At 43.6% G+C, this 144,179-nt stretch overlaps 1 protein-coding gene and 1 non-coding gene across 8 annotated transcripts; both read left to right on the forward strand.

Moving 5' to 3' along the window:
• The first annotated feature begins 10,921 nt into the window (after positions 1-10,921).
• PMEPA1 (prostate transmembrane protein, androgen induced 1) lies at positions 10,922-113,519 on the forward strand. 7 transcript variants are annotated; one of them, XM_061631178.1, is made up of 4 exons: positions 10,922-11,400; positions 91,672-91,826; positions 104,471-104,524; positions 104,618-113,519. In XM_061631178.1, the coding sequence occupies exons 1-4, from the start codon at positions 11,298-11,300 to the stop codon at positions 105,164-105,166; spliced, it is 861 nt and encodes a 286-aa protein (XP_061487162.1). In that variant the 5' UTR covers positions 10,922-11,297; the 3' UTR covers positions 105,167-113,519. The 7 variants fall into 7 exon arrangements, with proteins under 7 accessions (XP_061487162.1, XP_061487163.1, XP_061487165.1 ...); XM_061631179.1 differs by lacking the exon at positions 10,922-11,400 and adding an exon at positions 75,434-75,503; XM_061631181.1 differs by lacking the exon at positions 10,922-11,400 and adding an exon at positions 89,005-89,328.
• On the forward strand, positions 92,663-92,745 carry LOC133388197 (U4 spliceosomal RNA). Its single transcript, XR_009763680.1, has one exon. It is a non-coding gene; the product is annotated as a U4 spliceosomal RNA (small nuclear RNA).
• Positions 113,520-144,179: the final 30,660 nt, after the last annotated feature.

Raw genomic sequence — 144,179 nt, forward strand, 5'->3', positions numbered from 1 at the left:
TGGACCAATGGTTTAACTCTGTATAAGACAACTTCCTATGATTCAGTAGCAGACAGTTGAAACCTATCTGTAACGTGACCCAGAACTATGCCACTCATGTATGAATAGCAACAAGAGCCCACGCAGAAGACAGAGGCCTTCTCAATGGTTAATTGTAAGGTTAGTGTAAGTAGGTCACCATTTAATGATTTCCGATGAAACATGAGCAAATGTGTCTTCTTAACACAGTGACTTATTTATGACTCAGACCCATACTGTAAGTGTTAAACCATGTGCTAGTTGTATATGCATCAGTATGGTTTGGATTTAGCTCAAAACATGATTGCTCTCAGGTTCAGATCTCAGGCTCTCTGGAAACCAATTGCTTTGAATTATAAGCACAGACCAGAGGTGAGATGTTGTGTCAAAACCAAGGTGGAAAGGGCAGCAGGAAGATCCAAGATATGGAGGGGAGAATTTTGGGTACAACTGAGTGGCTTTGCAGGCAGAAGGTCACAGGTTCAGTCCCTGGCATCTTCCAACATGACTGGAAAGGACTCCTGTCTGAAACCATGCAGAGCCACCACCAGTGATTGTAGACCTCCTCCTCCTCCTCCTCCATACAATGATAATAAAAATGAGTTGAAACTATAAAATCAAAATTCAGTTAAAATGCCTGCTGGACAGAGAGGGGACCTGTCTAACCTCAACTTGAAGAGCCAGTCTGCATCTGTGTTGAAATTGCTTTTTAAGATGTTTTTAAAGATTTTTTTTAAAAGATGTTTTTAAAGATGTTTTGTTTTACTATATTTTAATGTCTGTTTTTTGTGATGTTTTATAGTGTTTTTAGTGTTTTTTGTTTGCCGCCCTGGGCTCCTACTGGGAGAAAGGGTGTGATATAAATTTAATAAATAATAATTTGTTGTTGTTATGTGCCTTCAAGTTGATTATGACTTATGGCGACCCTATGAATCGGCGACCTCCAATAGCATCTGTTATAAACCACCCTGTTCAGATCTTGTAAGTTCAGGTCTGTGGCTTCCTTTATAATAGTGCTGAAGTAAAAATCAGCAGCCAGTCCAGTTGGTTTTCGTACATCACATGGGGGGGGGGGAGAGAGGGGGCACCATCTTGTTCTTTACCTATATGTGTGTGAGAGTTTAAGATAATATAAGCCACCCTAAACATCTAGAGATGTGTGACATAAATAATCACGTACGTAAACATATTTTTTTATTTATAAATATATTGATATACCGCAATTTTGTTGACAACACGAAAGTGGTATACGTGTTAAAAGCAAAACAAACAACCATACAATAAAAACAAGGCCAACTGTTGCAAAAGGACATCTTAATTGCATACATAGGAGTTGTGTTCTTCCTTCCCCTTTATGTTGGGACTGTTGTTTTCCCACTAATTTGCCTACTTTGCTGCCATTTGTAAATTGGTTTTCTCTGGAAATATATACATATATAAACTATGTATTTAAATAAAAACCATATTAAATGCAAACATTTCCCATTTCATAATTTCAAACCTTGATTCAAAACTGATTCAGAATGGTCACATTTGCATTGATAGTTTTAATTTTACATCTCAGGTTCATTTCAGGTGTGTCCTGTTAACTCTCACTGCCTGGATGCTGGGAAGGAATAGTAAAGTGTTGGCAGAAGCAAATTCCGATCTTTTGCCTGAACAACAAACAATTGTTTTCTATTCTCTGTGCATTCACATATGCCAGAGAGGAAAGGTGGAGAAATACCACCTAAGAACCAGGTTAAGAGTGACCTAATAACTTCCCCTCTTCCATTTCCAGCCCTGTGATAATTCACAACCTTTCAGCTGCTTAACTTCCTAAATCACATTTGTTCTCTGTGATACAAGACTTTTCTCTGCATCCCCACTAGATTATCAAGTTTTGTTGAAGCTGGGCATAGACTGACAGGTGGCAAAAGTGTGAAGATTAAATAACCTTCCGGGAGTCTGTTTCTTTCTTTCTTTTTTTTTAAAGCTTTTTCATCAGTGAGAGCCAGTTTCCAAACAGACCCGGGAGACTGTAAAAACTTACTTAATACTATTTTTAAATTCCATTTTCCATGCAAGGCAATAAAAGTTCCCACTTAACATAAAGAAAGACCATGCCAAGTGCTTCATTACTTTCATAGGCTTGCAAGAAATTTTGGTTTTGCATGTTATTTCATTATGTGCCCCCCTTTTTTTTAAAGTCCCTTGTATTTGAACATTTGGCATTGTTCCTTCTCTAGGGAGAAATGGAGCGAGATAAAGGCCCTTTAACTATCTGCAAGGAGAAAATCATAGCTCACGAGAATTATGAAGCAACCATTCCTTTCCAAAGCTGTCTTTATCTCTGGGTAACAGGATTCGCCAAGTATTTTAGCAGCTTGCTCATACTGCTATGGTTAAGCTTGCATCAGCATTTTTATCATACATTCCTTTCTTCACACAGGTTTATTTCTCAGCTTAGGGTAGGCGGAAATAATTTTCGACTAACTCTTGGTGCAAAGCAAGGCACTGTTTCCAGAGTTATTTTGTCCTCCTGGCAGTTGTCTGCTAAGAGCAAACTTGTGCTGGCTGTTTTCAAAAAGTTACAAGAAGAGAATGGATCTACCTGCAGTCTTTCTACCTGCAGTCAGCTCCAGGATGGCATAGTAATCTGGGCCCCTCACTTGGCAATAGGCAAAGCATCAGAACCAGTGGATCCTTGGCCAACCCAGCTCTACCCCCATCCACCATAGGGCATTTCATTTCAGGGCCCTATGCTGTCTACTGCTGGAAGCAGCTTCCTGCCTACTTGGGCAGAGGTTGGGCTTCCACTGCAGCAGAGCCCCCAGCTTCAGTGACTGTCCTTTCTATCAGTGGAGGCTGCCAAATAGAGGCCTGCACTCATCCCCCAGCCGGTAGGATCACACCCTGAGTCTGTATCCAGCCCTCTTAAAAACATCAAAGCTATTCTATTAAATGTTTAAGTCAGGTATGGGGATCCTGTCACCCTCCAGATGTTGATATTCTCAAACTCCCATCAGCCCCTAGCGGCAGGGACAATGGGAGTTGGGGTCCAACAACATCTAGAGCAGTGGTTCTTAACCTTTTCCACTGCCAGCACCCCTTGGATTTCCAAAATATGCTCTCGCACCCCCTGAAAAAATGCCGTTCATTTTTTATTTTTATTTTATTTCAATGTGTGTTTTAGCCTAACTTAGCTAAGATAAATGACAGTTTTCCAAAATCTTTGGTTGGGCCTCGCACCCCTAGAAATAGTGTCTCGCACCCCCAGGGGTGCTTGCACCCCAGGTTAAGAACCACTGATCTAGAGGACCATCGTTTAAGCTATGAGAACCACAAAACCCCAGAGGTACTCAGAGATAAAAACAATTTTGGATTGCCCTCTAAAATAGGGATAGTTCCTCCATAATTCAAGATAGCTATGATTTTCTGCTTGCAGATAGTTAAAAGGTCTTTATCTTTCCCCTTCTCTCCCTAAAGAAGGAACAAAATATGGACGTTTTACAGATGTTGCTGTGAGTCTAAAAGACAATGACCCAAATCTATCCTATCCAGTGAGCTAGGATTTTTTTTTACCTTTCTCCCAGATCCAAACTGATCACTGTCCATTGTACCCAGAAATACGCTATGCATTTCCTCAAATGCTGCTGCATCAAAATAAGAAATCTTCTGGAACACCAATGTCTATGTCTCCATCAACACACTTTATGGAGAGACATACTAGTCTAAACATTCAACAAATCACAACATCTCAACACTCAACTAGAAACTGATTAAACTTGGACAGAAACACATACCAGCCTATAAAACACAACAAACTTAGTAGGTAAACTTAGACACACCCAACAGAAACCATACATTCATAACTCCGTCTCAATCTAAACTTTTTGCAAGGAACCATTCTGCATCCTCACCCTATCCCCCATACCCTAACATAGATCACAACAAATGTATAAAGAATAGGAAAATATGCATTGTACAAGAAGATACAAGAATGTAGCCATATGATTTATATCCCTATTTTGTACTGTAAAAAAATCCTCTTCAATAAAAACATTTTGGAGGGAAAATATGTTTGTGTCTGCAAAATTCTATTATTGTGGTCACTGAGTCATTTGCTTACTTATGGTAGTATTTGTAAATCTTGTTGGGATTTGATGGGCTGGGATAAAGTAAACCTTTAAAGTAAAGGATGTCCTTTTACCTAAGAGGCATGTACTATCGTGACTGTAACAATTATCTAGCTATTGCATTGTTTTCTTAGCCAAATCATTCTTTAAAAATCCCATGTCACCAGACCTCATTGATCCTCTCTTGGCTACCTATTGTCCTTTGACTATGAGCAGTACTGCATGTTTGCAGCAAACACTATTGCTTCAGTGTACACCATGTTTCCAAGTGCAATGTCATATCTCACGAACATGAAGCCAGACACTTCCCAGATATTTGCACATAGGTGAATAAAGTTGCACATACCCAAATGCATAACAACTACATTTGATTGTAGAAACTATGGCATACATCATCCTTATCCATGCAAATGCATCTAGAATAAATTCAACTGTTTCATGGATATATGTTAAAATATTCAGAATAGGACATCTCATTTGAAAAGCAGGTACTGATATTGCTGATTTGCCAAACAAGCCATAATGAGGATTTCTTACCACTGACCTAATTTTCAGAGGTTCCAAAATTAAACACCCGCTAGCCCTACAAACAAAATTGGAAACACTGAGATACTCATTACAACTGAAATCATGTAGGCTTAAAAGTATGCATCCAAAATCTAAACTTTTCCAAAACTCCTCAACAGCATACCTGACTAATACCTATGAATTAGTCTGAGCAATTATCTGAATTGCACCATTGAGTCCTTGGAGGACTCATGGATAGCTGATGAAGATTTTGACCCAGTGTGTGGCAGCTGTGAAAAAGGCAAACTCCATGCTAGAGATTATTAGGAAAGGAACTGAGAATAAGGGTGCTTCCATACTGCACGTTATTCCGTTTTTCTGACGATTTCTTACCTGGTAATTTGCACATTATATTTGAGCTTTCACACAACATACCGGGTAGCTCCGGAATTCTGGTGGAAAAAGTACTGTTCCTTATTGCAAGAGGTACTGCAGTGTGAAAGGGCTTTTAGAATTGGGACAGAAGCGCTAACCTTTTTAATCCGTTAATCTAGCACTATTAGCCCCAGGTGTGAAAGCAGCCTTTAACTGCCGATATGGTGCAACCACATTTGGAATACTGTGTACAGTTCTGGATACCTCAACTAAAAAAGGACATTATAGAGTTGGAAAAAGGTATGGAAAGGAGAAACCAGCAAGGGGGAAAGAGTGACTCACTATTAAGAAAGCTTGCAGCAGTTGGGACTTTTTAATTCAGAGGAAAGGCAAATAAGTAAGAGGCGACATGATAGAGGTGTCTAAAATTATGCAGGGCATGGAGAAAGCAGACACAAAAGTTTTGGGACAGACAAAAGAAAGTACTTCACACAGTGCATAGTTGAACTATGGAATTCACTCTCACAAGAGGCAGTGATGGCCATCAACTTGTACAGATTTAAAAGAGGATTAGACAAATGCATGGAGAATAATGGCTATACTCTTCCTCCGTGGTCTGAGGCAAAATGCTTCTGAATATGCTTCAGGAGCAGAGCATCTGCTTTGTATGCAAAAGATCCCAGGTTCAATCCCCGGCATCTCCAGGTAGAGCTGAGAGAGACTCCTGCCTGAAACCTTGGAGAGCTGCTGCCAGTCAGTGTAGACAGCACTGAGCTAGATGGACCAATGGTCCAACTTGGTACAAGGCAGCTCCTTATGTCCAAACTTGCAATCTTTCTGGGTAAGTTAGAGAACCCTCTGGGTATGCTAGAGAACTGGACAGAAGCAACCTGTTGATTCTTTCCCCAATACTCAGATCTATTTTTTCCTCCCCATCTCTCTGACACAGGGGTGGTGTCCCATTCACCTTTGAGGGCTGCATGTCAGAGGTGGTCAAAAATGGGTGTGGCCACCTCACACACTCTTGGGTGCACACACAGAGAGAGATCATCTGAGGAGTGTGTGTTATGTGTCAAAAATGGGTGTGGCCACCCCACACACTCTTACGTGCATGAATGCACATACACACACATGTGCGCGCACACACACACAGATCATCTGAGGAGTGTGCGTTATTGTCTCCTCTCCACTCATGAAATGAGCAATCTGATAAGCAAGGAGGAGGCAATTTGCATCTCCACCCCTGCACTGTATCGACTTTTAAAAACATTTATTTTTGCCACTGATGCCAAAATTGAGGGGGTCTTGGGGAGTGGGGTTCAGATCAGGCCCCTACACTGCGGGGCTGGTCACTGTAGAACAGGACAGCTGTGTTTCAGGAACAGGAAGCACTTGGCAGCTTTGTAGCAATGATCCAACGAGTTCCACAACTGTATCTAGTTTACAGAATGTACCGAATGGCATGAAACCATCAATTTCTCCTACTCATCACCATCACCTTCTGCACAGTACCAAGACAAGAACACATAAAGTATAGTTTTCAGTTAAAGCAGGGATAGCCAACGTGATGCCCTCCAGAGGTTGTTGGACTACAAATCCCATCACCCTGACCATTTGCCATGTTGACAGGGTCTGATGGGAGTTGTAGTCCAACAGCATCTAGAGGGCACTATGTTGGCTACCTCTGAATTAAAGCATCCATACAGTGATGGAGCCAGCCAGATGAGATGCCTAAGTGGAAGCAGTTCTTGGAAGACCCACTGAAAGGGTTTCCCAGTGTCCTTTGACATCTAATGCCAAGACCAGGGGATAACAAGAGAGGGATATCCGTCTTTGCTTAAGTTGCCAATTGAGTTTTTCTTTCTTCTAAAGGAGTTTTCCCTTATGTGAGAGGCAGAAGCATAGTTGCCCGGGGTCACAGGGGTCACAGTCCCATTAGTTTTTTGGGACTGCAGTCCCAGCTAGGTCCCTATGTATGAGCCAACCAGCATGAAAAGGAAGCATATTAGCCACTGAGAAGAGTCCTTGCCCTTTCGTGCTGATTGCAGCCAATCAAAATGAAAGGTGGTGAGTCAGCCACTGAGAAGACTCTTCTCAGTAGTTAACACACAGCCTCCCCTTTGGTGCTGATTGGCTCCTGTGGATGTCTGTTGTAGCAGAGTGTGGACTTGCGAGACAATAGGAGGAGTGAGGGAGATGAGGAAAAGTGGGGAAAGGGGCATGGCGGTTATGGGGCGTGGCATGATTATCATGAAGGTATCCTGCACTTCTGAATTTGCCACTACAGTGTTGGTCAGAGGACCTTAACAAGCAGATGTGGCTAGACTGTGACCTTCCAGTCGCTGTTGAACTCTAGTTCCCATCAGCCCCAGCCATGATGGCCAGTGGGCAGGGGTGATGGGGGTCCAACAACATCTGAGGGGACCACATGCTGCCCCCCTTATAAAGTTACATATGCTCCACCAACATCACAGTGGAAAGACTGTTGGGCCATTGCTGAGCCAGCTAAACGCTATTACTCCAATAAAAACAGGCCCTGTTAGTGGAAGGGATGAATCCCTGTTAACCAGTACAGAAACCTCTGATAGAAGTTCCTGGAAAATGGCAATCCTTCCCAGCCTTAAGACATGGGTGATGGCCCAGTTGCTTTCCAGACAAGCATGCTGTGCCCCTGCGTGGGGAAGATGCCGCGGTGTGGCAAGCTACCACATTGGCGGGCCTTCTCATTGATCGATCGATTGATTGATTGCATTTATATACCACCCCATAGCCGAAGCTCTCTGGGCAGTTTACAATTAAGAACATTAAAAACAAGTATACAAATTTGAAAAAACACATTTTTAAAAAGCAATTTAAAAACACATGCTAAAATGCCTGGGAGAAGAGGAAAGTCTTGACCTGGCGCCAAAAAGGTTGGAAAAGGTTCAGAAGAGGGCAACCAGAATGATCAAGGGGATGGAGCGACTCCCTTACGAGGAAAGGTTGCAGCATTTGGGGCTTTTTAGTTTAGAGAAAAGGCGGGTCAGAGGAGACATGATAGAAGTGTATAAAATTATGCATGGCATTGAGAAAGTGGATAGATAAAAGTTCTTCTCCCTCTCTCATAGTACTAGAACTCGTGGACATTCCAAGAAGCTGAATGTTGGAAGATTCAGGACAGACAAAAGGAAATACTTCTTTACTCAGCGCATAGTTAAACTATGGAATTTGCTCCCACAAGATGCAGTAATGGCCACCAGCTTGGATGGCTTTAAAAGAAGATTAGACAAATTCATGGAGGACGGGGCTATCAATGGCTACTAGCCGTGATGGCTGTGCTCTGCCACCCTAGTCAGAGGCAGCATGCTTCTGAAAACCAGTTGCCGGAAGGCTCAGGAGGGGAGAGTGTTCTTGCACTCGGGTCCTGCTTGCGGGCTTCCCCCAGGCATCTGGTTGGCCACTGTGAGAACAGGATGCTGGACTAGATGGGCCACTGGCCTGATCCAGCAGGCTCTTCTTATGTTCTTATGTTCTTAAAAAGATAACAGTGTTGGCACCAGGCACATCTCATCAGGGAGATCATTCCATAATTTGGGGACCATCACTGAAAAGGCCCCCCCTTGTTGCCAGACTCCAAGCTTCCCTCAGAGTAGGCACCTGGAGGAGGACCTTTGATGTTGAGCCTAGTGGATGGGTGGGTTCATGTCAGGAGAGGCGTTCCATCAGGTATTGTGGTCCCAAGCCGTGTAAGGCTTTATAGGTTAAAACCAGCACCTTGAATTGAGCTTGGAAACATACAGGCAGCCAATGCAAGCGGGCCAGAATTGGTTTTAGATGTTCAAACTGTCTGGTCCCTGTTTCCAATCTGGCCACTGCATTTTGCACAAGCTGCAGCTTCTGAACCGTCTTCAAAGGCAACCCCACATAGAGTGCATTGCAGTAATCTAACTTGGAAGTTACCAGGGCATGGACAAACTGAAGCCAGGTTATCCCTGTCCAGATAGGGGCGCAGCTGGGCCACCAACCAAAGTTGGTAGATGGCATTCCATGCCACCAAGACTACCTGCGCCTCAAGTGGCAGAGATGGTTCTAGGAGAACCCCCAAGCTACAAACCTGTTCCTTCAGTGGGAGTGCAACCCCATCCAGGACAGGTTCGACATCCACCATTCGGTCTCATGTGATTTCCCTGACCAATCTGCACATTACACAGAAAGGGCTGGTAAACAGCACAATGAAAATGTTGACCCAGTGTGTGGCAGCTGTGAAAAAGGCAAATTCCATGTAGGGATAATTAGGAAAGGTATTGAAAATAAAAGAGCTGATATAATGCCGTTGTATAAATCTATGGTGCGGCCGCATTTGGAATACTGTGTACAGTTCTGGTCACCTCATCTCAAAAAGGATATTATAGAGTTGGAAAAGGTTCAGAAGAGGGCAACCAGCATGATCAAGGGGACAGAGTGACTCCCCTATGAGGAAAGGTTGCAGCATTTGGGGCTTTCTAGTTTAGAGAAAAGGTGAGTCAGAGGCAACATGATAGAAGTGTATAAAATTATGCATGGCATTGAGAAAGTGGATAGAGAAAAGTTTTTCTCCCTCTCTCATAATACTAGAACTCGTGGACATTCAAAGAAGCTGAATGTTGGAAGATTCAGGACAGACAAAAGGAAGTACTTCTTTACTCAGCACATAGTTAAACTATGGAATTTGCAGCCACAAGATGCAGTAATGGCCACCAGCTTGGATGGCTTTAAAAGAAGATTAGACAAATTCATGGCGGACAGGGCTATCAATGGCTACTAGCCATGATGGCTGTGCTCTGCCACCCTAGTCAGAGGCAGCATGCTTCTGAAAACCAGTTGCCGGAAGCCTCAGGAGGGGAGAGTGTTCTTGCACTCGGGTCCTGCTTGCGGGCTTCCCCCAGGCACCTGGTTGGCCACTGTGAGAACAGGATGCTGGACTAGATGGGCCACTGGCCTGATCCAGCAGGCTCTTCTTATGTTCTTAAGTTGTCATGGTGGTATTTATTTAATGGGTTTGTATTCCACTTTTTAACGGAAGTCCTGAAAGCGGCTCACAGTTTTAATAAGATGCTGTGAATTCAGAAGTGCAGGGTGGGGTGGCACCCCCCCTTTCCCCCCCTTTTTTTTGCTTCTGGGTTGAGAATAAGATCCTTGTTCAGGCCTTCGTATAGGTATATATGTATATGTGCGTGTATGTACACGCACGCACACATCCCAGCCCCAGTCCCGCTGGAAAGCCCTTACATCACTCAGTAATATCTGTCAGCCTCCTTGACTATGGAGTAAACGCTTGCAGAACCGGGAGCGATTTAAGAAAGAAGTTGTTGTCGCTGCTTTGCATAGGATGATCGCGATGAGGAGGAGCCCCGTCTTGTCCGCTGTGCATATATAAAAGATCGGCCGGTGATTTACAGCTACGGAACCGAAGGCGAGCAAACCTCCCTCTGTTGGTTCCTCGGAGCCTCGCACAGTCACTCCCCCACCCGCGCCCCTATCTCTTTCCTTCCTTGCACGGCTGCAACAGAAACCCCCGGAGCCCCTTTGTCTTTAAGAGGCTGGGCTCGGCGCCGCGGAGGGAGGAGGGGCTAAAACGCTGGCGCGCCTGCGATTGGATATCCTGGCCAGTCATTCACTTCCCTCTCGTCGTCTTCGTCAGCGCCTCCCTCCCCCCTTTTCTCCCGTTGGAAAGCACCAGTCTAGCGCTGACGTCACCCCGTCTGTCTGCCTTAGCCTCCCTTTGCCATGTGAAAACTGAATCTCCTTGGACTTGAATGAGGAGCAAAGGACGGGGAGGGGGGCGGAGGAGGAGGAGAAGGAAGAAGAGAAGGGGGGAGGAGGAGGAGGAGGGAGGGAGTTACTAAGATCTTGCCTGGGCAGGCGAGAGAAAGAGGGAGGCACAGAGAAAGAGAGAGAGAGAGAAACAAAGTAGCAAGTCTCTTTTCACCCAGCTCTGTGCGCGAACTTCTAGGGCTGGAGGGGGGTATGGAGGGGAGGGGGGAAGCAGCTGCAGATCTTAGAGCTGAGATCTCCTCTCTCTAGTTTATTATTATTATTATTTGAATTCCCCCCTGTAAAATTTTGGAGGGTGGGTGTTGCACCCTCCCTTTTCCTTCCTTCCCTCTCCAAAGGTTGCTTTTTTTCTTTTAATCAATTATATTTTCCTTCACACACACACACCCGCCCATCCACCGCGTTGAAGGAAGATCCCGTCTTTATGGTGTGCTGCCCGGAGACCTCTGAGGTCTTCCGGTCCCTCGTTTCTTCATTTATTTTTAAATGTATAACTTGATGGGTCTCAACAGCACAACCGGAGCCACCCAGCCCAATGTCTCCTGTACATGCAACTGCAAGCGGTCTTTGTTTCAGAGCATGGAGATCAGTAAGTACTTCTTAATTCTATATTCTCTCTCTCTCTCTTTCTCTATATATATCATATATGCAAAACTCCTTATCTCGCTGCCCCCTTTTTTTGAGAGGGGAAGCGGGGTTCCATGCTCGATCGGCTTTCAGCGGCGCACTCCGTTCAGTTTCCAAATGCGTCGCCTTCCTTTGGCTTTCGGCGGTGATTTCACTTCGCGTTTAAAAAGTGGAGGATTGGGGGGTGCAAAATCATAAGCATTTGTTCCTGTTCTAATTTCTGCAAAACTTGCGGGTATGTTGTTTTCCCACTTGGTGTTGTGTGTGTGTGTTTGGGTGCCCCCAAGTTTTCTTCGTTTTTCTTTTTACTGTATTTTAAAAAGTAAAAACCCACCACACAATTTCGCAGCGCCCCCCCCCCCAATGCGATTTCACCAGTCTTGGAGACAATTGTCTCCAATATGGGAGTTTACGGTTTTTAATGTTTCTTTTCTTTTCTTTTTTGAAAAGGACCTGAACTTCAACTCGAAACCTTTTCGCAGATCGTCTTCATGTTGCCCTTCTCGTTTTGCCGGTGGCGGAGCGGGACGGTGTGGGGCTGGAGGGGAGGGGAACGCCGGGCTGAAGGGAGGGGGGGAGATTAAAAGAGTCGTTATACAGTATTGATCTGGGTGTTTTGTTTGCATTAAGTACATCTCAAAAGCGGCGGGGAGGGGAGGGGAGAGGGGGGACGAGCTGGAGAGAGAGAAGCCTCTTTTCCAGCTTTTGTTGCGGCGCGCCTGGGTCTCCCTCTCGGAAAGGAGCCGGGGAGGAGCGAGCGGGAGCGCGATCCTAGCCAGTTAGCTTGATCGCCCCTAGGAGCCTTTGTCTCTTTCCTAAGCCAGACGGTGAAACAGCCTGCTCAGGCTATTTAAAGCACATGCTCGATTGGAGAATCCAACAAGCAACCCCGGGAGCCCTTTCCTCCCAGAACAAGACACCGTCTCTCCTGTTTTGTTGCAGCCGCTGCTGCTGCTTGCGTTTATTGCCTTGCTGCAATTCGCTGTGCCGCCTTCAACCTTGCAAATCCGAACCCCTTCTCCTCCCCCTGGCCCCATTTCACCCACTGCTCCAAAACCCTTGTTTTTAACCCACTTTCTCCTCCAGCTCCAGGTTGTATTTGTGTCCACATCCACCTTTACAGCTATTTAACAGCTCCTTTCTGAAGACCCGGGTTCTTTTAAAAAGGAGAGGAGGGGGAGACAAATTAACGGAGAGTAGGTCTGTCAAGGCTATTAATGCTGAGAAGTAGTATACCTCAGAGCTGTAACGTTTTGTGTTCTGCTTGTGAGTTTACCAGAAGGAGCCGGCTGGGCACTGTTGGAAGCAAAATACTGGGGCTAGATGAGAGGGACCTTTGGTCTGCGCCAGCAGAACACTGATCTTTTGTACTTCAGGCTCCAAAATGTACAATCGGCTGCTACTGTGATGCCTGTTCAGCCTCAGCATAGAAAGGTGGTGAATTAGCAAAGTTAGTGGAACGGAAACCTATACAGCACACCCCACCATGAAATTAAAGGATAATAGTTTAGCTATTAAGTTGTCTCATCAACTGGTCTTGTGTATGTGTGTGTGTGTGGGGGGGTGAGAATGCAAATGTTATGTCCAGTGTGAACTAGAATTTGGGACTATAAATAGTAATCACTAAGTATGAGAAGTAGATTACAGCTCTGTCTAGCCTTTGGAAAGGCTAAGTCAGACAAAGTTGGCTCCCTCCCTCCCCGTGAGTGTCTGTGTCTGTAAAGTGTTGATAAAGCTGGCTAACTAAATGTATTGTCTAAGTCCAGCTAGTAACAGGAAGCGAAATAATGTAAATTCTGCCTCCTGCATATTAAGGAATGTATATTTTAAAGTATGTGTGTATATATCTCTGTGAGAGAATGATGGCAGCATCATTTAGAAATGGCCCGGGGTGCAATAAATGAATTAAACCATTAAGCAGGAAAATACGGTCTTGCACTGTTACTTCCTTACCACTCTGCGATGTTATGCTCAAGATTTGCCCCAGCCTAAACTCTCTAACACAGTAAGCATTGGGAGGCGCCCAGATCTGGAATATTTTTGCACTATAGTGATTATTACCCCAAGAAAAGGCTGTGTTTTTTTCCTTGGCAAGTGTCTGCTTTGTAAACATCAGAAAACTTGTACAACAGATTCAGTTAATACATGGTCATATCCTTGTTAATTCAGAATGTGCCAGTGCCCTTGATGGTAGCTGCTATAGGACTAGACTCCCAGACAGAGCAGGTCATTTTCCTAATAATTATTGTGGGAGGGGTCTTTCTCCTCTTCTTGGAGGGGTAGGCTCAAATGATATCTGCACATTTAAAAGATCAATGTCCATGGAGAATGTGATTATCACTCTTAATACTTCAGCCATTAAAATGGATCCCTGATCTTTAAACTGTTTTGGCTGTGTATTTCAAATATTTATCTGTTAGAGAAGCCTTGGCTAATAAAAATATGTATGGGACTTATGTCTACTGTGTAATGTGATGCCAAATATTTATGCCCCAGTCCCTCTATACATATTTTTTTCTTTTCAAATACAGCATGTTTATTTTCAGTCCCTTATTCTCTCAGCTAGTCAGCAATAATGATGTTTTGGCTGACATGGAGGCAGTCTTGTTAATTTAGTTGCCTGCTTTTCCAAATAGAGTTCGTATCTCACTTCTGATGAAGTGATACTCAAGGTAATTTGACCTACAAGGTCAGTGTTAGTACTAACTGCATTCAAAATATATAACAAATGCATTCTTTAGTTAGTTATGACCAGAGGCCAAAGCGAAATGGGGCAAGGAGTATTTATCAAACTTATTTTGCTATACAGTTTCTTTTTTAAAAAGTTGATGTAGGAATTAAGTCACCTGAACTGTCTCCTCGTTTTTGTTATTTGCTATTATTCCTTATTTAAATGTATGGCATGAAAGAAAACTTCTGTTTCAAGGAACTTGACCTTCTAGCTACATCTTCAGACTGTTTGGGAATCCAACTGGTCTAGTTTGATGGACTTTTTTTTTAAGGGGGCTAGAATCTGCTTTGATTTTAAACTATATCTACTCCTGTGGGAGCTATTGGCAAATCTAAGTGGGCCGCAATCTATATACATTGCATGCTTACTTAGGAGAAAGCCCTGTTGAAATCAGTTGGATCTACTTCCAAGAATCGTGCATCAATCTTAAAATGCCTTAAAGCATGTTAACAGTGGTCAGGTTATGGTACTGTATTCCTATCAAATTTCATTTTTTATACCAAAACATATGGTATGGAAGGCAATGGGACTACTACTTATTAATGCCTTTCGGTGTTACCTCTTCCTTCCCAGTAGCCGAATATACTATTTGAGAGTTTAGCTGATCAGGTTTGAGAATTGTTCAACTGTATATTCTGTTCAGTTGTCTGGATTTTGAAAATCCTTACTTGCTTCTCTGTACTTTGAACTCAGTTTTGACTTAAGCTTTTATCCCATATACAAATGGAAATATCTTCTAATATGAGTTCCAGGCAATATTAAGATGGATTTAAGATTACTATTAGTAAACCTAATCTTTCTTGATTTGAGCTGGCTCTTTACTGCAGATAATATGGGTGTTTTTTGTGACACTCTCTCATTAGGCACAGAAAATGAATGGCTACAGTGAGCTTCCAAAGCCATTTTCCCACCCCACATCTGAGAAAGTACAGCTTATTATTTTTTTATTCAATAGGCATTGGGAAAGTACAGAAATTGGTATAACCAAAAAGATGAAAAGCTGCTCTCAACCTTCTGTTGGAAGAGAAGACTTGTATGACACGCAGGAAAAGTTTCCTGTTGGGAACAATTTGTTCTCTTTGAAACAATTGCTTGTTACTTTGTAGATAGGGCTCAGTTTATACAAATTCTGAATATCCCTTTTGCTGTTTATAGAGGTGAATTTGCCTATGGGTAAAATGCTATGAACGATGGAGTCAGGAGGGGAAATGGAGATCTGTTAAGGAGTGTCAGTTTTGTATTAAGCACTTTGGAACAAGTCCCATGAAAATTCTGTAGGACTTTTTCAGAATAAACTTGGGTAGAAGTGGGCTACAGATTGGCTCATTTAGAATGCAATCCAATGTGTGTCTTACTCAGAAGTAAGCTTCATTGAGTTCAGTGGGAGTTATTCCCAGGAGCGTATGTACAAGTGCAACCTTCAAGAAGCTTGTTTCTAGTTTCACCATATGTGCTTGTTTCTAACATGGTACCCTGGCATCAAATCGTTGCTATGTATCATAACAAAATCCTACCTAAATCATTGGACATTGTTGGACCAAGCTCTTAAAAATGTTCAGCTCTTCTTGAACTAGTGTTTACTGTGACATGTCTCTTTATGGACTGAAATAACTACCCTCGTGGAGGATTTTGTAGCAGTTTTCTTCCACCTACTTGATGTTTAAATGTATGTACTCATCTGTATCCTTTCTGTTCCAGATTAATTAATCTAAAATATTCTTGCACCCAGTTTTCTTATCCCATCACGAAGAATTATTAAAAACCCTGTTCGACCCTTAAGCATGCATTAGAAAGAGTAGAGTGGTGAAAAGGCCACTTCATAACTACTCATGGTTCTGTATAAAGCTAAGAATCAACATGTGCTAAGGGGTAACTGAGCCACCTTGAATAATCCTGGGTATGAATAACCTTGATGGACCCAAAGAAGCAGCAAACACATTTTGGTCAAGGTGAGATAGTAATATTTAATTCTGGAAACTGATGGAAGATGCAATATACTTATGTTAATCCACACTTAGCATAACTTGAAGCTTTGGAGAGATCTCTGAGGCTATGAGTGCTAATTTGAAACAGAGGAGGCACTCGGGTTAGGCACTGCACTGTTGGATTAAGATTACAATGAGGTTGTTTTCTGCCAGCCTCTCTCATCCCACTACCATCCCCCTTCCCAGTTCAAAGTCTTGATTACTGTACAGACCAGCTAGTCCTCTGACCCACTGTAGCAACCATTCACTGTGACATTTTCTGAGGCAGCCAGACATCTCTGACGGGGTCCTAATCAGCCAGACAAAGTGAAATGAAGTCAAGGGAGATGTTGGCTGTATTTGTAAATAACAAATCATCTGGATCGGCAGAGTAAGGCTGCACCCTTAATCTACTGATTCCTATATAACAGTTAATTCTGCTCAATGGGTTTGTTTGCTCAGGGTTACAGAGGGGTGTGGTGTGTGTGTGTGTTGAAAGACAGTGTGTGAGTCTGTATGAATGTAAAAGGCAGAGCTGCAAATCCTTCATAATTTAGCCTTCCTGCATATTCCTATTCTACCTTGGTTTATCTGGATGGTATTGGACCTTTTTTTTTTTTTTAATTAAGATTTTTGGGTTCTGGTAACAGATGGTTCTGTCCATCTGGCTATCCCAATGAGATGTAGCCTGGAGATATCTGGGAGAATCTGGACGATTTGGATGACAGTAGGGGGTCATTCTGTACTCTTCATGAGGTGTTGCAGTGCTTGTAGGTGCTAATTCCAAAGAATTAATGGTACTGCTCATGGTGGGATGGCGAACCTGTGGCTCTGCAGATGCTGTTGGATTCCTAACTCCTAACAGCCGCTGCCAGCATGCCCAGTGGTCAGGGATGATGGGAGCCTTAGTCAAGCAAAATCTGATGGACCAGAGGTTCCACACGCCTGGTATAAAGAAACTAACTATATCCAGAACTATCATCTTCATTCATACGTCACACATTTCATTGTAGATGTTCTCCTTTAGCAATTTAAGAGTTGGGCCATATCTTAACTGATACATTGCTAGAAGCCTACAGCCAAATAATTGGATGCTTGGTTCAAATCAATATGTGAAATTCAGTTTAATTACTAGTCCACCCTTACCCCACACACACACGCCAGACTCACACTTGCACACCTCAATTTAGAGTTGCCAGGACACAACGTTGCAGTGATAGGAGAAGACCAACCTGCACAATTCTGTTGTCTAGATTTTCTCTAGCTGCTCTGTGTTCCCTTGTCTCTACCCCACAGTCCCCAGCCCTCCTTTGATTGCCTGTGTCCTTCATATCAGTAGTAGAGAGCTCCAATTCTATTTTCATCTTAGCCCCTCCTTTTTCACCTCCATGTTGCCACCACCCATTGCTTTCTCTGCTTTTTGCTTTTCTAAACATTATTTCCTTTCTCCCATTTCCTTAAGCTGCTCTGCCTCTGTTCCAGCCTTTTTCCATAGCATATGGGCCCGTCCTGATCTTAAGGGTTGTCACATTTCTTCAGAGCTCCTTTTCTGTCCCTTCTTCCTTGAGTTCCTTTTCTCCTCTCCTCTTTTCTGCAACCTTCCTTCTCCACCTACCCTCCCTTCAGCCTCCTTTCCTCTGACCTCTGTATCGCTTAGCTTCTCTGTATCCTGGGACCTCTTCCTGGTATTCAACCCATGAGGTCTTAATCTAAAACTGGCAATGTTCCCTTCGCTCACAGAAGCTGGAGTGCAACTGTTTCAGTTCCGTGAGCAACTGAATGTTTCATGCAGCTTCACTAGCTCAGCTAATCGGTGCTGGAGGCTTCACCGCCACAAGCACAATAGAATATAAATTGGTCCTCTTAATAAAGAAAGAAGAACATTGTCCCAATCAATGCCATCTTGTTTACCCTTCCAAAACCTTAGAAAGCCAATCATATATAATAGATCTTTCCAGACTCCAGCTACGTTCAAACATCCTGTATTCAGTGAATGAATGTGGTCCATCTGAATAGGAGTACTGTTAACGCAAGCTTGGTTTAATTAAACAAGAGTAGCCAGGGCTCAAACCTAACCTGTGATTTTAGTAATACATGAATGAGCCTTGGGCTTGTGCATTCTCCCCTACCCTCTTCTCCTGTGGTATGGCCATGTGAGGGAGATCAGAAGCATTTCCTTTCATTTTTAACTAACAGGAGTTTAGTGTTATGTCTGAGCCCAGACAAACTGTGGTTAGTCTTAACAATGGTTTACAAAGCCCCATCTGCATTATGCATTTACAGCAGTATCATACTACTTTAAACAGTCATGGCTTTCCCCCAAAGAATTCTGGGATCTGTAGTTTGTTAAGGGTGCTGAGAGTTGTTAGGAGACCCCCCTCCCCCCTCCCCAAGTTACAATTCCCAGAGTGGTTTATCAATCAGTCACTGAGAACTCTGAGAATTGTAGTTCTGTGAGGGGAGTGGGGGGGGGCTCTCCTAAGAACTCTCAGCACCTGTAACAAACTACAGTTCCCAGGATTCTTTCTAGGAACCCATCCTGTTTAAAGTGGTATGATACTGCTGTTAATGCATAATGTAGATGGGGCCCCAAACAGACAAATTTCAAATCATGGCTTATGAAGCTAGCTTGTTTCAATAAGCCAGGAATGGCTAATCTGTGACTCTCCAGAACTCATTGGACTACAACTCCCATAGTCCCTGACCACTGGTCTTGCCTGACCACAGTTTAGGCCACACCTGACTGCAGCAACAGACGTAATGTTAAACTGCAGCTAATTGAAAGTGGAAGTAAGAGCATCTGATCTCTGCCTCTGCAGACACACAGGTGGAGAGTGGAGGAGGGGGCGCAGCAGCCCTAAGTTTATTCAGTAATGTTAAACCATAGTTTAATATTATGTCCTAATGGGCCCAGTGACATTGCTGGGTTACTTGAACTGCTTTGGCATTTAGCGCTGTGTCCAAATGAGGCTATTGTATTTCAAAGCCAAGTCTTTCGGGTTCAAGGTCTTTTCTTAGCCCTGACTATATGCACAGAGCTATGCTTATATTACTCTACGTTGCTTATATTATCCTGAGATAACAGATCTGGAGCAGTTGCAAGCATTCGCATCAGCAGCTTTTCTGGAGCGAAATATTAATTTCTTCCTCGAGACCTCAAGCAGCATTTTTATACCTTTGTTCTCTCTGCCTTTTCAACTGCACTTGCTATTTTGATTAGCAGAAAGCATAAGAACATAAGAACATAAGAAGAGCCTGCTGGATCAGGCCAGTGGCCCATCTAGTCCAGCATCCTGTTCTCACAGTGGCCAACCAGGTGCCTGGGGGAAGCCCGCAAGCAGGACCCGAGTGCAAGAACAGTCTCCCCTCCTGAGGCTTCCGGCAACTGGTTTTCAGAAGCATGCTGCCTCTGACTAGGGTGGCAGAGCACAGCCATCATGGCTAGTAGCCATTGATAGCCCTGTCCTCCATGAATTTGTCTAATCTTCTTTTAAAGCCGTCCAAGCTGGTGGCCATTACTGCATCTTGTGGGAGCAAATTCCATAGTTTAACTATGCGCTGAGTAAAGAAGTACTTCCTTTTGTCTGCCCTGAATCTTCCAGCATTCAGCTTCTTTGAATGTCCACGAGTTCTAGTATTATGAGAGAGGGAGAAGAACTTTTCTCTATCCACTTTCTCAATGCCATGCATAATTTTATACACTTCTATCATGTCTCCTCTGACCCGCCTTTTCTCTAAACTAAAAAGCCCCAAATGCTGCAACCTTTCCTCGTAAGGGAGTCGCTCCATCCCCTTGATCATGCTGGTTGCCCTCTTCTGAACCTTTTCCAACTCTATAATATCCTTTTTGAGATGAGGCGACCAGAACTGTACACAGTATTCCAAATGCGGCTGCACCAGGAGTTAAGGGGTTATTAACCTGAGGGATCTGTAGGTTACTAGGCCCAGAGTGCTTTTTACAGAGCACTGCATGTTAAAAGTCCCCTTGACACATATGTGCCTAGCAGTATATCTTCAGTGGGTTCCTGGACATATATGTTGTATATATTGAAGAGGCTCTCGAATACATCTAGTTGTCAACAGTTCAGACTCAGCTGAAATCTGTGGGGATTTGCTGTAGACTGCTGTGGGGTCAAAACCAAATCCCATACCAGACATTCACAGCATGGAAGTGAAAGACAAGTCAATATTGCTGAAAACAGCTGTATCAAAGAACTGGATGTGTTCCAGGCTGTGCCACAAATTTACACATTCAAAATCCTTTTTACAGATCTTCAATGTGTAAGATGGGATTGATTTGTAGCAGACCGACAGTACAAGTTTCACTCTTCAATTTGTCCACTAACGTGTTTAAATCTTTCCAAATTTAAATCTTACTCCATGGGCTTGGATTAAGTCATTTCTGAAAATGAAACAGTGGGCTGAGGACACTGGGCTTAATTCAGGTGTGCTTTTTCTTAACACTGTATTTGTGGGATGGCTCAAAACAACAGAGGGTCAACACCAACAGCCGTTTATCCTGTGGAAAATTGCCCTGCTGCACATTTAGTTTGAATGGTGAGCTGGTAGTGCCCCACACGATGAAGAGAATGTTGCCATGCTCATCCCCTGCACAGACCAGAAGTTAGGATAAGGAGGGATGTGTCAAAATTCTCTTTGCTATAGTAGACATCTCATCCAACCAGCATTTCACATGGTTATGAGCGCAGCCTGGTAAACTATCAATTGTCAGTCAAATGGTAATCTATACTTCTTTTCCAAGTTGTGTGGTTGTTAGAGAGGGTTATTTCAAAAGAGTAATCCAACAGTGAAATAGTTTTCTTCTAGAATTCGCCACTGATTCAGATCTGGAAATGAAGCCTATTTAGCTCATCACAATGCATTGTTCCTAACACCTACAGCTTAGGAACCTATCACTACTCTTGGTTTGTGTGTTTTTCTGCGTTCATTGTTCTGCTCATTTCTTGTTCTTGTTGTGCTTTTTTGAATGACACACGTACTTCTGGTCTTCAGGTTGCAACTTAAGGCAGTATTCACCTAAAAAGTTGCGCTAGTGCAATTGGATTTTCCTCCTCCCTGTTGTGCACCCTATGCCCTCTGCAAATCTGCTCTGGAGGGTTGGGGGAAAACCCCAAACAGATTTGGGAGGTGTCTGGGGGGGAAAGAGAGGGGGAGACCGTTCTGTTGCACAAGGATAAATCCTTGCACTGATGTAACGATTGGCTTAACACTACATTAAATACAACCTTAGTCTTTCTTGGTATACATCTAGTATACCAAGACTAGTATTGCCTACTCTGGCTGGCAGCAGCTCTCCAGTTGCTGTTTTTCCTACTACCTGAACCTCTTATCTGGTCTCAGGATTGGCCTTAAAACCTCCCACGTGCCTTAAAACCTTCTGCGTGCCAAGCATGCACTTTACCATTGGCTAAGGTTCCTTCCCAGTTAGTGGCGGTTGGTGGCTCCACGTTAGTGGGGCAGTGGAATCTGCCTGAGGTTTTAGTCTCCACTTTCAAGGAGCTGTCCAAGATGCTGAACCGATGTTTCAACACCTTGGACAGTTCTTTGAAAGTTCAGACTAAAACCTGGAGTGGATCCCACTGTCCCACTGATATGGAGCCCACCAGCTGCCACTGTTCACATTCCAATAATCTTCTGAGTTCCTTCTGTTCTAATACCAAGCTGTCATTCAACGATTGTCCGGTCTTTTCCCTACACCAGGAGCACAAATCCCCTTTGGCTCACCAGGGTTGGAACTTAGGGCAGCTTCAGCCTATAGATAGAGTTTCCTGGCTAAAGCAGTTTTTTCTAATTACATGGCAAATAGGATCTCTTTCTGTGTTACTTAAAACATGCTCTTGGTACTGTCAGGGAATAGCATTGGTATTAACATCTCTAATCATTGGCATTATTATCTGTAGGGTTGATAGGTTCAGTCCTACAGGCAATTTAAAGATCATTGTTGGCTAACTCAGATCTCTGGGTTGGCATAAAAGGAAGTTTTGTTCCCTTGCACTATTGCTGACACATCTTGTGCTTTGTTCCTGTGGCTTGCTGCTGAAGGGCATGAGTTTGTACGTTACTGTTACTGATGTTAGATGCTATGGCACTCGCATGCATGCTTGTCTCTTGATGATTGCAATGGGAACATGTGTGAACATCTACCAAACATGAAACAAGGCAAACTGAGCACTCATACTCTTTGACATCACCTCGGGTCAAATACCTCTTCAACAGAGGCAGTTCACATAGTTAACTGGAACTCAAGCACTGAGTAATCAAATGGCATTAAGCGGTAAGCACTTATGTCAATCATGGTACAGTTAAGAGACCCCCTAAGCACATGCATGTGTGAATCACGGCTAAGGCTGCTGTGGTTGAAAGTGATTTTTGAAAGAAATGATGGCTCTTAGATCTTTAAGGATTAATACTTCAGTTTTATTCATGTGCGCTTCTCATGACACACTGCAATGTACAAATGTTAAGGTGTTAGTACTGTATGAGTGTGCCCATGGGTTTCCAGGATGTCTGACTGATAAAAAATGTAAATGTACTGCCTTCAAGTCGATTCTGACTTATGGCGACCCTATGAATAGGGTTTTCATGAGGCTGAGAGGCAGTGACTGGCCCAAGATCACCCAGTGCACTTCATGGCTGTGTGGGGATTCAAACCCTGGTCTCCCAAGTCGTAGTCCAACACCTTAACCACTACACCACACTGGCTCTCTGTCTGATTGATAAAGCATGGTAATGCAGGTTTTGTAAATATTCCCAGTCTGACCTTGAGGTTGATCCACCTAGTAAGCATTGTGATGTTTGCGTGAAAACTGTGTAGAACTTCAAATTGCTAGCCCTCTTCCAGCATGTTAATCCGCCAGGTGAGTAGCATTTGAGGGAGAGCTGGGATGAATGTATTAAGCTGTACTGCTCTGTTGCTGTCTCAGTCATCCTCCGTGAGCTAAACGTTGGATGTCTGAAGTGGAGAGCTTCCTGTATTCTTGAAGGCTCTTCACATGATTTAGAACTCTGGAAGATCAGGTTTCTAAATTGTGTAGGAGCCTTCATGTACATGGGGCTCCCTGCTTCAAGAGGCTTGCCCTGCAACTTGTGGAGGGCCTCAGCAACAGAAGGGAGCCAGAGCCTAGCACGATCATTCCCACGCTTGCCTATAGGACTTGTGTGGGGAATTGACACCTGCAGAGGGTTACTGCCTGTTAAACACCAATACCCTTATAAACCATTGAGTGTAACGGTTACATGGCATTATAATTACTTTCCTTGAAAAATGTTACTTGTTAGAATAAGCCTTCTGGGTTCAGATACCATTAAAAGTTTTAAAACTAGAATAGCAGTTTACAGGATCCGTTTCTTCCTTTAATCCCCCCCCCCAACACACACACACACACAGAAATTGCACTTATTTGTGAAATATTTATTAACAGCACAAGGGTGGAAATTTTAGAATCCTGTTTCGTGGGGTCATCTTAATATTTTGCATTGTGTGCCAGATTGCCTTGGGCCACATTGTGGGATTAGTTAACAAGGGTTTTCCTTTCCATGGAGAAAGAACCATTGACTATGTGTGTGCTTATATGAGTCCTGCATATACTGTTGTTTTAACGGGCTTGCAGAGCGTTCCTAACTATAGGAAGCCAACGCAACATAGGCTGGAAAAGTTGCCCCTATTCTAAACTCCATTCAGGAGCCTCTGGGAGAGGTTACCGCCGGCTGAGCTTGCAGATGAATGCGGGCCCAAGTTTGAGGATTGGGCCCTAGGTCACATGACTGAGCTGAACAGGGTTTGGAATAGGTGCAAATCTCCTTGACCTGTCCCTCCCCCACCACTTCCCTGGAATGCTTCTTTTTAGGGACCAATGCCAGCATATTATACTGGTTGAGCCCTGGGCCGGAGTATCTCTGATTCAGCTGGGGTGAGAGACTTACACCAGAGTACCCTGGCAGAGCCCTGGCTCAGCTGGGGAAGCCCAAGATCCCCAAATCCCCAGTGGATCTTGCATTATGCAGTTAGCTGCTTACAAGACCATAAGTTGCTCTTGCTTTCCACAGTGATCACAACAGCTGTTGGACAAGAGAAAACTGGCCCAGGATAAAGAGAATTCATAGGCATGCCATGGAGCAAAGGAGGAGTACACTCTGGAAATATTTCCAGAAAAACCACACCACCTTAACGTATATATTCTTTTTGTCATTGCACCCCTAGGCAGTCTTGGTGGGAATACTTACATGGCCAATATAAGAAGAGTGACGCATTCCCAGTATCACAGCTAACAGCATGTTGATGCTATCTTCTCAAGTCCACTTTACTGAAAGCTAGCTCTGTGTCACTTCATCTGTGATGGCCAATTCACACAGTTGTCCCTTCATGCTGTAGCCAGCAAGTGATGTATGAGCTGCAACATGAGCACTATCCTGGGGAAAGATACTTGGATCTCCCACAACAACAACAAATGGAGCATTTATTGCATGTCAAAAAGTCCCTGTTAAGTGGCCCTAAGATTTTGGCACAAGACCTGGTGTGAGGCTTCACATGTGGCTTGTATTTAGTATATGGGCAATCAGTTTCATGCTGAGCTCATAGCTACACTGACAACCTGACAATGTTCTAAAGAGTTCTGCTGGGTTAGACTAAAAGTCCATGTAGTCCAGCATCCTGCTTTCTACAGGGGACAACGAGGTGCTGCGGAATGCCCATTAGTAGGGCATGATTGCAATGCCCCTCTTCTCACTATTGCTCCCTGAGTGTGAAAGTTTTGTATAGCCATCATGGGTAACAGCCATTGATAGGTGCATCCTGCATTCATCTAATCCCTTTCTAGAGCCATCCAAGCAAGTAAACATCCAGGTAGATGACCATCCATGACATCTTGTGGCAATGAATTCTGTAGGTTAATGACACATCGCACACAAAAGTATTTTCTCTTGTTTGTCCTCAGTCTGCTACCAATCATCAATTTCACTGCATGGTCCTTATGTTGTAGTATTGTGAAAGAAAGAAAAAAAAACCCTATTTATCTGCTTTCTCTAGTCTACTCCATGCATCTCTTTATAAACCTGTGCCATGTCTCACTTGGTTGCCTTTCCCTCCTCACCAAATGTTTTGCTTTCTAAACCAAATGCTCAAAGTACTTTAGCCTTTCTTTGCATAAAGATGCTTCAGCCCCCTGATCATCTTGGTTGCCCTCTGCTGCATACTTTCCAGTTTTTTCAGATGGGGTGCCCAGAACAGTATGCTCTTGAATCACTTCAGCCTTCCAATTTGCAGGCTTGCTATGCTACCTCTTGCCTCAACATACAAATGATTTTTAGTAATAAATCTGCAGCTCATAAATCAACTTTGATTAGCGTTGTGCAAAGAGCATGAGTAATTTCTTTGTTCTTACCCTCCCCCTTTTATAAAACTTTGTGATTGCTGTCTGCAGAAGGCCAAAGGTATGGCTTTATGGAAAGCATGATTCATTTATTGGTTTGTCTGTCGACTAGTTATCTTTCAGTAATTCCAGAGAGCTGCTACTAGCCAAGAATGAATCATACATGGCTAAGTGCACTAACAAATGGGGTCATGCTCATCTGCAGAAACTTTTCAAATCTATTTATGGTGTCGGGGAAAGAGGTGGGTGTATGAATGATGATGGAATAGGTGCCAATTACCCTTGTGAATAAACCAGTTAGGTAATGCTAACCGTTATATAAAACTCTAATAACTATTCAATGCTATTGTATCCGCTTAATGTATCTTTCCTAAGTGTTTTGGGTTAATTCCCTTTGTTGGAAGACAGCTTCATTTCTAGCTTCATTATGCCCACAAGGACTCTACTGAGAATTTGCCTTTCTATTTCATATGAAAGCTTATGCTGCCTGTTGAAATTCCGTATTGGGTGTATAAAGATTTGAGAAATGTAATGCACAAGGTACAATATGTGTCCCTATTTTGAAAACTGAGGGGTGTCTGTCTAAGTTTTACTCAAGAGTAGACCCAATGAAATTTAATGGACCTAAATTAGTCATGTTCATTATGTTCAATTATGTCCTACTTTGAGGAGGACTAACGTTGGATACAACCCCAAGGACTGATTATGCAAAGCCCAGAAAGCACAACAAGCATTTACCCATTCTCTGCAGCCCGGCATTTTATTTAACGGGGCCATAATCAATATCCCACCCACCCGAAGTGTATAGCATTCACAGCCAGCATGACATGTACCATATACTAGTGGCATGTGAGTGCTGCATGATTTTAATGCCCTTTAAAGAAGATAATATGAGATTCTGCACAGGAAAGCACTTTTCATGCACCCTACATCTTTTATACATCAAAATATACATTGTTTGGAGTTGGAATTTGAATTTGGTTTCTCTCCAAATAATATGTATATTCTGACAAAAATATTCTGATAAAACTCAGAAGAAGACACCCATGTCTGTAAAATGTTACCAAGCTAAGCAAACACAAACATCGGTTTGTATTGTCATATGTGATTCTTCTTCCATGATGGTCTACAAGGCAAAATTTTTGTCTAGACACCATAATTACTTTCTTTTCCCTTTTGTTTTTCTCTTGCTTGCTGGCTAGCCAATATATCCTTGTAGATTGCACCTACCTCACAGGGCTGTTTTGAGAACAAAAGGGTGCCCATTGTCACTGTTGCTGTACAGTTGCCAGAAATACATAGTCCCTTTTCCAGACACTGTAAGCCCATGTTTAAAACTAGTTGTGGTTCCAGCTTGTGTAAACACTACTGACATTACTGGCCAGCTATTAATATCAACCAGGTAACAGCTCTGTTTTTTTAAATCTATAGGAACTTAGGAAGCTGTCTTGTAATGAGGCAGACCATTGGCCCAGCTGGCTCAATGTTGTCTATATTGGCTGGCAGCAGCACTCCAGGATTTCAGCCCTATCTATAGATGCTGGAGATTGAACCTGGGACCTTCTGCATACAAAGCAGATGGTCTACCACTGAGCTATGGCCCTTCCTCAAGATATATATTTTCTCACTGACTCTTACTGCAATGATCTGAGAAGGGACCATAGTTCAAGTGGTAGAGGACATGCTTTGTATGTAAAAGGTCCCAGGTTCAATACATAGAATGTCCAGGGTTTTTTTAAAGATGTGGTAGCAGGTAATGTAAAAGAGCTGAGGCACAGCAGAGACATGGATTGGGCCCATTGCTATTACGTGATGGCAGCAGGGTTGGCGTAAACATCCAATGTATTCTGTACCCACATATGAAGCACCCTGTTTCAGGGGGTTCTGCTAGCTACAGCCGGCACAGATGGTGGTTTTGCCCACTATTTGGGCAGATGCACTGGGATGCTTGTGACAATCCCACCTGTGGCTACCACCTTTCACTAGGCACCACCTCAGGACACCACCAGTCAGGATCGTCGTTTTTATTTTTTCTCACTCCGCTCTAGCACAGATCTCTCAAGACCCCACTGCTAGGCAGCACCACCAGCCACTCCCTGTAAACAATACTGCTAGAGACTTCGCCTTAGTCTCCCTATGCCTTGTTACTTTGTGTCTGGGTGCCTTTGCTGTCCACACCCCCCCTGTATCTTTGTCTATAAAGCATACAATCCTGGGTTGCTCTGGATACTTGACGATGTTACAATTTCTTCCTTCACTGCTGCCACCATTAGATACAGTTTCCCTTCAGCCTTGGTAATTACCCTGCCCTCCCTTCTGGTCTGTATATCCCCAGCCAAGGACCAGGCTTTTGATAAACCAATAAAAGTATTTATTTGATAACACTAGGAAATAACAAGATTACTTTAGGAATGTTCAATAAGCATATGGTTTCATATAGTGTCACTCTTACGTTTCCAGTTATATATATTCTGTCCAAATATCAGCCTAATAGAATCCAAACCTCCCTCAGAACTCTGTCCACTCAATCCCAACTACCTCCCACTTCAACTCCTTTCCAATCACTCTCCTCACAACTCCCCCACCAAACAGAACTCTGAACCAACTGTCATCCTCTCATTTATACCTTCAGCTACTCAAACACTCAGCCAATCATCATCCAACATTCTCCAGCATTCTAGCCCATGCACTCCCCACTCTTACTCAATTCACTTACCATATATCCCTATATAAACCCACACTTACCATATTTACAGTTTTTAACATATAAGGACATCACAATGCTCCTCACTGGCAGGACTTCCCAATGGCAGAGGCTGGTGGAGCTGGGTAGGGGACACCTCTGCCCTATCCAAATCTCCTCCAGCATGGTGGACCAGCAGTTTGGCTTGCTCATTTGGCCACTGTACCACACAGTAGACTTAGTTGCTCTTAGTTGGGAAATGCATTCAGTGCTGAAATAATCTGCATATTTTTCCTCTTTTTATGTAATTCTCTTTTAAATCCCCAACATCCAACATAGAAACTAACTAATCCTCTGAAGTCCTTGTGCCTCTTCCATTCCTCTCTGCACACTGCCACACCTGTTCCACATTCCATGCTCAGTTGAGGAGTCTAGATGCCTATGAACATCCACTAGCCCTTAGTCATGGGCCTTTGGGTTTTCTTCCAAACATTCCTTTCGTCTGTACTGACAAAGGCAAGGCCCCAAGCTGTGAGTTGCAGTAAATTAAATTGCAGCAAAGCCCTCAATGTAGTTGGTGATGATGGCTTCAGGGGAGACAGTTCTGCAACGGTTTTCCTCCCCACTCCAAATGAAATGAGGTCTTGGTTTAAAGGCCTTGCAGACTGAGGCTCCTGGAAGTCAGTGAAGTGAAACTTCACCCTTTTGTAATGCCTACCACTCCCTCCTTTGGTATCCTCAAAAGGTCTCGGTAAACATCCCCTCAGAAATCCACACTGCTTGGAGTAGACCCATTGAAACAAAGAACTTAACTTAATCATGGCTAACTTACGTCCACTGATTTCAATGGGTCAACTCTGAGAGTATCTCAGCTGGAGAAATAAATAAATAAATAAATAAATAAAGGCCTGGTTTTTGCTCTCCTGCCAGGGTGACAAACACAGTTTGAGTCCCACTGAGCATACAGAGTGAGTTATGCGCTTCTATGAATTGTCACCATTATCTGCCTTTACAAACAAAATGCTGGGTTTGCCACACAGTCATGTAGAAGAAGCTTACTCAGTTGGCTTGCATACTACTATCCTAAGGACTCTCTCATTCGCTTATCTCAAAATAAGTGTACTTTAGGGTGGGGGATCTTTTTTCAGCCTAAGGGCCGCATTCCCTTCTGGGCAGCCTTCCGCTTGGCAGTGATGAGCAGGGCCACAGGCAAAAGTGGGTAGAGCAACAAATGTAAACCTTGCCTTTGTGCAGTAGGCTAGTATCTTCACACTCACACGCCCATCTCTAGTCCCCATCCGGACAAGCAAAAGGCATTGTAAGAGTTCAGTTACATCTTCCAGCCCGGTAGGTTAGGCTGAGAGACAGGCCCAAGGTCACCCAGGGAGCTCCATGGCTGAGTCAGGGATTTGAATTCTAGTCTCCCCGCTCCTAGGCCAAAACCCAAAGCACTACACCACACTGGGTTGCTGAAGTGGGCAGAGCTGAGTTTTCCCCTCCTCCTCCCACATCTGCCACTGTGTGTGGAACGCGGCTGCTCCCACTTCCACTTTGTCCTAAAGTCCTAACTGCAGCCTGAAGTCCCTCACTGTAGGAAGGGCTCTCAAGGCAGCAGCTGAGATTTCTAGGTAGCCTCGAGGCTTGGCACCTCTCACTGAAGGCATGAAAAATGACAGTAGCGCAAGGAAGGGGAACCTCAGATCCAGGGCCTTCCAGGCCTCTTTGTGTGGCCCTCGGGACACTTATCTGGCCCAGACCACACACCCTCCCCAGTCACACCCCGGGACATAACCTTTACCAGCTCTGATTCACACACACATTCCTTGAATGTTTTTTGCCTGGCTTGAATGCGTCCTTGAACTCTGATAATGCCTCTTGTTTGCCTGGGTGGAGGATACAAAAAGGTGTATGAAAGTGTGTAGAAACTAACCTACTGTACAAAGCATGTGATCCCTGTAAGGTTGACCGGAAGGTAGTACAGCCCTCCGGCTGAAAACGGTTCCTTGCCCCTGTGGTAGAAAGACTAGAGCACACCAGCAAAGCAAACACAAACAGCTTTCCATTGCCTTTCATTGGCACGTGTAAGCAAATGCATCTTGGGCCCTTGCTAATGTGGAACACTTATGGTAGCAACCATCGTGACTAGCGAAAGCACACTCTTTTTCAATACTGTGAAGTTGTCCTGCTTGGCAGAGCACATGTGCTTTATTGTCAAAAGGCTTTTGAAGGAAGTGTGTGCGTGCCTGTAGGCAGGGTCAGAAAAGCGTGTGTGCTTTTTGACTACCCGTCTAGGAATTTTTACTGAAGTCTCCTGCCAAGTTTAACCTTGTACAAACAGGATTCTCATGTGGAGGCTTTAAAAAAAACCCGCAATAATTTTTCCCCTCCCTTTGTTCAATTCCACTGCCACCCCCCAGTCACTTCGGAGTGTAAAGAAAACCCTTTACTGAAAGGAACAAAAATTGGTTCTTTTGAATAAGGGAAATTGAGCAGGGCAGGCCTTCTCATAAGTCCTATTGATATCATGAGCATACCATAATCGTCCTCAAAACTTACTGTATCGTATACAAAGTAGCTTGGACAAGTTCTGAAATTTTTGAAGGTGAGGCCAGCAGCTGGTGTGCCTCCAAGACCCATGTGAGATCCAACAACAGAAGTGTTGTTTTGTATTCAAGAGGTTGGAGTGCTTCAGAAGATGTAAACCTTTCGCCCCCCTCCCTTTTCTTTCTGAATTGTGAAGGCTTGCTGTGCTTTCTTTGCCTCTCTTGAGATGGGGGGGGGCTGTGAGGCGTCCTTCCCTGGCTCTCCCTGTCAGGTTCCTACCTGCTCGTGGTTACTGCCTGTCTCTAGGTACCACCAGGGACTCCACCAGTCCGGACCGCTCTCTCTTATGATTTCTCTCCCCACTCTAGCACAGATCTCAACAGATCCCCCTGCTAGGCAACCACCAGTAATGTCCCAATACTAGTATTCCCAGAGACTCTGAATACTGGTATTGTTATTCTCTTCACCGCTGCCACCATTTGTTACAGTTCCCCTTCAGCCTTGGTCATTACCTTACCCTCCCTTCTGGTCTGTGAAACCCCAGCCAAGGATCAGGCCTTTGGTAAACCAAATTAAGTATTTATTACAGATAACAAAGCTAACAAGATTAACAAGATTTCTTCTTAAGGCACATAAGCATATGGTTTTACTCAATACTAATCCGAACTCCACCCCCCTCCTTCTTCACTCTCTCCTGGCAAACAACTCTCTCAAACCCCACCAAGCAATCCACTCTTTCTCTTCTCCCCCCCAGATTCCACAATTTACCACCTCACATTCACCCAGATTTACCTGTCATCCTTTCATTTATACTGTCAGCCATTTTAAACATTCAGCCAATCATCAAGCATTCTATTGCCCATTCACTCCCCCTCCTCTTCCACTACTTACCATGTATACTGTAAACAACCAGCACTTACCATATATACACTAATATATAGGAACATCACATTTCCCCCCCCTTAAACAACTGCAGAGTATTATTCCTGTTCCAGGATTTATACGTCGCGTTAACAAATAAAAGTCTCTATGGGGAAAATGTCTTTCTTTGTTCCTCTGTCTGGTCATGTCACTGCAGTTCCAGCCACTTGCCTGGAAAGTCCATCGGCCAGTACATTGTCCTTGCCTTTTATGAACTGGAAGTCCACTTGATAGTCCTGTAGGGCCCAGGACCACCTCTGCAGCATAGTGTTATGGTTTTTCATAGTCTGCAACCATAACAAGGCCCGATGATACGTAGTCACTGTGAATCTTCATCCCCACACGTATGGGCGCAACTTGTTCAGTCCCCACACGACCGCTAGGCACTCCTTCTGGACCGACGAATAGTTTTTCTCCCTCGGCGTCAGCTTGCAACTCAGGTACGCCACTGGATGTCTGGTGCCTTCTCTCTCCTGTAGCAAGACGACTCCCAGTGCGAGGTCCGACGCATCTGTAGCCACGATGAATGGTTTCTCATAGTCTGGTGCTATTAATATGGGTCCTTGACACAAGGCTTGCTTCAGTAGATCAAAAGCCTTCTGACATTCATCCGTCCATACCACACGCTCAGAACACTTCTTCTTTGTTAATTCATGCAAGGGGGTTGCTATTTCCCCAAAATTTCTCACAAACTTCCTATAAAATCCAGCCACACCCAGAAATGCCCTTACTTGTTTTTTGGTTAAGGGGATCGGCCACGCTTGTATTGCCTCCACCTTGCTCCATAAGGGGGTGATTTTCCCACTCCCCACCTTATGTCCTAAATAGATTACTTCCTTTAGTCCAAACTGGCATTTCTTAGCTTTTATTGTGAGGCCTGCTTTTCTTAAGGCCTCCAATACTGTTGTCAGGTGTTGGACATGCTCAGGCACCGACTTGCTAAAAATGGCCACATCATCGATATAGGCCACTGCAAAATCTGACATGCCTCGCAACACAGTATTGATTAGCCTCTGAAATGAACTTGGTGAGTTCCTTAGTACCATGGGTAAGGTCACAAACTCAGATAACCCATCTGGTGTACTGAAGGCAGTTTTGGCTCTGGATTGCTCGTCTAGTTCGATTTGCCAAAATCCTTTACAGAGATCTAGTGTAGAGATAATGGTTGCTGCCCCCAATAACTCTAACATAGCGTCTACCCTAGGCATAGGATACGCATCTGGGACAGTAATTTTATTGATTAGCCGATAATCAATGCAAAACCTTGTCGTTCCATCTTTTTTCGGAACCAGGACAATACTTGAGGCCCAGGGACTGATGGATTCCCTGATCACTCCTAATTCCAGCATCTCTTCCACCTCCTTTTTGATCTCATTCAAAACTTTCCCACTCACACGGTACGGAACAGATCTGATTGGGGCATGATCTCCAGTATCAATGGAATGTATAACTATACTGGTTCGGCCAGGTTTGTTGCTAAAGAGATTCCTATAGGTTTTCAAAACTCTCAGAATCTCTTCTTTTACTTCCTCCTTCACCTCCTCTGACCATTCCACTTGATCTACCCCTCCTTTGTCTTTGCTTTCCTGTACCAAATCTGGAAGTTCAGGCCCACTTCCCTCAGGGAATAAGGTAACTTGCAGCACCTTTGCATCCCTGGTATGGTAAGGCTTTAACATATTTACATGAACCACTTTGCTTTTGTTTAATTGGTCTGTGGTGATTACATACGTCACTGTGTCAAGCCTTTCTCTGATGGTATATGGTCCTTCCCAGTTAGCCTGTAATTTGTCATGTTTCCTGGGTATGAACGCCATAACCATATCTCCCACATCATACACACGTTCCCTGGCTGTTCTGTCATACCAGTAACTTTGCTTCTCCTGTGCATGACTCAAATTCTTTTTCACTACTTCCATCACTGATGTTAATTTATTGCGGAATTCCAATACAAAATCTACTACAGAAGTTTTGTACTCTCCCAGAGTTCCTTCCCATGAATTTTTTAGCAGTTCCAAAGGTCCCCTCACTTTTCTAGTAAACATTAGTTCAAAGGGTGAGAAGCCTGTTGACTCCTGAGGGACTTCTCTGTATGCAAATAAGAAGCATCCCAAACGTTCATCCCAGTCTTGTGGGTGATCTTGAACATAGCTTCTGATCATGCCCTTCAAAACTCCATTGAATCTCTGTTAGCCCATTAGTGGCGGGATGGTAAGTAGTGGTCTTTAGATGTTTTAGACCACAACATTTCCACATACATTGCATCACTTCTCCCATGAATACACTGCCTTGATCTGTCAGCACTTCATGAGGGAAACCCAGCCTCATAAAGATTTTTAATAAAGCCTCTGCCGCTACAGGGGCTTCTACGGATCTCAGTGCTTCTGCGTCTGGGTACCTGGTGGCAAAATCCACCACCACCACTAGATATTTCTTGCCATGCCTTGTGGGTTTGGAAAAAGGGCCCACCAAATCTATTCCCACTCTATAAAAGGGTTGTCCAATTATAGGAAGGGGCTTTAAGGGTGCCTTGGTCTTTACTCCACTCTTTCCCACCTTTTGGCATATTCCACAAGATAGACAATGTTGTTTTACATCCTTGGAGATGTTTGGCCAATAATAATGTGCAGCCAATCTCCTCTTGGTCTTTTTTATTCCCAGATGTCCTGCACATGGGACATCGTGGGCTACCTCTAGCAATCTGGTTCTGTATTTGCTAGGTACTATCAATTGCTTCACTGGTTCACATTCATCCTTTCTCTCAGCAGGCATCCACAGTCTATATAAAATCCCATTCTCACACACAACTTGATTCCTCAGTTTGTCAGTGAAAGGAATCTGTTGGGTCAGCGCTTGTTCCTTTATTTGCTTCAGACTTATATCTTTATGCAGCTCTTCCCTGAATTGATCTGCTTCTTCCCCAGAGACCACTTGATACAGTTTGTCTTCTTCAGCAGGCCTGCTAGTGGTTGCTATGGTGACCTGAGGCTGGTTAACAGATTCCACCCTGTTTGTTTCAGCCCCCCTTAATATGGCTTCTTTTTCTCTGCCAATTTGCTGTCTGGTCACTACATAGATCTTTCCTTGGGCGCCCATTACATCCCTTCCCAGTATTACTGGTTCTTGTTGTTGGGCATTAATGCCTACTTTATATCGGCCCTCTCGGCCTCTCCAAGTCATATCCACCAGGGCCACAGGCAGACTTTCTGGTTGACCCCCTCACTCCTTGGATAGTCACAGTTTCCTGAGGTAATATTACCTCAGATTTTATTAAATCCGGCCTCAGTAATGTCTGAGCGGCACCAGTATCAAGCAATGCCCAATAATTTGCCCCTTGTACACTCACTTCCTCTCTCAGACTTGAATCAAGGTCTGTTACTTCTGTCTAGTTTATCTGGCAAAACTGAACCTTTTTCGCTGCTTCTAAAGCCTTGGGCTCTGTTTTCACTGCCCTTGTCTGAGCAGGATTACTAATGGGGTTGGCAACCTCACATTGAAAACGTAGGTGCCCTGGTCTACCACATTTGTAGCATAATTTCTCCTCACTTTCAGGGTACACAGATCCACTCTGGGGTGTCCTGTGCCCTTCAGATTTTAATGGAGGACTCACTCGTTGTGGTACCACATCCCTTCTGCCAGCAATATATGGTCTGGGTTTAAACTCTCTTGATGTTTTCCCCACCCAGCCAGTTCTATTGGAGGCGAAGTGATCTGCCATCTCTGTGGCCTCCTGCACAGATGTAGGGGAACGGTCTTTGACCAGGAGCCTTATTTCTGGTGGTAACTGATGGTATAATTGATCCAGTATCATGAGGCTTTTCACCTCTTCCACTGACTGAGCTTTGGCACTACTCATCCACTTTCCAAATATATCCATCAACTTTGCTCCCAGTTCCACAAAAGACCTCCCTGTCTGTATCTGGCAGTTTCTGAAAAGCTTTCTAAAATAATCAGGCCCCAGTCTGAATCTTTTAAACACTGCTTCTTTGAATTCAGCATAGGTGACGCGCTTGTCTGACGGGAAATATTGGTATACCTCAGCCAATTCCCCTTTAATCAGGTTTGATAAATACTGCATGTATTTATCTTCAGGTAGCCCCCACAACTGAGCTGCTTTTTCAAAGGTGCTGAGGTAAATTTGAGGATCTTGACCAGGCTCATAGACAGCAAAGTCCTTTGGAGTAATTTTTATTTTTGCTTCATCTCTGTCTTTCCTTGTCTCCTCAGAGTGAAATTTCTCTCTATCAAATTTTAACTTTTCTACTTGTAATTCAGCATCCAATGCTCGTTGCTTCTCCCTCTCCTCAAACCCCAATCTCATTCTCTCAATTTCCAACTCCCTCTGTTTTTCCTTCTCTGCACCTTCCATCCTCAATCTCTCAGCTTCCAACTCCCGCTGTTTATCTTTTTCCTCAGCCTCCATCCTCAATCTCTCAGCTTCCAACTCTCTCTGCTTGTCTTTTTCCTCAGCCTCCATCCTCAATCTCTCAGCTTCCAACTCTCTCTGTTTTTCCTTCTCTGCACCTTCCATCCTCAACTTCTCTCTCAAGTACTCTATATAAGCGGGATTGCTTAAATATCCTTCTGGGATCTCTTCTCTGACAGGTTGTTTTTGCTGGGCAGTTGCAAATCCTATAAGTGCTACCCTCAATTCATCTACCCCTTTACCCTCATGAGGTAAATTGAATATTATGCACTTCTCCACCAGCTCCTCTCTTTTCATTTTTATGTATTCAGCCATGGTGTTTGAGTTCACTCACTCTTTGCCACACACTCTTTGCCAGTCACTCTCACAAGAAATCTTGTTTTGTTATTTCTGTTTGCCACACAACTATTAGGGATTGTCTAGTATTCGTATCTCACTGCTACAGCCAACACCTGTGACGTAGTCTCCTTTGTCACCACATGTCTTTGGGACTCTCTTTGGTTCGTATCTGGATTCTCTGTTGTTCGTATCCCACCGCTACTGACACCACATGTGAGGCGTCCTTCCCTGGCTCTCCGTGTCAGGTTCCTACCTGCTCGTGGTTACTGCCTGTCTCTAGGCACCACCAGGGACTCCACCAGTCCAGACCGCTCTCTCTTATGATTTCTCTCCCCGCTCTAGCACAGATCTCAACAGATCCCCCTGCTAGGCAACCACCAGTAACGTCCCAATACTAGTATTCCCAGAGACTCTGAATACTGGTATTGTTATTCTCTTCACCGCTGCCACCATTTGTTACAGTTCCCCTTCAGCCTTGGTCATTACCTTACCCTCCCTTCTGGTCTGTGAAACCCCAGCCAAGGATCAGGCCTTTGGTAAACCAAATTAAGTATTTATTACAGATAACAAAGCTAACAAGATTAACAAGATTTCTTCTTAAGGCACATAAGCATATGGTTTTACTCAATACTAATCCGAACTCCACCCCCCTCCTTCCGCACTCTCTCCTGGCAAACAACTCTCTCAAACCCCACCAAGCAATCCACTCTTTCTCTTCTCCCCCCCAGATTCCACAATTTACCACCTCACATTCACCCAGATCTACCTGTCATCCTTTCATTTATACTGTCAGCCATTTTAAACATTCAGCCAATCATCAAGCATTCTATTGCCCATTCACTCCCCCTCCTCTTTCACTACTTACCATGTATACTCTAAACAACCAGCACTTACCATATATACACTAATATATAGGAACATCACAGGGGCTTTCTCCAAGAATAAAAGCTTCCCCTTCCCACATTCCAAACTATCAAGTGACCCTTTTGATATGGTTTGAACGCCACACCTTTCAAAATGGATTTTGGTCTTGGGCTTAAATACTGGGGAAAACAAACACTCTGTTCCCCACAAAGCTGCCAATGGCTGTGGTTTTCGAGTGCAGCTGGAGACACTGAAGATAACCCTCCTCTCAGCCACTCTTAAACTTGTTCTACTGCTCACACATTTGCTTTAAAAAAACCAACTGGTCAACTTCCTCTGCACAATATTTATTTCTTCATTGTGGTTTCTCCAGCAAAATTGTAGCTAGCTAAGATGAGCTTTGCCAGAAATGAGATGTCAATAGCACACTGCAGATTTAAATCAGATAAGCAAACCAAATTTGCCAGAATGCATGCTGGTCAAAAGAAACAGAGCTCTTGGGGAGGTCTCCATTTCTCAGCAGGAAATGCTTTGGCAAAAAGCTGCATATATTTTCAGCTTCTGTGTAGGTCTTGTGTGATCTAAAAGACATGCTTTGCAAGAGGTTAACTACTCATTAAGATTACAACTGGCAAACTGAGTGGAACACCAAGCTGATCAACTGATTTGCCTTTAAAATTCTTAATAGTGCAATAGTTTATGTTTTTGCTTTTCATGTTATATGTAATTAGAAACATGATTTATACATATTAAAATGTGACCAGTTTTTTTTAAAAAAAAAAAACAATTACTTCGAACACATACTGAAAAATGAGGATGAAAACTCCAAATTAAGGGAAGAACGTCTAAATCAAGGATGTGGCCCTCCAGATGTTGCTGAACTACAACTCCCATCATCCCTGACCTTGGGCCATGCTGGCTGGGACTGATGCGAGCTGGTGTCCAACAACCTATGGAGAGCCAGAGGTTCACCATCCTTGGTCTAAATGATGGTTTCAGCAAGTTGTGAATGGACTTTGTTTCAGTACAATCTAGGCTCTTTTTTTTCTTCATTCTCACATTCTTTCTCCTGTTACGGCATAATGGTCCGCCTCTTTGGCCAAATCATATTTTCTTCACTTTTTTTTCCAAGTTGGGGCTGTTTCGTATTTTTTTTATGAATTTTAAAAAAATCAGTGCTGTTTTCTTTCTAAACTGAACAGAGGTGTTTAAAACACCTTTTGCATCTCTTATGCTGGGATTGGAGTTACTTTAAATGTAGGAAAGTGGAGAAACTGTTTGCAGATGCTGATGAACATATTTTGACCATTTTGTTGAGCATTTTGTTGCTCCAGTGGAATATCTTGTAAGGGTGGCCACACCTTTTTTCTTTCCCCTTTTTGGTTGTCTTTTTCCATAGAGATTCATCTGGAAAACATAAAAACCCAACCACTTTCTTTGGCTTTCTGTGGAGCTTTGCACGGTTTAGAAACTAACATACTTCTTCAGTGGCATAATGAAACACTTGCTGATCCATATTCCATGTATCACCATGGGAAAATACTCTGTATTGTATTAATACTGGAGGCCAGGTGAGGCCCCATCTGCACTGTACATTTAAACCAGAATCATGCCACTTTGAACAGTCATAGCTTCCCCCAAAGAATCCTGGGGATGTAGCTCTATGAGCGGAATGGGGATCTCCTAACAACTCTCAGCAGCCTTAACAGATTACAGTTCCCAGGATTCTTTGGGGAAAGCTGTGCTCTTTAAAGTGGTACAATACCCCTTTAAATGTGTAGTGCAGATGGGGCCTGAACCTCAGCCCACTCTCTTGACAACGCTTTAAACTGGGTTTCCTATTTGACATATGGCCAGTGGTTAGCTGAACTTAGAAGTGCAGCTTTATTATCCACCTGGAATACAGAAACATAGGAAGCTGCCTTATTCTGATTCAGACACTTAGTTTGTCTAGCTGAGTATTGTCTATCCTGACTGGCTACAGCTCTTCTGCGTTTCACAAAAGAGGTGCTCCCAGCTAGGGTTGCCAGGTTCAGGGCCTGAGACTGATCTTGTATCTTTAGGAGAAGAGAAAGTCAGCCAAGTGCAGATGTTCTTGCAACATTGTAATGGGAAAAACCACAAGGTGGAATTCTCCCATCCCCCTGCACAACTTTTAAAGATACAGAAGACCTCTTAGAGGCTGGGCTTGGCAACCAAGAGGTCTTCTGTATCTTTAAAAGTTGTGGAGGGGGGAGGGAGAATTCTACCTTGTGGTTTTTCCCATTACAGAGTTGCAAGAACACCTGCACTTGGCTGACCTTCTCTTCTCCTAAAGATACAGGATCAATCTCAGGCCATGGACCTGGCAACCCTACTCCCAGCCCTACCTGGAGATTGAATATGGAACCTTCTGCATCTAAAGGAGATGCTCTACCACCCACCAAGCTATGCCCCCTCCCCATGCCATGAAGCTCATTGGGCAGCCTTAAGCAAGTCAGTTTCTCTCAGCTTAACCTATGTTGCAGGGTTGTTCTGAGGAGAAGATGTTGCTCTGAGCTTCTTGAAGGAAGACCCAGATATTTTGGGTTGCATTTGTTTACTATAATACACATGCAGATAACTCAACCAAATGTCACTGCCAGTTTCATGGTTATACGAGAAAGCCGGTGGGTGCTACGGATATGAGTTTTTTGATGGTGGCCCCACATTTTTGAAAGTATCTCCTTCCCCAGGGAGGTACATATGGCCTCATCGGTATTGGTCTTTTCTCTTTTTTTAACTTTGAAAAAGTTGGATCATTTAACGTTTTCAGGAAAGCTTTCCTATCATTCTGGTCTTCCTTTGGGTAAGGGCTGTAGCTCAGTGGGTAGAATCCATGCTTTGCATGCAAGAGATCCCAGCTTCAACCCCTGATGACTCCAGGTAGGGCTGGGGAATTGCTGCCAGTGGACAGTACTGAGTTAGGTTTACCAATGATCTGAGAAGTATAAGGCAGCCTGCCATGTTCCTATGGTCCAGTTCAACAATAGAACCAATTACACAGAGGGGTAGTAGGCTGAAAATCCCTAATCAGAGGCAGGACAGTTATCTGCTGGGAGTGCTTTAGATTTGGATTTCTGGCAACGAGCAGGGGGTTGGACTAGTTGTCCTACAAGGACCTCTCCCTCTATAATTCTGTGATCTTTTTCACTGATAAAGTGCCCATTTCCAGGGAAATAAATTCAAGGAGTTGTAGCTGTAGTTCACCATTTTGTTAAAATTACAATGGTTGTGTGCCATTATAGCCTAAGTGCCCTTTGCATGAGTTCAGTTGCACATTGGATGACTCCTTTATGCAGCAGAAATAATGTGATTGAGAGGGCAAATTGAACACTGCTTATTAGAGGTAACAACAGTGGGGCAAGACCACCAAATGCTATAGCTGATGTCAAAAAATGTTTGTGAATGTGAAGCCAATGATGATAAGTCAAGCCTTGGAAATCTTAGGCTGCAACCTTTGGAAACAAGATCCATTGAGTTCAATGGGATCTACTTCTGATAAAACATGCACAAGATGATGTTACTCAAGCAGCCATTAACAGAACAGACTGTATGAATAGAACTAGAAATCAGTAGGTAATTGCATAATGATTCAAGGTTATACCTTCTGTGACTTTTGGAATATGAAGAAGGCCAACTGTGGATTAATTATCCCTGGTATATAATTCATTAGGAATGTGTGTCAGCTGTGAACACATGTATAAGAGTATGCCACTAGTTTTGCCCTGAATTTGGCATTCACATTAGTTGATTCACTGGTAAATACCAAATGTATTTGTTTAGAATGTCTTTGTTCCATTCCCAGCAGTTTGGTGCAATAGGTTTATTTTTTTATTATTTTATCTTCTTCCCTTCCTTTCTTCCATCATGGAACCCAAGATGGCATACATGTGGTTCTAAGGCAGTCCCCCATCGAAGCATTGACCAGATCCAGACTTCTTAGCTTCAGCAAAGTGATGGTTATTCAACCAATTATAATTATACTAGCCAGCCAATTCTTATACCATCCAGTCACCCTCTGTCCCTTTTCATCATTGTCTTTGCATCCCAGTTCTGGACTAATGGCATGTGACAACCAACCAGCTCTTGTGCAATTTTTGTATAAGTTGTCTCTTGTTCCAGACATCTTGCCAGAGCTTGGAAAAGTTACTTTTTTTGAACTACAACTCCCATCAGCCCAATCCAGTGGCCATGCTGGCTGGGGCTGATGGGAGTTGTAGTTCAAAAAAGTAACTTTTCCAAGCTCTGCATCTTGCAATGTGATTTGGTAAGGAAAGAGTTTTGGAGATGGCTGATTCATAGAATTGTAGAAGAGTAGAGTTGGAAGGGGCCTATAAGGCCAGCGAGTCCAATCTCCTGCTCAATGCAGGAATCCACATTAAAGCATACCTGACAGGTGCCTGTCCAGCTGCCTCTTGAATGCCTCCCTAGGTGAGAATTTTAATCCTAAATTTTTGGAATTAATCCTTTCCCCCAAACTTCATTTGCAAAAGCCACTCAACTACACTAGCAGGATCATATCTACTTGATAGTGAAATAACTACTGAAATAATAGGCCTTACTCTTAAGTAATCAGGTTCTGAATTAGGCTTGTCATGTTGTGAAAGAACTGTCATAAATTGTTTTGCAAATTACTTGCTGAAAGGCAAAATAAGTGTCCCATTCAAACACTGTTGGATCTTTTCCTTTTTCTGATGCCTCTCCTCCACAATCTACATAATATTTATTTATTTATTATTTTATTCCAGCCATTCTGTACCACTTAATTACATAAAAATTGCAGAAAGTATGCAGTGGATAAAAATTGCGATGAAATTGACTGTGCCCCACACATATGCACATCATTAATAAAATGAAAATTGTAGATGTAATTTGCTTGCCTTTCATTCTCCCTCTGCACCATACATTTAAAGCACCCTTATACCCATTTAAACCGACATGGCTTCCCGCAATGAATCCTGGGAACTGTAATTTGTTAAGGAAGCTGAGAGTTAGTAGACCCCTATTTCCCTCACAGAGCTACAATTCCCTCTTCTCAGGGAACTCTTGAGAATTTTAGCTCTGAATAAATGCAAAGATGTATCACTGAACAGTAAAGTCAGGACCATTCAGACCATGGTATTCCCAACCTCTGTGTATGGATGTGAAAGTTAGACAGTGAAATAAGCAGATAAGAGAAAAATCAGCTCCTTTGAAATGTGGTGTTGGAGGAGAGCTTTGTGCATACCATGGACTGAGAAAAAGACAAATAATTGGGTGTTAGAACAAACCAGAACTATCATTAGAAGTTAAAATGATGAAACTGAGGTTATCATACTTTGGACACATCATGAGAAGACATGATTCACTAGAAAAGACAATAATGCTGAGAAAAACAGAAGGGAGTAGAAAAAGAGGAAGGTCAAACAAGATATGGATTGATGATTCCATAAAGGAAGCCACAGACCTGAACTTACAAGATCTGAACAGGATGGTTCATGACAGATGCTGTTGGAGGTCACTGATTCATAGGGTCGCCATAAGTTGCAATCAACTTGAAGGCACATAATAACAACAAGGGGTCTTCTAACTATTGTCAGGACCATTGACAAACTACAGTCAGGAACCTAGGAAGCTGCCTTATACTGAGACAGACCATTGGTCCATCTAGCTGGCAGTGGCTCTCCAGGACTTTAGATGGGAGTCTCTCCCAGCCCTTCCTGGGGATGCTGAGGACTGAATTTGGGACCTTCTGCATGCAAGGCAGATTTTTTTTAATTGATAAACATATTTGTCTATCGCTATTTCATTTCAAAAAACATCAGAGCGGTTTACAACTATCAATTGCTTCTCATGAAACATCTCAAAGTGATTTTACGATACAATACAAATATATATATATAAAATCATTTCATATATAAAAACAAAACCATTTCATATATTAAAACAACTAAAAACAATTAGACATATTAAAACAGTTAAAACAATCACATAAATAATTTCAGATCCAGTACAGATACTGACTGTGACCCGCTAAAGCAAAATACATCCAGTCAGCCATGATTAGCAACCTACTGGGGGATTGCAGAAATGGGGAGGGGCTTGTTGAGCAGCTAGCAGATCACAAGTACATGATTGTCAGGTTGCAGGTCGTAATGCCAGTGCCTTGATATTTCACAGTATTACCTTGACAAACTGATTAATTTGCAGGCACTTTACCATTACAACACAATCACTGAAGATGCTGGGCCAGATGTTCTACCGCTGAGCTACGGCCCTTCCCCAAATTTTCCCAGGATGCTTTGGGGGAAGCCATGACTGTTTAAAGTGGTATAATACTGCTTTAAATATATAGTGTAGAAAGTTGGTGGCTCACATTGCAACTGAATATATATGGGTAGATTTTTTTTTTTGTTCTTGTTGCATTAGAAAGTTTAAACAAATTGGCTGTTTTCCCCTTTGATTAGGAGGTTACCAAGGGCAAGGGATGGTAATAAATTTGTTGCCATTGATCTAAATGGCATTTTTCACTTCTGTCGCCCCATTCATGATAAATGGTCCAAGGTCCTGCATTTAAATACAGATTTATCGGATGCACACAGGCTAGTCTTAACATGGTACCCCCTGGAAGTTCACATGCTTTCCTTTGTAAATCCTAGTAGATAGTGTTCTAATAGGTGCTATGCTAGTTTCACCTTATTTACAATCTGGCTCATAAGCGTTACTATAAACTAGTGTGATTTAACATTGGCGATTCATCTGAAATAAGACTCTACAGTTTTGGGGGATTGGGCTAGTAATTGACAGAAATACTGTGAGCCACTGTCATTTTAGAGAACAGCTTGTGTTTTTATATTTGGGGATTGTTTTCAACTAAGTCCTGTGCAGATAGATCCATTGAAATTCATGAACCTAAGTTAGCCATGTTTATTAACTTCAGTGGATATACTCTGAGTAGGGCTAACTTTGAATACCACCGTGAATGTCTAAGGCTTGCTTGTCTATTGGAGCGAACCCTTCTGATTAATTTTTTAAATTTAACCTTTATCTAAGTTTTATATTTATAAAATTTCTTACCCACCTTTCACAATAAGGTCCCAGGGCAGGTTACAGCAATGCAATCTAGGATTGTAAAAACCAATAAAAATAATTGCAATTACAAAACACATAAGACCATTCCAAATGGAACAGAACAGTATATATTCAGAAAAAGAAGTGAGCTCCACAAAACTAAATACTTTAACTATCAAAGGCTAGGGCAAGAAGGTGCACCTTTAGCATACCACCTTATTCCCGGAACTGTGGTTTGTTTTAACTGTTTTTAATACTGAATTTTAAACTGTTGTAACCCACCCTGGGACCTTCTGAAGAGTGGGTGATAAATTCCTATCTAAATAAAAATGTCAGCATCATGCTTCAGTTTACAGTGCCACAGACAGGTGATGCTGCAAACTGTAGCAGGAACACTTCCCTTCCACCTGCACGCCACTTGCACTGCCCACCTTGGCAAGCAAACAAGACAGCAGCAGCAGCCTGGCTTGGAAGGGGTGGCTGGCCAGGGGGGTGGCAGCGACATTTGTCCAGGGGAGGTGGCAGTGTGGGGCAGCAGCCTGAGCAGATGGGCAGGAGTCCGGTCTGTGTCTGTGCTGCGGTACTGTGCGGCAGCATCAGCGGCAGAAGAACAGGTGAAGCAGGTGGGTTGGCGAGGGGAATGGGGGTGCCTGAAGGGGTAGGAGTTAGTGAGGGGAGTGGGGTTGGTGAGGGGAGTGGGATTGGTGAGGGGAGGGATGGCAGGGGCTGGAGGTTGGTGGGGGCTGGCAAGTGGAGTGAGCAGGGGGGTAGGGAATGGCAAGCAGGGAGGCAGCCCCCCCCAGTAGTAGTAATAGTAGTAGTAGTAGTAAAAATAATAAGGTGAAAGCAAGAAGTGAGTCCCACGGTTTAGGGGCTGCCTTTTTAGTTTGCAAATCAATTTAGAATCCTCATCTAGAGGTTGCATCGTCCGGAAAGGAAAAAGGTGCAACCTCTTTTAGTTTGCATGTATCAGGAATGTCCAAATTGCTCTCTGCCTCTCTTCCCTGCAACTCCCAGTCCTTCCACCAGTGGGTTAGAAGTCTTTGGCGATGTCTCCTTGTATTACTCTGGGAGTGCCATCTGCCAGGTTCTTCAGCCTGCAGGTCTGAAAGCCCAGCCTGTCTGCTTGGAGGCCACAACAGGTGAGGTATGGTCAATGCAGGCTTATACTCATGTGAATGGTCACTTGAGGCTAATGGTGATATGGAAGCAGACTTAACCATCATCCCGGAAGAGTTCAGTGAAGCAGGGAGCTGGTCCTCTGAAGGTTGCCCCCAAACTCCCCTGGCCTTTGCTTCACCAGGCAAGCATTTGAGGGGCAAGGCTGAAATTTGATTGTGAAACATTAACTTGCAGTTAATCTCAGTGTCACCTGCTGGGACTTCTCAGGAGGAACTTGTTTGACAATTATCACTCTTCCTTAAATCCTAGGTCACTAAGATCACTATTGTGGGTGTTGTGAATTTAAGCTTGGAAATATCTGTCAAATAGTGAGAATTAATGATAAATTTCTGGGAGTTGGCAAACTTGAAAAATTGGTCTTTTTATCTCTCACTTAGCAGGCTGGTGCCCACTGGTCACTATAATTCACCTTTTGTGAGTTACAGGATCTTTACAGGGCTGCTAATTTGCTAGGCCGAATTTCTTATACAGGCCTGTAAATAGCCCCTTCCCTGGAGACAGTGTGTGAGACACTTTTTGTAAGCTAGAAGAGAGCTGGTTCTTCTGGTGTGCTACAAATGAGTTTAGATAGGTGCAGACAGAGAAAGCAAGAAATACTGTGGACTAGTAACATTTGTGCACTTATTTGCGAGGCAGTTAATTTTCACATGCAGATAACAATAGATAATAATTAATCACTGTATTTATAACTCAGTAGCTTGGAGTTCTGTCTACATTGGCTTCTGCTAAATAGAAAAGGGCTTGCCCTCTAATTCTTTTGAAGTTAGTTTTGTGACCTTTTATCTCAGCTAATTCCACTGATTGTCATGCATTCAGAAAACCATAGTACTCCCACAGGGAAGGAGGGTAGGGGGAATTAGAAAGCAAAAGTTTGTTGCAGAAATTGTACTGATAAGAGATATCAGGGCCTTGTAAAAGAATATAGAAGGTGATATACTGATAATATTTGCAGGCACATGCAGAAGCTTATGAGCACTTTTGATATATACAGCTCTGAATATTGCCAGAAGATGGAATTTCCAATTTTGGATTTTTATTTTCTTTACAAAATAATCATAAAAATAGGCAGTGACTGCTGAAAAAGATGCCAGTTGCCATGCACTGGGCATTTTATGCATGACTGTATTTGAAGTATTATTGAATGGTTTTGAGAGAGGCGAAAATTATTATTTGATAAGACGCTGTTCATTTAACCATACCCCGAAAAGAATAGCAAAGGTTAAGTTCCTTGCCTGTGTGGATGTACAACCTTTTCCTGGTATTAGCAAATTGGGTATCTCTCCCTTGTGTGCACATGCACACCCCCCCTTCCACGTCCAGAACAGGATGTCCTATAACATAAGAAGTATTTGGCAGCTGTGTTGTAAAAGAGTTGTTGCATGTGCTGCTGAGACAGAAATAATGGGCGTGCTGACAGACAAGCTTGTTTTGTGGTAGCTTTTCATTCGGATGACTTCAGGCACTGAATGTCTGGCCACACTTTCCCACCAGGTAAACTGGTTCTGCTAAGTATTTCAGGAGCTGCCAGGATCTAATTATGTTTCATATCTTACTGTAAAGAGCTACCAGAACGGGTTAAAATTTCCTTGTGTATGCTATTCACAGATTAGCCAGGCTGCTGCTTTCCAAGAAGACTGGTAGATGCTTGATATTTATCCTGGACAAGACGTACACTGAAGGCTTTACATGGAACATTTCAAGCGTTCAAAGCTCTCTCCTTTCCACTAGGCGTGTGTTGCCCCAATACTAGAACAACCTTTGCCGGCTTGGTGCCCTCTAGATGTTTTTGGCTACAGCTGCATGGCTGTGCTAGCAGGGTCTAATGGGAGTTCTAGTCTAAAACATCTGGAGGGCATTTAAAGTGTTTCTAGTGTTTTTGTTTGCCGCCCTGGGCTCCTACTGGGAGGAAGGGCAGGGTATAAATTTAATAAATAATAATAATGGTTTGTGAAGAACTGTGGAAGTTACACAACTCCATGCAGTGTGATCATCAATATTAGGTGCTAATAACACTGCAGTGGAAGGGGATGTGCAAAGAAATGTGAGATTCCAACGGGCAATTTACAATAAAAGTCTTAATATCCTCCTGAACCAAATTATTCTTGAGACTGTAGTCTAAATCTGGCCTTCCCTCCTCTTCCTTATTCTGTCAGGGTGCCCCCCACATTTTTTAAATTAAATGTAAGACAAAAAGGGGAGCAAGTGTGCATCATGGCAAAATAAGGAGAGACGTCTGAGGATTTTAAAAAAAACTGGTTTAAGGCAGCGCTCCCTGTATCAGATAGTTATTCTTGGAGCCTTTGTTGTCTGAGTCTTGTCTACAGCTACAGCCTGTGCCTGTACATTGCTAGAAGAAAAAAGGCACACTCTCAAACACAAAAGTGCTTTTTTTTATTCACAAGCTTTGTCAGTATTATTGCGAGGTTTCAGGCATCCTCCCATGAGAATATTCTGCACATTTCCAGAAGATAATAGCATACCCCTGCAGCATTATTGGGCATTTCTAGCTTTATTTCCTAGGAACAATGGAAAACTTACCGCCATTGCAGAGACTACAGTGGCTGTGAGGCAGTGGCAGGGCAGGCGACAGGGTCAGCATCAACGGGCACCTGTCTGAGGCCTAAATGTCCGTGCCTCTTCCAGTTTGCTGTTGTCCCTGTTCACCAGCCCTCTCCAAGGGTGGAAGCAGTGGGGTCCAGAGAGGTGGGGTAAGCAAGTGGATAGTGGTGACGGTGGAAGGAAGGGGGGTACACTAGGGCATTTTGCTCAAGGGCTTCCTAAAATCTGGAGCTGATGTACAGCAATTTCATTACAGTGACTGACCTCATCTTACGCTCTAGGAGCTATGGCTTTGAATCCTAACATTCTTCATGCCAGGAGATGGCAAAGGCCTGGACCTTACAGCAACATTTTTGGAGAAGACTCAGTGGAAGAGAACATGAGTTACATGCAGAAGGTCCCATGTTTAGTCTCTGGCACTTCCAGTTAAAGTATCTCTAACAGCAGCATAAGATCTCTGCTTGAGATCTTGGAGATCCCCTGTTAGTTAGTACTGAGCTAAATGGATCAGAGGTCTGCCTAGATGCAAGGCAACTTCATAATTCTGTATATCTTCACTTCATAATTATGTGTGTCTTCACTAAAACCGTGTGCTCTAGGCTGTACAAAGGGGGTATTGATAACACTCTCACTTACAAGGAGATGGAATAGTCTACCTGCATTTTTACAGGTGGATAGTGAATTTGCTCCAAAAAATCAGTATTATTAGGGATAGCCCTACTACCTTGGTACTTGTCCTCTAAATAGAATTCCTGCCCCTATTTAGTTGCCTCCCTTGCCTTTAAGAGAGATTTGGGGGGTACCTTGATAAAATGACGTAAGTGCACGTTGGTAATGAGATTTGCTGGACTCAAGCCCACTTCATCAGATGCAAGACTCTGTTGTTGTTTTACTAGAGTTGTTTTTTAGGGTACAGCTCCCTCACCCTGGTCTCATCAAGTTAAAGCTGCAGTCCTTAACAGGCAATAAGTCCCGCTGAGTTCACTAAGACTTTCTGTGGAGTAGTTATATATAGGATTGTGCTGTAAATCTCTGACCAGGAGGAGGAACAGCATAGCTAAACTGTGGGATTTGCCTCCCACAAGAAGCAGTGATGGCCACCAGCTTGGATGGCTTCAGTAGAGGGTAAGGCTATCAATGGCTCCTAGTCATAGTGGTTATGTTTTTTATTATTTATTTATTTAATTAATTTCTATACCGCCCCATAGCCAAAACTCTCTGTGCGGTTTACAACATAAAAATCAATGTACAATATATATAATATACAATTCATATTTGGTACAATTAAAAGGAAAAACAATACATCACATTTTAAGTAAACATAAGTAAACAATAAATCTCAACAATATACATAACATAATAACAGAATAAATAAAACAAACCAAACATAGCAATTATAAAAAATATCTACAACATACTCTCCTATGCCCCATTGTGCTTCTCCCCACCTAACCCCATCTTCCATAACCGATAGCACTACAAACATTTCTTCCATTGTCTTCTTTCTCCAAAACAACCCCAAGACGACACTAAGTGTGATGTTCCACCTCCACTTTCAGAGGCAGTGTGCCCTTGAGTGCCAGTTGCTGGGGATCACAAGTGGGGAGAGTGCTGTTGTGCTTAAGTCCTGCTTTCAGGCTTCCCATAAGCATCCGGTTGGCCATTTTGAGAGCAGAATGGGCCATTGGCCTGATCCAGTAGGCTCCTTTTATGTTCTTAAGAGCCATCTTATGTCAAGTGCACAAGTATGTTAATACACACACATGACCACCAAGGTACTATGTTGTGCACAACCTGCCATTTTTCTCACACTTCTCTCATATCCCCCCCCCAAAAATTTTTTTAACCAAACGTTCTCATTGCTTTTGAACCAGTGCTGGAGAAGCAACTGCAGAGTAAATGACGCAACACACAACAGGCAGAGTACAGCCTTCAGTGTAGTGTATTTGTTGGGAGAGGAGGGCCCTCAAGTAGTCTTCCTTACAATGCACTCCTAAGCATGTTTTTCTTGGAAGTAAATGCTGTTGAACTCAATGAGGCTCAGTCCCTAGTTGTTAGGGTTGCAGCCAGAGTGTGATACTACAGGTGTACAAAAGTGTCACAGGGCTCAGAGTGGAAAGGGAGAGTTTTCTTGTGCTCATTGTCTTGCTTACGGGCTTCCCTTAGGCATCTATATGGTTGGCCGCTGGGAGAACAGGATGCTGGCCCAGATGGGTCATTGGCCTGATCCAGCAGGGCTCTTCTTATCTTCTTACTGCTACGAGCACAACAACATTAGTGGCAGGGTCACCCAAAACCTGTGGTGGTATCAATGGATAATCCCAGAGTGGATCTCTTCTTAGGCTAAGAAACATATCTCATTCTCCAAAAGAGACAGGCAATACTTGTCCTTTTCTTCTCCTCATCTCTGGTGGCTATGGCGCATCATAGCAACGCTCTGGTTCAGACACTTACTGTCCAAGTATTCCCAATGAAGGAGCCCCATGGAGGAAGACAGTAACATCTGAGATAGCAGATCTCCACTTCCAGCTGCTGTTTCCTGATGATGGCTCTGCCTCAGCGTGACAGCTGAAAAATGCATCTCTGCACTAACACAAACTGCCACTGGAAAACAGCAGCTGTAACTAGGTTTACACTGGATCGTCAGAAATGACTTCCTCCATGAGGCTACATTCCTAAGAATGCTTGGGTTGCTCCATGTGATGGAAGAGGCAGCAGACATCTGACAGAGCCCACTGTCATGGGTCTGTCTTGACATTTTAATATTTGTTAAATTCTTCACCCTGGCCACTTTTATCTTCTTTATGGGAACCTGTTGGGTCTGAGGTGCAGCAAGTTCCTATGACCTCATCAGAGGTTTATGCAGAGGGATAACCTCTTGGTGGTAGAGTGCACAGATGGGCCCAGATTCAATCTCTGACATCCCCAAATACTACTACTATGACTACTACTACTAATAATAATCATCATAGTAGTAGTAGTAGCAGCAGTAATAATAGTAATATACTGGGGTAGATGGACGAATTGTCTCACCTGTATAATGCAGCTTTGTTTATAAAGTTGTACCCTACCTACTAGATGAGAGTTTGTGGTGTGGCACTCCTGGTCAGAGCAGGAGTGTTTGAGACACATGCACAAAACTCTGTGCCCTACACAGCCATAGTTTTTTTTGTAAGGACCAAAACTTTTAACTTTCATCAGATGTGTATTCTTGACAAAGCCAAGGCTCTGTCTCCTGCATGCAACTTCTAGTGTGTGTATCATCATCATCATCAGAATCTATTACCTGCCCGTCACCCAGAGGTCCCAAGGTGGGTTACAACAATTTTAAAACACATACTTAAAAACAGTTAAAAACAACCTAAACGTATACATCTGAGGTGTCGAAGGCCAGGGTAAAGAGTTGCGTCTTCACCAGTCGCCGAAAGTTGTACAGTGAAGTTGCCCAGAGGCACCTCAGTAGAGAGGAAGTTCCACAGCTTAGGGGCTGCCACAGAGAATGCCCTCTCCTGGGCCACCCACACGAGCTTCCGAGGGTGGCGGGACTATCAAAATGGCCCCTTCTGCTGATCTCAGCACCCGAGAGGGTCTGTACAGAGGAGGCAACCTAGGGCTAGCCTATTTGTCAGTGTACGTTTAACAATCTTGAATGCATGAATGCATTGCCAAATATAATTAGATATTTATAATGTATGAAGTGGAGAATAAGAAAGTTGATAAGGAGATGAGTAACCTTTTGATATATTATATCTTAGTTTTGCAGCATTTGTTTAATTAACGTAAAGTAAATTCCACTAATCTTAATAGGGTATACCAACTGGATGCTCATGATTCTAGAGGAGGATGTGAAATACAGATCTTGTCTTATAACAACCTGTTCTGAAAGGAACCCAAATTGCTCATTAGGAAAGTTCCCAGAGGTATTATAATTCAACGCCCAGGGTGCAAAATGGAAGAAAGGCAGGTTCATATTTCTTTCAACTGCATGAATTGAGACACAATGCATGTTCAGATGATACCAATGCAGTCTGATGCTATCTATGCATGTTTAGTTGGTTCCACTAAACTCAACGAGACTCCTTCCTTCTGTGAAATAAGCACCATAGGACTTTTGGCTTGGATCAACTGGACTGAATTGTAAACGAAAACAGTTTGATCACAGAGCCCTTCTTTCAACATGAAACCAACAAAAACAAAAGGGAAACCATTCTTGAAGGTGTTTTGTCTGGCGTGTTGCTTTCTCCATAGTGAAGGCCAGTATTGTCTCTGTGTACTCTGTTGTCTGTTCTCTGTATGCTTGTGTCTGTGCACTCTGGTATCCCAGCATGGCTTTAAGTGCAAAAGTCAGTACAGTTTGTTTGTTTTTCTAACACCATGTACTGCAAAATTGCATCCCAAAATGATAAAACTGGATCTGGCATATTCTTTAACTTTTCACAATCTCTGTTCAGACTATATTCCAAATTGTTTTGTGCTTTCCTCCTCTCCATCCCCCCACAACCCTCCCCGAAAAGTATATGCCAGCCTCTGTTCTCTGAAGCAAGCCATGTATCTCAATAATACAATACTTGTCTTCAGACTGGAGGTCTAGACATTTTTTCTCCCTTTTGTTAGGAGAGGTCATAGGGTTAGGATAGTGTTCCCAGCCAATTTTCTCTCTCCTGATCAGTGCATGCTTTCCCATAATGGGGGGTGGTGGTGCTTGGGAAATGAAACCAGGACTTGTCCATAGAGAGCAAACCCTTGCTTTTTAAGCATGCTCAATTTTTATAATTACCAAGGCAGCTCCCCAAGAGAAACGTGCTTTTGAAATGTAGTCAAGATTACTCCCACTCCAGTTCTTACATGCACAGATTCTCAGCTGACACAGTCTAAATAAAAACCTTTTAGCCTATGCCAATAAGTCTCGAGCAAGCTGCCAAATAGCATTGAGGACTAAGACACCAAAAATCCTCCATCGCTAAAACACTGAAGTCAGGCCTAAGCAACGTATGCCTCGTGGAAAGGGTACAATTGACGTCCCTCTTTCTACTGTGTTCCACACACAAGATGTTCAGTCTTTTGGGAAGGGGGTGTTGTTGAAACACATTAGCAGAATTTTAAATATCTTTGTTAGATTCTAGGCAAATACACTCCCATAGCAACAAAGCAGAGCCAATACTTATGCTCGTATAGATTTCCACCTCCCCTTTTAATAGTAAGGCATTTATCTTATTTTTAAAAGTCCCACACACATGCACACGCACTTCATCCAAACAATGTTCCAGTTATTCAAACAATGCTCCAACTTTGCAATTGTTGTGATGGCGCCATCTGTTCCTCTTGTTATTGAGGTCCATGTTGACTCCATTTCATCAGCCAGGCTGTCAAAAAAAAATAAGGCTGCAAACCTAAGCATGTTTGCTTGAAAGTAACTCCTACTAAAATCAACAGAGTTTACATCTTATAAGTTGGCCCTGCAAATAAATGCACAGGCCCAACATGGCTATAACCATGGCCGTTAAATACAAACTCTGTTTCCCGAAGTAGCAGTTTGGCCCTCCAGATGTTGCTGCTGGACTGCATCTGCCCTCATCCCTGACCATTGGCTGTGTTGGAAACAGAACAGTGGTTTAGATGGAACTTAGATCTGATCCAGCACTCAACAGTGTTGCCATAAAGCCTTTCTATCTTTCTTTTTTTGAGGAAGGGTTCTCCTGGATTGAAAATGGCACAGGAACAGCATTAAGGAATATCCCAAATATAAATTGCAGGACGTGATGTTTGTGTAGCCAAAAAGGGTTTTTTGGAAGGAGGTGCGTAATTTACAAATCCTTCAAAAGGGTGGTGGTGGGGAAACAATCCAGTTCTGTCCGTCACTGCTCATTTTAGTAATTTCTTTCAGATAACCTACGCAACTGTGTCAGTGCAATTAAAAGAGATATTCTGTCTAATGAACAGTTGTAGCCCTTGGGCTACTGTGGAATGAGCAGTGAAGTTGGGAGCAGTCTTATTAAAATAATAATTAAGAAACAAGGGAGGTGGGGAAGAAAGGGTTGGAATTATTGATGTGCAGTAAGTGGTGATAAACAGTAGCAATTTGGAATTGCAGAGACAAACTATTGGGCCTCCCCCATCACTTGTTAACAACAGTTGCATGACACAGTTTTAAGACTAGAGGGCTGGAGGTTACTGATCCCATTTTTCCATCTCCGGCCTGTCAAAAATAAAAAGAATGGTGGAATGTTATACATATATGCTTGGAAGTAATTCCCATGGAGTTCAATTGGGCTTACTCCCAGGTAGGTAGGTATAGCTATGCACACTTATATAGGCATAAGCGCATTGAGACTTCATCCTGAGCAAACATGCATAGGATTGGACTGCATGAATGGTTCAGCATGTACAGCTCAGATGGGCTCCATATGATTGTGGTATGGGATCACTGGGTGATTTTGGTCAACACATGTGATGTACACAGTGTGTTTTTGGTTTGTTCTCGTGGTTTATTTGGAGAAACTAACCATGAGTGCTGGTTAACACACAATGCTGAGTCAGCATTCTGGTTTGTTTCCACACGGCAAAGGGAGGAGAGGGCAGGTGTGATTTCAGCAGGATGCACTCGCACACAAGCTCGTTCCCAGGAAGCCATAGTTTCTTTAACTATGACTTACTGTTATGTGTGAATTACCCCACAATCTCAGTCTAACCCCTCATAAGCATTTGTCTCGTGTGGCTATATCTAAAGTGTGCTTTGCACATACAAAAATTGGTTTGTTGAATATTTTCTTGTTGTGGTAGCAAGTCTGCTTCTCTCTGTTATCATACTACCTTCTAAGCCAGGTCTTCCTACCAAGCCTAACAGAGCCCACCAGCATTGTACAGCAGTCTATGAAGGGGCTGCTTCCTGCCCGGGATTACAAATGCAAAGGGGTTGTGAAGCACCTTGGCAGCTACAATGCAAGGAATGAGGAAGGCTGGGTTTTGGTGAGATGTAAGATGTCTGGGCCATGTCTGTCTGAATAGTTGTTTTTGCTTTCATCAGCCTTTCTTTAACACACTAAAGTCCTTGTCACACTGAGACCAAAAGTCCAAAGTCAGGCAGGCAGGAGTGCCTTGACAGACAAAGGTTTGACTACCACCCTTGCAATGAGTGGCCTGTTGCCTTGGCCCAGATATCTAGGTACACTTCAATTTTATCTGTCCTTTCTCTTTCTAACCCCCCATTGTTCTTCATAGTCTTACATGCACACACATAGACAGACAGACAGACAGACAGACAGACACACACACACACACACACACACACACACACACTAGGCCTATAAAAAAAATTAGGTAGAGACACTGTGCTGTGCCCTATCCTGAGCGAGAAGACACAACATAAATGGTGTAATGTAAAAAGGAGAGCAATAACAAAAGAAGGAGATGGCAGTAACATTGCCTGAGATTTGTCAGTTCAACTGCCACTAATGAAAGTCCACATGTATGTAATATAAAGAGAGCTTGGAGCATGGTCTTCAAATCTGAACCATCAGACATATCAGATTGAATGTTGACTGAAGCCCCGCAACAAAGGGACATAGGAAACTGCCTTGTACCAAGTTGTCAGAGCATTGATCCACCTAGCTCAGCAACAACTGTCCAGGATTTCCAGGAAGGATCTCCCCCAGCCCGACCTGGAGATGCCAGGGATTGAATTTGGGACCTTCTCTACTAGGTGCTGTACCACTGAACTACAGCCCTTCACCAACCTTTATTAGCTTTGCTGGCTCCACTGGTCTAAATATAGCAAAGGCTCTGTTGCCTAATGTAAATATATAATTGGATGTCAATTTCCCATAGTACCCCAGTAAGGTGCCCTCCAGATATTGGATTACAAATCCCATCAGTCCAGCCAGCAAGTCCAGTGGTCAGTGATGATGGGATTTATAGTCCAACGAAATCTGGAGGCCAACCCATCATGTTAGCTACCCTTGCCCCCAGAGCATTGCTACGCTGAGGGCATTGTGGGAATTTAAATGGCAGCTTCTAAACCAATTGGTGTGAGAGGCCCAGGGCAGGTGTCAGCACTGCAGCCGAAACCCTGGCAGTTGCCTAGGGATGCCGCGGACAGATGCTGGGCATGCATGCCGTGCTATGTCTCAATGCAGCTGATCTTGGAGGCTCTTCCCTCCAAAATCTATTCTCCCCGCCTTTCAATAATTAATGTACAACAGGACCCTTTGTTGTCTCTTTTAGGCATGATACATCTAAATCTGGTTAAGCCAGATTTTGTGTGTGGTTCAAAATGTTTTAACTCTCCAACAGCTCATAAACCTGAGGAGGAGGGATGTTTCCTGTGCTGGCCCTGCTTTTCAAGAGTTTTTGCTCCACCCACAAGCTTGCCCTTTTGTTTATAAGCCTGGTGTAGATGCTAAGATCAATTTGCTGCCTACCATTTAAAAAGTTGGCTACTTTTACTTTTTAAGTAGGCAGCTTGGAAGGCGAACATTGTGTTTCTCAGAGCTTAGGCATCGCTTAACTCTTTGTGCATGATTTAATTGCTGAGCAAAGAAAAGGGGGAAACTTCAAAACTGCATGAATGGGCTACTGTTGAGCTCTGTCATCTGTTGCTAACCCACCCCACCGCTTCTTATGTTGAGTCATCTTGGTATGAAGCATGTGCACTTGGCATGACATCATGAAGTGCTCTGACACCACTGTGTCATGCAAAATGGACAGAGATTCAGGCTGGAAATACACAGTGCAAACAGCACAGACAGAAGGAAGCAGTTTGCTATACTCTGTACACACCCTGCAAGATTTTTGCATTGCTAAGAATTGGAATGTTGCACAGGAGGCTGCAATATGCAATTCAAGTAGGCAAGCTATGTATTGATCATTCCTAGTCTGGGAAAATATAACAGATATTAGAACTGGATAAAAATATTTTTCTCTTCCTTTAAATGAGCTAGTAAACTAACCTAGCAAAGGTTAGGGGGCTGAGGGAGACTTCTTGGTCCCATAAACCCAGAATGAGCATCATGAACATGTGCCCCATCCTCCTCCTTTCATCCTTTCTTAATGCAAAACATAGCTGGATCAGAACCTGATCTGCTATTCTGGTTTGCAGACAGAGATTAAAACCACTGTTTCTGAATTCAGGCATAATGGGAAACAGTGGTTTAACAAACTCTGGGCATTTTTGCATTATGATGCATGATGTGAGGGAGTATGCAGTCAGACTTGTTCTTGGTCCATAGACTTGTTCTATGGTTTATATGACTGAAATCATGTCTGAACTGGGCCTGTGGATTGGCTCACTTGCATGATCATTCTGAAGCTGACTACCTCTCTGGCTGTAGCACACCAGCATTTGAATTTTTTAGGCTTATCCGTTAATCTCTGTCTTCGGGCATGGTGTTGGACCAAATTTCCCGTGGACCTTTCCGTCGGTTACATGGAAGACTTTGTGTTCCCATAATTTTGCATAGTACCTATTCACATCTTGATCTCTTGGGTTTGGGTAAGTTGTGAGAATGAGTGGCCATACATATAACCAGTATACACTTAGACACAGTGGAGGCACAAATAGGCACTGCCCCACCGACCTCAGTTTGCCCCCTGCCAGTCCCCACCTATCTGCTGTCTTACTTCCAACAACCAGTCCAGAGGATGGCGCTGGCATTTGGCTTCCTCCTCCTTAGTCTCAGGAGACTTAACCTTGTAGAATGGGGACAAAACTAGAATGGTTGGCTCTGGCTCCACCTACTGTTGGGCTCCCTGCTTTCCGCCCCACCAGTTCCAATAGGCACCATCCACCACACGTCCCTGCCAAACCCCTAACAGTTTGGGGCAATTGTACCCTCTTAGAAAAAGTTCAGAAAGCTGGAATTGTAACTGTATTCTAGCACTCACCATGTGCAATAATCATGCTCCTTATAGTTTTTGTTATTAATCCTTATAATAATAATTAGTAAGCGTTCATATAAAGCTATCAGTATAAATATCATGTTAGGCTACAATCCTATATACACTTGCCTTAGGAGTAAGCCTCCTTGAATTCAGTGGGACTTACTACTGGGTCAATATACACATAATTGCACTGTTCCAGAGTAACTTTGCAACACAGATGTCTTCCTGCCTCCAAAGGATGACTGTGAGAAAATGCATTTACAAGTAAATGGATATTGTTTTGAGTGGGAATGTGAATTAAAGGGTTAAGCCAGAGGATCTGAGGAAGGATTTGAAGAAAGAGAGAGATGGCATCATGTACTGTTTGTGCTTTGGGAGACTATAAGCGGCAATTTAATTCATTTAATTTAAGACAGCAGAAGGCATTGGCGGCTTGTGGCTCCATGTCAGTGGAGGAGTAGAATCCAGCCCAGGTTTTAGTTCAAACTTTCAAGGAATTGTCCAAGGTTACAGCTCCTTGAAAGTTTGGTCTAAAACCCAGATCGGACCCCATTGCCCCACTGACATGGAGTCACAAGCTGCCCCTGGCAGGAGGCTTTGAGGCAGTTGATAAGAATCATAGCCAACTCTTTAAGAGTCCCTGCTGCTGTGCCATGTAACTGTTGCTTGATCTGCAGACACTAGCAGTTGATGATAATGCTCTCTCTCTCTCTCTCTCTCTCTCTCTCTCTCTCTGTGTGTGTGTGTGTGTGTGTGTGTGTGTGTGTGGTCTCCTGATTACTCCAGTCAAGCTGTTAACATCACAGGAGCAGGCCATACAGTCCCCCCCCCCGGTTATTTAGCAAGCCTAACAGTTGCTTGAAGATCATGGAGGAGCAAAGGTCACAGGCAGGAATATCAGACAAATTAAATGCAGAAAAGATAAGGTGGCACACCACCACAGAGAGATGTAATGTAAAACGATTGTCACAACAAACACTATAATAATGCCATCAAATAATGAATTAAGAAACTAATGGTTTTTTTCTTTTTTAAAAAACATTTTACATTTATTTTTGTACAAAAAAGTGAAGCGTAAACTACCTTGTGTCCACTAAATAGGAGCAGATTTTTTTTAAAAAAAAATACTTTTAAAAAAAAAATCTCTATACTGTACAGTATAAGTTAGAGTTGTGTGTTTTTTTGAAACCCATTACATAGGGCAGTTTCAGGTGTCATTTTGTACTGTGAACCATGAGCTTTAAAGGGAAGGGGGGCAGAAAGAAGTGCCTCAGAAGCAGAAATTGCTTATTTTCATTTGAAGACCATCTGACAAATTGTAGTCAACAGAGAAATGCAGTGCTGCCTCTTTAAATGGCTACTCTCTGTCAGTGCATCTTGCGGGGACTTTAAATGCCCTTTGTTATCACAGTCTAGACAGGACGCAGGCAGAATATTTGATACAGTGTTTTTTTTTTAAGGTGCGGACAGAGGTTGACTAGACAAGGGTTAGCTGAATTTTACTGGCTTCAACCAGTAATGTTTTTCGAGGACCTTTCTCTCCCTCCCAGCCCCCCACTTATCTGGTAAAATTCCCCCCACCCCCTTGCTTATTTAAAAGGTAGAAGGGATGAAAAACTAACACAGTGGGTTTATAAAATTGTTCCATTTCTCAGAAGAAGAAGGGCTGTCTAGACATTATTCAGATACGTGTTTGAGGTGAAAGGACATTTCCTCCTCAAGGTCAAAAAGGTTCAGACATTCTCTTTCAACCTACTACCTGGTTTTTAGAATGTTTTTATCCCAAGGTCTCTTTATTATTAGTAGTAGTAGTAGTAGTAGCAGTAGTAGTAGTAGTAGTAGTATTTGTATTTGTATTATTAGTATTATTAGTATTAGTATTATTAGTATTAGTATTATTATTAATAATAATAATAAAACAATAATAATAAATCATCAGAGGGCATTTAAGTTGTCTTTTTCTTTTATCAGGCTGTGTGTTCCTGGCGCCCGTTGCTTCCTGAGGGGATTTCTCTTTCCCTCCTTTAGAAGGGAGTAAAGCGTGGAAGAGGGACTCTCATTTGGAATTAACTTTCAGCAGGTCACATTTCTAAAGCTACGTTTATATTCTGATGCAGCCACTTCTTTGTAAACTATGCACACCCCGCCCCATTTGGTTGCATTTGTTGTTGCTGGTAAGAAGAGTACAACTGCTCAGGCCAGGTTTTAAGAATGGAGACAAGGCACTGTGAATGGGCTTGGGAGGGTTTTAGTGATGCAAATGAGCCGCATTAATGAACCCTGTTACCATAGCTACTTCTTTATTGTTTAAAAAGAGAGTGGAGGGGGGAACAGGCTGTGCTCATGGAGACTCTACCCTCTGCTTCTTGGCCTCTCCCTCCCTCCCCCCCAAAAATCCCCAATTCACCTCAAAGGGAATCTTTTTCACCCTTATCCCATCTCTCTTCAAGAAAAAATTGCCCCAGATCAAGAATGTTGTGGTTTTTCTCTGCCATGTCTGAAATGCATGAAACCAAGAGGGTTATAAGGAAAAGGAGAGGGAAAAGTTTTTCATTCACACCACAGTTATTAAAGGAGAGAGACAGAGGATATTAAGATCTCCGGGAAGCTTGTTAGAAGCGAAGCTAAAATTACATTTGCAAAGGGGGAAGAAAGGGGGATGGGCCCCTGCTCTCTTAGTCTGCCATAAAAGAGGCCCCTCTGCTTTCTTTTCTTTCCCTCTATGTGGGCAAGGGGGGGAGTGAGGGGGAGCTATTGTTGGTGTTGACCTTGCTGAAAAGCCATAAATATTTGTCCCCGCCCCTCACCCCAACCCATCCATCAATCTTCTGTGGAGGTCTCCCTTGAAAGGTTGTACAGGGAGATGCAAGGGTAATAGGGCTAACCAGAAAGCTAAGATTGAGTGTGTGTGTGCACGCGCGCATGGACGCCCAGTTTTTGCCTCCACAGGCATTTGTTATAACACAAGTATTGACAACTAAATAGTAGCATAATCATTCTACTTGGAAGAGAAACTTTTAGAGGTGATGGTGGAATGACACATTTCCTTATTGTATTTTTTTTTTTTTAAGATTTATACTCTGTCTCTCTGTTTTAACTTGAAGCACTCAAGGCGGTTTCATGTTATGGTGGCAAATTGCGTTCCCAAACCATGTGTTCAGAGGTAATATGAAAGGAGGAGGGTGGTATTTATAAGGAATAATTGATAGGGGGGGGGGAACAGGGTGCCTGATCTTTCCTGTATCCTGCAACATTCCCCTACACATGCCCCCCCCATCATTATCCCCTCTCCATAGCCAAGAATACTTCTACCTTCTGGTCCAGTTTGGTGGGAGGGGGGAGAGTTAAAACCCTTCTACAGAGGGAATTGGTAAGGAGAGAAAGCATTAAGGGCCTTAGCTCAGTGGTAGAGTATTTGCTTTGCATGCAGAAGGTCCCAGGTTCAATCCCCAGCGTCTCCAGGTAGGGCTGGGAGATATTCCCTGCCTGAAACCTTGAGAGCCGTTGCCAGTCAGTTTGAACCCGTGCTGAGCTAGACAGACCAATAGCTTCCCAGGTTGCTCTCTTCTCTCACTTCTGACTCTTCAGTTCCGGACACCTCTAGTTTAAATGAAAAAGAATTGGTTAGCAGGTAACGTGAGGCGCCTCTCACTGAGACCCTGCAGAGCCACTGCCAGTCAGAATAGGCAGTATTGGCCCAGATGGACAAAGAGCCTGACCTGGTATAAAACAGCTTCCTATGTTACTATCAGGAGAGCCACTGTGGTGTAGTGGTTAAGGTGTTGGACTACGACCTGGGAGACCAGGGTTCGAATCCCCACACAGCCATGAAGCTCACTGAGTTACCTTGGGCCAGTCACTGCCTCTCAGCCTCAGAGGAAGGCAATGGTAAACCCCCTCTGAATACCGCTTACCATGAAAACCCTATTCACAGGGTCGCCATAAGTCAGGATCGACTTGAAGGCAGTCCATTTCCATGTTACTATCAAGCTCAAGACTTGACTGGGCATAAACATATTTCTTTCATATTGGTGTCGGAAGGATTTCTTAAAAAAACAACAACTCATGGTCAAGATGGCTGATGCTTGGGGATGAACTGTAACTCAGTGGTAGAACATCTGTCTTGCATGCAGAAGGGCCGAGCTTCAATCCCTGATGTCTCCAGGTAGTGCTGGGAACGTCAGTCAGTGTAGACCAGAGGTTGTTAAGTCTGTGGTTCGTGGAACCCTAAGAGGTCCATGGATGGGCTTTAGAAGGTCCATGAAATGGGCTCAAAACAACAACAGCAACAACAATGCAATAAAATTTATTTATTTATTTATTCCTGGGGGGTCCAGAGCTTTCATCAGATTCTCAGAGGGGTCCATGGCCCAAAAAAGGTTAAGACCCACAGGTGTAGACAATATTCAGCTAGACCAGAGCTTGGAAAAGTTACTTTTCTAAACTACAACTCCCATCAGCCCCAGCCAGCATGGCCACTGGATTGGGCTGATGGGAGTTGCAGTTTTCCTAGCTCTGAGCCAGACAATACTGTGTACGATGTAAACAATACTGATTCAGTATTTATGATTTAAGTATGTATATACCACCTCATAAAATATCAAGGCGCTGTACAGAAAAGAATAATAGCAATGATTAATTACAGTTGTATCCTGCCCTTCTTCCCAAAGGAGTTCAGGGTGGCAAACATCAAAATATTAAAAACGATACAATTTAAAATAAAATAACATATTTAAAACAATTTAAGATATTTAAGAACATAAAAAAGCAGCACAAAAGAAACATATTGAGAGCCAAATTACTGCTGGAAGAGAGTTCCACAGCATGGGCCAGTGACACTAAATGCCTGAGTTTTGGTGGAGGCCATTTGGGACTCTGTAACACCGAGAAGTGTAAGACAGCTTGCTGTGTTCCTAAGTTTCCAAACGTGTACATTGTGGGTGTTTTTTCTCTCTCTCTAATGTGTGGCTTGCTTGAGTTCTATTGCTTGCCCAAGGGTACGTGGCGAGTGCTTGGTGAGATGGCAAATGATTTCCTCCTTCGCAGCCTAGACTTCCTGCTTATGACTTTCCATGGAATTACTGGCTAAAAGCTCACACTCATAAGCCACCACGTGGTACCAGCTCACAGTTGTAAGAGGGCTGGGCTGTGTGAGCGTGGGATGGGGATTGTGACAAAATGCAATAGCAGTGTCACTGGTTATTTCTTTTAGTCAATTTCTTCTTACCCCTCTGTAAGGAGGGCTAACATATAAAAGTAATATTAGTCTACACTAAAGAATGACTCGTGAATCAAATTCTCCAACGTTACACAGATGGAAAATAATGAATGAATTGGCTTCTAACACCCAAATCTCACACCAAGGAACAGTGGCTGAGGGTCCACCTCTACCCCATCACTACTATAACATAGCTGAGGGTTCTACTCTGAAAGCCGTATAGCCAGATTAATTTATTCTGCAAACCAATCTAAATCTTCTGCACTGATTTAAAAGCCAAGAGGGTGCTGGTTGTTTTGGCTAAAGATAGACAAAAAACAAATCATAATTGTTTCCCCAAAATAGGTTATCAACAGTTCAAAATAGATCTCTGCAGCTGCAGTGTGAAAAATTGCAGGCAGTGTGTTAATATAGTGCTATAATGGTCATGTGCCTGCAATTACCTACGTGTGCGATGGCCATAAGATGCTTCCATTCCCCACTCAGATATTTTAACTTCCAGAGACTCTGGAGTGGAAACTGGCTCCTGATGAATGGCGAAGCTAGCACCAGGGCTCTTACAGCATTTTAACAAATCACCAACCCGCCCCTAAAGGCAAAGCCAGGGAGAGTGATTTGCCAACAATGGAGACCAAAAAAGTAGTCTAGCCCTGGATTGAGTATATTTTTCCCAGACTTCCTCCAAGGAGCTCAGGGTGGTGTACATGAGGGTCTTCTCTCTCACCGTTTATCCTCATAACAACTTTGTGAGGCTCCAGGGATTAGCACTTGGGCCCTCTACTGAGGTTTGGGCAAAGCTTGGAAAAGTTACTTTTTTGAACTACAACTCCCATCAGCCCCAGCTAGCATGGCCACTGGATTGGGCTGATGGGAGTTGTAGTTCAAAAAAGTAACTTTTCCAAGCTCTGGGTTTGGGCCTTGTGAGGTGCCCATCCATGCAGACCCCTGGTGTGTACCCTGTGGCAGACAGCCCAGCTCAAGGTAAAGCAGCCAAGTATAGTTTCCAAATCATGTGAAGAATTAGTTCCCCTCTATTCAGCACTGGTCAGACCTCATCTTGAGTACTGCGTCCTGTTCTGGTCTCCGCACTTCAGAGAATAGTAGAGATGGCAAGGGCCTATAAGGCCATCAAGTCCAACCCCCTGCTTAGTGCAGGAATCCAAATCAAAGCATTCCTGATAGATGGCTGTCCAGCTGCCTCTTGAATGCCTTCAGTGATGGAGGGCCCACTACCTGTTTAGCCTGGAGAAGAGAAGACTGAGGGGAGATATGATAGCACTCTTCAAGTACATGAAATGTTGTCACACAGAGGAGGGCCGGGATCTCTTCTTGATCGTCCCAGAGTACAGGACACGGAATAATGGGCTCAAGTTGCGGGAAGCCAGATTTCAAGTGAACATCAGGAAAAACTTCCTAACTGCTAGAGCCATAAGACAATTGAACCAATTACCTAGAAAGGTAGTGTGCTCTCGGACACGAAGCATTCAAGAGGCAGCTGGATAGCCATCTGTCGGGAATGCTTTGATTTGGATTCCTGCATTGAGCAGAGGGTTGGACATGATGGCCTTATAGGCCCCTTCCAACTCTACTATTCTATGATTTTATGAGTAGTGCAGAAGTTAGCTTGTCTTTTAAAGGACTGACCAGGTTTTCTGATAATAAAATAGAATCTTATTGCATCAGCCTAACATAAAAGAAACCTAGCACTGAAAGGTGCATGTTTTTAAAAAGTACATGGACTTGGGACATGGTGTAAAAAGAGAGAGAGAGAACTGGGAATGCTACCTCTCTGATTGCTTTGTGGTTCCACGGCAGTAGTAAGCTCTCCAAGGAATGGGTTTGATTTCTTTTCCTGTCTTTATTATTTAGGGAGCCCAGAGCAGACAGTTTGCTGGCGAGACAGATGTGGTTGCGCAACAGCAAACATCTATTTCCATAACTAGAAACAAATTTAGTAATTGCCTCTTTCAGTGGGACTTGATCAAGCAGGAAATGAAATTCTTAAATGGCAGTTAGCAAAAGTATAGCTAAATTCAAAAAGTAAAGTGTACTTTCTGTTCTCGGGAGTTTTGGGTTGCTTGGGAGTTAGGGAAGAAGTCTACATTCTGCAAACATAGCACCAGTCTCTTACTGTATTTTTTATTACTATGTAATTAAAAGCCCAAAAGCATATATTTATTTACACAATGTCCTTGACTTTTGAGGATGGATTCAGATGCCTTGTTTACTGATTCCCCACACCACTTAAGTGTCTCTGCTGGGGCTGCTATTCCTGATTTATTTTAAGACATTACTCTGCTGCAACGTGTTGGCCAATTACATCCGTGTTTCCCCTAATGAGCTTGCCTCACCCTAATATTTGCTTCCGGCTTGGTGCAGGCCAGATGTGCACCAAGAGCTATTAGGCAGCAGAATTGCCTAGGACAATCCTGTGTTCCACCGCCAAGGGCTTTCTTTTTTCTTTATGGAGAGCCACGCCCCAAATGGACAATAATGGAGGGAGGGGCAAATGGGCAGTTAAAAAATAACATTTGAGCAGTTAAATAATTCAAGGCATGCAAAAGCTGCATTTCGTCGGGTAATGTCAAAAGTGGCTGATAACAATGTGAAAAGACAATTAAGTAATCCAGGCTTCCCTAGAACACCAGACCTTGATCAAGCATACCCATTTCTCTTCCTCCTTACTAAGATGCTCCCTCCAGACTCCACTGCTACTCTCCACAGAGCTTCTAACATGGAGGAAATTAATGCAGAACTCTCATCTGCATTAGTGCTATCATATTCCCAGTCCTGAAGATTTCCCCCCACTCTTCATAGGCTTCTAAATGTTGTGGAATGTGACCAAGAAAGCATATGTGTACACACAAGGAAATGCACAGGTGTGCTCTAATGGTGCACGCTTTGTGCATGGATTATAATCACACACCATTGGGCAGCTCCAAATTTTCGTTTAAAAAAGCTCTACCATCACATGACTCAGGAAAAAGCAGTGAACTGCAGGGAGGCCATCCAAGGAAGCCTCCTTGCACCTATAAACTATCAAATGATGTTTCCTCCCTCACTTCTTTAAGGACTTTCAGGTTGGGTAGATTCGCTGGCAAAGTAACTAGGAGACCTGCTCTTGTTGAATGCAGACTTTCAATTTCTTGCCCCGCTCTCAGGAACCACGTTGACAGCAGGACTTGTACCAAACTGACTGCAGACCTCCAGCCAGAAGCTTTAACAGTCAACTCCAGGCAGGCGGGAAAAGCAGGTGTTTTTGTCAGTGGTGGGCTGCCACATATGGCAGGTGGGCTGCATTGCACTTGGGGGTGTTGTACTGTATGTTATGCAGAGCTGGGCTACATGAAGGAGGCTACTAGAGGTGTAGCTCAGCCTAGCCCTGTCGATTCCTGAACTTTAGGACAGTTTGAATGCTTCATGGTCTTTGTCTTTGCCTTTTGGTTCTGTCTTCTGAAATCTCTCTAGTTTTGAATCTGCATTTTTCTTTTCTTCAACAATGCAAATTTTACATGAAGGGAGGACTGAAAATTATTGTCATTTACAAATGACTGAACATTCCTCGCCACCTCATTCCCCAACCAAAATGCTCTGTTTTTGTAATGAAAGTATTTGCAAAGCTGAATACTTTAGTCTGATCTTTTGCCATAGTAAAATTTATCACTGTTGTGGAGAGTTTCAACCAGATGTACGTACATGTCTGTATGTAAACATTATGGTAATGCTAAAGGTTGTGAACTAGAGGCCTTCCAAAAAGAACAGGGCTTGAATTAAAGCTTTTTGTTCAACACATACCTACAGAGTTTTCAGCGTTCGTTGGAGTGATTGGGACTTGACTTCTGCTGACCACTGATACAGAAGATGGGGAACACAGGGGAGCCCTGCTCCTGGACTTTTTCTAGTGCAGAAGCAATGACATCATCTGACAGAGTGCTAGGATAACTGACGAACTCTCCTTGCCCTAGTGAGTGGATGAGGAGATGACGAGTCTTTCAAGTTTGTTTGTGACAGACTAGCACAGAGGAAAGTGTAGCATAGAGGTTCAGTCCCTGCAGTCTCCATGTCGGGTTAGCAAAGACTACCTGCCTGAAGACCTGGAGAGCCGTTGCCAGTCATGGTACTGAGCTGGATGGACCAATGGTTTAACTCAGTGTAGGACAGCTTCCTGTGTTCCTGTGGGCTGGAAAAGGAAGTCAAAGAATGAGGGAAATAATAAAGCAGAGGCTGAATATTTTTCCTTCTCCATGCTATCAGTTTAAATGGTTTGCAGGATGGCTTGCATTTCTAGTTAAAAGTTAAAAGTTGTATTCCAGCTAGCTGTAGATCTTTTGTTAAAGTTAAGTGTGCTTTTACAAGTTGAAACTATGCAATGAGATGTAAGTATCACTCAATTTAGTGGAGTTTATTTCCAGATAATTTTGCACAGAATTGCAGTCATGCTGAGCCAAATAAAATTGGGCATTATGCAATAATATATTGCTGCTCTTTGGTGTATGTGTATCAGGTGTGTGTGTAATGGATCAACACAGCTGCTTACTAGTTTTACAGAAGTTCTCATTTGTCTTCTTGCACAAGAAGCTGTGTGTGCACTTGTGCAGGTTCTTGCACAAGCACAGTAACATCCATGGATTTAGGTCCACTTTTCTTGTGCAAAATTGTAGCGTGAGATGTAAAAACAGCTCTCTCCATCAATACAACACTGTTTGTATGCAAAAGGGCACCCTTGGATCCAACCCAGTTTGATACTGCTTTGTGCTTTGGACTACTCAGTGTTGAGGCGAGGATACAGATGAAACAAGTAACAATGTGAATTTGGCATGGACTTTGCATGCAAGTTCTACAGGCAGGAGACTGGATCCTGTCTGTTCTTGCTTGTGGTTCATTCCAACAAGAAGCCTCATAGATTTGAATTCTGACATTGTGCTTCTCATGTTGACATTCTTCCATGGGAGAAACCCATTACGTCAGAGACTGGCCATTATAGACTTCACTGCATGCAACCTTATCATACCCTTAGGAATTGGAGAAGAGGTACTTGCAAGTGTGTGTCCTTCCTGTTGCTATTTAACATTCTGCAAGCACAGAAAAGTCTTCTGATCATCACAATCCTAAAAAAGCATCTTATGCTTTGAAGGCCTCATCTTGAGTACTGCGTCCAGTTCTGGTCTCCTGACTTCAAGAAGGATGCAGACAAACTGGAACGGGTTCAGAGGAGGGCAAACAAGGATGATCAGGGGACTGGAAACCAAGCCCTATGAGGGGAGACTGAAAGAACTGGGCATGTTTAGCCTGGAGAAGAAAAGACTGAGGGGAGATACGATAGCACTCAAGTACATGAAAGGTTGTCACATAGAGGAGGGCTGGGATCTCTTCTCAGTTGTCCCAGAGTGCAGGACATGGAATAATGGGCTCAAGTTGCAGGAAGCCAGATTTCGACTGGACATCAGGAAAAACTTCCTGTTGAGCCATACGACAAAGGAACCAATTACCTAGAGAGGTAGTGGGCTCTCCAACACTGGAGGCATTCAAGAGGCAGCTGGGCAGCCATCTGTCAGGAATGCTTTGATTTGGATTCCTGCATTGCGCAGGGGGTTGGACTTGATGGCCTTGTAGGCCCCTTCCAACTCTACTATTCTATGAGTCTATGATTCTAAGTTGTCCTATTGATGTAGTCATGCTACTATTAAATAAGGAGCTGTGACCTAAGGGACTTGTCCTCAAGTTAACGATGGGACAGGCAAGGAAAATGGAGGAGGTCCTTGGAAAAGGAACAGAAAGGAGCATCAGCAGGGCTGCCACTGGGTTGGTGGTAATTGTTACTGGTTTTGCAGTTCCTTCTCTTGTGCCTCTAACCAGTGTCTCTAACACAGAGAAGTGTTACTTATGAAACATTTTCTGGCATGGAGAGGAAGTGTTAGGAAAAGCTTCACCCACTACTTTTTTTTTAAAAAAATACACAATACACTGGAGCAAGGCCAGTTTAGAAAAAGAAACCCACTGGCAAACCAGCATATAAAAGGAAGCTGGTAGTATGGGACAGAATAAGAGAAGAGGTCAAATAATTCTGGGTTCCTCATTGCATAGAACCAACTTTGCATAGACACGTTTTGAGAGTTGCTGCTTCTCTTGATTCCCAGTACTGGCCATTTAAAGGCCTTTATGTTTCTTCCGCCTCTTTCTGTTACTGTAATAAAGTGACTTCCTTATTTCATTTTTAAATTTGGTTCTCTGTCTCTTGCAATTTGCAGACTTGCTGGGATTGCATGATCAGGACTGTTAGCAGCACTTCTAAATACTCTTTTGATGCAAAATAAATAAAAATCATCCGGGATTGCAGCGGAGAAGGGAGTAAGGTCCACTGCCACACAAAAAGGAAATAGGGATTGAAATAGAACTTGGGACACTTCTCACCAGTGTTCACTTTATCTTTTGTGAGCCACGTTGCAAGTACAGCTCTATGGATATTGAAGGTGTTAATCGGGGGGGTAAGCAGCACCCCCCCCCAAATCAATTTAAACTACCAAGGCTCTTGCTGTGGTTTATTGAACTTGTGCTGTTAATTCCAAGAACTGGAAAAATCAGCATGTAGCTGAGGATGTTCCCTGTGTTGTGTGTGTTTGACCATCCCACTGCTAGCAGAAAGCTAGCAAAGGAGGGGAAATGTTCCTAGTTCAGTTCTCGCCCTGCTCTGCTAGTTTTCTATTTGCTGGAAGCATTAAAAAAAAAAAGAATAGGACCATTCAAAAAAAAATTTTTTTTAATGCATTCTTAGTGGAAATGGGCCATTCTGCCACCTCAGAACTTTACTTCCACTCTTCTACTGCATCTGTAGATCCATTCACAGAAACTCAAGGGCAATTTCTTCCATATCATCACTAGGATTGAGCATTTAAAATAGGGGATGTCAAGTCCTGGCTCAGTTTTAGTTCCTGCTGTCCATGACTAATTCAACTGTAAAATGTTGACCAAGATATTTTTTGTCCCGCTTCCTTGGGAGGTAGTTATCACTTCAGCCCAATCCCTCTATTTTAGTGTGTGGAGATTGTGAGGGCACTGGAAACACCACAGTGTTTCAGAGCAGTGGTGTGTGTGTGTTTTTAAACTGCATTTGACATCTCCCTGATATTCAGGGATTCCTCAGTGACAAAATCAGCGATTGTGGACAAATGTCTCTGAAAGGCAATAAGCCAGCAATGACTAAACTAATTCCTTCAATGTGCAGCTGCAAGTGGCTGTACGCTGCATTCTAGGCCACATTTTCGGATTAGGAGAACAACAGTGAGGCCTCACAGGCCTAGCCTGTCTCCTAGATAAATTCATAACCTTGGAACAAACTCCAGAAGTCTCTGTAGTCCGTGGTGCTGGAGTTCAGTGATGGGTGTGGAGAGGTTGGTGGTGGTAGATCCAGAGGAGTCTGAGTTGGTATGGAAAGGATTCCCCAAGGATGAAAAGTTTGAAAACCAGTGTCTTGGAGACTTTCGGATTTGTTTGGGTGTTTTATTTCCAAGAATCTCTACTACGTAATCATTTCTTTGATTAATTTCCTAATGTTGCTTCCGCAGAGGCATCCTGAGCTAATTCGGGTAGGAAGGTAGAACCTGACAAATGCAAATATGCCTAATTTGCATGGTTTATTCTAATTGTAAAAATTACATCTAATAGCACACTCACCCTTGAGCAACTTGGTGCCCTTCACATGTTGGAATTGCTTTTTAATATGTTTTTAAAGCTTTTTTTAAAGATGCTTTTAAAGCTTTTTAAAAAATGCTTTTACGAATGTTTTGTTTTTAATATATTTAAAAGTATGTTTTTATGTTGTTTTAAAGTGCTTTTAGTGCTTTTGCTTGCTGCCCTGGGCTCCTACTGGGAGGAAGGGCGGGATATAAACCTAATAAATAATAATGATGTTTTGAACAACTGTGTTAGCTGGGGCTGATGAGAGGAGTTGTCCAAAATATCTGGAGGGCACCAGGTTGGGGAAGACTGACTTACAAGCTCTCAGATGCAGACTGGCTCTCAAACGTTCCTGACTACATTTTTGCTGACATAGTCCACGGGAAGTTCCAGTTTAGCACCCCCACCCTGCAACTCGTGTAAATTTTGTGAATCTTCTTTAATCCTTTTATCCCTCTGCTTTTCTCTCCTCTCTGCTTATCCAGTATAATCTTTGGAATTCAGCACAGGTGTTTCTGCTTAGCTGAGAAGCTCTAGTGTTCAAGCCACCCGCACCTCGGATAGCTTCCAGCAAAGGGGAAAAAATCATATTGATGCTGATTTAGGATTACATTCTGTAGAAATCTTTTAGAAAAGAAACATCCTCTGAGAGTACACCATTTAAAAAACCAGATCTGTGCAGGTTTTTCTAAGGTTTTTTTTTTATATTGTCTCATGGGGTGCTGTACCAGTTTGTACAAAGTGCAATGTGCATCTGTGTTGCCAGAGAGACCCAGGTTTTCTATTCTGTAGGTGCCCGCACACCTGCATGTACAGATCTGAGCAAAGGCAACCAGTTAGGGAAACTATGAACTCATGCATAAAAATATTATAGCTGTCTTGTATTATAAAATAGCTTTCAATGGTTGTGTGGAAATGTTTATTTTTATTATTTATTTATTAAATTTGTATCCCAACCTTCCTTCTAGAAGAAGGAGAAATGTTGGAAATGTTTGAAAGCTCTAAACCCAACTGAAAACTGGATTGAGCTTCCAGTGGTAAGCAGTTTTCCTAGGCCACCAACAATGGTCTTCCCCAGGTCCCTAAAAAATATCTCATTCCCCCCCCCCCCAGATAGCCACTGGCCATGAGGTGTTGAGAGTAGTTACCTTTTGCCCCCTGATAAGTACACAGAACTGAAGGAGGAAGTTGGAAGAGTGATGCTCTTCCCCACTTCCTCTTTCACCTCTATGTGCTTTTCAAGGCTCAGATTCATTATTTTACTCAGATCCCTTGCAAAAGTGAAGTGTCTCTGTGTGTTCTCTCTCTGTGTCTCTATCTCGGGGGAGGGGAGATGTGATTTGTGGGAGGTGGAAAACAAGAGACCAGAGAGAGAGTGGACCCCACAAATTTGTTCAGAAATCAGAAAGATGTACCCATGGGCTTTAAAAGGTTGGCGACTCCTGTGGTAGAACTTGTCTATTTCATCTCTATATGGCCCGACCCTCTGTCATTGGCATGATAAACAATTCTGGCTTTTTCTCATTGCCCTTTCCCAAACCAGTTAGCTCTGGTCTGCTGATTATGTAATAACTGGAGAAATCTCAGCAGTAATAGCAGTACCATAACACTGCAACCCAGTTTCCATTCCACATGCCCCATTTCGCCTCTGTCTTGCTAAAATTTGGCCTTGAAAACACTGGGAAGTTTCTACAAATTTCCATACTTAATAGGCAAACCTCGTTCCTTGTTAAAGTGACTCATTTCCTGGATTTTCAAAACGTTTTACCAGATGAAAATAGGCCATGCTTGGTTTACATTAGGCAGGAAGAGAGTGGAGCCTTGAGCCATACAGTGCAAACAATCTGTTTCAGGGGGCTGTACTGGTGACTGTGACAGCCCACAGGAAATATAAGGAAGGCCAGCAGTGTAGTGGCAAATTCAAAAATGCAGGGTCCCTTCATGATAGTCACAGCCATGCCCCCTCCCAACTCCTGCTGGGCTGAGAATGAAATCCTTATCAATGCCTTCTACAACGACATCCCTAGGAGCCAATCAGCAGTGTTAGCTACTGAGAAGAATCTTAGTGGCTGACTCTCGTCCTTTCATTCTGATTAGGTCCAAACAGCAGAAAAGGACAAGGAAGCATGTTAGAAGACTCCGCTCTGTAGCTAATATGCTTCCCTCTCATTCTGATTAGCTGATAGGATGCTGGAATCAGAGGGACCCTGCTGGGACCCTGCTCCCAAAAAAGTAAAGGGTCTAAGACCCCTCAAGTCCACGGACAATTACACCCTTGGGGAAGGTACAGACATTTCTAAAAGGATGCCAGCATGGTTAATGGGCAGAGTCAAGGAAGCTACAAAACCTACACCTTTAAGAATTGAACAAATGAAAACAAAAAGGAACTGCGGCAAAGTAAATGTAAGTTGACAGTAAGGCAAACACACACACACACACACCTCTTATTTATTATTTCTTACATTTGTGCACCTCCTTTTCCTCCAAGGAGCTCAAGGTGGCCTACACCCCCTCCCCGTTGTATCCTCACAACAACCCTGAGCTAGATTAGTCTGAGAGGCAGTGACTGGCCCAAGGTCTCCCACTGAGCTTCATGGGTGAGTGGAAATTTGAACCCTTGACTCCCAGGCCCTAGTCCAACACTCCAACCATTACACCACACTGGCTCTTTATTGAATAGGACATTTCCAAATGCATTAAAACGATAAATTTAAATCCCTTTACATACATCAGAAGTAGGAAACCAGGAAGGGAGGCAGTTGGACCATGTGACAAAACGTATGTGTGAACGAAGATGAGGCTGTGCAGAAGCTAAATGCATTTGTTGCATCACGCTTTGTTGCCAAAGATGTTGGATAGATGCTCACCCCTGAACAACTTCTTAGGGAGATTGTTTGAAAAACTAAGTCAAATTGCGTGGACAAGGAATGAAGTTCTAGAACCTGACAAATTAAAAATTCACAAGTCGCTGGTCTGGGCAAAATACACCCAAGAGTTCTTAAAAGGATGTCAACGTGAGATTGTTTGCTTTTCTGACAAAAATATGCAACTTGTCACTAACCTTACCAGAAGGTTAGAGGAGGGCCGGGATCTCTTCTCAATCGTCCCAGAGTGCAGGACACGGAATAATGGGCTCAAGTTGCAGGAAGCCAGATTTTGACTGAACATCAGGAAAAACTTCCTAACTGTTAGAGTCATACGACAATGGAACCAATTACCTAGAGAGGTAGTGGGCTCTCTGAGACTGGAGGCATTCAAGAGGCAGCTGGACAGCCATCTGTCGGGAATGCTTTGATTTGGATTCCTGCATTGAGCATGGGGTTGGACTTGATGGCCTTATAGGCCCCTTCCAACTCTACTATTCTATTATTCTAAGACTGGAAGGTAATACATACTAGCAGGGACCCTAACCCTATTACTGCTCACTCTTGCAGGTGGGTTAAAAACAGCAAAAAGGTAGTTGCTACATGCATGCGCCCTTCTCACCTGATGTGCTATGCCTGTGAGCCTGTGAGGGGTGTGAGCTTTTTCAGGCATTTATTCACGAGGAATGAAGGGAGTGGCTGCATCTGCCTCTGAGCTAGCACTGTCCATTTGTCCATTAGAAAGGCTGCAAAGTGCCCTGCACATGTTATATAAGACCCTCTCCAGAGGTTCTAATGAATGTGTGCATGGTGGTGGTGGGGCCACTGCTGAGATCCTCACACACCCCACACACATACTTACATATGCATTCCTTCTTCCCAAATGCCCTGAAAAGGCGAATGTTCTTGGATTAAGGAGAATTTAGTTGGGTTCTGTTCCATACTCAAATGAAGCTGGGAAGGGGACTGTAGCTCAATGGTAAAGCATGTGCTTTGCATGCAGAAGGTCCCAAGTTCTTGCCCTGTCCAGGTACGGCTGAGAAACTGACGGAAACCCTGGCGAGCTGCTCCTAGTCTGTGGAAACAATACAGAGCTAGATAGACCTGTCTGATGGTCTTATAGGCAACCTTTTATAGGCTTACTGGGTGATCTCATCCTAACCTACTTTACAGGGTTGTTGTGAACCTAATGTGAGTGTCAGCCGGATAAACACCATCCTGAGTTCCTTGTGGGAAGAGTGAGAAATAAATGAAAAACGTATATTGTACTTGGAGGTACAAAGCATTACGTTTAGAAGAAGCACTGAATGGCATTTGCCATGATGCTGGGCCTTTGACACAGCACCTTTTCACCTGGTCAGGAAGAGTAATATTCCTTTGCAAGTGGCAGAAACCGCAACTGACTTGAGTCTTTATAGATAGATAGATAGATAGATAGATAGATAGATAGATAGATAGATAGATAGATAGATATACACATATATACACACACACACACACATTTGAGAGAGAGAGAGAGAGAGAGAAAACAATTTTTGACCATTTTTTATGTCTTACAAATACTCGATGGCTACAGCATTTCAAAACACCTGGCTTCTATTGCAAAGTTATTCCTTTAAATGTCTGCTTCACTTTGCCTTGCAATTCTAAAGAAGCAGGTCTTCATTCAAATCAGGAGGAAACCTTGGCTGGGCCTGTCCTTGGAGCATAGATAAATGAAATTGGATGCCCATTGCAAGTCAGTCGCATGGGGGTTGCTGGTGAGAATGACAATGAATTTCCCTCTGCCTCGTCACTCAGATTGCATTGCCTAACAAGATTAGATTTTCATAAATTTGAGACACTCCCCCCCCTCTTATCTTTGGGCAGCCTGGAGCCCAGACATGGGCTGGATCTTGCACACACTTGGTTGTTAGCCAGCAAGTGTGTGTGTATGTATGTGAGAGAGAGGGAGAGAGATTTAGTAGGTCAGCTTTTAAAAAAGATTGTTCTAGGAAATAGTTCCCACCTCCCTCATTTCTTTCTGTCTGCAATAACATGTTGCTGCACTGAAGAGAGCATAGTCTTCTAGGAAGTTTGGTTTTCCCTGGATATTTAGGAATATGTCATTAAAGGAGGTGGTATTGAAACAAGCCATTCCCTTCCAGTTTGTAGACTGAATGATGAAACATGTAAAGATGGCTATCTCCAGAATTTGAAACGTAGCTACTGTTGCTTCTTTTTAATTCTCCAAAGGGGAATTAAGCAAAGTTTCCAAAGATTCTTGGGTTAATGAAGGGTAAGTGGCTATGACCGAGTTGTGAACCAGGGTCGGAAGTCTCTCACCTCTGACGCACCATGAGTGTTCCTTTCACAGCCTACCCATCTGCACTGTGGTCATAATAATACTGATCTACCTTGCAGAGCTTAAAAAAGTACTGAGATGAAACTCTGAGAAAATTCAAAGCATGAAATTTGGGTTTTGGTTTCAAACGTTTACATGAAAATTCAGCATTTGAATTTCAAAATTAGAGTCTGACATTTAAAAAAAACAATGGTTTGCGCTTTCTGCCCTTTCAAGGGATGTTTCTATATACACTGACAGACTCTCTGTATCCTCAGCCAAGCAGAATTATCAGAATGACAGGCAAAAACACTGAATGAGGGGCAAGGAGGTGAGGGGTGTGGCTTGGGAGGAGGCTTGGAGGCTCAATAGAGAGACTCTTTTCTACCAAAGTAAACTCCCTGTATGATTTAAAACCCTGGACATTCAGAGTTCTAAACTGAGAGCCAGTGTGGTGTAGTGGTTAGAGTGTTGGATTTATTTATTTATTATTTGGTTTATATCCTGCCGTTCCTCCCAGCAGGAGCCCAGGGCAGCAAACAAAAGCACTAAAAACACTTTAAAACATAAAAACAGACTTTAAAATACATTAAAACAAAGCATCTTTAAAAACATTTTTTTAAAAGCTTTCAAGACATCTTTTCAAAAAAGTTAAAACATATTGGGTTTGTTTTTGTTTTTTTAAAAAAGGTTTAAAAACATATTAAAAAGCAATTCCAACACAGACGCAGATTGGGATAAGGTCTCAACTTAAAAGGCTTGTTGAAAGAGGAAGGTCTTCAATAGGTGCCAAAAAGATAACAGAGATGACGCCTGCAAAATATTGAAGGGGAGGGAATTCCACAGGGTAGGTGCTGCCACACTAAAGGTCCGTTTCCTATGTTGTGCAGAACGAACCTCCTGATAAGATGGTATCAGCAGGAGGCCCTCACCTGCAGAGCACAGTGATCGGCTGGGTATATAAGGGGTAAGACGGTCTTTCAGGTATCCTGGTCCCAAGCTGTATAGGGCTTTGTACACCAGAACTAGAACCTTGAACTTGGCCTGGTAGCAAATGGGCAGCCAGTGCAATTCTTTCAGCAGCGGGGTGACATGTTGGCAATACCCTGCCTCAGTGAGCAGTCTCACCGCTGCATTTTGCTCCAGATGCAGCTTCCGGACCAACCTCAAGGGCAGCCCCACATTACAGTAATCCAGCCTGGAGGTTACCAGTGCATGGACAACAGTGGTCAGGCTATCCCAGTCCAGAAACGGCCGCAGCTGTCTTACCAGCCAAAGCTGGAAAAAGGCACTCCTAGCCACTGAGATCATCTGGGTCTCTAGTGACAAAGATGGATCCAGGAGCTCCCCCAGACTACAAACTTGCTCTTCCAGAGGGAGTACACCCCATCCAAAGCAGGCAACTGACCAATTATCTGAACTCGGGAACCACCATCCCACAGTGCCTCCGTCTTGCTAGGATTGGGACCTTGGAGACCAAGGGTCAAATCCCTGTTCTGCCATGAAGCTCCCTTGGGCCAGTCCCTGTCTCTCAGCCTAACCTACCTCACAGCCTAACCTACCTGTGTGGATAAAATCAGGAGGGAGAGAACCATGTTTGTATGCCACTTTGACACTCCTTGGAGGAAAAGTGGGATATAAGTGTAACGATAAATTTTTAAAAATGTGTAGAGAGCCTACTAGACTCCAGCAGAGTTCCTGTTGCAGTCTCCGGCACATGGAGGGCTGTGGGAGTGGCAATATGGAGACCTGGGATAGGGAGGGTGCAACAGGCTCATCCCCATTACCCTTCCCCCCCTTATGCCTTGGTTAATGCATGAGGCTGAACGTGGAGAACAGCAGACTAGGGTTAGACCCTTGGATGATAAGGGAGTCAAAGGTGTACTAAAGAACGATAAGGAGATTGCAGAGAAGCTAAATGAATTCTTTGCATCTGTCTTCACAGTGGAAGATATAGGGCAGATCCCTGAACCTGAACTAACATTTGCAGGAAGGGATTCTGAGGAGCTGAGACAAATATTTCTCTATTTCTCCTTTTCATCTTCTTCAGGTGAGTCTGTTGATGTGCTGAACCGTTGCCTGACCGCGATAATGGACTGGATGAGAGCTAATAAACTGAGACTCAATCCAGACAAGACCGAGACACTGCTGGTGAACGCCTTCCCTGCTCAGATGGTAGATGTTCACCCTGTTCTGGATGGGGTTACACTCCCCCTGAAAGAACAGGTACGTAGTTTGGGGGTTCTTTTCGATTCTTCCTTGTCTCTCGAGGCCCAAGTGGCCTCGGTGGCACGGAATGCATTTTACCATCTTTGTCTGGTAGCCCAACTACGCCCCTATCTGGACAGGGACGACCTCGCCTCCGTTGTTCATGCTCTGGTAACTTCAAGATTGGATTACTGTAATGCGCTCTACGTAGGGCTGCCCTTGAAAACAGTTCGGAAGCTTCAGCTGGTGCAGAACGCGGCTGCCAGACTATTGACGAGGACCAGTCAGTCTTCGCATATAACACCTATTCTGGCGCGTCTGCACTGGCTCCCTATTTGCTTCCGGGCGAGATTCAAGGTGCTGGTTTTGCCCTATAAAGCCTTACACGGCGTGGGACCTCAATACCTTGTGGAACGCCTCTCTCGCTATGAACCTACCCGTTCACTTCGTTCAGAATCTAAGGCCCTCCTCCGGGTACCAGCTCATCGGGAAGCCCGGAGGGTGGTTACTAGATCTAGGGCCTTTTCTGTGGTGGCCCCTGAGTTGTGGAACAGCCTCCCCAAAGAGGTACGCCTGGCGCCTACACTTCTATCTTTTCAGCGCCAGGTAAAGACCTTTTTATGCTCCCAGGCATTTTAATCTTTTAATTTTCTTAATCTTTCTACTTTTAACATGTATCCTTCTTAATTTGTGTTGTATTTCATTTTTGTTGTGCTTTCTGTTGTTTGTTTGTACATGTTTTTGTGATTTTTTACTATGATATATTGTATTTTATCTTGTTTGTTCACCGCCCTGAGAGCTATTCTGCTAAGGGCGGTATATAAATTGAAATAATAAATAAAAATAAATAAATAAATAGTGGTAACGAGAGAGGAAGTTCTAAGCTTAATGGACGATATAAAAACTGACAAATCACCGGGCCCGGATGGCATCCACCCAAGAGTTCTCAAAGAACTCAAAGGTGAAATTGCTGATCTGCTAACTAAAATATGTAACTTGTCCCTCGGGTCCTTCTCCGTGCCTGAGGACTGGAAAGTGGCAAATGTAACGCCAATCTTCAAAAAGGGATCCAGAGGGGATCCCGGAAATTACAGGCCAGTTAGCTTAACTTCTGTCCCTGGAAAACTGGTAGAAAGTATTATTAAAGCTAGATTAACTAAGCACATAGAAGAACAAGCCTTGCTGAAGCAGAGCCAGCATGGCTTCTGCAAGGGAAAGTCCTGTCTCAGTAACCTATTAGAATTCTTTGAGAGTGTCAACAAGCATATAGATAGAGGTGATCCAGTGGACATAGTGTACTTAGACTTTCAAAAAGCGTTTGACAAGGTACCTCACCAAAGGCTTCTGAGGAAGCTTAGCAGTCATGGAATAAGAGGAGAGGTCCTCTTGTGGATAAGGAATTGGTTAAGAAGCAGAAAGCAGAGAGTAGGAATAAACGGACAGTTCTCCCAATGGAGGGCTGTAGAAAGTGGAGTCCCTCAAGGATCGGTATTGGGACCTGTACTTTTCAACTTGTTCATTAATGACCTAGAATTAGGAGTGAGCAGTGAAGTGGCCAAGTTTGCTGACGACACTAAATTGTTCAGGGTTGTTAAAACAAAAAGGGATTGCGAAGAGCTCCAAAAAGACCTCTCCAAACTGAGTGAATGGGCGGAAAAATGGCAAATGCAATTCAATATAAACAAGTGTAAAATTATGCATATTGGAGCAAAAAATCTGAATTTCACATATACGCTCATGGGGTCTGAACTGGCGGTGACCAACCAGGAGAGAGACCTCGGGGTTGTAGTGGACAGCACGATGAAAATGTCGACCCAGTGTGCAGCAGCTGTGAAAAAGGCAAATTCCATGCTAGCGATAATTAGGAAAGGTATTGAAAATAAAACAGCCGATATCATAATGCCGTTGTATAAATCTATGGTGCGGCCGCATTTGGAATACTGTGTACAGTTCTGGTCGCCTCATCTCAAAAAGGATGTTATAGAGTTGGAAAAGGTTCAGAAGAGGGCAACCAGCATGATCAAGGGGATGGAGCGACTCCCTTACGAGGAAAGGTTGCAGCATTTGGGTCTTTTTAGTTTAGAGAAAAGGCGGGTCAGAGGAGACATGATAGAAGTGTATAAAATTATGCATGGCATTGAGAAAGTGGATAGAGAAAAGTTCTTCTCCCTCTCTCATAATACTAGAACTTGTGGACATTCAAAGAAGCTGAATGTTGGAAGATTCAGGACAGACAAAAGGAAGTACTTCTTTACTCAGCGCATAGTTAAACTATGGAATTTGCTCCCACAAGATGCAGTAATGGCCACCAGCTTGGATGGCTTTAAAAGAAGATTAGACAAATTCATGGAGGACAGGGCTATCAATGGCTACTAGCCATGATGGCTGTGCTCTGCCCCCCTAGTCAGAGGCAGCATGCTTCTGAAAACCAGTTGCCAGAAGCCTCAGGAGGGGAGAGTGTTCTTGCACTCGGGTCCTACTTGCGGGCTTCCCCCAGGCACCTGGTTGGCCACTGTGAGAACAGGATGCTGGACTAGATGGGCCACTGGCCTGATCCAGCAGGCTCTTCTTATGTTCTTATGTTAGTGTTAGCGAAAATTTTGTGCATTAATAAATTTTTTAGACATGGGTCATTATGTTCACCTGTGGTGGTTGGTTTGTGCCGTGACTCTTTTGTGCTGCCTGTCTCACCATTGAAGTTGCAATTGGTGTGTGTGTTGCAGTTATGCGGAACCACAGCCTCTAGAAAGCCTCATTAAGTCCCACTGGAGTAAGCGGTTTGAGGTTTACAGCCATAATTGAGAAAACTGGCTATTGCAAAAACCCCTGAGACGACTGTAGGCGTTCTGGCAACCCTCAGTGATCTATCACTAAGTTTTCACTCAATCCGTGAAACTGATCATGCATATGGGAATGTGTGTGTGTGTGTGTGTGGGGAATATCCGCAAAAGCAATCTATGCATTGCTCCCAGTTCATGCTGCTCAGATTCCCAAAGCGTCAGTGTTTGTCTAGACAGAAAAGACAAAGAAGCAGGTTGTATCACTTCAATGCAGTGTCTGAACCTGCCTCTGAAATGTATTCAGAGTAAAAATTATGCTAAATTAAATTAGTGTGACCTTACTTTGCATTTTGAAACCATGTTTGTCCGTCTCATAAAGCTTGGTGCATCCGTCACCCTTCCCTGGGGAAAATTACAGAGAAAAAATGGAATGAGGTCTCCTCTAATTGAAAAGTGACAACGATTAGGAAGCCTAATACAAAATGTGTTGGAGGTTTTATATACAACAATACATAAATAAGTGTGAGCAGAATGATAAATTCATGTCGTTTCCTTCTCTCCAAGGATTTTCTTTGCACCATTATTGAGTTTCTAGCACTATTATAGTAGTAATATATTAACCAGATATTTGATTTTGAGGGGTTCCTCAACATGTTTGACTAGTGGATTGAATTCAAAACTGCCCAGGTAAATTCAGCTCTTTCTGTGTCTATAAGCTCCTGAAAATATACTTAATGAATATGAAAGAAAAGATATCCCTCATCTCTACACTTTCATGTATGAACCTATCCTAGGTATAGCCAAGTGAAAAGACTGACCTCTCTCCACATCTATGATATTGGAGGGCCAGATGTATAGCAAAACATCAAAGTGCCTACTGTCTACTTACACTAAGAACCCAGGAACATGCCATATACCAAGTCAGACTATTGGCCCATTAAGCTCACCATTGTCCGCACTGTCTGCCGGCGGCTCTCTAGGATTTCAGACAAGGGTCTGTCACAGCCCTACTGTACTTGGAGATGCCGGGGATTGAATCTGGGACCTTCTGCATGCAAAGCAGATGCTCTACCACTGAACTGTGGCCCTTCCCCTAAGCTGCTTCCACTGCATCTAAATTATAGAGGTGGAGCTAGACGGTGCTGTGGGAGGGGGTGTCTGGCCTGCTGTGACTTTTTTGCTTTTTGTGCTACTCCTGGATACACCTTTGTTATTAGAGGGCCAAGTGACCTTGGTAGCTTTTACCAGCTTCGTTTGGTACGCCAGCTACAGTCATATCTGGATTGGAATAACTCGGCAACTGTAGTCCATGCATTGGTAACCTCAAGAGTGGATCGCTGCAATGTGTCCTATGTGGGGCTGCACTTGGGCATCGCCCAGAAGCTCCCGTTGGTTGCAGAACGCAGCGGCTCAACTGCTGATGGGGCTCGTGACACCTCTGTTAGATATGGGTGCACTGGCCACCCGTATGCTGCCGGGCCAGGTTCAACGCTCGTGTGTTGATATGCAAAGCCCTGAACAACTTGGGTCCAGGATACCTTAAAGTATCCTGAGCATGTGGCAGCCTGGTCCCCCACATTACAGAGGCATGACTAGCCTCAACCAGAAGTTGGGCATTTAGTGTCACCATTTCCACGTTATGAAACACTCTTCCAGCAGAAATTCAGCAGGCATCCTGGCTTTTGACTTTCATTAGTCCCTTGAAGACTTTTTTGTGCCGCCGGCTGTTTAAAACTTTTTTTGAGTAGCCAGTCATTTTAATTGTTGTTTTAAAAGGTTTTTATGTTGCTCTATGCCACCCTGATGTTTTACAAAGGAGCGGTATATAAAGACTTTTATAAATAAATATAAAATAAATAAATTCACTTGTGGGCGTGAGATAAAAGTTAGTGATGCATAAGGTGTTGATTTGTTATAGAAAGTGAAACACACGCCCCTTCCTAGTCCCATGATAATTGTATAATCCCAGTCAAACACAACATGGAAGGAGAAGGATGCAAATGGGACAGAAACCCATTCTGTCCCCTTCAACTCAGGGGTAGAAACCTGAGGCTATGGGTAGGATTCTTTCTTGATATCAACATTTGGAGGGGCTGGTTCCAATCTACCTAGGTTTTCAAGGTGCTGGGTGAATGTTAAATGAGTACCTTCCTGTACTTTTAACATCCTCAAGTGAAGCCTTGCTGGATGACCCTTCAGTCGTACACAGCAGAGCCTTTTCAGTGGTGGCATCAGCTCTCTGATATTTCCTTTCTAGGGAATTCAGAGAAGGTTTCTTTTTTTAGATGCCTTCCATTGTCAACTGAAGACTGTAATTTTTTGGTATCTGATTTAGTGACTTTTATATTCTGTACTGTTTAAAATTCCAGTAATTATTTGACCGTGCAATGTTATTAATCTATTTGCCAACATTTCTACCCTGATCTTCAACTTTAAACGAGTTTCCAGAGCAGATAACAATTAAAACCAACAATTTTAAAACAAGATTCATCTCATTAAAACAATAGAGCACCAGAACATTGCAGACGATTAATAACAGTGGCGATGTTAAAAACACTTGTTTAATCAGTTAGATTAGGCAATATCAAAATATCTAAAATTCCTGGGCAAATTTTAATAAAACCTTTTCACCTGGTGCTAAAACAAAAGATGGGGCCAGGTGAACCACTCTGAGGATGGGCACCACCACTGAAAAGTCGCTGTCTGGGGATCATTGCCCACCTTGCCTCAGATGAAGATGAGACCTTAAGGAGGACTTCAAAAGACTGTCTTGGGGTCCAGGCACATATATATATATATGTGTGTGTGTGTGTACATACACACACACACACAAAAAGCAATGTGTATTCCCCCTACCCTTTTGATTGTAGGCAAAAATATATTTTGAATTCAAATTCAGGGACTTCCCAGCTCCTGGACCCCAAGGAAGCAACTTATTGATATTCTCTATACATTTACTTAGTGAAAAACATTGTTGCCTGCTGTCATCTGGCATATATTGTTCTTATTATTACTATCGCTGGCAAATATTTTTGGAGGGCATGTAATGAAATAGCTAGGAATATCCAGCTGAAATGAGAAATTCTCCTCTCCCCAAGCAGAGAGGCTCTTTCATTTTTCTTGACTTTTGGCATTCTAAAAAAAAAAAAAAAAGGCCCAAGTGATATAAAAATCAAATGTAATAAAACTAATGAACAAAGCAGATACTTTTGCAGAAGTGGAGAAAAGAATGCCTGGCCGTGCTTTTGGCATTCTGTCCTCCTGTAAATCTTTAAAAAGCACATATTCTCCCAAAATGCTGGCCCCCTCCAGCCCTGCACATATGTGCACAGATAGCTTCTGTGGGAACCCTTGTCTGCTCTTGAAGACAAGCGCTCATAAAACAGGGCTGGTTCAGAGATGTTGGCGGAGGGGGCAGGGGAAAGCAACCAATTCCATGGGCTCCTCTGTGAACTTATCCTGGCCCCCTGCGACTCTCCCATCACACAGGCGGCACAGAGTGGCCTCTGCCCAGCGCGTGATGTGACTGTCAAAAGCTGCCTGCTTGAACTCCACCCTTAAGGCTCCCTTGCCTGTCTGCCAGAGTGCTTAAAGCTGTCTAGGATTCAGCCAACCGTACCCAGGGTGAAAACAGTTAACACAAGGCCAAGGGGATTGTCCCCCTGTCGGGTGGCTGTTACCTTTAACCCCTCATGGCTGCAACCAAACAAAAGGGCCCAGTGCCTCATGCTCTCCCCTTCCCCCCATCCTCCTCCTCCTGATTATATGGGGAGACTTTCTTACAAAGGGAGCCCTCCTCTCTGTCTCCCCCCTCAACATTCAAATGAGGTGGATGGCCTTGTGTGCGTCTTTGTTGTTTTCTCCCCACCTCCTCAAACCTCGACGCCAGTTCTGGACATGTATCTCATTACGGTACAAAGAAATGCTTCCCTCTTCCTCTCCCCCCCCCAATTTTGGAGGAGATTTAAAAGGCCTCTGTTTATTTACAGGCTCTCTAGACAATCCCCTGTGAGAGGGCTGTGGCGAGGATGGAAGTGCTCGGGACAAAATGCGCACTATATACCTATGTATATATACATGATGTTTACTGAATGGATAGTGGCGTTTTTTGCTTCAGGCACCAAAAGCCAGCAAGAGTGGGAAGCAGCAGGGAAGCAAGAGAGGAGAGTTTGATACTGTTGCTGGGTAGATCTCTTTCCTTCTGCCCTCACTAAAAATTTGGTTCCAATGAGGCTCTCGCTGGCCATGTTTGTTCCAATAGACGCTGAAGGCATTGGGGAAACAGTACATAAGGCTGAGTTGATGTGTGGTGCATTACGCTTGTGCTTATTTGGTGCAGGGTTAGTGGGAAGGAGGGAGTCACCCCAATATTAGGAAAGGATGGGTGCAGGGGGACAAGGGATAGCATGGTAAGAGACAGTTATTGACCATTTCCCCTCACATATTACTGTTCTCTCCTTTGTTAAAAGTAGAGTGTGTCTTGTGTGGGTTGTAGATTTTCTGAGTTCAAGAGTTTTGGCAATGGGTGTTTTTTCATCAATCACATCTGATATAGTGGCTGTAACTCTTTCTGTAGAGTTAGGGATGTTGCCACCAACAAACTTGGTTTAGTAATCTCCAGGGTTGATTACTGCAGTGTTCTCTATGTGGGGCTGCCCTTGAAAACTAGTGCCAAAATTCAGGGACTAGCCACTGGCACAGGTGGGTTCACAGAAATGTATTACCCTCTCACCCTTTTTTCAGCAACTGTGCTGGCTTCCTAATAATTTCTAAGCACAGTTCAAGGTGTGTCGGTCGCTACCTTTATATCTGAGGCCCATTCCTGCCCGTATCCATGCTGGAGCCAGATGGGGCATGGCCCCATCCAGAACTTTTGCTACCCCATCTACTAGGCAAGGAGGAAAGCACCAGCACCTTTTCATATATGGACCAACCACGATATGGGTGAAAATTGTGCTCCACATCCCATCTGCCTGCTGTGATACAGGGCAAGGCTTTCACAGTTGGGATACCTCAAACAGAACTCCGTAACAGTGGTGCAGTTGGGTAATTTTAGACTTTGGACTTAATGGGCTTTATGCCCCCTTCTTTTTTAGATGGTAATGCATATCAATTCACTTGCCTCCAAATACAGTAAGCCAGTCCTGTTGCATTTGGGGGCCCTCCTGTAGATTCTGCTGAGGGGGGCCCTGGCTTCTGCCCCAAAGTCCTTCCCAGATGGTGCCACTGGTTCTATATTCTTTTTTAATGGACCACAGGGTGCTGCCTTGTACTTTGTCAGACCATTAGTCCACCCAAGTCCATATTGCTGTTGCTTTGTCTGGAGACACCAAGAACTGCACTTGCGACTGCCTGCATACGGAGGATGCGCTTGATCACAGAGCTATGGGTAGGTGGCCATGTGTTCAGAGGACGATCTCCTGTTTGAAGGAGTCTGGGCTGCTTGAAGTCTGGTCTAAGTCCAGTTCAAAGATGAAGAACCATGAGAAAGGGAAGCAGGGCCCATGAGGTCACCAGGTCAACAGTTAACACCACCTGGGTGTCAGACCAAGCAAGCACACGGGTTGCTTAGCCACAGTCTTAGATGCCCACAATGGAGAGATGGATTGCACTTCTATTTAAATTATAGTAATTCTTTCTAACTTTGCATCTATACATATGAATCAGTGGATGCAAATTTCATCTAGGTTTGACTCCTCTTTTACGCTCCCTTTTTGGGGGGAGGGGGTGCCATGTAAGCGGCCACCCTGGCCATCCCCATCGTTTTTTTGTAGCCAACTTTGCTACAAATTCACATTTACATCCTGTCTTTTTTCCAAGGAGCTCGAGGCAACGCACATGATTCTCTTCCCTCATTTTATCCTGACAATAGCCCTGTGAGGTGGGAATAACTGAAAGGCAGCAACTGGCCCAAGATCACCCAAGGAACTTTATGGAGGTCTGAACCTGGGTCTCCCCAGTCCTGCCTAGCCTGACACTCTGACCGAGGACTGCATTCGTTTGGGGGGGTGTTAATCTGATGAGGGCCACTTGCTAGCGGTACATAGGGCCAAAGCCAGTGGTATGTGGGTCCACCTCTCTCTCTCTCCTCCCCTTTTCCCTTTCTTTCTGCCACCCCCTTTTGCTGCCTGGCACCTCTTCTTGCTCTTCATCCTTGCCCCGGTTGCTGCTGGGAAGGGACAAACTACTCTTGCCAGAGGTCTGAACTGAAATTAGGATTGCCAACCCCTGCTGTAACCACTATACCACAGGCGGTAATTCTGCATATATAGGAAGCTGCCTTATACTGAGTGAGACCAGTAGTCCATCTAGCTCAGTGCTGTCTACACTGACTGGCAGCAGCTCTCCAGGGCTTCAGGCAGGAGTCTCTCCCAGCCCTATCTGGAGATGCCGGGGATTGAACCTGGGACCTTCTGCATGCAAGGCAGACGCTCTACCACAGAGCTATAGCCATTCCCCAAAGGATAGGCTCCTAGGCTGCTTAAATCTGATGGACTGAGCGCAGCAGGGCAACTCAAGGCTTTATTATTTTATTTCATTTTATTTGTGGTGAGTGTGTGTGTGTGCACATGTGCACGTGTGCATTTTTGAAGTTGTTTTATGGGATGTTTTATTCCTTGAATTTGTTATGGGAGAGAATGATTTTTCTGTGATTGCTGTTTTATTGTTTTATTTGGAAGCTGCTTTGAGATACATGTTATGATACACAAAGCAGCATATTAAATTATGTAAAGAAATAATTTTATATAATAACGAGGGCCAGTGTGGTGTAGTAGTTAGAGTGTTGGACTACGGCCTGGGAGACCAGGGTTCGAATCCCCGCACAGCCATGAAGCTCACTGGGTGACCTTGGGCCAGTCGCTGCCTCTCAGCCTCAGAGGACGGCAATGGTAAAACCACCTCTGAATACCGCTTACCATGAAAACCCTCTTCACAGGGTCGCCATAAGTCAGCAGTCCATTTCTTCATATAATAATAATAAATGTTAAATCCTTTGTGTGTGCGTGTGCATGCGCACGCATGCACGCACACCACATTCAACTGACAGGCCAGATCAGGGAATACTGTTGAGCCCGAACTAATTAATTCAAAGGTAAGCAAGCAAATAAAAGTTTTTACAAGGATCTAGTTTGTAGTTATAGAAGTTCTTTGGGGCACCCTTGGGCAGAAATGTGGGAAATGTAATACTAGGCGAATAATATCCAGCGGCTGGCACAGCAGCTACTACTTAGCAGACACTCCTTCAAGGCAACTGGCGTTTCGTTTGCTTTCACTGGCGCTTAACCACTCATAGACGCCAGAAGGGAACGCTCACCAGGGGTTGGATCCCTCCCCTCGCCGCCTCCTTTTAAAGCCCAAGTCAGCACCCAGCAATCAATTGCGTAAAAAGAAATTGTGTGACATTTCCCTTCATGTGCTCCCAGCCCGCCCGCCCGCCTGCCTGCCCGCCCCGAGGGACTTGCTTATTTCTTGACTAAAAAACTATTGTAACTCAAAGCAGATTTTGCACACACAAGAAAGCCCTAAACGAAATAAAAATTGGTTTCCATGGCTGCTTCTCTGTGAACATAGTTTTGGATAAATATAGTTAGCAATGGTGTTTGAAGCCTTCTTTTCAGTGCTCTCGCCCACCCCATGCCAATTTCTCCTTAAAAAACAACACCAGCAATCCAAGGGTTCAAATCTGCTGGCTTTAAAATAGCCGCTGAGGGGGGGCAGTCAGGGTCGGGGCACACAGAGAGGGGTTATTCCTCCCCCACCTGCTATTTGGGATGGGACGGGAGCTGCCATTTGCACCAGCAGGGACTTCTGTCCTGTCCCAAGTAGCAGCTGGGGAAGGGAGCGATTTTTAGTGAGACCAGTTGAGGGAGGAAAGGGTTAAACCCAATCCCAGCTCCTCCCCCCCTCCCCTGCAGCTGGGTTATGAATTTAAAAGGGAACTTGCAAGGGCAAGCTTTTGGTTTAATGTAATTTGGGCCTCGCTTGTGTCTGTTTTCTGAGGCCTGGCTCTGATTAAGGCTGTGTACACACCATACACTTAAAGCACATGGCTTCCCCCAAAGAATCCTGGGAACTGTAGTTTGTTAAAGGTACTGGGAATTGTTGCTCTCTGAGGGCTAAACTGCAGCTCCCAGGGTTCTTGGGGGGTGGGTGGGAATGTGCTTTAAATCACATTCGAAATCACAGCTCCGTTTCTTCCCTACAAAGTTCCAAAGTCTGGCAAATGTAGCCCAGGAGGGAAAGGCTGGCTTCTCCTTTCTACCCAAAGCACAGGTGAGCATTTGTTTGAGGTTTTTACAGCCTTAATCTTTTGGCCAGCAGAAGAGAACAAGAGAGCTATGCAGGAGAGGCATCTGCGCTGTCTGCTCGGAGAATACATCCTCCCTGGGCTAAAACTGCTTGGGGATAATAGTCTCTATCAAATGACTGTGTTGTGTCTCTGGGATCAAATTCTGTCTTTCCAAAGCCACACCAAGCAAAGTGTGGGGAATTGTATCCTCAAACTTGTGGAGTTATTCTTGCCAAAAGATGCCTTCCCTCTCTCCCTCAAGTGAAGTTTTAACTAGTACCCTGTTGTTGCTTGTTCTTGTTTATTTGGTAGCTTGGATTGCATTTCTTTCTCTCCTCCCCCCCCCCCACTTTTTTTTTTTTTTTGCAATACACTTCTGTGCCAACTCAAGCCATTCAAGCTGCCAGTGCCAGCTGGCTGAACTGAGCACTGAATTAAATTACGTCTGGAAGTCTGGTATGTGGATGCCACTGGGAATGGTTTGGAATCAGCATAGGTTAAGAAAAGCCTGCGCTTTTTTGACGGAAGGGTGAGACTTTTGTGCGTCTGTGTTTTTATCAGCTGTGCATCATTCAGTGGATTTGCTGAGTGTCGACGGAAGTTTGTGTCTGAGAAATGCCTTGCAGGGTTTTGTTGGGGGGGTGTCGTGGGAAGAGGTGCAAGGTATGTGTCTTGAAAGTTTACTGCTGTTGACAAATGTTTCCCTGAGAGGTATTTTAAAAGCCTTGTGTAGACTGACTTGTTTAGTAAGGCTACACGGTTTAAACAGTTCAAAGCACACCTGTTTTGCTTTTCTTTTTTTAAAGCTATTTTTGTTCTGCTGTGTTACTTTAATCGTGGATAGCAAATAAAAGATTAAAGGTGGATTTTCCCTTCTGCCAGTGAATATGGCACCTTTTGTTGATTACATCCCATGACCTTCCAAAAGCACTTATATCAAGGTTCTGGCAGTATGCAATTCCCATCACTTTTTATCAGTTCATTTAAAAGGCAGGTGATCAGTGCTAGCTCCAGGTCGTGGGGAGCCATCAGATAAGATGCCCTCCATGAACTTTCCTTCCTGAGTGGATCTGTCTCCTTGCTGCCATCTCCACAGATTCCCAACGGTGCCGCCTTTCTATCATGACCTTGCAGATGATAAATTGACTAAAAAATTATTCAACTGATGCACAGTCCTACTCTGTGGTGCTTGGAAATTAACTAGCCTATATACTGTTCAGCATTATTCCTAACTAGTTCAGCTGAGATGTGGATAGTGGCACGGATGATAGCCAGGGAAGGCCTGACCCTCTTCCTATCCTGCCTTAAGTTGTTTCTTGGTTGAGCCAGAAAACAGAGTGGCATGTGTCTGTCACGGCAATCTAGTTGGCAATTTGATGGCTCCTTCTTTTGTACTGGGAGTACCCATGAGGCAGTCTGAAACTTCCACATACCTTCTGTTCAAACAACACTGTACAGTAGTGCTCCTCAGAGTTCTTGCTTATATTGTAAATAAGTGCATTTTCTTCAACAGACATTCATTATACATAGACAGTCAAGAATCTATGCAAGCCCAGTTTGGCTGAACGGCTACTACTGCCCCATTGAGCCCTGGATAGCCTCTGTAGGCCTCTAGGTCGTCTGTGCCGACACCATATTTTCTACAGCCTAAAGTTGTGCAGCTGATGAAGTGTAGTTAGGGGCCAGACAGCCCATTGTTGTGACCTGGTTAGTTTTATCCCATCCTGATCTCGATTTGCATCCTGCTCTTATTTTTCAGTTCAGTCTCAATTTTAGCCCATATTTTAAATTAATAAGCAAATAGGCAATGATTCCCACACCCAGTTTGGGGTTGGAAGAGATGAATGCCCTACTTCTCTCTTACTTTGGACTGTTCTGCTATAATTCATGGGGCTTCTTAGCTGTTGGGGCTGTGTTTGTATTCCTTTTGTGTTGCATCTCTATTCCTTTAAGTGGATGCCTAGACATTCTGTGAGTTGGCAAATTCTGAATCTCCAATGAGGAACATAAGATGCTATGTTAGACTAAGTCAGACCATGGTGCATCTAAGTCAGTGTAATCTTACAGAAATTGAAAGGGGCTTGTCATGGTTTCACATAGGGGTCTTTTCCAGCCCCACATGGAGACACCAGGGTTTGAATCTAGGACCTTCTGTATTCAAAGTGTTTGCTCTACCACTGAACTACAGCCCTATTACAAGTGTTGCAGACAGCTGTTCATCTACATTTGCTTTGGAACACAGCTTAATAGGATTTTATTGATTTGATGCTTTTTCTTACTAGGACCTCTCAAAATATTTTTTTTCTCTTTTCTTTCTTTTTCTGTAGCGGAGTTGGAGTTCGTACAGATAATCATAATCGTGGTGGTAATGATGGTTATGGTGGTGGTCATCACATGTCTGCTGAATCACTACAAACTCTCTGCACGGTCCTTCATCAACAGGCACAGCCAAGGGCGGAGGAGAGAGGAGAACCTATCATCAGTAAGTAGCCTGGACCACCCCGAACTCTTTCCTGCTCCCCATCTTAGTTGATTGCTGTATACATGTTGCCTACCACTGACCCAGGTGCTTTTGGAACATCAAAGGGGGAAGGACTTTGGCCTTATTTATTTATTCATTCATTCATTCATTTATATCTTGCCTTCCTTCCAAGGAGCTCAAAGCGGCATACAAACATGGTTCTCCGCCTCCTGACTTTATCCTCCCAACAACCCTGTGAGGTAGGTTAGGCTGAGAGACAGCGGCTGGCCCAAGATCACCCAGTGATCTTCATGTCCAAGCGGGGATTTGAACCCTGGTCTCCCAGGTCCCAGTCCAACTCTCTACCCACTACACCATACATTGGCTGCTGTTTTATATTCCTCCCGCTCTCATATGGCCCATTTATAAACATGTTGAACTGCTATCTAGCAAATTTCTCTAATCTCTACTAATGAAAGACGTAGGTGAGGCCATGTATGGTGAAGGCAGCAGAGGCCAGTGGCACTCCTAGAAAGGTGCAGGAACCATGGGCCTGTCTATGGTTCCCTCCCTGCTTCTTCCATGATGCATTATCATTATTACATTTCAAATTTAACGATGAAAGGAAAGAAAACGAAAACATGGAAATAAACAAAAATAATGAAGGTACAAAAAATCAAAGAGTAATATATGAATACTAATAATAATAACAATAAACCATCATCTGTTTACATTATGGATACAGTGCCCAACAGTACATGCATCTTGAGTTAAGCATATAAATTAATATAATCCTTCCAAATGTCCAAACAGGTAACCACTCGAAATTGATGTCTATATGAAATATGTTCAGCTGTAGCTTTGTTCAGTGGCAGTAATGTAGCCACTGAGGTTAACCCGAGGTGCGATCATTGCTAATTGAAAACTTTCCCCATGATGCATTGCTGCCTACTCCCCAGCTTAGTAGACTAGAGGCAAAACTTCACCATGGCAACAGAAGCTGCAGTTGTACCGTAGGATACACTCGGGTAGCACTACCTTGATTCACGACACTTCCCGCCCCCCAAGATTATTTATTTATTATTAAAAGGGTTTTTTTATGCTATATATGTTCTATATAAAATGACCAAGACAGGTAACAAAATCTAAAGCAAGGACATATATTTAAAACAACAGTTGAAAATACTATGTCACGGTATAATTTTTTTAAAAATAAATAGACACACAAATAAGCAGAAACAGCTGCAACATGTCAGATAATAACAGCAGGCAAATGTCAAGCTATTTGGTAAATAAGGCAATTTACCAAAGCCCTCTGAATTAAGAGGTAAGATACTTTACCCTCTCCTGGAAGGCCAAAAAAAGATAGAGGAAGATGGATGGACGTCCTGGAAGAGAGGGTTCCAGAGCCTGTGGGCAGCCGCTTACAGGGCCCTCTTGTGTGTTGGCCACCACGTAGGTGAAGGGATTTCATCCCCCTTGCTGAAGCTAAGCAGGTCTGGGTCTGGTTAGTGTCTGGATGGGAGACCATCTGGGAATCCCATGCAACACCACCTTTGGTTCCATGTTGGAAGAAAGGTGGGATATAAAATAAGCTAAATAAATAGTAAAATGTTGGTGTTATGTCCCCGTCCTGAAGCTCCAGTTCAGGAACAGCAAACATCTTATTTTAAACTTGCTCTGCACCTGCACATAGGAATAGTTAGGCTGCTGCCAGTGGGTGGGCGCCAGTGTTAACTTAAAGGAGGCAATGGTGACAGCAGGGAAGGAATATGGGCATCTCAAATGTGTGCCTATTAAAAAGGTGCAGTACCTGCTTTCTCTCTGCATGCACTGATTGCTCTAAGTGTACTTGGTAATGAAGCATGTCTGCCAGCTCTCTGTCTCTGGCTAGTGCAGTGTACTGCTACCTGAAGGCTTTTGAAATTATTTTTTAAGCTGAATCTTACGGGTTTTTCACAACCACTCATTACCTGACCAGGGAAAAGGGTGGCTACTGTGTGGGTAAAATCCATGCATCCGGCCTCACCCATGTGGATCTGTCACATGCATACTGCAGCCACTTCCCATCACAGAGGAGCATCTCCAGCAGGCCCAGTGCCAATACACAGAACCCTTGGCCAACTGCAAGGGCCCCAGTGCCCCGGGAGGTTCCACTGCTGTGCTGCCTTGGATTGCCTTCTGCCATTTAAATTTTCCCCAATCACTCCAGGGCCACCATTTTAATTTCCCATAATGTTCTGGACCAACACTACCTTGGGGGCATTGTGGGAAATTTAAATGGTAGCTCCAAGGCACTTGGTGCTCATTATAGCATTGCTGGCCTCTGCTGCTACCAGTTAAGCCCTGTGCCCATCAACATAGGAAACTGGCCCACCAGAGGGCACTTTGTCGAGAGTGCCCTCAAACCACGAGCAGGCCTTGATCTCCGCCACCCTGCAACATGTGAGAAGGGAGGCCTTCCAGAAAACATGTCATCCGCTTCCAATGCTGAGTCCAAAAGGATGGTTTATGAAGTCAGAAATTTATTTTTGGGATCTCTTGAGTACTCAGCCAGAAGTATCTGGGCCCAAAAGACCTCGCCCTTGTGAGACCTCCTAGTTCTGTCTACACATGCAGCAAATTCAGGTAGGCTGAGACTTGAGGTAATAGTGTGGCCTGTTCCATTCTAAACTGCAAGTGGGTGTTAGCCATGTTTGAATGCCCACATATAATTACCCTCTGCAAGATCAAAACGAGCACATCAGGAAGGAATGTTCTAGTCTATCCATCACCCAGCTGGGTGGGCAGTTGTTTTTTAACAGTGTGCAAAAATGTTATTTTCCTCCTTTGTTTTTCTGCATATGCAGATCTAAGACTAGAATATAACGCTGAAGGACCATATTTGTTATCTATAATTCTGAAGGGCAAAATCTAAAAGAAATGAAGGAATTGTACGTTGTTCAGTCTGTCTCTTGCCAGGATGTAATGACATATGCATGGTTATGTTGGGTGTGTTCCTATAAAAGGGCAGTAAAGCTCCCCCTAGTGGGTGAAACCAAGATCACAATGCAATGCAGTCCACATTACTTTATTTATGGGGTACACATATCAATCTGAAGTGTGAATGCGATAAGTGTGCCTGAATGATAAATGCATTTATCAGGAAGACATGGTTAGCTGCAACTCCCTCTTGAGCATATGCTTGGTGGCAAACCAATATTTACCTCTCTGTAATATGTGAAATGCCCCTCTGAACAAATCTCTTAGCAGAGAGCTTCTTCCAGTATTACAGGGGTAACTAACCTGTGGCCCTGCAAATGTTGTTGGACTCCAGACCCTGTTGGCATGGCCGATAGTCAGGGATGATGAGAGTTGCAGTCCAGCATCATCTAGAGCAGTGGTTCAAAACTTCTTTTCCCACTTGGAAATTGTTGAGGGTCTTGGCAGACCACTTAATGATTTTTCTGCCTCTTATAGCAATTGTAATGTGCTTGATGCTGTATTTTTAAACTTCTTCTTTTACTTATTTAGAAATATACAGAATTCAAATTGTAATGCAACAAAATGCAATATAAGAAGTAAAAGAAACACTGAAAATGCAATTAACAGTCAATATGAATATTGAATGCAGACACACCATGGGCCACCTGAATGCAGCTCACGGACCACAGTGGCCCACAGATCACAGTGTGGGGAACCCCTGATCTAGAGGTCCAAAGGTTAGCTGCCCCTGCTGTATTACAAAGGATCTGTTCATCCTTTTCTCTTCAAATGTGTGAAGAATCAGATGTGGGAAGTTTAACAAGTAGCCTAGAGAATGAGCGCAATATCCAGATGTACTTCCAATGGTTTGTCTTAGGAGGCGAGCACCATAGCTCCTAAGGGAAGCAGCAGGGCCAGCCCCGCCATTAGGCCGAGGGACAGATGCTAAGGGCCAGGGAGCAGTGGAGCTGGAGGGCAAGGCCATGTGTGCTATGTGGCCCGCCCTGTGTCCTCTAAGTTAGCCTGCTGCCTTCAGGTGCAGTGAAGGATGCTGCCTTGTTGCCTCATCTGCCAGTTTGGTTGATTCAGGTAAGTGTCATGGGGCAGGGAGACCATCTTGTCTTGCAGCAGCCTATCTTGGCTGGCCCTGAAGGGCAGCAACTAAGACCTGCAGCCAATAACACCAGGACTCCCCCAGAACAGGGGCATGAATGCCCTGGCAGCATGAGTTGAGTTGGCCTGCAAATAACCACTCTGCGTAGCGGAGTGGCAGAGCACATTCATGTAGGAAGCCCCATGTTCAATTCCTCACATCTCCGCCTAAAAAGGATCTCATACAGCATGGCTGAATAGACCCCATCTGAATCTTTGTATTGCCAGGGGGAGTAGACAGTACTAGTGGCTTGATGAGCCAATGACCTGGCTCTCTACATAAGGTAGCTTCATGTATCCAACTGGACAAGCTCTCTCTCAGACTACATATACGTGGCTCATTTTCTTCCTCTTATGTTTTATTTATTTATTTTGTTATTTAATTTGTATCCCGCCCTTCCTCCCGGCAGGAGCCCAGGGCAGCAAACGAAGCGCTAAAAACACTTTAAGACATCATAAAAACAGATCTTAAAATACATTAAAACAAAACAGCGTTAAAAACATTTAAAAAAAAGTTAAAAAAGGGTTAAAAACGTTATTAAAAAGCATATTAAGCAATTCTAACACAGATGCACATCATACATAAAGCATACACACCATAACGCTGCAGAAGTACGCAGCACCTGTTAGAACACAATATGCAGAACTGGTGTTTGAGACTGGCATGATCGGGCACCTGCTGAGGGTCCAGGGGCCAGAAGGGTCACGGTACCAACACCATCAGCGCCACCAATTATTGCTGCCACTACCACTATTCACTTCCCTTCTCCCCCCAGATATGTTTACCTGGGACATTGTATTTGGTATAGGGTAAGGTTAGCTACCGTGAGGTTTCATGAGGCTGGCAAGGGGTCATCCACCATGTTAGGTTCTCCAAGACACAGTGTCTGACGCCAGTGATATTCCAGGATTGACTAATATTTAAGGTCATTATGTCGTTGCCCAGAATAGTTTGTCCCTGGCTGATAGGACAAAGAAGGAATCCTCCTTGGAGGGATTTAGGGAACATTGTTCAAATTATGAATTGATTATACTGTTTTTCTTTGACAATGAGAATCCTGTGTGCCCAGGAGAGCATGTTCACTCAGCATTGCTTTTCTTTTTCTTTTTTAGTCCCTGCTCAGGACAGGCAGAAATCCAACAAGTGTACACCTTTGCAAGAAAAAAGCAGCACAAGCAGAATTTGTACCCGTTTCAGAGCGGATCCTAAGATCACTGAAGGCAGCTTAGCAGCCCCTCCTGTTTAGTATGGCCACAACTTCATCACTCCGTTGTGTTGACAGTGGGGATGAAGGGGAGGCCACAGAATCTTAATAGCTAATGGCTTTGATTTTCAGGCTTTGATTGCACATTTAAAGTGGCACTTTTAATCCATGTTGCCAGCCTGAATGGAACCAACAGACAATATATCTTATGGTTTTAACTTTTAAGACTGTTTATTTTTAACACTAAGTATTGTTTTTCTATCGAAAGGTCACCTAATAAGTTTATTGTTAGTAATGAATGGCTTATTGTTACTATTAAATAATTAAAATAAACCAGGGCTAGTCTTCCCATAGAACAAGGCAACCAGTTGCTTGGGTAGCAGATCCCAGAGGGACATTTTTCTGCTCCCAATCTCAATTTCTGGGGGTAATTTTATTTGACGAGACTAATTTTTATTTAATAAATGAGCAGTGTGCGTGTTGTTGTTTCGACCTTTTGCTTTTTCAGCTGTGAAAATTGTAAGGCTGGCTTTGGAAATCTCAATTTGGATCTATCCATCCAGAAGAAAAATAAAGCAGGCTTGTTATATGCAGTGGAGACATCAGATTATCTTAAAAGTGATAGGGGATGCTCCAAAGCACCTGCTTTTTGGCTGCAGGGCAACTTGCCTTCATCCATCTCATTCCCCACACTAGAGTATTCAGCTTGACATCAGCCTGAAGAGTTGGAGCAGCAGATGGCATAATGCAATGACATTGCCCACTGCTAAATTAAATATAAACCAGTGAGCATAAGGTGATGATACACTCACCAGCTTAGTAAATATGCCCAATGGGAAGATGAAAAATAAGCATTTGTATGTCTCACAGTGACTCGCTCCTCTGCCCAGTGTTGTAAACTGTTATCAAGCAGACCTCAAAGCCAGCCAAGTTGAATCCCATATGTGCCATATCACCCTTGCGCCTGGCACATGGATGCTGCTCTGTGGCATTTGTCTTCAACAGGTCGGTTGGGATCTACTATTCAGTTATAGGCTGGCCTAAGGTGGGTCATCACAGCAGCATAACCATCATACAACTATATGGTAAAAAGAAAAAAAATAAGGAGTGGGCTCCCCCACCTACACATGTGGGTGAAAAGTGGGTGCTCTGTTTGAAAAGACTGAAGACTGTTGCTCTAAGGGTCTGTTTGCAGCTCTTTCTTGCCCCCTTCTGAGCAACAGGGGAAGGAGTGTAGCTCAGTGGCAGAGCATCCGCCTTAGGTGCAGAAGCTCCCAAGTTCAATCCCTAGCATTTTCAGGTAGGGCTGGGAGTGTCCCCTGCCTGGACCCCTGGAGAGCCTCTGCTGCCAGTCAGTGTAGACAATGCTGAGCTAGATGGACCAATGGTCTGATTCCTATGTTCCTCTTATCCTCCAGCTTACAGTGTATGTAGCTTGGGTGTTGCCATTCAGGGCCAGCTGCCAGCACTGTTGAAGGCTGGCAAAACCCAAGCACAGGGCTTGCAGGTACTTCTCAGGACAGGCTGAAAGTTAAGCATATAAAAGATGAAAAAATGGAAATGGGCTGCCTTCAAGTCAATCCCAACTTATGGCGACCCTATGAATAGGGCTTTCATGGTAAGCGGTATTCAAAGGGGGTTTACCATTGCCTCCTTCTGAGGCTAGTCCTCCCCAGCTGGCTAGGGCCTCCTTGTCCGCAACTGCCAGCTGGGGGGGCAACTGGGCTCCTTGGGACTATGCAGCTTGCCCACGGCTGCACAGGTAGGAGGGCACGTAACCCCTGAGCCACTCACTGTGGGGGTGATCTTTAGCTGGCCCTTGACATCCAGGAGACATGAGCGGGGAGTCGAACTCACAGGCTGTGGACTCCCAGCCAGGCTCTCCTCCCCACTGTGCTATACCAGCTGGTTATATAAAAGATGCAACCATCAAAACCACAATTACCAGCCCCTAACATGGGTGAGGAACCTGCGGTTCTCCAGATGTTGTTGGCCTCCAACACCTATCAGATGGCATGGCCAATGGTCAGGGATGATGGCAATAGCAGAGCCCATCTGCCACTTATGTCGCTGCGCCCGCACCAAGCTCCCCACTGCCTTGCCCCTCCCCCTCTTGGTAGCCTTACAGTGTTGGGAAGTCAGGTGAGCAATGCAGCCCCACCTGCACTGGCCCGCCTATTGCTACTGGATGATGGGAGCTGTCATCCAGCAACATCTGGAGGGCCATAGGTTCCACATCTTTGCCCTAACAGTTCTAGGGAAGGTTTCTGAAGTGTGGCTATCAGTGGCTAATTACATAACAGCAAGCCCCATTGACTTCAGAGGGGCTTACTCTCAAGTAAGGGTACAATAGACTTGCAACCTTAAGGTATCAAGGGATGGACCAGGAAGTCCCCAGTTCAACTCGTGTCTGTGCCATGGAACTCACTGTGGAGATAACAGTACTACCCTATCTTTGAGGATTGTAGCAAGTGTTACGGATATGATGCATGTGAAGTGGTTTGAACACCTTTCTAAAGCTTTTTTTTTATGAATGAAAAATATTAATATGTCCCTGTCAAGAAGAGTTGCAATCTAGGTAGAGATAATTTTGCACCATTGTTTTTTAACAGGGAAACCTCACCACAAGGTTTTGGGGTTTTTTAAGTTTTGGTAATTCTGCCATGGTTGCTTGTTCTTGAAATGAACCTGTCACTTCACCTGGGGAAACAGAGAGAGCTCACCGCAGGATAACTATTCCTTGAAAATTTAACAGTATCCTTTTGATTTTATCTCTGTTTCTACCATCTGGAGATGCATTTATGTGCGTGCCTCTCATTTTTTTTGTTTTTTGTGTGTTCTGACTTAAAAGTAGATGGTAAGAGCCAGGGACACTGTGAATTACTAAGCAATTCCCTAGCTACATACAACACCGTCCTGAAATATGAATGTTGTATAAGTTATATCACTCAAATGTTGCAACTCAATTAATATGCCATATGAAACCAACATTGGCGATCCATTATTGTTCACTGCAAAATAGCCCTGTATCTTATGCATAACATTTTTGAGCCAAGATTTGCTATAAAACAGAAGGGAGAAACATCTGGAGTATCTCATTTCCATATAAATCACTTCTTTGCTCCTCTCCTGGTAGCAGCACTGTGTTGAGGTTTGTGTGCAGAGACAGGATCTTAAAAAAACCCACAAAAACCGAATAGAATGGATTTATTAGATCCGGGGTGGGGAGCCCTTTTCAACGTAAGGGCACCATTCCCTTGGGGGTAACCTGCTGGGGGCTACGTGCCAGAAGTGGGTTGAGCCAGAAGTAAAAGTGTGCAGCGCAGTGGATGTGACTGTAGTAGGCTACATTCCAGTCATGCTAAAGCCAAAGGTTTTTATGCACACATGCCTCGCCGTCCAGGCAAGTCATAGGCACGACCATAGTTGAAGGACAGATTTCACCAGACAAAAGCACTTGAGAAGGATGCAAAGCACAGCCTGTGAGGCCTGGAGAGAGGGCGTGGCCTAGGAACAGACCCAAAGGCCAGATAGAGAAGCCTGGAGGGTTGCATTTGGCCTGTGGGCCTCGGGTTCCCCACCTCTGTGTTTAACTGTTGTGGCTGATAGGTCTATAAACAGCTACTCTCCCGGAAAGTAACTAATATTTGTTTTAAAGCCAAGGTTCCTGTGCCTCATTGCTGGACTTCCCAGCTTCCATTTAACTAATCCTTTCATTTTCAAAAAAAAGTTTCCTTGTGAAATTAAATTGCATTGGACTTTCTGGGCCACTTCCTCATCACGTTTAAATTGCATTTGATAGTATTGTGTTGTGACCACTGCTTCCAAGCAGTTACATCTTGAACCAGCTCCGAGGCATCCCTCACAAAACTGGCTTTATGGTTGTTGGCCTTCCATTAGGCTGAAACAAGGCAAAATTGAGATGGATGGAGACAATCATTGAATGAGGCAAACCAAGTCTGGATTAACTCCTTAAATATTTGCTAAGAATATTGCAGACTTCTCTTTGACTTGGGAGCAGTTTTTTAAAAATAGCCTAAACCAAGAATTGTACAATTCCTCTGTGGTAGGAATTCTTTCCATATCAGTTGGCAATATTTGGCACTAAAGTCAATTTCTTGTAATCTACTAGAATAGTTAATATACAATCCTTGGTTAATTTCAAAACAGTGTAGGGAAAGGGTTGAAATACATCAGTGGGAGGCACCTTTCACACACACACACACACCCAGCAGATGGAACCTTCTTCAAGTGGTGCATCCCACATGGGAAGACCTTGCATGTAATTAATGCCACTATATAAATGGGGCCAATTACATAGGATCAGCCGCACTCATATTGCATGTTGCTATGCCAAATCTGCTATTACAGGGCTGGCACATGGTTGTGGGGGGGGTGAGCTGGGCAAGGTCCTCTCTGGGGTCCCCAGCATCACCCTGCTGAGCCCTCTGGGAAATAAAGGTGGTGGCAATTTCAGCCACTTCACCAGGCATTTCTCTTCTTAGTGCTAAGCTGAGTGCTGGCGCTGTCCCCTTCTCCCTCCGTAAGTTTACCAGGCCAAGACATTGGTAGTCCTCAGTCTTATGCTTAGAATCAAAGCACCAGGCGAAGCCACCACCACTGCAGCTTCCAAAACCATCTTCATCACTCCAGAATGCCAGTGGGGCCCAGAGGCTTTCTGAGTTAATGGCAGTAGTAATGAATGTTGCATCCGATTCACTGGGTATTTGTTTATATTTTTTTTTTGCTGCTTGCCAGGCCCAAAAGAATGAATGAAAGAAAGGTGATAATGTCAGCCCTCATGGACCTGGCATTTGCCCAACCATAATAAACTGCCAAAAAGGAGAGCGTTTCACAAAACAGCCACAAAAAAGGGAGTCACTAGCCAGTATAATGGAATGCAAAAATTGGAAGACAACAGGCAATAAGGCATATCATTATACTGCAATGCAAACAAGTGTTACAAATGGCCAAAATCAGAGCTTGGAAAAGTTACTTTTTTGAACTACAGCCCCCATCACCCCATTCAGTGGCCATGCTGGCTGGGGCTGATGGGAGTTGTAGTTCAAAAAAGTAACTTTTCCAAGCTCTGGCCAAAATACTGTACAAATACCAAAAGACAGTAAAATACCCTTCAGATACCAAAAACAATAAAGCATAACACTATAATAATAATAATAATAACAATAATAATAATAATAATAAAATTTTATTTGTGAGTTGCCTATCTGGCCGAATTAACGGCCACTCTAGGCGACGTACAGTGACAAAATAGAATACAATATATAGATCAAAACAATAATCAATAATTAATCTAAAACCAATTTTCCAATTAATAACATCATAAAAACTAATCCACCCCAGAAATCTTGTAGGCCTGCCTAAATAGCCAGGTCTTCAAGGCCCAGCGGAAGCCCATCAGGGAGGGGGCATGTCGAATGTCAAAAGGAAGGGAATTCCAGAGGGTGGGGGCATCACATGTGGTGTCAGTAGCGGTGGGATACGAACAACAGAGAATCCAGATACGAACCAAAGAGAGTCCCAAAGACACGTGGTGACAAAGGAGACTACGTCACAGGTGTTGGCTGTAGCAGTGAGATACGAATACTAGACAATCCCTAATAGTTGTGTGGCAAACAGAAATAACAAAACAAGATTTCTTGTGAGAGTGACTGGCAAAGAGTGTGTGGCAAAGAGTGAGTGAACTCAAACACCATGGCTGAATACATAAAAATGAAAAGAGAGGAGCTGGTGGAGAAGTGCATAACATTCAATTTACCTCATGAGGGTAAAGGGGTAGATGAATTGAGGGTAGCACTTATAGGATTTGCTACTGCCCAGCAAAAACAACCTGTCAGAGAAGAGACCCCAGAAGGATATTTAAGCAATCCCGCTTATATAGAGTACTTGAGAGAGAAGTTGAGGATGGAAGGTGCAGAGAAGGAAAAACAGAGAGAGTTGGAAGCTGAGAGATTGAGGATGGAGGCTGAGGAAAAAGACAAGCAGAGAGAGTTGGAAGCTGAGAGATTGAGGATGGAGGCTGAGGAAAAAGATAAACAGCGGGAGTTGGAAGCTGAGAGATTGAGGATGGAAGGTGCAGAGAAGGAAAAACAGAGGGAGTTGGAAATTGAGAGAATGAGATTGGGGTTTGAGGAGAGGGAGAAGCAACGAGCATTGGATGCTGAATTACAAGTAGAAAAGTTAAAATTTGATAGAGAGAAATTTCACTCTGAGGAGACAAGGCAAGAGAGAGATGGAGCAAAAATAAAAATTACTCCAAAGGACTTTGCTGTCTGTGAGCCTGGTCAAGATCCAATCACAATGTTGCAATGCAAACAAGTGTTACAAATAGCCAAAATACTGTACAAATCCCAAAAGACAGTAAAATACCCTTCAGATACCAAAAACAATAAAGCATAACACTATAATCACAATGATGCAATGCTGACAAGTGTTACAAATGGCCAAAATATAGTACAGATCACAACAGGCAGTGCTGGGCATGTGTGTCCGAAGTACGCAAAAGATGCAGCTTGTCGTATAATCGGGCAAGATAGTATAATGAAGTGGCTGAGAATATAGGTTGTGGATCTGGAAGTTTCCATTCAAACCTTGCCTTGGCTGAAAACTTGTGAGATGCCCCCAGGCAAGCCACTGTTCTCTTGGCTGCCACCACCACCACCCTGCTCCCAGTACTTAAGAAGCTACCTTCTGCTGGCTCATGTAGTTCAGTGATGTCTATAGTAACGACTTGCAGCAGATTTCCAGGTTTCCATCAGGAGCCTTCCCACTCCTATCTGGAGATGCTAAGGATGGAACCCGGTACCTTTTGGCATGCAAAATATGTGCTCTGCCACTGCGCTATGCACTTTACCCAATATGGAGGACAGTCATATTGAATATGAGATTATCATACTGCTCTGTTGTAAGGATTACTGAGATAATGTACGAGAAGCATTTTAAACACTTTGAAATGGACACACTGGCCTTTGCCATCTGCCACGGAGAGGCTGTACCTCTTGTTTCTCAAGCAGAACACTGTGGCAGAGAGGAGACCAACCTGGCCCTGTCCATTGACCAGTGAAGGAGCAGCGGCTTCACTGCTTTCCTCTTCCCTCCCCATTCTTTTTTCTTTTTTATCATGCTGATTAGATTGTGTGCCTGCAGGCAGGGATTGTTAATTGTGCACAACACTTGGAAAATGTTAGGCACTTTGTAAATGATTATTCACCATCATCATCATCATCATCATCATCATAAAACAGTCATTCATAAGCTGAAGAGGTGGAAATAGCATTGCCCAGTAGGAATTCTCAAACCTTTTCCCATTCTTTCCCATTTTAGGAAGGAAGTTTGTGGCCTTCGGAAAGCACAGTGTCAGGAAATGGCGTAACGGAGGTAAGGAGCAGAGTCAAAATAGAGGCCGGTGCCCACCTTGTTGAATTGCATGTGAGGCATGATGGTCATGTTTTTCTTCTCTCTTGTCTCCAGCAGCAAGTCTACACCCCGAGACCTACAGACCGACTAGCTGTTCCATCCTTCTTGCAGAGGGACCGTTTTAACAGATTCCAGCCGACGTATCCTTACATGCAGCATGAAATCGACCTGCCGCCCACCATCTCTCTGTCAGATGGAGAAGAGCCCCCTCCTTACCAGGGGCCCTGCACGCTGCAGCTTCGCGATCCAGAGCAGCAAATGGAACTCAACAGGGAGTCAGTCCGAGCACCTCCCAACAGAACCATCTTCGACAGTGACCTGATAGACAGCTCAGTATACGGAGGCCCCTGCCCTCCAAGCAGCAACTCGGGCATCAGTGCAACCTGCTATGGGAGCAGCGGCAGGATGGAAGGGCCCCCTCCCACGTACAGTGAGGTTATAGGTCATTTCCCAGGCTCGACGTTTTATCAGCACCAACAGAACAGTGGGATGCCCTCTATACTCGAGGGGGGCAGGCTCCACCCTTCGTCGCAGTTCAGTAGCCTTGAGAGCACAACGGTGTGGAACAAAGAGAAAGAGAAGCAAAAAGGGCACCCCTTTTAAAAAAGAAAAAAATGATATAAAACACTCTGCACTTGTTAACCGGGGCGGGGGGGGAAGAGATATTGAGAGACGGGGAAGCCGTGTATGAAACGAAACACCCTTCTCTATATAAATATTTACATGTTATGTTTGGTCTGAATGCACAAGCCAATGAAGCTTGCAAAAATATTTCTTTGTTGAGTTCTGTCTAGAAGGGTTGGGGGGGGGTTGTTTTTAAAGAAATCTACAGCGGTCCTTTTTCTCTCCCCCCCCTTCCCCCTGGTTTTGTTTCTAGTTGAGCTGCGTGTGTCAATGCTACAATATTTTTGTTGTTGTTGTTTAATTCACTTAACTTTAAAGACAAAAATATTTGCACAAAAACGTTTAAAGAACTGCAATATATATATATAAAAATATAAATATATATTAAAAATAAGAGAAACTGTATGTGTGTTGGGGAAGCAGGTATTTTTATATTAGAAGAGGCCTATTGAGAAGAAGAAGAAGAAAGTTTTTGTTGTGTTTTTTTTTCTGAACAAGAATTTTAAAAATGGCAATTTTTGAGAAGCAACTCAAAAAAGCATGTATTACATTGTAAAAAAAAGAGAAACAAAAACATAAAAAAACAAAAGCAGGGGTTTAGAGTTATTTATATAAATGTTGAAATTTTGCACTATTTTTTAATATAAATGTGTCAGTGCTTGTGTTGGTCAAAAGCCTCTATCATGTCTACCACAAAACTGTTAAGGGAAATATGTCTAAAAGTGCAATCTTATATGTGTCTACTCAGAGGTAAGCCTTATTGAGTTGAATGGGACTTACTCCCAGGTAAATGTATATAGGATTGCAGCCGAAGTGAGGACTAAAGAAGAGTCATGGGGGAGGGATTGCCTGCAAAACTAAAGTCACAGACCAGTAAGGAACGTCATGTAAGAACTGCATCTGATGCATCTTTTTTTTTTTAACTCAGAGTCAATCAATCATGTCTCAAATCTGATCATCATGTCTATGACACCTGACTACAAGTGCAGTCAGATACCTATATAAATATCTGATTACAGAATGTACATGAACTGTATCAATTCTGAAAGGTGTATCATGCGTGTGTGTATACATTACCCCCTTTCTTTTTCTTTTTTTTTTAAAAAATGCTATAGTGTCAGATCGTCATTTCTGTGTCTGTTTTAAGGGGGAAAGAGACCATTTATGCATAAGTATATACAGTAATACCTCAGTTAACAAAGTAGATGCGTTCCTAGACATTACTTTAACAGAAACTTTGGTACCAGAGGTAGGAATAACATGGAAAGAATAGGGATATGTTCCTACACTCACTCAAAGATGGTGGGGGCAGCTTCAGCATGGGCTTTAAAGCCCACTGCCAGTCCCTCCCTTCTCGTCCTCTGAATTGTATTGGATCCTTCCCTCCACAGCCCTGGGAGAAAGCAAGAGATCTCTTTAATGCAAAACAAACACACAGGCTTGTCCCTTTCACCCTATTAAAACAAAGGTACAGGCGTATCAGCAAAGGCACAGGCTGGTCAGTTTCAGCTTAAAACAAAGGCACAGGCTTGAAAGTTTATACATAGCAAAGCAAATCTTGTCAGTTTCATCTTTAGAAAAGCCTTCCTTAAAAAGAGCTTAGTTTCTGGAGGATTCCTTAACTGAGGTATTATTTTACATCCTTCCCAACTGGACACAGTGCTCATGTACTTTTTTTTTTTTTGCATTTGAGTGTCTGTTCCCAGGGACATAAGGCAGCACAAGAACCCACTCTTGTACATTCCCTTTGAAAGTAAGGTTTTTTAAAAAGAAAGAAAAATGAAAATGTTGCCTGCATTTGTTTTACTAGTTATGGTTATTGGAAGTATGACAAAAGGGTTTTTAAAAAAAAAAAAGTGTGGAGCTTGATTCAACAAACAGCAGCACTATATGCTTTCACAGTTGCCCCACCCCACCCCAGTTGAAGGTCTGTCTAGCTATCTCAGGAATACAGAGCTAGGCCTAAGCAAAGTATTCCCCATTCACTTCAGTGTCAGATACAGCGCTGTGCATTGTATAGACCCTACTAGCAAATGCAGAACTATGCTCAAAGTGAAATGGATGGGGAACTGCTGCCTGAGCAAATTTTTATGTGCTCCAGAGCCTCTAAAGAGCACAGGTGGTGTGTTCTTTTGACAGAGCTTTGTAAAACCAAGGCCTTGAGAGAAAGCAATTAAAATGGCCCCTTCCACTGCTGTTCCCTCACTAATTTCAGGAGGGCTATAAAAGCATAAGTAGTCATTAAAATGCCTTCTTTTTAATGACCAGGTGATGACTTCTGATTGTTGTTGTTTTTTTAAAAAAAATCAAGCTAATTTGGCTCTCTTCGTCAATTCGGGCAATAAAAAAAGGGGAGGTGGAGTTTCAAGATCCCACAACTGCCTGATAGATAAGTTGTTGTTTCTAATGCTCTGAAAACCTGTCTTGGAGCAACTCCATTTTCCATACAGTTTTGAATTTCAACTTCTTAAAAGACAGCTGAGCAGATGGAGAAGGGCAAGGTCCCCATGCCCCTAATACTTGTGTAAAAGGGGTGGGGGAGTTAGCAGATGCAGTTTGCTCTGCAGGGACATGGAGATGTGCTCTTCTGACATCCCTCCTATTTACACAGCTATTAAAATTGGAAGAGCCTTTTCTTCCTTTTACATCTGCTATTCTGGGCATGCAGAATTACCCTTCCCCCCCCAAGCCAAATTCAGACCACCAGGTATATAATGTGGCCAGCCAAGTGTACAAAAACCCACCAGGATTTATCAAGCTCCCGGTGAAATTGAGCATACTCTGTTCCTCTTGGTGGGTCACAAGTTGTGCAATGTGCAGACCTAACCAGCCTGTTCGAGCCTATGAATTGTGGGAAGAAAGCATATGAAGTTCTGTTGCACCAGTGTTGACAGTCTTGGGATCCAATGCATCCTTGTGCCCCACTGGCACACTGAAGTACACAGAGGACATCCAGCGTGGCAGAGCTTTCTCAACTGCCTCTGGTTGTTAATTGTGTTTTATTCTAGCTAAAGAGGCACTATTGGGGTGGAAGGAGGTAGGCATAGATGGAAACATGTCAACTCCTGTTATGTATTAAAGGCTAAAGAGTTGTGCTTAATGTTTGAGAAGCAAAACCTTTACCTCTTCTGAAAGTTGGACTTTGCTCACAAACATTACCATTGCAGCATCCTTCTGTGTCAAGGTTCTGCTCTCTAATTCTCCTTCAAACAAATCAGCTCATGTCCATCTTTTTAAAGTGTTGTCTCTTTCTCTTATTTCATAAAGCATTTTGTCTTACAATGCTATTGTTTACATTTTTATATTGTGTAAAGTTTTGATCGGTTGCTTTAATCCTCAATGGTTAATTTGTACGTGATTGTGTGCGAGAGAGTGAGAGACATAAATAATGGAGAGAAAGAGATAGAAATAGATGCATATAAGGGAATGAAACCCCCTTTCTATCTTGTGCATAGGTTTTAATCTGCTGCTTCAAAGGTTGCCAACTCTCCATAAACAAGCCAGCCTGGCCTGCTCTTCCATCTTTAACAGTAGCACGATGGTGAGAAATTAGCAAGTCACACTTTTCACATTATGGAGATATAAACATGATCACCTATTGATGTGTGCATATCATGTCTGCACAGACCATGGAGGATAAGTTTGTCAGTGGCCAGTAGGCATGATGGCTAAATGGTACCACTATGTTAGGAGGTAGTATGCCACTGAATATCAATTGATGGAAAGGAGGGGACAATTGCCTTCATGCCCTACTGGTGGGCTTCCTGGAGGCATCTGATTGGTCACTTTGGGAAGCGGAGATGGACTAGATGGACCAGAGCTCTGCTTGTGGTCTTACCTTCCTAGCTGCTGATAAAGGTACAGCTACAATGGCTAGCTGAAAAGTTGGCAACCTTCATGCCTACACAGTTCCTCTGGATGGGGAATGCAAGAGCTCCATCCATGTTGGAGTAGGGAATGGTTAATAGAGGGAACCGTACCAAGTGACCATTTTTACAAGGAGGTGTAATTTTGCTTTCTGTCGGATGCTAACTAGTAAGGTAACATAAATGAAAGATATAAAGGCAATAACTTGTTTTTATGTGACTTTTCTATTACTTGAAGAAGAAAAAAAGAAAAGGAAAACACAACAATCCTGAAACCAATCTGAGAACTGTTTTAAAGTTCTGACCATTTGCAACGCTATTTATATATATTTTAACGAAGATGATAGTAACAAAGAGATGAACTTGAAGTTTTTTCACCATTTTTTAAAGAAAATGTTGCGCTTTTTTTGCCTAGTGATAGGTTCCTGACCCTTTTTTTACAGCCTTGCAACCTGCCTTTCCCCCACCCCATAGCTCCTTGATGATAGCTTTACAACACCTACAATTTGCAGATTTTTTCAAGAAAACAAAAACCTAAAAGGAATTAATCTTGCTTGGTATGAAAGGTACAAAGTCAATGAATTTATAGGAGGTTTTTTTTTAAGTATCTTTCCTTTATGTAACATGTCTATTTAGTGCCTTATTACAAGAAACAGTAACCCTCCCTTCCTTAAGAAATAAATTAAAAAAGGTGTGTGTGGGGGGAATCCAATCATTGCTAAAGATAGGAACTTCCAGGGTGTGGTCACTTTCCCTTTTAGATCCCTGGGGTTCCACTTTCCCCAGTTACTTTTTTTAGAGGGTACCACTTCTTTAAATTGTACCATTAGCCCCCTTTAGCCCCAGTTTGATGTGCCTAGCTGCGTAAGGTGCTCCCTCCTGTCTTCTGCCATCTGTTTTCTTGGGACTGTTTGTAAGGTAACTTGAATACATTTTATGCACATGTCCTACTCCAGTAGGTATTAAAACTGTGGTGGATATTGTAATCGAGAATACCAACCAAAAGACAAAACTGAAATATATCTGCTGCCCTCTTGAGCCAAAATGAGTGAATAGTAATGTTTGTGTTTTTATTGTTTGTAGTTGTTTTTCTTCTCTGTTCTGTGGTCTTCCTAGTGTGTTTGCTACAAAAAAAATGCTTACCTCAATAGGTTTTGGGTGGAATGTCCATCACATATCTAGAAACTCTGCCATTGTTACAGAATCGTCACCAGGACTGGCGGTAGTTAAACGTCACTGGAGTGCCTTGTACGAAATGGGCGGAGCCTGCTTGGATTGCCACAGGGCCGGCATCCAGAGTCAGCATTGCCAGGCCCACACCCCTTGCAGGAGACCTGCTGCTGACCACCACCCTGAGCCTCTTGGCCCTGCTGCTCCTCTTCTTTGCTGTCACTGTGGTACATCTGACACACACACCCCAATACAGGGACAAGAGTTGTGAGATGGTGCTGAATTTCTCCACTAGCCTTGCACTCAGAGTGGTTGTGTGGATTGGTCCCAAAGGGAGAAAGCAAGTGAATGTGGAGCAGCAGTGACAGTGGTGAGGTGGAGAATCTCCACTAGGGAAGACCCAGTGGAGACTGGTGGCTCCAGTGTCAGTGTGGAGCGAATCCGCTCTGGGGTTTAGTCCAAACTTTCAAGGAGCTGTCCAAGGTGCTGATTCACACACCCCTGCCATTGTGGCCATCAGCCTCCGCTAGGAGGACCCCCTGGAAAACATCTTGCCCAAAGCAACCCCCCACAACAAACCCTAGAGCTGGCACTCTGCTTCCAACATTGTCCCTGGCCTTGCTCCTCTACTTTTAACAAAAGGCTGACATGCAGCAGTAAAGGAAGAGGCTTTTCCTGGCATGGGGGTGGAAATTATGGGAAATGCTTCACCTTTTCCCCATTCTCTGTCTTGGCTTCTATTTACTGGGCACTAGTAGAGCTAGAAAAAAGCATCCCTACTGGCAAGGGAAAATTAGTATGATTTTTTAAGGTTTATTATGTAAGACAATGCAAAAACATCACCTTTGTAATCCCCCTCCCCAAATTGTTAGCTATCTTCCCTCTTCCCACCCCTCATTCCTGTGAGAGTGTCTACCTGACCCTCAGTCTTTTATTTTTGTACCATTCAACCCTCCAAACTTTGTTGATCAATTTATTGAATGACCAGTTCTGGTTATCAAGGACAGTATTGGTTTAAGCAGGAGTCACTATATGACCACACTGAGAACTTTCTTAAACACAATGGTTTTGATCAGGTGTGAGGAACCTTTGGCCCTCCAGATCAAGCTGAACTACAACTCCCATCAACCCCAGCAAGCATGGCCAATGGCCAGGGACAATGGGAGTTGTAGTTCAACAGCATCTAGAGGACCAGAGGTTTCTCACACCTGGTTTTGACGGAGATTGGATCCAATTCAAACCACTTAGCGCCGGCAAAGGGTATGTTGCCTCATTTGCTGCCCTGGGCTCCTGCTGGGAGGAAGGGCGGGATACAAATCAATAAATCAATCAAATTAAAATTTGCCCTTCATTGTCATTAAAAAGCTGACAGATGCGTGCTTATTCCAAGGCCCAAAGCTTCCAGACATTCAAACATACACACAGGACAACAATGGTGTTGACAACTAATCATGTTGGATCTAATGTTACCTTTTATCTAGCAGGGTTCCTGTGCCTTTGAGCCTGTGTGGAAGGCAGAAATTCAACAGGCAAACCTTTTCCCATCATAGCACCTCCCTCCCAGGAAGAGACATACTTGAGCTTTTGCCAGACATGAAGTTGTTGCAGGGCCAGGAACTCTGCCAGGAGAAAAAAGTGGCAACCTTCAGTGAATCGTGCCCATCAGACACTAACCTGCTAAGTAGTTATTCTGCTCTTGGGGTTTCTCAGGTTAGCTTTTTCACACTTGCTCAAGTGTTTGTGGTAAGAAATAATGTTTTTTTTATCATTTCCCACCACAAATAATTTTGCAATCAGATCAACATATGTAAGCTGGCATGCTGGCTGTTTAAACTAGCCAAGCCTCAAAGAGGCTAAGCATGCCTGTTCTTAGGTGGTTTCTGAATGGCAGTGTTGACCTTTCCTATCCTTACAAAACTGGCTGTGCTGTTTGCCAGTTTGCCAGAAACTGTGCAAGAGATCTCGCTTACATTGATGACATAGATGCACACATTTGTACACTTGTGCATAGTGGGTTGCATGCAATCATTATAGTAGTCATAATTCCATTATGTTCCCTATACCTTAATGGGAGACCATGGGACCATTGAGCCTTTGCTGATAAAAGCAAATGGAATGGCAGGCCTTCATTGATAAAAGCCAATGGAAATATTTTGCACGTGACTCAGTCAGAGAAGAAATGAGCCCTGAAGGAAGAACAACTTAAAAAGAAAATTTTAAGGAGAAAAGGCAAAGCTTGTAGTTAGCAAGCTCCTGCGTCCATCCACTTATATGTTACAAGTTTCAAAGTCAGTCGTTTTGGAGGTTCTTTGCATTGTATCTTACAGTACAGCAAAGAGAATTCTTAACACCAGTTCCACCCAAACATTATGTACTAGAGTCTGAATGTGTATTTGAAAAATTGGCATGTTTGAACTGGCTCTTCTAATTAATTAAGATTCTTTTTCATGATTCTTGCTTTCAACAACTGCAAGCACTGGGTTTAGAAATCTGATCCACAATTCACGTAAGAACGTTTGCAGCTGTTGGGTCCATGACATGGGGCAATGGGATCCACTCTGGGTTTTAGTCTAAACTAGGATGGCCATAAGTGTGTGTGGGGGGGGTAAGAATAAAAATATCATTCTGAGAATATTGTTTTCTTTTTAGTACATCTGAATCTCTCTTAAAAATTGCACTAAATGCTATACTTAATGGAAAGAAAAAGCCCACAATTTCTCTCTCTCTCCAAGAGTTGAATAAAAGAAGCCAGATGTGTAGCATAAACATTCTAGTCAAGAACAGAATTAATTTGTTTTCTCTTCTATGATCTGAGTGGCACTCAGATATATAGTTCCCCCATGTACTACATAAAGCAAAAGGGGTTGGGGAGGAATAAACAAAATAAAGGTTTTCCATAAACCGCTTTGAATTTTTTTGCTGTAATATAGAAGCTCATGAAGGACTACATTAAAAGTCCTAATTTGCCTGCCTTATAGTCACATTTCATTGTATTTTAATATTTCCTTCAATTTCCAGTTGCATTGCTTTTGGCTTTGGAGTTTGTTATAGGCAGTCCTGTATCCTGATTTTTTTTTTCAAATTAAAAAAAACTTATGTAAACTATAGACAGCACATGCAATGCAGTACTTATCTATATTTTGCTGTTTTAGTATGAATATGTACTCTGATGCCAATTTCCACAACTCTGTTGTAAAACGCTTCTTGTGTAACAGTAACCGATGGTGGCAATGATATGTCATTCTATTCTTTAAAGGCTGCAATACTTAAAACAATAAATTTTTAAATACTTTGGATTGCTTGCTTTCCCCTTTTTGCTTTGTTTAACACAAATGAATCATGGCTTTGGAATGCAACACCCAAATGAAAGAGGAAAAAGAAAACCCTCTGTTTTTGGTGTTTCCATTGGTTTTAAAAATAGTAGCGATTAGTCCTATCTCAGTGGGACAAAAACCAATCATTTGTGATGTGAACTGCTTCTTATTCTTCTTGAAACCTGTAGTCCCGTTTCTGGAATATCTTTGTGTGTGCATGCGCATGTGCACGCATAAAATGAAGTATTGCTTTGAAGAAAATAAGCATTCCTGATTTGTATTATTGCACCAATATATGCAACATTTTGCAATCCTGCTTTGAATAACTCTTGAGAGGTGAACTGTTTCTGATTGATTGAAGTCCTAAGCACAGATCACTTGAAACTCTCTCTTTTCTTCTCTGAAGCTGTGGTCGAATTGCAGTGATCAATCACATGAACATTATGACTGAAAAACTCAGCTGCTGTAGGGTTTTCTTGAATGTCCTTTTGGATTTTCCAAGAGCACCTTAGCTATGCAACATGCCTTCCACTTTACATTCATATGTCCCATGTGCACTGTACATTTAAAACAGTATCATGTCTCCTTAAACAGTCATGTCTTCCCCCCAAAGAATCCTGTGAACTATAGTTAAGGGTGCTGAGAGTAGTTTAACAATCAATTCCTGGGGAAGTCTGGGAACTGTACCTCTGTGAGGGGAATAGGGGTCTCCTAACAGCTCTCACCTACTTAACACACTACAATTCCCAGGATTCTTTGGGGGAAGCCATGGCTGTTTAAAGTGGTATGGCACTGCTTTAAATGTACAGTGCAGATGAGACCATATTATTTGTCACATTTTCCCCACTTCCCCATCCAGTGAGTAGTTCCAGGGATAGCGCTGAAAGGCCTACCATCAGGCATAGAGGCCTGCCTTTCACATCCACAAGTGGGTTTGATTGGCCTGGTGAGAACATGAGACAAGGCCCTTTTCAGTGGTGCCCCCAACCACTACCTCAGAAGATACTTTTGGTCCCATCTCTATTTTCTTTCAAGTTTCTTTTTCAGTCTTTGGTAGATGGTTGGTATGGTTTTAAACTTGCTTTTATTGTTGGTGTGGTGGTAGCTGAAGATGCAGGCTTGACTGCAATTATGATATAGGCAATTTTTGTTTTCATACCGCTCTGTTAGCTTTCAGCTTTTAAATATTTATAATTTGCATGTGGCTTTAATGATTGGGTTGCAATGTTATTATGTTGTTGTTTTTATTTTGACCCACATAATTGTATCCAGTGTCAGTTCTACTCAGAGTAAACCTTCTGAAATTAAGAGGCATGACTAGCTTGGGTTTATTAATTTCAGTGGGTCTCTGAGTAGAACTAACACTGGATACAACTTCGAAAATAACTGAGAAGCAGCATGAAAATTACTTAAAAAAAAAAAAAAAGCTTGCCCTTTTCTGAACCTATTCCAACTCTACAATATCTTTTTTGAGGCGAGGCGACCAGAACTGTTCACAGTATTCCAAAAGTGGTCATACCATAGATTTGTATAATAGCGTTATGAAATTAGCAGTTTTATTTTTAATTCCTTTTCTAATTATCCCTAGCATGGAGTTTGCCTTTTTCACAACTATAGCACACTGGGTCAACATCCCCAAGGTCTTGGTGTTGTTTAGTCACCACCAGTTTAGAACCCATGAGTCTATATATAAAATTATGATTTTTTTGGTCATTTTATATGCACCACTTTTCATTTCTTTACACAGAATTGCATTTGCCACTTTACTGCTCATTCACTCAGTTTGGAAAGATCCTTTTGGAGCTCTTCACAATTTCTGTTTTGTTTTGATGACCCTGAACAATTTACTATCATCTGCAAACCTGGCCACCTCACTGCTCACCCCTAACATAATTTATGAACAAGTTAAAAAGCACAAGTCCCAATACTGAACCTTGAGGGACCCCACTTCCTGAATCCCTCCATCAGGAGAACTGTCCATTGATTCCTACTCTCTTCTTTCTGTTTCTTAGCCACTTCCTGATATGCAAGAGGACTGCTTCCAAGACTGCTAAGCTTACTCAGAAGTCTTTGGTGAGGTACCTTGTCAAAAGTTTTTTGAAAGCCCAAGAACACTATGTCAATTGATTTAAGTAGGTTTCCTCTAAGTATGACTAAATGTGGATCCAGTCCATGGTATCTCTTGTAAAACTCTTACAAATAAATTAAGCAGAGCACAGTGGGTTCCTAAAGAGGGACAGATTCCTAAAGCTCCTCTGTTTGAGCACCTAGCTCCCTATACTCTCTGCTATCTTAATTCAAAGGGCAACGCTTCCTCCAAACTTAGGCTGCATTCAGCCATGGCCTAGGCCTCAGATCCATCCTTCTACCTTGGCTTGAATGTAAGGCAGCCTTCCCTAACCTGGTGCACTCCAGATATTATGGACTACAAGTCCCACCAGCCCCAGCCAGCAGGTCCAAAATGCCTGGAAGGCACCAGACTGGGGAAGGGTGATTTTAAGATTCGGGTGGCCAGTTATACATTGCCAAAAAAGAGGATCTGCACACCATAAATTAATAAATAAATACTAATTTGCATTAAATTTTCATGTGGCAATTCATATGTATACATGCACACGTAGAAAGAATTGCTATAATTTGAATAGAAATGCAATCCGTCCCTCCACAGGGAAGAAGACACCAGGTGCCTTCTATGCCTGGTCAGTGTGTTGACTTGATTACAGTATAACCAGACTTGGACAGGACAGCCCTCAAATAGAGGGCAACTTCAAATAGAGGACTGTCCTCTGTAGGACACATGGCCACCCCAATTAGGTTGCCAACTTTTGATTAAAAATCATGACCAGATGAATGATGGGAACAAGGGTAGAGCCAGAACCCAACCTAGAGGATTAGGGGGAGAGTCTGGAATCACAAGGCTGTCAGGCGGGTGGGGAGGGTGACATAAGAAGAGCTGTGCAGCAGCCGACCAAAGGCCCATTTAGTACAGAATCCTGTTTCCCATAGTGGCCAAGCAGATTCCTCCAGGCCTACAAGCAGGGCATGAGCGCAGTAGACCTTTCTTGCTGGTCCTCCTTACAAACTGAACATGGAAGGTGCATATCACCCTGTTAAACATGGACAGTAGCTGCAGCCTGGTGGGGTCTGGGTCAGTCCTTCCCACACAATCTTTAGTGTTTCTCAGACCTCAGTATTGCCTCCAATGCAATATGGTTTCATGGTCAGATGAGTAAAACATCCCCCCCAATATTTCACAAATGAAAAGAGGGCCCCACTTAATTCACCCCTATTTTTAACACCCCAAATCACTGTGTGCACACAAACTTGCACACTCTCTGCCTGCTGTGTTCAGTTTTTCTGCAATAGCCCAATCTTGCACTGACACACTGTGCTGTACTGGAAGAGAATGTTCCTATGATAATAGGGATGGTGGGAACATAACTATCCTACAATAATATCTTTTAAACTGTTCACTGTGTGAGAGGGCAGGCCGTGCACTTGGGGTGGCTGCGTGTACATTGCCAAAAAAAGAAAATGCTTGTTATTACTATCACGATTATTGCTCAGAGGTGCATAATATTTGCCTATGCTAATCTATATGCATAGATGCAAATTTAGAAACACAGTACTATATTTGAAATAGAAATATGATAGATCTTACCACAGTGGATAAGACTGTGACTTTTGTCTCTGCTCGTTCTCCAGCCCATGGGCAACTTCAAGACTCTTCCTGCTCTCTGTCCTGCAGATTCTTTATCTTAAGCCACACCTGGACCAGATAGTCCTTCAGACAAAGAACTTTCCTCTGCAACAGTGCACCCCAGTACATATCTAAACCTTTTTTTAAAAAAAGATGTTTTTAAAGCTTTTGCAAAAATGTTTTTAAAGATGTTTTGTTTTAATATGTTTTTAATGGTTGTTTGCTTTTAATATATTTTAAAGTCTGTTTTTATGATGCATTAAAATGTTTTTAGTGCGTTTGTTTGCCGCCCTGAGCTCCTGCTGGGAGACAGGATGGGATATAAATCTAATAAAATAAATAAATAATATATACTCAGAAGTAAGCTCCATTGGGTTCAGGTAGAATCATAGAATCATAGAGTTGGAAGGGGCCTTGTAGGCCATCGAGTCCAACCTCCTGCTCACAACAGGAAATCCACAGCTAGAGCATCTCCTGCAGATAGCTGTCCAGCCTCTGCTTGAAGACATCCAGCGAAGGGGATCCCACCACCTCCCTAGGCAGTCGGTTCCATTGCCGAACTGCCCTTACTGTCAAGAAGTTCCTTCTAATGTCCAACCTGAATCTACGCTCCTGCAACTTAAAACCATTAGACCTAGTCCTACCCTCTGGGGCAGCAGAGAACAAATCTGTACCCTCCTCTATGTGACAGCCCTTCAGGTACTTAAAGAGTGCAATCTTGTCACCCCTCAGCCTTCTCTTCACCAGACTGAACATGCCAAGTTCCTTCAACCTTTCCTCATAAGACTTGTTCTCCATACCGGCTATCATCCTCGTCGCCCTCTTCTGAACCCACACTAACTTGTCTATATCTTTCTTAAAATGAGGCGCCCAGAACTGAACGCAGTATTCCAGATGAGGCCTGACCAATGCAGAATATAGTGGGACTATTACTTCCCTCGACCTGGAAACTATAGCTCTGTTTATGCAGCCCAAAACCGCGTTTGCCTTTTTTGCCGCAGCATCACACTGCTGGGTCATGTTCAACTTACGATCCACTACAATTCCAAGGTCCTTCTCACACGCACTACTGCTAAGCCGGGTATTTCCCATCCTGTACCCGTGCATTTTGTTTTTGTGGCCTAAATGCAGAATCCTGCATTTGTCTTTATTGAATGTCATTTTATTAATTTCAGCCCAATTTTCTAGTCTATCCAGGTCCCTTTGGATTTTATTCCTGTCTTCCATTGTGTTAGCTATCCCTCCCAGTTTCGTATCATCCGCAAACTTCATAAGGCTTCCCTCCACCCCATCATCTAAGTCATTGATAAAAATGTTGAAGAGTATCGGCCCCAGGACAGAACCCTGTGGCACTCCACTCGAGACCTCCTTCCAGTCTGAAGCAGAGCCACCAACGACCACTCTTTGAGTACGGTTTTCCAACCAGTTGTGAATCCACCTGACAGTATTTCCATGTAGTCCGCATTTGACTAGTTTGCTAATCAAAAGGTCGTGGGGGACTTTGTCAAACGCCTTGCTGAAATCTAGATAGATGACATCTACAGCATTTCCACCATCTACTAAGCTAGTGACCCGATCAAAAAAAGAGATGAGATTAGTTTGACAGGATTTTTTCTTGACAAACCCATGCTGGCTCCTTCTAATCACAGCATTGTCATCTAGATAGTTGCCAATGGACTCTTTTATTATCCGTTCTAATATCTTTCCCGGTATTGAAGTCAGACAGACCGGCCTGTAATTCCCCGGATCTTCTTTTTTACCCTTCTTAAAGAGCGGGACGACGTTTGCTCGTCTCCAATCCTCCGGCACCTCTCCCGTTCTCCAGGATTTCTCAAAGATGATGGCAAGAGGTTCTGAGAGTACATCCACAAGTTCCTTCAATACTCTGGGATGCAGTTCATCAGGCCCTGGAGATTTGAACTCATTTAGGTTAACTAGGTATTTCCTGACTATCTCCTTATCAATCTCGAACTGCAGTCCCGACCCCTTACTGAGATTGCTACCGATGCAAGGTTGCACACTGTTCCCTTTTTGGGAGAAAACGGAGGCAAAATAGGTGTTGAGCAGTTCTGCTTTTTCCTCGTTATCTGTCAACATTTTGCCATCTTCATTGAGCAGCAGTCCCACTGTTTCCTTGGTCTTTCTCTTGCTTCGAACATATCTGAAAAAACCTTTTTGTTGTTCCTCGCTTCCCTCACCAGCCTCAGCTCATTCTGGGTTTTAGCTTTCCTTACGCTATTCCTGCAAGCCCGAGCCGCTCGTCGGTACTCTTCCTTGGTGATGCGTCCTTCCTTCAATTCTTTATACATGCTCTTTTTTACTTTTACCTCCTCCACCAGTCTTCTGTGTAGCCACATTGGCTTTTTCCGATGTCTTCCATTTTTCTTCCTCTTTGGAATTGTTTGCGATTGTGCTTTTTGTAATACGTTCTTCATGAACTCCCACGCTTCTTGGGCTCCTTTTTTCTTTAGTCTATCTAGCCACGGGATCCTACCCATCATTTCCCTGAGCTTGCTAAAATCGGCTTTCCTGAAATCCAAGGTCCATGTTTGACTATATTCTTCTTTGGCTTTCCCCAGAATCCCGAATTCCAGCATTACATGGTCACTTTCCCCCAAGGTACCGACCGCTTTAATTCCCGTGACCAATTCGTCTGTGTTAGTTAAGATCAGGTCCAGGATTGCCAATCCCCTTGTTCCTTCTTCTACTTTTTGAAATAGGAAATTATCAGCAAGGCCCATCAGGAATTTGTTGGAGGCTTTGTGCTTTGCAGAGTTTGTCTCCCAGCAGATATCCGGATAGTTGAAGTCCCCCATCACTACTACTTCTTGCCTCCTTGAGATTTCAGAGATTTGTTTGAGAAAGGCCTCATCTACCACCTCTTCTTGGCCAGGGGGTCTGTAGTAGACACCTACTACCATGTCGGTTTCATTTGTTTCTCCATTTATTTTTACCCAAATGGTCTCTACCGGACCACTTTGTTCACTGTCTTGGATTTCCATAGAGGTGTATTTGTCTTTGACGTATAACGCTACTCCCCCTCCTTTTCTGTTGCTTCTATTCTTTCTGTAGAGTTTATATCCTTGAATGGCTATATTCCAATCATGGGAGTCATCCCACCAAGTTTCTGTTATCCCTATGAAGTCATATTTGCCTTGATGCGCTAAGACTTCAAGCTCCCCTTGCTTGTTTCCCAAGCTCCGCGCGTGTCCCAATTGGATTCCTCCGTTAATATACCGTGAGCTTTGCCATGCATCCCTTTCTCTCTCCCAGTGTCTCCTGTACCCAAATCCTTGCGTTTACAACCCGCTGTCTTTGGATCGGTCTTTAAGCTATCATCTCCATCCCCCAGAGGCTTTAGTTTAAAGCCCTCTTAATGAGTTTTGCCATACTTCTGCCCAAGAGATTCTTCCCAGTCCTCGTGAGGTGCAGCCCATCTCTTGCCAACAGTCCCCCCTCCAAGAAGCTTAGACCATGGTCCCAGAATCCAAACCTCTCCCGTTGACACCATCTGCGTAACCAGTCATTGACCTGCAGTATCTTCCTTTCCCTTTGTAGTCCTCTATCCTTCACGGGAAGAATTGACGAGAAGACCACCTGTGCCCCCAAATGCTTGACCTTCCTACCCAGAGCCTCATAGTCCGAGGTGATCTGTTCCAAGGTGTTTCTGGCCGTGTTGTTTGTGCCCACATGGATGAGGAGAAAGGGGTACCTATCTTGTTTCCCAATGAGCCTCGGCAGGTTGTCAGCGATGTCCCGGATGCGTGCCCCAGGGAGACAACAGACTTCCCGATTAATTTTGTCCGGCTGGCATACCAGTGCCTCTACCCCCCTGAGCAATGAGTCTCCAACCACCAACACCCTCCTCTTTTTGCCGCGAGCTGTGGTTGCATCAGCTTCCGGGGTGTGGAGTCTTCCTTTGCAGTCAGTGTCTCTTGATGCAGGTGAGTTTGTTGAGGCTCTTCAGAGGTGCTGTCTGCCGAGAGACACTGAAAGCGATTTGTTAGTTGCATCAGTTCTGAATCCCTCCTGTTTTTCCTTGCCCTTACAGTGACAGTCCTCCATGGGGATTTGTTGCTGTTGCAGTCCTGTTCATCCTTGTCACTTTCTTCCTGTACTTTGTGTCGCTCCCTTAATTCCTCTTGTGTTCTATCGAGGAAGTCCTCATCTTCTCTGATAAGTCGCAGGGTGTCTATGCGTTGCTGCAGCCCCCTAACCTTTTCTTCTAGGAGCGCCACCAATCTGCACTTGCTGCAAGTGTAATCGCATCTGGTTTCCGTTAAGAAGATGAACATAGCGCACACGTTGCAGGTGACAACAACTGCTTGATCCCCCTCCATTTTATGTTTGTTGTTTCCTATTTCTGTTGTCAGTGGCAGTCTTGATGTTTCTCTTGCGAGTGCCAGGAATTAGTTGAACGGATTTTGGTTTGGTTTTTTGGTTTTATTTAAATTTGCGCGCCATAAGGTGATGGGAAAGAAAGTATGCAGATGAGCTGTTTACCTCACCAGAGCTCCGCCTCCTCTCTTGGCCAGCTGCCTCCCAAGTCTCTCCGGTCTTTCAGGGTCAGAAATCCCAAGTCCCTTCTCCCTTGCAGTGAGTGGTGCCGCTGAGCCTGATGGGAAAGAAAGTATGCAGATGAGCTGCTTACCTCACCAAAGCTCCGCCTCCTCTCTTGGTCAGCTGCCTCCCAAGTCTCTCAGGTCTTTCAGGGTCAGGAATCCCGAGTCCCTTCTCCCTTGCAGTGAGTGGTGCCGCCGAGCCTGATGGGAAAGAAAGTATGCAGATGAGCTGCTTACCTCACCAGAGCTCCGCCTCCTCTCTTGGTCAGCTGCCTCCCAAGTCTCTCAGGTCTTTCAGGTAAGTGTGTATTGGATTGCAGCCTAAAGCAGGATACATGACGACCCTGTGTGCCTACATGGTTCCTTTGGAAAAGTGCAGCTTCCCTACATTCTAGCTTCGGAATGACAAACTTGCTCCCAAGGGCTATCACAGTGGCATGCTCTGGGAAGGAGCGTGGGTGACAATATTCCACTAAATAAATACGCAAGTGCAAGGATTATCAGTAGTACAACAGGGACTTCCTCCCTCTCCTTCCCCTGTACCCCAAAATAGGAACAGTCTAGAAATGCCCTCTTTTTTAACAAGACATGCCAAAAAGGCAAAAAGAATAAGGACAATATAGAAGCACTGATTTCGGCCCACCCACCTATACACTCACTCACTTGCACTGACTACATTTTTCTTATAACTGAGCCACTTAGATCTTCACAATTTAGATATTGCCACCTTTTATTTTCCAGCAGGGGTCTTGAGTCTTATAGGATCTATGTGGCATGCAAAGGTTTAGCAGGTAAGGCTAGAGTTTCCACCTCTTGACAGAGAACATTCTGACAGTGACAGCTGGTAACGCCATGTCAGTGGCACAGTGGAGTCTGCTCTGGGTTTTAATCCTAACTTTCAAGGAGCCATCCAAGGGGCTCCTTGAAAATTCAGATTAAAACCTGGATTGGATTCCACTGCCCCACTAGCATGGAACCACCAGCTGCCCAATGAGGCAATCCCACGACTGAGCATGCTCAGTGGCAACGGAACATAGAAACATGGGAAGCTGCCTTATACCAAATCAGACCATCATTCCATCTAGCTCAGTATTTTGTACGCTAACTAGCAGCAGCTCTCCAGAGTTTCAGACAGGAAGTCTCTCCCAGCCCTACCTGGAGATGCCAGAGGTTGAACCTGGGACTTTCTTCATGCAGAGCAAATGCTCTACCACTGAGCTGTGGCATGGAATGCCACTGGTGGGGAAAAAGAATACCAAATTGTGAGGGAGGATGGAATGTAGTATGCTGGAAGAGGGCATGGCTGACTGCCTGAAAGATTGATCAGGAGCACTTCACATTGCGACATTTTGTTGCAAGCCCCACGTGACTTTCCTAATGTCAGTTTGTAAACACTAATGGACTGTTGCACCTCCTCTATTGCATGATGTGGCACAAATAGCAAACTCTGGGTGCCCAATAAATAATGTCAACGTTAGTCAGCGTGACCCACATACTCAGCTGTTCAGTCATTGTGACCCAGAGAAATACTCTGGCACAATATGTGCAAGTCTTTCAGACACTGGGAGATGGTCATGTTCTTCAAAATAACTCTTGATGGGGTTTGGACTGTGGAATCTGAGTCAAAGGTTGAGAAGTCATTATTTATGGGATTTTGAGCACCTCTAAGCATAAACCGTATCCTGGTATATAATAACTTAATATTTCCAGAGTCTGATCTCTGTTTTTTCAAAAAAAATTAAGAGAGGAGATTGGTGCAAGGCTGTTTGAAGGCTTAGGTCTGTCAGTGGCTACTCTAGGGCAAGAAAATGACAGCCTATCAAAAAAAGCTTTGTTCTTCATTACATATTTCTTTCACTCATCTTGAAATTATACATAAAACTGTTTTAATTGCTTTTGTTTCCATTGGTTTTTATATGAAATTGTTTTTATTGTTAGTGTTTTTATTGTTAAATTGCTTCAAGTTATTTTATTGGAAGAGTTTCGCAAATGGAAATAAACAAACAAATATTTCCCCGTCATGTAGCTCAGTGTGGCATACATAGAATTAAATTCACTAACAGGCAAAAAAACCCTTGCGATTTAAGAACGTACCTATAGCCAAGAGATATTTCTATCAAACTTTAAAAAGCAGGGAAATTGGGCAGCTATAGTGAATGCCCCAGGGGAGCAGGAGACCTGACCTCCTCTCTGAGATATTGGACTGCCCTACAAATTTGTCAAAATGCAAACACAATTTGGGTTGTTGTTTCACAGTCCAATCCACTTCCTGTGTAGCTTGGAGGAATTTGGTAATGTGCCTCTGAGCATATGAGGAGTGGTGGCAACACCTGCCATCACCAAAGATGAATTACATTTTTGTATGTTTGTTGGTGTTCTTACTTTGCTTCTTTTCTGTGTTACCACTGTTTCTACTGGTCTATTTTTGATACTCTGTTCATAGGGTTTTCGTGGTAAGAGGTATTCAGAGGTGGTTTACCATTGCCTTCCTCTGACTTTGGATGCATCTTAGTCTGGTGTCTCAGCTTTGACCATTCCGCCTTGACTGCCCCTGATAGGAGTCTAGCTTCTTGATCTAGACTCCTGACGGCATTGCTGTCAGCTTCTTCAACACTCTCAAAGCCCCTCACCACGTTTAGGTGTGCATCCTAGAGGGATTCATAGGATTCATAGGGTTGCCATAAGTTGTAATAGACTTGTAGGCACATAATAAGAACTGTTTCTACAGAGAATCTAACCTAGAAAATTATATTTCTCTCATTATTCATCTGAAAAATGTGTCAAATTTATTTTTATTAATTTCAAAGCCTTTTTATAGATCAATGTCATATGATGGTGAAGAAGCCTTTTGTGTTTCAAACTGGAGGTTATGCTCTATTTCTATTTTGGGCATATTAACAGTTGAATCTGAAACTGCAGTTTGATGTAAAATCACACAGATTACAATATGTTGCTACTTAAGCAATTACTCTGAATGTAAATGTACTGCCTTCAAGTCAATGCTTTCTTATGGCAACCCTATGAATAGGGTTTTCATGAGGCAGAGAGGCAGTGAGTGGCCCAAAGTCACCCAGTGAGCTTCATGGCTGTGTGGGGATTTGAACCATGGTCTCCCAGGTCATAGTCCAACACCTTAATCACTATACCACACTGGCTCTGTCTGTTGGAAAAAAACAAACTTGGCCTGTCCAAGATGCATGTTTTCAGCCTGCTATGCTTAAACTACTCCACATAAGGAAAGGTGGGCATGGTCAATTTAAAACAGAGCACACCTAGAATTTTGCTAGAATATATTGCACCTCCCACTGTTTTATCTTGTGCAAACAGACACTCCTCATGTCCACTAGAAACTATTCTGCAGAACAGTCAGTGCCATTATTCCACAATTGTTTTTGGAGCTTTTTTTTAGTGTTGCAAAGTGTTGCTGTATTTCACATATTCACAGAAACAGAAGTAATGTATTTCACATATTCACAGAAACAGAAGCAAAAGAGAATGATTTACTATAGGAAACATCACTAAAATTGCAAAGTAAATCAAACATTTTTAAAGTGACTATCTGAACTCTATCAACTGTCTTAATATTGTTGCTTCCTCCCTGCTAAAACAAGATCTGCACAGCACATGTCTTGTTTCTGTTATTTGGGCTGATTGCAGGTGTTGCCACCACTCACCATATGCTCAGAGGCACATGTTACCAAATTCTTCCAAGCTACACAGGAAGTGGATTGGACTGTGAAAGACCAACCCAAATTGGGTTTGCATTTTGACAAATATGTGGGGCAATACAATATCTCAGAGAGGAGATCAGGTCTCCTGCTCCCCTGGTGCATTCACTATAGCTGCCCAATGTCCCTGCATTTTAAGGGGAGAGTAGAGGGAAGGAAGAAGGGGAGAGAGGGGAGCAGAAGGAGTGGGAGGGGTAAAGATGGGATCGGAAGAGGAGGGGGAGGGGTGAAGGAAGGGGAGGGAAGGGGCAAAAGGGAGGTGATGGGAGGGAGGAGGAGGGAGGAGGAGGGGAGGGCAGGTTTGATCATTTGCATACTTATTGAGTTCAGTGGGATTTATTCCCATGCTATCATGCTTGAAAATGAATTGGACTGCCTTCAAGTTGATTCTGACTTATGGCAACCCTATGAATAGGGTTTTCATGGTAAGCGGTATTCAGAGGAGGTTTACCATTGCTTTCCTCTGAGACTGAGAGGCAGTGACTGGCCCAAGGTCACCCAGTGAGCTTCATGGCTATGTGGGGATTTGAACCCTAGTCACCCAGGTCATAGACCTAGCATAGGTAAAACTGACTGAGGGGGAGGGGAGGGGAAGGGAGGGATGAAAGTAGTGAGAGGGAAGAGGCAAGAGGGAGGGGATAGAAGGGGAAGGAGCGGAGGGCAGGTTTGACCATTTGCATGGTTTTTGAGTTCAGTGGGATTTACTCCCATGCAATCATGCTTAGGATAGGTGAAACTGACCTGGAGGAGGGCAGGAAGGGGAGGGGGAGGGAGAAAGGGGAGGAGAGGGGAGGAAAGGAGATTGGGTGGGTGGGTGGGCACAGAGCAGAGGGGAAGCCCCTTTCCAAAAGGAAAACATTGTCAACGGTATCATTCTTTTTCAGGGTTTCCCCCACCTTTTTATTCTACAGCAGGCACATGCATCCTCCCACCTAAATTTAAACCAAAACTGTCACTGGCCACATCCACACCAGATCTTTATTTCACTTTACACAGTCATGGCTTCTCTGAAAGAATCCTGGGAAGTGTAGTTAGTGAAGGATGCTGAGAGTTGCTAGGAGATGCCCATTTCCACTCACAGAACTTCAGTCAGAGCAGGTGATTGCTAAACCAGTCTGGCCACTGGAGCTCTGTCAGTGGAATAGGAGTCTCTTCTCAGCACCCTTCACAAACTACACTTCCCAGGATTCTTTGGGGGAAGCCAGGACTGTCTCAAGCCAAATAAAGATCTGGTGTGGGTGTGGCCCCCTGATTAGGCAAGCTCAGCAGCTGTGAGTCTGGCTTTTAGAACACTGACAGTTGGTTCTTACTGAGTGTGCCGGACTTTATTATTGAGTTCCATGCAAAATTTCTTAAACTAATTAAAAATCAGCCAGGCATTTTTTAACTTTTAAACTGTGCAGAAGATGAAGGTCAGAATATGGGCAAGGTCAGTAATGGGATGACAGGTACTCTGTGACCATTGCTGATTTTTAATGAATTTCAACAGATTATGAGAACTCTGACAGAAAAAAGTCCAAAAGGGGTCTGGGTTTTTCCCCTCTCTTTTTACACTTTGAATCCTTGATTCTCTCTGACTGTTTTGTGTATCACCACGAAAATTTAGAGGGTTGTTAAGCAAGCGTTTCTGAGTTCAGGACTATAAGCTTTGTAAGGTTTTGTTTTGAAATGAGCTTATGGGAAGCATCAGAATGGCATGGAGGTATTTTCCATTTAACATTGCGGAATGTGAAAAATCCATGCTGACTACAGTATACAGCCACTCTTGTGGCTGTATTATTAGTGTGTGGGTGGGAGATTGCACTGGATCCCCTTCTAAACTTCTCTGAGCTTCTAGCAGAAGCCAGATACAAATACATAAAGCACTATTAGGTTCCACTGATTTTAATTAACGAGTTAAACATGTTTATTCATTCACTTCACATGTACCTTGTGTTTGACTCTGGGCTGGTTCAAACATAATGGAGAACCAGGGTTTCCCATTACATGAATGTGCCACAGTGAGACTGGGACAACTCTTGCACTCTTGTGGCTGTAATAACATATTCCAGTATTTAGGTTCAGACTATTTAGGTTCAGACTATTGTTCATTGCTTTTTTCTTCCATGTACCTTCAGTCCTGTGACACATCACATTTCTAGCTCTGGTGCTGGCTCCAGTATCAGGAATATAGGGAAGTGCTTCATACTGAATCAGACCATTGGTCTATCTAGCTCAGTGTTGTCTACACTGACCAGCAGTGGTTCTTCAGGATTTCTGGCAAGGGACATTCTAAGTCCTATCTGGAGATGCTGGAAATTGATCTAGAGACCTTCTGCATGCAAAGCAGATACTGTGCCACTGAACTATGGCCCTTCCCATTCTGGGCTCAGTTCAGCCCTTGATCCAGAATGGTTATGCCCCTAATTCCCACCCACCTATCCACATGTCAGAATGCATTGGAGGCTTCATTGTCAGTGGGGCAGTGAATCAGCCCTGGGTTTTAGTGCAAACTTAGCACCTTGGACAGCTCCTTGAAAGTTTGGACTAAAACCAAGAACGGGTTCACTGCCCCACTGACATTGGAGCCTCCAGCCTCCACTGCCCTCTCCTGCAGAACGCAGTGATCAGTTAGGTATGTAGAAGACGGAACAATGTTTATAAAATAATAAAGAATACTGCTTCTAAAGAAAAACAACATACCTGAGGGAACCCCTCCTTTAGGTGGGAGGGTGGAGTTCCCATTCTGTGATCTGCGGCAGCGGGAGCTCCCAGGCACCCCCTGTCCCACCCAAAGCCAAGTAATCCAGGCCACTTGGTTCTGTGAGTTTTTTCTTTTTATTAAAGTTACAGCAACTTCAAAAGCCTTTCGATTCATTCACTAGTCTATGATTTCTAAGAGCTAAATTCCCTGGCTAACTCTGTCTAAGCATGTCTTCAAGCTACAGACGTTGATGCAGCAAAGACACCCCTCTTCGTGCACCTCCTTAAGAGGGCTTGATTTTCACGCGAAGTCTCTCACTCCACCTTAAAACCAGCCATTGCTCTTTGTGCCTCAGAACCCTTTGAGAATGGGGTGAAAGGGGTTGGATCTCAGCTTCCTCCTCTGACTGGTGGGGGCTAATGGACAGTTCAGGCATGGGAATCAACTGGGCACCCAGCTAGGGATCTGCAATCTGAGAAGAAGCTCCTGAGTTGTGGGTGAAGGGCATGTGTCCATAGTAACAGTCTGTGCTAGCCTGCACTGTGCTTCCATGGGGGGGTCAGGAGCAGAGGGAGCTGAGGAGCTCTGTGAATCCATCCTGTTACCTACCCCCTCCAGGTTCCTAGTCCAGGTACTCATCCTCTGATTCACTCTTGACTATCTGTCTCCCCTTTGCCTGGCTCACGACACCCCGATACAGGCATCTTGGGCTTAAATAAGCCCACCTGCCCGTCTCACCTACCTGTCACATTAGTGCATCAGTGGACATGCCCCTCGTGCGGTGCACACATGCCTAACATCACCCAAGATGGAGGTGAGGGCATCCCTAAGGAGTTGACACCCCCACCGCCATCTTGGATGATGGGAGATGTGTGCACACAGTGCGTGGGGCATGTGTACTGACATGGGAGGTAGGTGGGGCAGGGGAGCCCATTTAAGCCCTGCACCACCTGTCTCAGGAGGGGGTGTTGGGGTGTAGAGCACCACAGGCTTGGAGCAGGCTGATGTCCAAGGGTCCAGTCATACCCAGCACCGGCCCCGCTTACGTTCTTTTGATTGCAGAACATTCTTTGGGATATATTAATCAAGGAGAGATGGGAGGTGTTCATATTTGTTGTATACTTTTCTGTTTTACATTCACAGCAGTTCCAATTAGCCCACAAGACAGCTGTTGTGTGTGTGAGGGGATGGGGGAGATGTAGGAATTGGTTTCCCTTAATAATGATTTTTTTTAACAGGGCGTAGTTAATCCTGTAAGACTTATTTATATAACCCTTGAGGGTTTTCAGAGCATATATTTATTATTCTTGCTATGGAAGCTGCTTTGAGGTCACTTGGTGATGAAAAGTGGCATACAAATATATTTAAATAAATGTGTCCCGGTCCCGGTTTAGATTCATTTCACACACACGTATGCATACAAAAAGAGAGAGAGAGAGAATGAAGCACTGTAACAGAATTTATTTTGATACTGGTGAAGGTGGAAAACTGGTGAAAGTTCATTGAACCAAAGTTTTTACCTAGGGCCTTTGGACGCCCCCACCGCCATCTTGGGTCATCCAGTGGGATTCTCCTTATGGTCTTACTATCATCTGCTAATTACTGCTCATAAGGTGGTCATTCCTAAAAAAAAAAAAAGAGGATTTGCAGCACCCAAAGAGAGGAAGAAGGAGGATACAAATTTCATTACACTTGCATGTGGCAATTCATATGTATATATGCAAATGTAGAAATAATCTCGCCATAGCAGGGAAGACTCCAAGGTGACTTGTGTGCCTGCTCAGTCTGCAGACGAAGTGCTGCTGCATAACTTTAAGGTCCCTCCTGCTCTCTTCTCGGATGGTTCCTCTTCTTTAAACCAGACTTGGAATGAACAGTCCTCAAATAGAGGACTGCCCTCTGACAAACCATAGAACTCTGTAAAGCAGGGCACATGGCCACCCTAACTTCACATCAATCCACTTCTAACAGTGCAACTGCAGAGGGCAGCTGAAAAGTTGATCCTGCTGATAACAAAGGAGCACCGAGACAGAACGGCCAATTGCAGAGCGCAACTGCATTTGTTGCTGGGTTGGTATTTTCCCTTTCAAAAACAGGAAGGCAAGAAATGTATATGAAATATAAAGAGATGTTCCTTTTCAGTATGACTGACAATGGCCTGTTGTGGGTAATTACCAATTAATTACCAATTAGTTGGGGGGGGACTCCTGAAAGGTTTGTCAGTTGCTCAGCACAGGGCAGAAGATAAGGAAGGTGGTGCTTCCCAACAAAAGCTCAGGCCGTGATAAACTTGCGCAAGTCTTTAAGGTGCCACAAGACTATAGTTTAATGAGTTTCTATCTCTTCTCCCCAGCAGTTGGCACTTGCGGGAAGGTGCACACTTTGACTTGAAAGCAGTTGCACTTCAGTCTCTTGACTCTTACTTAGAATTTCCTTTTGGTCTTTCAAAATTCATGTTTTCCTTTCTCTGCTTCTGAGAAACCTAAACTTACTCTGCTGCTGTTGTTGGGCAGAGTTTCCAATTCCGTAGCGCTCTCCTCAGGCCTGGGCTTAATCCTCATTCCCACAGCTTCTTGACAGATCTCTTTATGATTCACTTTCTCCCTACACAGCTGTCTTCGCCTGCATTTAATCTCCTCTTATTCCTGGAGGCTTCGTAGCTTCAGGCGAGGGGGAAGAAGTTTCTGCTACCCGGCTTTAAGAAGCTCTTTGCTGATTCCTCTGGCTGTGTGGCCTACTTCACAGGTTTGCAGCTCAAAGTTGATCTCACTTTTTTCAAAGTACTGCTTTCCTGTCATTTTATTCTATTTAAATGAAAGCAGTAAATGTTTAAAGGGATGGAAATGGACTGCCTTCAAGTCGATCCCAGCTTATGGCTACCCTATGAATAGGGTGTTCATGGTAAGCGGTATTCAGAGGGGGTTTACCGTTGCCTCCCTCTGAGGCTAGTCCTCCCCAGCTGGCTAGGGCCTGCTCAGCTTGCCACAGCTGCACAAGCCAGCCCCTTCCTTGTCTGCAACTGCCAGCTGGGGGGCAACTGGACTCCTTGGGACGATGCCGCTTGCCCATGGCTGCACAGGTGGCAGGGCACGTAACTCCTGAGCCACTCATTGTGGGGGTGATCTTTTGCTGGCCCTTGACACCCAGGAGACATGAACGGTGATTAGAACTCACGGACTCTGGATTCCCAACCAGGCTCTCCTCCCCACTGTGCTATACCAGCTGTGTCTTATCTTTAAATCCTCCAGTGTATTGTGGAAGTGGGAATTCACTCCCATAAGAGGCAATGACAGCTACCAACGTGGACGGCTTTAAAAGAGGATTAGACAAATTCATGGAGGATAAAGCTGTCAATGACTACTAGTCATGATGCTATGCTCTACCTCCATGGCCAGAGGCAGCATGCTTCTGCATGCCAGTTGCTGGAAACTGCAGGAGGGAAGAGTGCTCGTGTACTCTGGTCCTGCTTGTGTAGGGTTGCCATATTGCCCGGTTAGCCGGGTTTTACCCAGATTCTATCCATGCCACCCCGTGCCTGCTTAGTCCATTAGGTGGCCCGGATTCTCAGCTTTCATTTTTTTTAAAAAAGCTATTCTCTAGCCCTTGTGGATCCAGAGATAGAAGGCAAAACGTGGAGGCAGTTTTCTGCCCATTTTGCCCAGACTTCCAATGCAAAGTATTTAGAGTTTTCACCATAGAGATGACCAGGGCTTTAGAGTGACTCCAGTCTCTATCCCTAAAGCCCATAAGCCTACGTCACTTCACTTCCTTGCCTTTTCTTTTAGAGCTTTGGCGAGCGCACGTGCTACTCACAAGTAATTTTTTGTTGTTACCACAGGCGCCCTTTGCTTGGTCAGGTTGCTATGGTGAGTCCAGGGGATGGTGTTTCTAGCACGTGAGCCAAGTCATGCCGCGGACCCTTGGGAGGGGGAGACTGGAGGCTCCTGAGTCCCAGGCAATGTTCAACCCAAAGGGATTAATGTAAGAGCATACTTTAGTCATAGAGGAAGTCCTGCTAATCTCTTGTCTAGTCTACAAAATCAAGTCTAAAATCCTCTCACAAATTCTATAAAAGATTTAAAACCTTTTATCTTGGGTAACTCTAATATCACACCGATGTTCTACATAGACTTTGATTCGTAGTTTATAATAACATTCTCCTGTGTAGTACACTGCTACAAACTGCATTGATCACATATTATAACCATTCTGCCCCTGTGTTATCCTATAGGTTTTTTTTAAACGAAGCTAAAAAGATGAGTAAATATTAAATGTAGAGGGACAAAAGAGATCTTTTTAAAGAAACAGAATAAATGTGTTGATTACTGTAGTAGAATATATGATCAGATTGTCTCTTTAGATATACTATTAAATGTACTTTAGATGTGCTTTTTGAGACTAGTAAACTTGTATCATTTACAGTGCAATCCAATACATGTCTACTCAAGTAAGCTCCATTGGGTTCAATGAGATTTACTCCCAGGTAAGTGTGTATTGGATTGCAGCCTTAATTATTTTTTATAATTAGATTTTCAAATTAAATTAGTTTGTTAGATTTTCTATGTATTTTTTTTAAGAGATAAGTGGAGTAATTCAAATAGATTTTGTTCATTTTCTCTCACTACCTCATAATGAGGATATGATCAGAATTTCCCATAGCCCTGGAATATATTGTCATTGTTCCCGGTTAAGGCTATTCTGCCTGCCTCATTTAGCATAGATGTTCAGTGAAAGTTTCACAAGTCAGTGAGAGATATTTCATATATTTTAGAGTCTTCTGTACAGACCAACATCATGATAGAGAATTAGTAAGCTACAACAGATGTTAAAGAAAATTTTGACTTGTTTTTAACAGTGGAAGGGCGGATATAAATCCTCTTAATAAATAAGTATTCCATAGTATTGGAAACTAAAGACTAGGCATTTAAGGCTGAAAATGTAAGTTTTTTTAAAAAAAAGATTCCTCGTATCCTCCCCCAGTTTTTGGTGGTAATTACTAGGCACAAAAACAAAACAACTGGACAATGCAACCATTAATATACTTAATTTACATAATTGCATAATATGCACATTAGAAGGCCTGGATTTGTGGAACTGGAATATGGCAACCCTATGCTCGTGGCTTACTTCGGCATCTCATTGGCATCTTTGAGAAAAGGATGCTGGACTAGATGGGCCATTGGCCTGATCCAGCAGGCTCTTCTTATGTTCTAAATGTATAGGAACATAGGGAGCTGCCTTATACCAAGTCAGACCATTGGTACATCTAGCTCAGTACTGTCTACACTGACAGGCAGTGGCTCTCCAGGACTTCAGGCAGGGGACATTCCCAGTCCTATCTGGAGATGCCAAGGATGGAACCTTGGACCTTCTGCATGCAGAGCAGAGGCTCTACCACTGAGCTGCACCCTGTGACGGTCCTTCCCTGGCTCTCCCTGTCAGGTTACTACCTGCTCGTGGCTACTGCCTGTCACTAGGCACCACCAGGGACTCCACCAGTCCGGACCATCCTTTTTTATGGTTTCTCTCTCCGCTCTAGCATAGACCTCACCAGATCCCCCTGCTAGGCAGCACCACCAGTCACGTTCTATAACCAGTATCCCCAGAGACTCTGCCTGAGTCTCTCTCAATCAGGTTACCTCTGTGACTGCGTGCTCAAGCTGTCCCACTCCCTTTGTATCAATGCAGATACATATATTTCTGATTTGCTCTGAATACTTGTGGTGTTATTCTTCCCTTCCCCGCTGCCACCATTTGTTATCCTTCAGCCTTGGTATTTACCTTACCCTCCCTTCTGGTCTGTGAAACCCCAGCCAAGGATCAGGCCTTTGGTAAACCAAAAGTATTTATTAAATAACAAAGATAACAAGATTACTTTAAAAGGCACTTAAGCATATGGTTTCATCTATTCCTGAGGTACTGGTCTTAGTATTAATCCGAACTCCACACTCTCCTCTCATAAACCCACCAAAACAACCCACTACCATCCACCTCACATCCACCTTCCACCTCACATCCACTCTTATTCTCTCAAATTCCAACTCCCTCTGTTTTTCCTTCTCTGCACCTTCTATCCTCAATCTCTCAGTTTCCAACTCCCTCTGTTTTTCCTTCTCTTCCATTTCAAAGACCCTCTGCTTGTCTTTTTCCTCAGCCTCCCTCCTCAACTTCTCAGTTTCTAACTCTCGCTGTTTATCTTTCTCATCAGCCTCCCTCCTCAATCTCTCAGTTTCCAACTCATGCTCCCATCTCAACTTCTCTCTCAAGTACTCTATATAAGCGGGATTGCTTGAGTATCCTTCTGGGGTCTCTTCCCTGACAGGTTGTTTTTGCTGGGCAGTTGCAAATCCTATAAGTGCTACCCTCAATTCATCTACCCCTTTACCCTCATGAGGTAAATTGAATGTTATGCACTTCTCCACCAGCTCCTCTCTTTTCATTTTTATGTATTCAGCCATGGTCACTCACTCTTTGCCACACACTCTTTGCCAGTCACTCTCACAAGTAATCTTGTTTTGCTATTTCTGTTTGCCACACCACTGTTCTGGATTCTCTAGTATTCGTATCTGGATTCTCTGTTGTTCGTATCCCACCGCTGTGCTACCACATCCTTTCTGCCACCATTATATGGTCTGGGTTTAAACTCTCTTGATGTTTTCCCCACCCAGCCAGTTCTGTTGGAGGCAAAGTGATCCGCCATCTCTGCGGCCTCCTGCACCGATGTAGGGGAACGGTCTTTGACAAGGAGCCTTATTTCTGGTGGTAACTGATGGAATAATTGATCCAGTATCATGAGGCTTTTCACCTCTTCCACTGACTGAGCTTTGGCACTACTCATCCACTTTCCAAATATATCCATCAACTTCGCTCCCAGTTCAACAAAAGACCTCCCTGCTTGGATCTGACAGTTTCGGAATAACTTTCTAAAATAGTCAGGTCCCAGTCTGAACCTTTTGTATACTGCCTCTTTAAACTCAGCATAGGTGATGGGCTTGTCTGAGGGGAAATATTGGTATACCTCAGCCAATTCCCCTTTGATCAAGTTTGATAAATATTGCATATATTTATCCTCTGGTAGCCCCCACAATTGAGCTGCTTTTTCAAAAGTGCTGAGGTAAATCTGTGGATCTTGTCCAGGCTCAAACACTGCAAAGTCTTTTGGTGTAACTTTTATTTTTGTTTCATTTCTGTCCTTTCTTGTTTCATCAGAATGAAACCTCTCCCTTTCAAACTTTAACTTTTCCACCTGTAATTCAGCATCCACAGTCTATATAAAATCCCATTCTCACACACAACTTGATTCCTCAGTTTGTCAGTGAAAGGAATCTGTTGGGTCAGGGCTTGTTCCTTTATTTGATTCAAACTGGTATCCTTATTCAGTTCTTCTCTGAAATGCTCTGTCTCTTCCCCAGAGACCAGTTGATACAGTTTGTCTCCTTCAGCAGGCCTGCCAAGGGTTGCTATGGGGACCTGAGACTCGCAAACAGATTCCACCCTGTTTCCTTCAGCCCCCCATAACATGGCTTCTGTTTCTCTGCCAAGTTGCTGTCTGGTCACCACATATATTTTCCCTTGTGCCCCCATAACATCTCTTCCCAGTATCACTGGTTCTTGTTGTTGGGCATTAATGCCTACTTTATATCTGCCCTCTCGGCCTCTCCACGCCATTTTCACCAGGGCCACAGGCAAGCTTTCTGGTTGACCCCTCACTCCTTGGATATTCACCGTTTCCTGAGGTAATATTTCTTCAGATTTTATTAAATCTGGCCTCAGTAACGTCTGAGCGGTACCAGTATCAAGCAATGCCCAATAATTTGCCCCTTGTACACTCACTTCCTCTCTCAGACTTGAATCAAGGCCTGTTACTTCTGTCCAGTTTATCTGGCAGAACTGAACCTTTTTTGTGGTTAGTTCTTTTGATTCTATTTTTACTGCCCTTGCCAGAGCAGGATTACTAATGGGGTTGGCAACCTCACATTGAAAACGTAGGTGCCCCGGTCTACCACATTTGTAGCATAATTTCTCCTCTGTTTTAGGGTACACAGATCCACTCTGGGGTGTCCTGTGCCCTTCAGATTTTACTGGAGGACTGGCTGAAGGAAACAGGGTGGAATCTGTTTGCAAGCCTCAGGTCCCCATAGCAACCCTTGGCAGGCCTGCTGAAGGAGACAAACTGTATCAACTGGTCTCTGGGGAAGAGACAGAGCATTTCAGAGAAGAACTGAATAAGGATACCAGTTTGAATCAAATAAAGGAACAAACCCTGACCCAACAGATTCATTTCACTGACAAACTGAGGAATCAAGTTGTGTGTGAGAATGGGATTTTATATAGACTGTGGATGCTGAATTACAGGTGGAAAAGTTAAAGTTTGAAAGGGAGAGGTTTCATTCTGATGAAACAAGAAAGGACAGAAATGAAACAAAAATAAAAGTTACACCAAAAGACTTTGCAGTGTTTGAGCCTGGACAAGATCCACAGATTTACCTCAGCACTTTTGAAAAAGCAGCTCAGTTGTGGGGGCTACCAGAGGATAAATATATGCAATATTTATCAAACTTGATCAAAGGGGAATTGGCTGAGGTATACCAATATTTCCCCTCAGACAAGCCCATCACCTATGCTGAGTTTAAAGAGGCAGTATACAAAAGGTTCAGACTGGGACCTGACTATTTTAGAAAGTTATTCTGAAACTGTCAGATCCAAGCAGGGAGGTCTTTTGTTGAACTGGGAGCGAAGTTGATGGATATATTTGGAAAGTGGATGAGTAGTGCCAAAGCTCAGTCAGTGGAAGAGGTGAAAAGCCTCATGATACTGGATCAATTATTCCATCAGTTACCACCAGAAATAAGGCTCCTTGTCAAAGACCGTTCCCCTACATCGGTGCAGGAGGCCGCAGAGATGGCGGATCACTTTGCCTCCAACAGAACTGGCTGGGTGAGGAAAACATCAAGAGAGTTTAAACCCAGACCATATAATGGTGGCAGAAAGGATGTGGTAGCACAGCGGTGGGATACGAACAACAGAGAATCCAGATACGAATACTAGAGAATCCAGAACAGTGGTGTGGCAAACAGAAATAGCAAAACAAGATTACTTGTGAGAGTGACTGGCAGAGAGTGTGTGGCAAAGAGTGAGTGACCATGGCTGAATACATAAAAATGAAAAGAGAGGAGCTGGTGGAGAAGTGCATAACATTCAATTTACCTCACGAGGGTAAAGGGGTAGATGAATTGAGGGTAGCACTTATAGGATTTGCAACTGCCCAGCAAAAACAACCTGTCAGGGAAGAGACCCCAGAAGGATACTCAAGCAATCCCGCTTATATAGAGTACTTGAGAGAGAAGTTAAGATGGGAGCATGAGTTGGAAACTGAGAGATTGAGGAGGGAGGCTGATGAGAAAGATAAACAGCGAGAGTTAGAAACTGAGAAGTTGAGGAGGGAGGCTGAGGGAAAAGACAAGCAGAGGGTCTTTGAAATGGAAGAGAAGGAAAAACAGAGGGAGTTGGAATTTGAGAGAATAAGAGTGGATGTGAGGTGGAAGGTGGATGTGAGGTGGATGGTAGTGGGTTGTTTTGGTGGGTTTATGAGAGGAGAGTGTGGAGTTCGGATTAATACTAAGACCAGTACCTCAGGAATAGATGAAACCATATGCTTAAGTGCCTTTTAAAGTAATCTTGTTATCTTTGTTATTTAATAAATACTTTTGGTTTACCAAAGGCCTGATCCTTGGCTGGGGTTTCACAGACCAGAAGGGAGGGTAAGGTAAATACCAAGGCTGAAGGATAACAAATGGTGGCAGCGGGGAAGGGAAGAATAACACCACAAGTATTCAGAGCAAATCAGAAATATATGTATCTGCATTGATACAAAGGGAGTGGGACAGCTTGAGCACGCAGTCACAGAGGTAACCTGATTGAGAGAGACTCAGGCAGAGTCTCTGGGGATACTGGTTATAGAACGTGACTGGTGGTGCTGCCTAGCAGGGGGATCTGGTGAGGTCTATGCTAGAGCGGAGAGAGAAACCATAAAAAAGGATGGTCCGGACTGGTGGAGTCCCTGGTGGTGCCTAGTGACAGGCAGTAGCCACGAGCAGGTAGTAACCTGACAGGGAGAGCCAGGGAAGGACCGTCACACACCCCTTCCCCAAAACATCTTTTCCTAAATGCAGGAAGGGACAAAGTGACATAGCTGTGTCTTCTCCTGCCTCATCACCAAGGCTAATGAATGGCCCAGGACATTTTGCTGCCTGAGGCAAGTGCTTCACTCTGCCTAGTGGTAGGACTGTCCTTGCTAATCACTCCTCTATCCTGTTGCTCCCTCCTTTTTCATCTGCTTTGGCAGGTTTGTTGATGAGCTGTAAAGGGGGTAATGATAGAGAGACGGAAGGGCCAGGAGTAGGGATCGGCAAGCAATTCAATTCAGTCTGCATTTCATCTTGAATCTATCAAGTTTGCACTATCCGAAACAATATGAGAACCAAAACACAGCCATCCTTCAAAATTCAGACTTCTCTGAATTTTGCAATGCAGTTCTCTAGCCAAAAAATGTTTACAAAAATGTGTATGCTAGGAGAAAGTGTACGTAAAAATGAATATATGGGTGAAAATAACATACATAAATGCATTATATGATGAGATACTGCTTGTAAAAATTAGTATATTCATCAAAACTGCCTACAAAAATCTGTTTATTAGGAGAAATGTGCACTAAAATGCTGAAGAAACTGTATGATTTTTTTTAAAAAAAATCCATGCATTGCTGCAGAAATGTGAGAACTTGAATTTAAGATCAGAAAAATGAGAAACTGAGAGAACTGGAATTGGCAAAACTTCCCATCCCTAGCCAGGAGTAAGTGTGGTTGCCTTGTCTTCCTCTGCACTTGAGCCAGAGTGGTGTAGTGGTTGGAGTGTCAGGCAAGGACTGGGAAGACCCAGGTTCGTATTCCCACTCAGTGGCTTAATGCATAGACATCTTAAGCAAAACTCACAACTAGAATGGGGTGGTGGTGGTGGTGGTGGTTACTGCTGCTGCTATGGTCAGCCTTCAATTTTGGCATCAACTTTACCTGCACCAAGAGCAAGGCCTCGGGCTGTCAGTATTACACAACTGGTCTACAGCGATTCCTGCTACATTGGAGAGGGTCCATTTTTCCCCATCCCATTGCATGTCACTCTGAGTTTGCTCTCCCTCTGTGGCTGACAGAGGATTTAACTCACTGTTGGCAGAAACGCATTGATTCTGTCACTTGGTGCAAGAAGCATCATCCTTTTTCTGGCAGTGTAAACATCTTTTGTGCCCCTGAAGGGACCAAAATTCTTTGGCAATCTGGCTTGACTAACAACATGACTTGGATCCAAAGGATTTTCTTCTGAGGGAAATCCACAGGGGTTCTGGATCAGGTGCACTGAGGTGGAGGCTCTGTTTTATTCACCTCATCAGAAGCCATCCTTGAGCCTCAGGAGAAACTCTAGTTCAGCCTTTCCCAACCGGTGTGCCTCCAGATGTTGTTGGACCACAACACATTGCTGGCTGAGGCTGATGGGAGTTGTGGTCCAACAACATCTGGAGGCACACTGGTTGGGAAAGGCTGAACTAGTTCATCATGACCAAACTAGAGAAATGCCACCTTTAGAGGAAAAGATCAGCTGATGAGACTCCTAGATGATTTGATGAAAAAGCCAAAGCTGAATAGACATTATGGGTGCTTCCAGACAACATGATTGTTGAGCATTTGATTGTAGAGAGGTTAGATTACAGCTCCATGTGCACTATACATTTACAGCAATATCAAATCATTGTGAACAGCCCTGGCTTCCCCTAAAGAGTCCTGGGAACTGTAGTTTGCTAAGCGTGCTGAGAGTTGTTAGGAAACCCTGATTTCCCTCGCAGAACTACAGTTCCCAGAGTTCCCTGGGAAGAGGGGTTGATTGTTAAACCACTCTGGGGGGAAAGGCCCATAGTTCAGTGGTAGGGTATCTGCATGGTTCAATCCCTGGCATTTTTAGGAAGGGCCGGGAGAGACGCCAGCCTGAAACCGTAGAGAGCCACTGCCAGATAGTGGAGACCAGCCTTTGCCAACCTGGTGCCCCAGCCAGGCTGATGAGAGTTGTAGTCCAAAACACTTGGAGGGCACCAGATAACAAAGGCTGGTGTCAATAACACTGAGCAATAATCTGACTTGCTCTAAGGCAGCTTCCTCTGTTCCTATGCCTGCTGCAATAATACTCTCTTCCAAGTCTGCTTAAATATGGACAAAGAGGGAGCCAGATTTACATTTCTGATACAATCACCCCACAGTCTGGGGGTCTCTGCCCATACCCACTGAACATCTATCAGTGGGTAGATGAAGAAGGGTCCTGAAGTCTGAGCAAAGTTCTGAAGGTGCTCATATGGGAGGAAGGAATTCCTAAAAGCAGAAGCTCTGCTGGATCAGGCCAGAGGCCTATCTAGTCCAGCATCCTGTTTTCCACAGGGGGCGACCAGATGCCCATGGGAAACCCCAGAGTCTGAGAATAAAGCCTTCGCCTGCTGCTGTTCCCCTGAAGCTGGTATTCAGAGGCATTCTCCCTCTGATCCTGGAGAACACACGTACATTCTCTCTCCGCCCCTATTATAATACACATTGCTTAGGTAACTGGTTGTCAGCAACAGCAATAAATCAGGATCTCAGGATCTAACTGTGAATTTTGGAGGGCAGTCAGAAAGCGCCCCTTGAGAGCATTTGTCCCTTACAAATGCAGAGAACTTGGACACTGAACAATTACGGGAGCTTGGCAGACATAGAGTGGATTTGATTAACAGTGCATTGCTGAAGTAAGTGCGTTGCAGCAACCGAGGGCAAAAAGAAGGGAATCACTCTGGGTACATAGGCCAAAAGCAATGCTCCAATCTACAAGCGATGTAGTCTACAAACTATGTTTTGTGGAAATCTTCTTGGAAGCTTATCAGGGATTCTTCAATAAGAAGAACAGTAAGAAACAGACATGCTTCTCTGAAAGGCAGCAGCCCATCTGCCCTGATCTTTATGTGCAATGGGTAGCTAAAGGGGGATTTTAGATGTGTTGTGTTGTTGGTAGGGATTGATGCATTTATCAGGTTTGGTGCACCACACAAGCAAGCAGTACTGCAGAAAACCACTAATGTGGACTGGCCCTAAGGCTAAACAGGTGCAGCTGAAGCAACTGCATATTGGTTCCTTGTTTACCCTTGCCTCCACTGCCTGCTTCTTCTGTTGTTTCCGTGCTGAATTTTAGACTGTAAACTTCTCAGGGCAGGGACCTGTCCTCCTACCCTTTGCAAAGCATCACACACTCTGCAGTAATAATATTTAGGTTGCAATCTTATGCACACTGTTACGACATGTGCTCTTGGGAACCTGAGTGTGTGCATTTGCCACCCTCATGTCCCATGAAACACACCTCCTTGAGAGGAGGGGATCTTTTGCTAGGGATAAAACAAGCGCTTTGCCCTGAAATGTGCTTAAATGGTGTATATATTTAACCCAAGAAATGCAGGTCCAAACCAAAATAAAGCAAAGCTTGATTTTATTGAGAGAAAGAGTAGGAAAGCATTACAGAATTACTTGGGTGCGTGGCAGCATTTATCATTAATATCCTAACCCATTCATAACTTTAAAGTTAAGAAATCAAAGGACCCTATTACTATAAGAGGTGAAAGGTAGGAGAGAGATTACCTATCCTATGCCCAGAGTGGGCGGTTGAATACAGCTGAAACTATGTGGAAGAGCTCTGATCCAAAACCAGGAAGGAATCTCTTGGTCTCAAGGTTTTGCACCGAGACCCAGAGTCTCCCCGGTTCTGTCCCTGCAGTCCTTGATGCGTTTCTTGAGAGCGTAGTACATGTGTGTCGGAGCTCTGATGTTCCTCAGCCCCCCTTCCTCTTTCTTCCTCTCTTCCCTTTTTTTTCTACCTTCAAGCCTCGGTTTTAAAATACTTTTTTCGTCTCTCCCCCTCCTGCCAAGGAGGGTATGAAAGTCTGGTGATGTTGTGTATGTGTGTGTGTATCTCTAACTGACCCTGAAAACTAAGGCTCCTAACAAACAATGGGATTCACTGTGGGTGAGGGAAATTTGCCAAAGGACAAGATAACCATTATGCAGAACATTTATGCTGTAGCTTTAGTTTTGTATCTTAATTTCTGCCCTTGTTACCCTTCGCACAAAACCTCGTGGGAAAGCATAACCAGCCATACCATTAGGTGGGGGTGTGGGGTGGGAATTGTAGTTTAGCAGGCTCCATGGCCCTGCCTCGTAACAATCTCCCCCCATTGGAAAGCATCTGTATATACTTATTCAGATGTCTTTTCACACCTTAGACTTCTTAGTCTTGCCCTTGGCTCTAATGCTTACTTCCCTCTGGTATATCTGTGCCATTTGGGATCGGATCCATATTACCAGGGCCATTAAGACGAAGACCAGAATTATTTGAAATATCAAAATCACCACAATGGGGTGCATTATAAGGGTTAAACCTCCTTTGGTGCCTTCTCCCCAGCCAAAGAGAGAATCCCACCATCTATGTTCCCCTATCTTTTTAATCTTAGCTGCGATATTAGTGATTGCATGATAGTGATTGCATGATAGTGTGGGGTGGGAATTGTAGTTTAGCAGGCTCCATGGCCCTGCCTCGTAACAACACTTACCTGGGAGGAAGCCACAGGGAGATTTACTTCTGAGTTAACACTCATCGAATCAGGCAGCACAGCGCTCATTTTAACTAGGGATGAACTGTCCTATCAATTTCAGTTTCTTTCAGTTTCTCAATTTCCCAATCTTAAATTCAGTCTTCCACATTTCCACATCAGTTTGTGATTTTTTTAAAAAAAAGTGTTCATGAAAATTAATCAGCATTTTAATGCAAATTTCTCCTAATGTATACATTTTGCATGCAATTTTCCCTCATGTATGCATTTTTACAAAGCATATTTTCCCTAATATATATATTTTCCTATTGAAATGCATTTCTGCCTATTATTTTTACTAATGTATGCATTTTTATGCACATTTTACTTAAGTACATGAATTTCTATACACATTACTTGACAAAAGAGTTGCATTGCAAAATTCAGAGAAGCACAGATTTTGAAGGATGACTGAGTTTTGGTTCATGTATTGTTTTGGAATAAAACCAGCTGGTATAGCACAGTGGGGAGGAGAGCCTGGTTGGGAATCCAGAGTCTGTGAGTTCTAATCACCGTTCATGTCTCCTGGGTGTCAAGGGCCAGCAAAAGATCACCCCCACAATGAGTGGCTCAAGGGTTAAGTGCCCTGCCACCTGTGCAGCCGTGGGCAAGCGGCATAGCCCCAAGGAGCCCAGTTGCCCCCCAGCTGGCAGTTGCAGACAAGGAAGGGGCTGGCTTGTGCAGCTGTGGCAAGCTGAGCAGGCCCTAGCCAGCTGGGGAGGACTAGTCTCAGAGGGAGGCAATGGTAAACACCCTCTGAATATCGCTTACCATGAAAACCCTATTCATAGGGTAGCCATAAGTCGGGATCGACTTGAAGGCAGTCCATTTCCATTTTCCATTGTTTTGGAAAGTGCAAATTAATTAGATTCAACTTTAAATGTGACCTGAATTCAATTTAATTTCTCCCCCATCCCTAACCTTAACTCTCCTTCCAGATGTGTTCAAGAACAGTTTTAGAGGTCTTCTGCAAGTTACCCCCGTTCTTTGCCCCTCTCCATTATCACCTGCAAAAGGGAATGATTTAATCCCACTCATGAAAGTAAGAAAGCCATCAACTAGTCATCTGGGAGGCCTTTTCTATCCTTCTGCAGCCTGATCTGAATTTCTAACATCATTTCTCTTATGTTCTGGACTGGATAGGATGTGGTGTGCATTCATTCCAGAGTCCATTAGAAATGAAATTATGTGTTAATTGTAAACATTTGTCCAAAATTAATGTTTCTGAACTAATGTTTCTCTTCCCAGCCAGTGTGTTCAGAAAC

The sequence above is a fragment of the Rhineura floridana genome, chromosome 6, assembly GCF_030035675.1.
Source record: "Rhineura floridana isolate rRhiFlo1 chromosome 6, rRhiFlo1.hap2, whole genome shotgun sequence".
Taxonomy (NCBI): Eukaryota; Metazoa; Chordata; class Lepidosauria; order Squamata; family Rhineuridae; genus Rhineura; species Rhineura floridana.

What these genes read in the sequence shown, in the direction of transcription:
- PMEPA1 (XM_061631176.1), top strand. Translation starts at nt 89,584, where the DNA reads ATGCCTTCCCTCTCTCCCTCAAGTGAAGTTTTAACTAGTACCCTGTTG. An exon ending in AAATTACGTCTGGAAGTCTG is followed by an intron (nt 89,801 to 91,671) that starts GTATGTGGATGC and finishes CTTTTTCTGTAG; the next exon opens with CGGAGTTGGAGTTCGTACAG. An exon ending in CAGGAAATGGCGTAACGGAG is followed by an intron (nt 104,525 to 104,617) that starts GTAAGGAGCAGA and finishes TCTTGTCTCCAG; the next exon opens with CAGCAAGTCTACACCCCGAG.